The 110,121-nt window shown below is 38.8% G+C and overlaps 3 protein-coding genes and 5 pseudogenes across 3 annotated transcripts; 3 read left to right on the top strand and 5 right to left on the bottom strand.

Annotated features, from left to right (window-relative positions):
* The first annotated feature begins 2,703 nt into the window (after nucleotides 1-2,703).
* On the top strand, nucleotides 2,704-13,831 carry LOC110258250 (olfactory receptor 2J3-like; annotated as a pseudogene).
* A 2,175-nt stretch (nucleotides 13,832-16,006) lies between these two features.
* Nucleotides 16,007-16,770, bottom strand: LOC146401360 (putative olfactory receptor 2W6). Its single transcript, XM_084970476.1, has 2 exons — nucleotides 16,410-16,770; nucleotides 16,007-16,182 (listed from the first exon to the last, which is right to left on the bottom strand). The coding sequence occupies exons 1-2, from the start codon at nucleotides 16,768-16,770 to the stop codon at nucleotides 16,007-16,009; spliced, it is 537 nt and encodes a 178-aa protein (XP_084826602.1).
* An 11,657-nt stretch (nucleotides 16,771-28,427) lies between these two features.
* On the bottom strand, nucleotides 28,428-29,390 carry LOC146401361 (olfactory receptor 10C1-like). Its single transcript, XM_084970349.1, has one exon. The coding sequence runs from the start codon at nucleotides 29,388-29,390 to the stop codon at nucleotides 28,428-28,430; it is 963 nt and encodes a 320-aa protein (XP_084826475.1).
* Nucleotides 29,391-44,780: 15,390 nt separating this feature from the next.
* LOC146401362 (olfactory receptor 2J3-like) lies at nucleotides 44,781-45,708 on the top strand (annotated as a pseudogene).
* Nucleotides 45,709-57,575: 11,867 nt separating this feature from the next.
* On the bottom strand, nucleotides 57,576-58,406 carry LOC146401363 (olfactory receptor 2B11-like). Its single transcript, XM_084970477.1, has one exon. It carries the CDS (start codon nucleotides 58,404-58,406, stop codon nucleotides 57,576-57,578), a length of 831 nt encoding a protein of 276 aa, XP_084826603.1.
* A 15,759-nt stretch (nucleotides 58,407-74,165) lies between these two features.
* LOC110255207 (olfactory receptor 10C1-like) lies at nucleotides 74,166-75,127 on the bottom strand (annotated as a pseudogene).
* A 12,561-nt stretch (nucleotides 75,128-87,688) lies between these two features.
* Nucleotides 87,689-88,621, top strand: LOC146401364 (olfactory receptor 2J3-like; annotated as a pseudogene).
* An 8,102-nt stretch (nucleotides 88,622-96,723) lies between these two features.
* LOC100519261 (olfactory receptor 2B11-like) lies at nucleotides 96,724-97,661 on the bottom strand (annotated as a pseudogene).
* Nucleotides 97,662-110,121: the final 12,460 nt, after the last annotated feature.

Here is a 110,121-nt window from a genome sequence, read left to right on the forward strand (position 1 = left end):
GAGAAGGTGGACAAACACAGGGAGGTCAGTATTGAAAGAAGTTGATGGAGCACTAAACCAGATTTACTATAAAGGAACGAATAGGACAAGACTTAGAAAAATGTCTATTAGTAACAATGGGGGTGAGAAGAAAGTGCCAAGCCATCTGCTTTCCCAGTAATGACTTAATGGAAGAAAGAAAATATTTTATTCCATGGTTTATAAAGTCTACCTTTGATAGGGTCTTCATTTATCTCTTTTCCACTAAGAAGAAAATCAAACCACAAACCTTTGAAGTTTTATCTTCCTGAATTCTGTATTTTTTCTGTCCCTTACCTCTTATCCCTTTTTACTTTTAGAAAAATTCTGAAAGACAGGTAATGAAAGTACCACAAAGCTGCTACTTTCTTTTAATTAATATAATATGAAATTAAGACAGCTTTATAAGGGAGGAAAACTATGTCTGCATCAGAAAAAGTACCCATAGCATTTGAATTCAAATATCTTATGATGTATTAATCCTTATTCTAGGAGAATTTAAAAAATCCATTAGAATTTTTCTGTCATACCTTGAAAAGCTGATAGTCATTGACAATACCAATAACATCAAATGGTATATAGATACCTCTATGCCTGCCTAAATCAGTCTTAGCCAACTTCAATGTTCCTGGGTCTCCAGCTTGTAACTCAACCAATCAGACACCTCTGGTTTTTTTAAGCCAGTAAAAAAAGTCCCTCAAAAGATTGGAGGTGAATCTGTTTGGGTTGAATTTGTCTTTTGTCCTATTCAATTAGAGAATGTGAGAGGAGCAGAAGTGGCAGGGCAAAGCTGTTTGGGAATATTTCAATGGTGGATTACTGTGACTTGCAGCAATAACTATATAATAAAAGTGTTTATTTTTTTCTATGAAAGATGGATAATGCACAGAGAAAATAAGCAACTGAAAATCAAACTATTAGTAAACATTTGAATTTCTTAACTTTATTATTATTATTTTTTTTTACAAAAGAACCACCACAAGATGACCTTGTATTTGGATTTTATGTGATATTCATGTCATTGTCCCTTATTTTTAAAAATTTTTTATTTTTTTGCTTTTTAGGGCCACACCATGGTGTGTGGAAGTTCCCAGGCTAGGGGTCAAATCAGAGCTACAGCTGCTGACCTACGTCATAGCCACAACAACCCCAGATCCGAGCCACATCTGTGACCTACACCACAGCTCACAGCAATGCCAGATCCTTAACCCACTGAGCAGGGCCAGGGATAAAATCCTGTTCCTTATGGATACTAGCTGGGTTCTTTTCCACTGAGCCACAACAGGGAACTCCCATGTCTTTGTCTGTTAAAAATTAGTGGATTTTCTATTCAGATTCTCTCATTTCAAATCGTAGACCTAAAGACATATGATGAAATTATAAATTATGGCTTAGAATTTAATTTCTTAGCTCTTATTCTAAGAAATTTTGTGGAAACTACCTTTTAGCCTTATTTTCCAGATCTCATAACCTTGTGATATATGTACTTTCAAGTACCACAATCAGAGTTCCTCCTCTCTTTCCTGATCCAAACACTTTCCCTTTCTTGCTCCTTCCTAAACCTTTTCTTTGACTGTCCCTTTTTTTTTTTTGTCTTCCAAAAAAAGTTGTCTTCTCATTTATGTTTGGAAGCATTTTATCACTGAATTCTCCAATCTATTTCACTTCTCAGTTAATTAATCAAGACTATCAGTTGTTTTTGTTTCTTTGTTTCCATAAAGGCCACTTGAGTATGTGGCTTTACCACCTCAGCACTTCATTCCTCCTTTACCTTCTGGGTGCCATTGTGTGGACATTGTCCAGTGGACCACTTCTGTGAAGTTTCAGCACTGCTGTGATTATCATGCGTTGATACTCATGCAATGAGATTCATATTAGCTCATTATTGTGAATATTAATAAGTTGGTGTGTGCATGCATGTGCCTTTATACTTGTATTTGCATGTTATTTTTGTCTGAGAATAAGCTGACAACATAAATAAATAAGAATATTTCATCCTTTCTATAAACATATTCAACTGAAATTGACTTTTTCATTCAACATTGACTTTTTTTTTTTTTTTGTCTTTTTGCCATTTCTTGGGCTGCTCCCGCGGCATATGGAGTTTCCCAGGCTAGGTCTAATTGGAGCTGTAGCTGCCAGCCTATGCCAGAGCCACAGCAATGCAGGATCTGAGCCCGTCTGCAACCTACACCACAGCTCACGGCAACGCTGGATCGTTAACCCACTCAGCAAGGGCAGGGATCGATCCCGCAACCTCATGGTTCCTAGTCGGATTCGTTAACCACTGCGCCACGACGGGAACTCCAACATCGACATTTTAAAGTTACTACTGAATTGTTTTTCATCTCATGGTAAATTCTCTCAGCTTTGTGTAAGATGATTAAAACTGGAGATATTTCTTTCTGTGTAATCACAAAATTGGAAATAATCTGAACATTAGGGAAAGGAGGACAAAGATTTTCTTTTTGTAAAAAAAGTTTTTTTTAAAATGAAAAAATATGGGATATCTTTAATCATTTATCCAAATGCTAACTTATGGATGCACAAAGGAACTCATTAGCTTGAGAAGTTATTGATTGTATCTACAACAGGGCAAATGTCTGAATGAAACTTCAAAACAAAACCATAAAAATCCTACCGTCATATTGCAGTATTTGGAAATGGCATAGATTTTTTCCCCAATCAGTTTTCAGTGGTTTGACAATGAGTGGGGCATCCTTCAGTTTATGTGCTTCTTTCCTCAGGTATTGGAAAAAAATGAATGATGAAGGAAAAAAATGCAAGTTCTCAAGATTACTTTGTTCTACTGGGTTTTTCTAATTGGCCTCACCTTGAGTTAGTTCTCTTTGTAGTTATTTTGATGTTCTACTTGATGACATTGATAGGCAACTTGTTCATCATTATCTTGTCATACTTGGACTCCCATCTTGGCTTGGTAACATAGATGAATTTTTCCTGAATAGAACTCACGTTCTAGTGGTGGAAATGACAGTGTTAAGATAGAAAATGAAGTATCTGTATAGGACTTAGTTTCCAATGGGCACAATGCTAATAAATTAATGTATCTTTAAAAAAATCTAAAACAAAAGAAGTTTGGCCAAAACCTTGAAAATAAATACCAGATGGTAATTTCTGCAGGAAGGCAATCTCATTACATGAAATAAAACCAAACAAACAGAACAAGTTTAATTTCCTTTAGTTGAGTTAGTTAATGACAAGGATATCGTTTAAATTTAAGGTACCTTAAAGCTTTTCTTTTTAAGTCTTTAGTCTTTGCTGTATAGCATGAGTTTTTTTTTTTAATGTAGAACATAAAATTGGACCATATTTTATAGTTACCATTCCTTATGGTAGATAATGACCAAAAAAATCACAGCTGTGAGAGATTCTCAATTAATACAGCAGATATAGGCTTCTCTTCTCCCTCAACTTTTTCAAGGTAGTTAGAAGTATATGGATAGTGGGAACAATTTCTAACATTGTGATTTATAGACTGCTAATTCATGAGAACTTGTAAACTGGGAACAATCATGTTAAATAATGTTAGAGGATCAAATATCTGAAGCAGTTAATACCAGGCTCTGAAAACAACTTGATTCATCTAACGGATGTCTTAAAAACTTACCCATTTTTATATATGGATGTGTTCTTATTGAATTCTAAGTGGTATTTACATATTCTTGACTCAAGTCCTATGTCAGATAAATGTTTTATAAATATCTTCTTCCAGTCTGTGGTATGCTTTTATTTTCTAATAGTGTCTTTCAAAGAGCAAGAGCAAGTTTTGTTTTTTTTTTTTTTTTTTTTTTTTGTCTTTTGTCTTTTTTGTTGCTGTTGTTGTTGCTATTTCTTGGGCCGCTCCCGCAGCATATGGAGGTTCCCAGGCTAGGGGTCGAATCGGAGCTGTAGCCACCGGCCTACACCAGAGCCACAGCAACGCGGGATCCGAGCCGCGTCTGCAACCTACACCACAGCTCACGGCAACGCGGGATTGTTAACCCACTGAGCAAGGGCAGGGACTGAACCCGCAACCTCATGGTTCCTAGTCAGATTCGTTAACCACTGCGCCACGACGGGAACTCCAAAGAGCAAGTTTTAACTTTAATGAAATATGCATTGTTTCTACAAAAAAGCATGCTGGCATTTTGATTGTGGTTGCATCGAATTTGTATACCAATTTGGAAAGAGCTGACATCTTGGTGATATCGAGTCTTCTGATTTAGGAACCCAGTATATATCTCTATTTATTTACATCTTTTTAGTTTCTCTCAGAAGGATTGATGTTTTTATTATACAGATTTTGTACATATTTGGCAAAATTCATCCCTAAGTATTTAATGTTTTCGAATGCCATTATGAATGACATAGAAGTACAATTGATCTTTGTATATTGACCTTGTATCCTGTGACTTCTAAATATGCATTTTATTTCTGGTAGACTTTTAATAGATTTTTAAAGATTTTCTGAGTACATGATCATGTCATTCATAAATAAGGACTTTTATTTCTCTCTCTCCAACTGTTATTTCTTTTATATTGCTATGTTACTCTGTTGCACTGGCTGTGATTTCCAGCTTAATGTTGAATGGAAGAACTGGGAGCCAAAATGCTTGCCCTAATCTTAAGGGGAAAGTATTGTCTTTTACTAATAAGTATATTAGCTATGCGTTATCTGTGTCCTCTACCAGGTTTAGGAAGTTGCATTTTTTTCTTGCTTTTCTGAGGTTTATCATGCAAGGGTATGAAAATTCTGTCCAACACTTTTTCTGCATTTTGTGAGATGATCTGATAGCCTTTCTTCTTTATTCAATTAATACAGTAAATTTCATTGGTTAATTTTCGTAACTTAAAATAACCTTGTCTCCTGAGGGAAAAAAACCTCTTGATATAATATATTGTTCTTTTAAGGCCATTCTGGACTTCATTTGCTAATCTTTTTTGGTAAGAGTTTTAGTGTCTATAATCATGAGCAATATTAAACAGTATTTTTCTTTTCTTGTGATGTATGTGTCTAGTTTCTGTACCAACTTAATGCTGGATTTATTACATGACTTGGCGAATATTCCCTTCTCTATTTTCTGAAAGAGTTTGTTTAGCATTGGCATTACTTCTTCTTAAATGTTCAATATAATACTCTTGTGGATATATAAGTCCATAGTTCTTTTTGTGGGACCATTTTAGATTAAAACTTCAATTACTTTCATTGTTATAAAAGTATTAAGATTTTTCTATTTCTTTAAGAATCTGTTTTGATTATTTGTATCTTTCAAAGAATCTACTGATTTCACCTTTGTCATCAACTTTATTATTCATAATATTCCATTATTGTCCTCTTAATGTTTGTAGGATTCCTACTGACCTCCATTTTATTTCTGATCTAGTAGTTTATATCTCCCACACTTTTGTGTGAATCAGTCTAGATAGAGATTTGTCAGTTTCATATTTTATTTTCAATAACTTTGTATTTCACAGATCTACTTTTATATTTACCATTCCCTTTCCTTTGCTAAATTTTAGTTTAACATCATCTTCCTTTTTTAGCCTTTTAAGGTAAAAGCTTCTGTCATTGATATTAGATCATTTCCCTTTGTTTAAAATAAGCATTTAAATCTATACATTTTTCTTTAAGCACTGATTTAGCTGCATCTCACATATTTTGACAATTCCTATTTTAATTCTCACTTTGTTTCAAAGACTTTTTTTTTTTGTCTTTTTGCTATTTCTTTGGGGCCGCTCCCACGGCATATGGAGGGTCCCAGGCTAGGGGTCGAATCGGAACTGTAGCCACCGGCCTACGCCAGAGTCACAGCAACGCGGGATCCGAGCCGCGTCTGCAACCTACACCACAGCTCACGGCAACGCTGGATCGTTAACCCACTGAGCAAGGGCAGGGACCGAACCCGCAACCTCATGGTTCCTAGTCGGATTCGTTAACCACTGCACCACCACGGGAACTCCTCAAAGACTTTCTAATTTCCTTTGTGATTTCTTTGACTGAAGGGAGTGGCACAGTTGGTGTTATCATAAAAGAATGACAAAAAACAGATATGAGAGAATAAAGATTCTAGTAAAAGTGATAATTTCCTATAAATCTATAAATATTTGACTATTGTACATCATTTCTATCTTCTATGTAGCTTTTGTGTTGTTCACACAAGTTTAAAGAATTTGTTTTTTCTGAGGTTTTTTTGTTTCTCCCTTATCTGAGTTACAGTTGTCTGTCTTTTCATTTTTATAGGTTTTTGGTGTGGTGCCCTTTTTGCAGATAATACAGTTTTTTTTTGTTTGTTTGTGTTTTTGTCTTTTTGCCATTTCTTGGGCCGCTCCCGTGGCATATGGAGGTTCCCAGGCCAGGGGTCCAATCGGAGCCGCAGCTGCCAGCCTATGCCAGAGCCACAGCAACGCGGGATCCAAGCTCACGGCAACCTACCCAGAGCTCACGGCAACGCCGGATTGTTAACCCACTGAGCAAGGGCAGGGACCGAACCCGCAACCTCATGGTTCCTAGTCGGATACGTTAACCACCGCGCCACGATGGGAACTCCGATAATACAGTTTTAACTTCTCTTATTTCTGTGTCTGCCTCCCTTGTGGCTGAAGTTGGTCCAGGGGCTTGCTCTAGGCTTCCTGATGGGAGGGATAGGTGCCTGCCCACTGGTGGATAGGGCTGCGCACCAGCTGGATAGGGCTTTGTCCCTGGGTGAGATTAGACGTGGCTGTGTGCCTGGGCTCTTTAGGCAGCCTGTTTACTGATGGGTGGGCTGTGATCCCACTTGGATTGTTGTTTGGCCTGGGGCTTCTCAGCGCTGATGGGTGGGGTCAGGTTTTCCCAAAATGGCCACCTCCAGAGAAACACATGCTGATGGATATTCCCAAGAGGTTTGCTTCCAATGTCCTTCCCCACAATGAGCCACAGTCACCCCCTGTTTTCCCGGGAGATCCTCCAAGAACTGCAGTCAGGTCTGACCCATATTCCTATGGAGCCTTTGCTTTGCCCTGGGACCCAGTGCACATGAAAGTCTGTGTGAGTCTTTCAAGAACAGGGTCTCCATTTCCCCCAGTCCCATGGAGCTCCTGCACACAGGCCCCACTGACCTTCAATGCCAGATGCTCCAGGGGCTCTTTCTCCCAGTGCCTGATCCCTAGGCCTGGGGATTTGATGTGGGGCTCAGAACTCTCACTCCTGTAGGTGAGTCTCTGTGATACAGTTACTTTCCAGTCTGTGGGCTTCCCACCTGGGAGGTGTGGGGTTGTTTATATCATGTAATCGCCCCTCCTACTTCTTGATGTGGCCTCCTTTTTGTCTTCTGGAGTAGGATATCTTTTTGAAAGTTTCCAGTCCATTTGGTTGAAGGTGGTTCAGCATTTGGTTTTAATTTTGTTGTTTTTAGGAGAGAAGTTGAACTCCAGTCCTTCTATTTGGCCATCTTAATCTCATCTGCAAAATAACTCTTTTCTTGAAGTGTTTGATTCAAATATTCCATTCCTTGGGTTGTCGCTGGATCATCCTGGGCAATGATTAGTCTCCTTGCTTGCAGCTGGCTGCTATAGCTGCAGGTAGATGACATGACGTGTGGAGTTGTATCCCCAACCCCAGGGGTGGGAGCCAGGCTGCCAGGGAAAACTAAAGAATTTGTCTTGAGAGTGGAAAATTCTAGTGTACAGTAAAGGCAAGTTTGTAACAAGTGCAGGTCATTGTAATCTCCAGAACTAGAAGGCCTTATTGATCAATGGGTGATTTAGAGTCTTGGAAGAAGGCATGGGGGACAAACAGCTTAGGAATACTATGCTATTGTATATTCCTTGTGATAAGCAACTCATTACTTGCCCCAATAAGGGCCTCTTTGATTTGTCAGTACCAGAACCATCTTTATTATATTAGATCTGGGAATATATATATATATGTATATACATATATATATATTATATGGACTTAAAAAATAATTCTCAAAATGGACACAACCTTCTTAAGCTTTATCTTCACAGACATCCTTGTTTCTCAAGGTATTGGTGAAGGTATTGACACTGAAGGTGGCAATTACACAGAAGAGAGTAAGGAACTTGCCCTCGTTTTAGCAATAAAATTTTGTTTGCTGGAGAGATATTTATACCTATAATCTGATATATTGCTGTCTGTCTGTCTGTCTATCTATCTATCTATCTATCTATCATCATCATCATCCCATCATCACCTAACTTGGGGTAGCATAGGAGAAATACATGATCAGGAAATACAGATGTTGAAGGTTTTCTTTTCTCCAGCTCCTGAGTTAGTTAAAAACCTACAGGCTTATGTATCTACACTAGTACTATATTGAACATTTAAGAAGAAGTAATACCAATGCTAAACAAGGTTAAGGTCAAGTTATCACATGCAATGTACCTATGAGAGATGAGAGAATGAGACACCCAATGATAAGGGTTGTGAAGACAAAAGCCTTAAGGGCCATAGTGTCTACACAGTAGTGCAGCATCTGGACCTTGGGTCCAATATGACCATTACCAAATTTGTAAGTACATGATGCCATTTAGTACAAGGTTTTCCAGACTGCAGCTTACTTGTCATATGTCTTGACAGCCAGGTGAATACATTTCACCTTTTCCAGTGCTTGATGGCAAACCTAGATAGCTTATGACCTTTATCTGCACCCCAGATACGACTATATAACATTGAGTGAATGGAGCCTATGGTAAGACACACTTCTAGTAATGAAAAGGTGACTCCCTGACACAACATTGGTTTGAGGAACTGAAAATTTAGAGTTGAAAGCAAGAATAATTTATATTTCCCAGGAGAGGAAACAGATAAAATGTGAGGGAAATCGTGAAAAGAATTAGCTCTAGAGCAGAATAGTCAGAGAAACCTACCAAAATACAGATTTCTAAAGATCTGATATTGTTCCTTTTCTTTTCTCATAGCCTTGTTTTACCTCTTGGGAAGATAGTGAGTGTTGGTGAAAAGGACATGATTGACAACTCCAAAATGAAATGCTCTTAGGGGAGAAGTGCACATTTGAGTAGAAGTCTTAGCAGTGAGACATTAAACAGATATGATATTGGAGATGCACACATTTTTGGGGATGATTATTATGGGTCTTGACTGTGAATACTTACTAACATTGTATGTCTTTTTATTTTGTCAGGTATACGAAAGTGATTTCCAAAATCTGAGTATGTACAAGGGAAAGTAAGCTCAATATTTTTCCTTCTTTCCTTTCTGTAATTGGGGGAGTTTCAAATCTTTCATTTTTCCACTCATATTTAACCCAAGAGATGTTTCCCTACATGCCACTGACATTCTGACTTTTATCTTTGGATCAGGGAAAACCAAGATCACTTTAAACAAATGATTAATTCTTGTAAACTTGCCCTTGTGGGATCTAGTCAACCTGTGAACCCAATAAGCTTCTAAATGACCAGGCAATACCTTAGAATACAAATGATAGGGTTATTTTTGATATATCCTTATAATTTGATCTATTCTTTCAAATCTTATGTGTTAACATTTATCTCAATTAGATGAGAATGAACAGCTTCTTCTGGCATTTTGATGACCTAGGCCCTGTTCTACCCCAACCTCAGTGGTATCATCATATTATAAGTCACGGTGTGTTCTCACTCTTGAAGTGTTTATTTTTTCCTAATAGCTTTTGAAGATGAAAAGAATGGGAAAATAAATAAATCATATTTAATAATAAACAAATACCAGTGTCTAGAACTCTACTCCACTTGAAGCTCTGTCCATGATAATTTAATAGTTTATAATCTATTCTAATTCACACTCTTCTCAAATAAAATACTCAATTTACCAGAATCCTACAGAGATTAATTAATGTCATTTCTCCCTTTTAATCCTCCATGCATGATTTGTGCCTTATGGTCTATGATAATCTGACAAAATGTTTTGCATTGGTTTCATATCACTGAGAATGAGTATGGACTCTGAAAATTACCTAAAATCAGCATATATATTTCTTTTTCTTTTTTTTTTAAGCACTGTGGAAAATGTTTATATCTTTTTCTTATTGAATGCTTACAACAGCCAAGACCACAGAAACATAAAGACTGTTTTCTGGTACTTCTCTTAAACAGAAAGCAAAATACCCAAATGCTCTCTTAAAATCATACTTTTAAAAATGATATCACTTATATGTGCAATCTAAAGTATGGCACAAATGAACTTATTAAAAAAACTGAAACAGACTCAGAGACTTAGAGAACAGACTTGTGGTGGCCCAGGGGATGGGCTAGGAGTTTGGGATTAGTAGATGCAAACTATTACAGTTAGAGTGGATAAGTGATGAGGTCCTACTGTGTAGCACAGGGAACTAAATTATAAATCAACTATAATATAATATAATCTCATTATAAAATATAATTTTCAAACTCAGATTTTCTTTCTATAGATGGACTATATTAACCAGAAACAATATAAAAATTTGAGAATATTCATTAATTTATAAACTCATCGTATAATGTTTTTTTGTTACAGCAACAAGTCAATTATTGGATATAGTCTTAATTTCATTTTTTATATACTATAGCAAAACTCTTGATAAGACAGCAAGGGAAATCATTCATAAAAATATTTTGGAAATTTTAAATAGTTACATAATTTTCAGAGTTTTGGTGGTTACCTTCTGGGTTATAGTTTGAATGGTATTCAAAGATTATTTTCAATATTTTGCAGGGCTAAACGTGGCCTTGAATTTTAGAGATGTTAGGCAGAGACAATTAACTCTAATTAATAGTAAAAATGTACAATTTAGTTTTTGATGTATCCCACTTTTCAAATGTCTCATGCTTCTCTACTCTCCCACTTAACACCACCCCTAACAAGTTATTCCTCAAATGTGGCCCTTAGCATGATGAGGAATTGGGGAAGAAATTTTAGGACAACCTGTTCCCTTCCATACAAAGACAGCTTCATGAGCATGTTCATCAGTGAAGGTTGGTCTGTAGAGTCATTGTTTTCTTTGGGCAACAGTGTATCATGTTGAAGGTATTCCTCAGCAACTGTTGTAACCAGGACAACTCCTTGAAGGGCATTACTTACCACTTTGGGATTTACCCTCCCAATGGCCCCAGTCAAGGAAAGCATGTCCCATTATTCTTTTGTTTCCATAAAACTCCATTTGCTCTAGGAGAAGGGGTCTATCCCCTGAGACACTGAATGCTCTAATGCTCTTCCAGCTAAAACCAGATCTTTTAGTAGACTCAGAATTCTCTGCTGTGTAGCATGATAACCATAGTAATTTTCGGACTCTGCTTTCCTAGTGTGATGTGGTAGGTTAGACTCTATGGTACATCCAGCCATCCCTTTATGTTGGTGATGTGAAAGAGATGAAAACCAGAGATCAGGTTGGTCCCTACATAAAGCGGCATCGATTGGGCAAATAGAGGGAGTATGATCAGACACGAAAGGACAGAAGTGAAAGGAGTTGTAGTTGTTTGAGTGTTACTCAAGTGGTAATTTAAGAGTATTAAAGGACGAACATAAGAATAACGTAAGCTGATTAGTGATATGGGGATGGGAAGGGGAAACTCATATCACCACTCTTTCCTCCATCATGTCGTATTTTTTTTTTTTCGGTCTTTTTGCTATTTCTTTGGGCCGCACCCGTGGCATATGGAGGTTCCCAGGCTAGGGGTCAAATCGGTGCTGTAGCCACCAGCCTACGCCAGAGCCACAGCAACGCAGGATCCGAGCCACGTCTGGGACCTACACCACAGCTCATGGCAACGCCGGATCGTAAACCCACTGAGCAAGGGCAGGGACCAAACCCACAACCTCATGATTCCTAGTCGGATTCGTTAACCACTGCGCCCCGATGGGAACTCCCATCATGTCGTATTTTTGAAAACCGAGATATTTCATTCCACAGTCTGTGAAAACAGTCTTTGATGACGTCTTTATTTCTCACTCCCTGGTAAAAATAAATTTAACCATAAAGTTCCTATCTTTACTTACATCTGGTAGTTTTATTTTTTTTTGTCTCTTATCTCATATCCCTTCTAAATTCTTTAAGAATGCTGAAGGATGGTTCATGCAACAGATCAGTATATCCCAAGCTGTACTTTTTGTTTGGTTTTGTTTTTTGTTTTTTTTAGGACCACATCTGAGGCACATGGAAGTTCCCAGGGTTAGAGGTTGAATCGGAGCTGTAGCTGCTGGGCTATACCACAGTCACAGCAATGTGGGATCCGAGCTGCATCTGTGACCTACACCACAGCTCATGGCAAGGCTGAATCCTTGACCCACTGAGTGAGGCCAGGGATTGAATCTACATCCTCATGGATACTTGTTGGGTTTGTTACCTGCTGAACTACAACGAGAACTCTGAATTTGATATTTTTGTGAGGGCAGGCCAGCTCTTTTGCCCAACTTGTCTCAGTGTGGGTTTGTCTCATATTTCTTCATTTTAAAAGTCAGGCTGTGCATTTTTGGCAGGCATATGACTGAAGTGACATTGTGTCCAGTTTAGAGCAACATGTCAGTAGTCACATACTGTTGGTTTATCTCAACATTGGCGACGTTAATATTGATTACTTGGCTATGGTGATGTCCACCAGGTTTTCCTCTGGTAAAGCCTACTACTTTTCATTTTGTAATTAACAAGTAATTTGTGGGGAGATATTTTATTTTTATTTGATTTTTATTTTTGGCTGTGCCTGTAGCATGCTGAAGTTACATATTTCTGGGCTCTCTTTTCTGTTCCATGAACCTATATGTCTGTTTTTGATAATACCATGCTGTTTTGATGACCGTTGCTTTGTAGCATAATCTGAAATCTGAGAGGGTTATACTTGTAGCTGTGTTCTTTTTTCTCAAAATTGCTTTGGCAGTTGTATTTCCATTTATTTTGAGTCTGTGTAATTCTTTTGTCAGGTAAAAGGAGTGAATGATGATGGAAAAACTCAATGCAACTTCTGGAGGCTACTAGGTTTTTCCAATTGGCCTCGTGTGGAAGTAGTACTCTTTGTGGTTGTCTTGATGTTTTACTTGATGACATTGACAGGCAACCTGTTCGTCATTATCTTATCATACCTGGACTCCCATCTGCACACTCCCATGTACTTCTTCCTCTCAAACCTGTCTTTTCTGGATCTCTACCAGCTTCATCCCCCAGTTGCTGGTCAACCTCTGGGGCCCAGGAAAAGCCATGTCTTATGTAGGTTGCATGACTCAACTTTACTTTTCCCTTGCACTGGGATCCACAGAATGTGTGCTGCTGGTGGTGATGTCCTATGACCGTTATGCAGCTGTATGTAGACCCTTGCGTTACACTGTCCTCATGCACCCTCGTTTCTGCCGTCTGTTGGCTGTGGCTTCTTGGGTAAGTGGCTTCACCAACTCGGCACTTCATTCCTCATTTACCTCCTGGGTACCCCTGTGTGGACATGGCCAAGTGGACCATTTCTTCTGTGAAGTTCCAGCACTGCTGCGACTGTCTTGTGTTGATACCCATGCTAATAAGCTGGCCCTCATGGTCACGAGCTCCGTTTTTGTTCTCATACCTCTCATCCTCATTCTCAGCTCCTATGGTGCCATTGCCCGTGCTGTGCTGAGGATGCAGTCAACAGCTGGACTTCAGAAAGTCTTTGGGTCATGTGGAGCCCATCTTCTGGTTGTGTCCCTGTTTCTCATTCCAGGAATGTTTATATATCTCCAGCCCCCATCAGGAGGTTCTCAAGATCAAGGAGAGTTCATTGCCCTTTTTTATACTGTTGTCCCACCTAGCCTCAACCCTCTAATCTACACTTGAGAAACAAAGAGGTAAGAGGGGCAGTAAAGAGATTAATGGGGTGAGAGTAAGCCTGTGTACTTGTGAAATTAATAGAATAATATCATTTGATACCAGTGACCTTCCCGTCCCACGTTTGTAAAACAGAGAATACAGTATGTGATGCTGAGGCCAATAAAAGAGCATAAAACACCTGTATCTGGCCTGGAAGCCAGAGCTAGTGTCTGTGATTATCTGATGACACATCTGTGCCTGCACTGCTGAGATACACTCAGAAGAGATAACTGAGCATGTGTTTAGGGAATATGCTGCACAGGAATGGGTATGAGGGGACGTGAACAAAGACTGGAGCCATCTGTCTGTGTTATTCAATCCATGATAGGTTGCATGAGCTTTGGTGTAGGTTGCAGAGGTGGCTCGGATCCCACGTTGCTGTGGCTCTGGTGTAGGCCGGTGGCTACAGCTCCGATTCGACCCCTAGCCTGGGAACCTCCATATGCCGTGGGAGTGGCCCAAGAAATGGCAAAAAGACACACACACACACAAATTAGATACGGGTCACAGTTGGTTCTTGTTTGGAAGAACATGCCATTCTCCAACCAATAGTTTGCTTAGATTTTGATTGTACCAGAATGCATGCCAGAAAAGTTCCAATGATTCTCGTTTTTCTTACCTGTTAATTTCTTCACTACACAACACTGTTGATTTCTCATCATATTAATTCAGTATCAAGTAACAATAAAATCCTTTATTTGCTTAAAAACATAACTAATTTTTCGATGAAGTTTTAGGTTGAGTATGAGTCCTAGAACTAAGTTTATTTTTGTAACTAAGGTACCTTTCCCTTTTAATGATACAGATTCTGAGCATCAGAGAGCTACTTGTGTTGCTTGAAGTAATCAAGTTGCTTTCCATTCTAGAAATATCAATTGTTTCTTTCTCATAATGATTCTTGCACTGTTTCAGAAGGCATTCCTGGCTGTTTCCATCATGCGCCAAATGTTTACATGTTGTGGTTCGTTATTATATCACTAATTTTCTCTTACTGATTCAGAAGGTTCATGCTTATGGTCTTTAAAAGAAATGTTAAGAAACTTATGCACATATTTTGTCCACCTATTTAATTTATTTTAATATTTAAGAATACATTTTAAGGTTTTTAGGTAAATATTCAAACCCTGTATACTTTTTTTGTTAAACAAGACCAACAATGAGTTTTTCAAGAAGAAATAGCGTCTCCATAAGTTGAGGCTGATTGTCTCATGAGACTCATGGTTGGTCTAAGGTTTAATTATTTATTTTTTTCTTTCTTTCTTTATTTGAATTTATTACATTTATTGTTGTACAATGATCATCCCAATCCATTTTTATAGGATTTCCATCCCATGACCCCAGTGCATCCTCCCATCCCCCGAACTGTCTCCTTTGGAAACCATACATTTTTCAAAGTCTGCGAGTCAGTATCTGCTCTGCAAAGAAGTTCATTGTGTCCTTTTTTCAGATTCCACATGTCAGTGAAAGCATTTGATGTTGGTGTCTGATTGTCTGACTGACTTCACTTAGCATGATAATTTCTAGGTCCGTCCATGTTGCTACAAATGCCAGTATTTCGTTCCTTAATGGCCGAGTAATATTCCATTGTGTATATGTACCACATCTTCTGGATCCACTCCTCTGTTGAGGGGCATTTAGGTTGTTACCATGTCTTGGGTATTGACAAGAGTGCTGCAATGGACATTGGGAGGACATGTGTCTTTTTGAGTCATGGTTTTCCCTGGATAGATGCCCAGTGGTCTAAGGTTTAGAGTGTCTCACTCTGAATGCCCAGTGGCAGTATGCTGCCCTCTTAGACATGGCCAATCTTGCAGAAAGTGGTGAAATATTTCTTAAGGGACACTGTCATAGGAAATCCACTGATGAATAGTTGCTGTGGTGACTAGCTTGAATGAATGGGTTTATATTATTACTTTATTCACTTCTTAACACCATTAGAATTTTAGTGTGTGCCACCAGAATAGAACTCTTTTTAATACATTTCCACAAACAGTGCCCTTATGGGTGCATTATTAGCCAAGTGTCCCCTTGGTCTAAGAGCATTAGAAAGAACATGAGAAACAGGACACAGGACAAGAAGACCCTGTGCCATGATCTGGGGAAGTATGAGACAAGAATGATTTGTCAGAGAAACTCCTATATACCTACTCACTTGTTAAAGAATGTCATTTGATGTCTGCGAACTATCACTTGGAAGTGAAAACGCTCCTCACCAGGTTGCCCCAGGCACCCTTTACATCCTTGTTCCTCAGAGTGTAGATGAAAGGGTTGAGTGTAGGAGTCACCACTCCATAGAAGAGAGCCATGAACTTGGGCTGGTCCCTAGAGATGGAGGAAGGGGGCTGAAGGTACATGCTAATGCCTGGACCATAAAAGAAGAAAACTACAATGAGATAGGAGGAACATGTGCCAAAGGCTTTTTTTCTTCCCTCCGAAGATTTAATCTTAAATACAGCATGTCTGATAGAAGCATAGGAAGCAAGAATGAAGCATAGTGGCACAGCTAACATGAAAATGCAAACCACAGAGAGTGTGAGCTCATTTGCACCCTTCTTACCACAGGCGGCTTTATCAGAACAGGAACCTCACATACCAAGTGATCCAGTGTGTTGTGACCACAGAGTGGTAAGTGTAATGTGACAGTGGCCTCTGAGACAGCGTAGGTCATTCCACTCAGCCACACAGTAGCCACCAGTAGGATACAGGTGCACCGATTCATGATGAGGGTGTAGTGCAGAGGCTTGCAGATGGCCACGTAGTGATCGAAAGACATAATAGCCAAAAGCAGACATTCTGTGCCTCCCATTATGTGGAAGAAATAAAGCTGAATGGCACAGCCCAGATAGCTGATTGTCTTCTCAGATCCTCCCAGGTGAAACAGCATCTGAGGGACAATGCTTGTGGTGTAGCACATGTTCAGAAAGGAGAGGTTGGTGAGGAAGAAATACATGGGGCTGTCCAGACGGGAGTCTAATGATGGCTATGTTTCCCACCATGGCCATGGGGTATGTTCGAAGCAGAATAATGAATAGAGGAAGCTCCAGCAAGGGACGATCTGCAAAGCTTAGTAGAATACACTCTTCTGGATGGTTTTTGTTAATTCATTCCATTATCTGCAGTTTGCTTCCCCTGTATCAGAGCAGTGGCAGGAAGTGTAGAAAGATTTTGAGAAATGACAAACACAATTGTGTATAGTGGGAATATATGCACACAATTAAGCATCCATTCATAGAAGATTGGGTGCAGTCACTTGGGTGGTTGGGGGAGGATAATTAAAAGATGTCACACCAGGGGACTTAATTTCTCCTCATGACCCTACAACATAAAGACAGCTACCTTAAGCAAGTAACCAAACCTTTCTGAAATGGAATCTACTACTCTGTGTGATAAAGATGACAATAAGCATGTCCTTGGGCTCTGGTAAGGATTGAATGCCAAGCAGAAGTGACTGTGTTTCCGATGCTCCAAAGTAATGCTCTTTCATCCCTTGGTTTGCAGAAATACCAGCTAAGTTTATTGGTTCCTACCTTCAGGTGCCCGATGAAGTAGATGTGGCTGGGTCTTAGGAATCAGATAGGTCTTTTTCAGGATCCCTGCTGCAAGGCCTTACTGAAATGTTAAGAAGAGTGAAAGGGTGGAGTTAGCTCTAGCACAAGGAGGAGGTGGAGAGAACCTAGCCCTAGCCCTTAGTTATCATCTAGATAGGCTTGTCCAGATGCAGGTTGAATTATTATATCATCCCCATGGGGACTAAGAAGGCTTTTACAATTTAAATCCATCTTGGTCATTTAGAATTGAGCAAGAAACTTAAACCCTTAGATGACAGCTTGCTGAAGTATAAACTGAGAGACTTTAGCTATAAATTATGTTTCTCCCAACTCAAACATTTGTTGTTGGATGTCCCTTTTCTTGCATAACTACTTTGTTGAAACCAGGCCGTTGATTGTTCATGTCAGAAATCATTATGTATCTTGTAGGAGTTTTTCTTTATCCCGGGGGCTTATCTTGTTTTTAGGTAAGGCCTTGGCCTGTTATCAACAGCTTACTTACTTATATGTAGCTACAAATATGACATTTATGTCCAGGGAACTGGAACAGGAGGAAAGCATTTCCACTGAGGACCAGAGAGTCATTGGTTTAGAGGCAGCAGATTACATTTGGAGGCTGGCAAAGCACAGTTTTCACATACTCTGTTTCTCTGAGTCCTCAAGGCCATTGTGTGAGGTGTCACATCGAACTCCCCTGGGCTAAGATATTATTTTGATTCCAAAAGAACCCTAGGTCTGTTGTGCACAGTGAGATAATATCATAATAATTCCAGCTGATCCTTAATGAGCCTTGTGTGCCAAACACTACAGTAAACCTTTCAGACCCATGAATCATCTAGTACCTATCCCCAAACGTTATGACAAAGGAAATGTTAGTATCTGAATTGTAAGATACTGTTAATCATTCATCCCAGTTGTCTGCTAATGACTAGGGAGGATCTAAAGATCAAAAAGCCATGAATCCCTTAAATGAGGTATTGAGATGGTGAGACTATAAATCCAGTTTTCAAGGTTCCATAGATGTATAGCTAAGCTCTAAAATTCTATGCTTGAAGTCTGATCTTTTCCATGTCATTCTCCTGGTATTTCATTACTTTCAATTCTCTGATATCATGACATTTTGTCCAATTTTTGATCTACTTCCAATAATATTCCATCAGGACATCAGGGCCTCTTTATCTCTGAATTTTTTTTCCTTTTGTCCTTGCCCCTAGGCATGCAGACATTCAGAGATCAAAGCTGAGCCACAGCAGTGCCCTAAGCCACAGGAGTGACAATGCTGGATTCTTAGCAGATAGGCCTCCAGGGAGCTCCTGTCTGGGAATGCTTCAAGTCCTTTGTCTCTCCATCTCCACTAAGCTTTTTCATTCTAGTGTATCTTTTTTTTTTTTTTTTTGCCACACCCATTGCATGTAGAACTTCCCAGGACAGGGATTCAACCCATACTGCAGTTTTGGCCTTTGCCACATCTGCAGCAATGTGGGATCCTGAAGCTGCTGTGCCACAAGGGAACTTCTCTAGTGTATCTTTTTGTACATCATTTTTCATCACACAGCGTATTATTTATATTGACAGAGACTTTTAAGTTTTGTGTAGGAAAATGTTATAGAAGAAAGGAGATGTGACTTCAAAATGTCTGGATAAAACAGGTGGATGGGTCAACACATCATATTTCTACTGCATATTTTAAAAGTTGACATGATTGGATGAAGGCTACACATTTCCTTTAGGTATTTAATACCTTTCAGGAATAGTGTTTATTCAAATTTACATGCTTTTAAGATGGGTTTAAGTGATAGACTGAGAGACTCTGATTACAAAGAAAAATCCATTGCTTTCTATAGGCACCAAACTAGTTATTTCCAAAGTTTAGAGAAGACTTCCAGAAATGAAATGCTGTCTGGTTTCCCTATGTATATTTGGTAACTGATGTACACACATTCCAACCTTTCCTAAGAAGGTTTTTTTTTTTTTTTTTTTTTTTTTTTTTTTTTGTCTTTTTGCTATTTCTTTGGCCGCTCTTGCGGCATATGGAGGTTCCCAGGCTAGGGGTTGAATCGGAGCTGTAGCTGCCGGCCTACACCAGAGCCGCAGCAACGTGGGATCTGAACCGCGTCTGCAACCTACACAACAGCTCACGGCTACACCGGATCGTTAACTCACTGAGCAAGGGCAGGGACTGAACCCGCAACCTCATGGTTCCTAGTCTGATTCGTTAACCACTGCGCCACGACGGGAACTCCTAAGAAAGGGTAGTTGTTAAAACAAGTATCTTTTTACTTACTTTATGTTGATAACTATAGTTTAAGCAAATGGAATTATAAAGGAACACATTTGAATTTTTCCAACTGGCCTAGGACAGAGAAATCTGTAGTACACAGATGAATATTTAAGAATGATATTCAGAAGTGTGTATTCCATTCGACACAATGCTGCCCCAAAGAAGAAAGCCCATATTAGGAAGACGACAGTAGGTAATATCAAGAGTGCTTTGCATGTGTGCAGTCTATTATATCCCGGAGACTCTTGGGCATTATTTTCAGACAGCCCGTTAATGCTTATCCCAGATGAGTTAGCAGACAAATTCCTTTGGGACAGAGTTCTCCATGGAAATGCTTCTGGTGTACAATTAGTTATCTACTGAATTGAGGTTGTTACATATGTTTTAGAATAAACTCATTTGATTTCTCAAAACACTGGAAACTGGTTTTACTTGATTATTTTATTCACTTATTATCTTTGTAATGTTTCTTTTATTGGCAATGATTTTTTAAATTGAAACATCATTGACATCCAACAATACATTATTTTTCAGGTGTAGAGTGTAGTGCTTTGACCTTCATATACATTGCTAAATGATCACAGTAAATTAACCATCAGTTGCTATACAAAGTTACAATTTTTTCTTTGTGCAGAGATCTTTAAGACTTATTTTCTTAGTGGTTTTTCAGATCTGCAATAGTGACTGTATCACATCAAACCTGTACCACAGAAGTGACCTGAACCACTGCAGTGACAATGCCAGATCCTTAACCTGCCACCTCACAAGGGAACTCCAGGGTTCTCTGTTTTGTTACATGGATCTATGTGTCTGTTTTTGCTTGTTTGTTTTTAGGGCCATACCTATGGCATATGGAAATTCCCAGGCTAGGGGTTGAATCGGAGCTGCAACTGCTCGCTTATGCCACAGCCATAGCACTGCTGGATCTGAGCTGTGTCTGCGACCTATACCACAGCTCACGGCCATGCCACTGAGTGGGGCCAGGGATTGAACCCACATCCTCATGGATACTAAGTCAGGCGTGTTACTGCTGATCCACAATGGGAACTCCTATGTGTCTGTTTTTATGCCAGTATCATAGTGTTTTGTTTACGACTGCTTTGTAGTATTGATTAAAATCAGGGAGCATGATGCCTCTGGCTTTGCCCTTAAGATTCATTTGGCTATTCAGGATATTTTGTGTTTCATACAAAGATTTAAAATTACTCATTCTAGTTCTGTGAAAAATGCCATTGGAATTTGATAGGGATTTCATTGAATCTGTAATTGCTTTGGGTAATATTGATATTTAATTCTTGCAGCTCATGAGAGTGGAATATATTTTCATTTATTTGTGTGTTCTTTAGTTTCTTTTGTCAGTGTCTTATAGTTTTCAGTGGACCGGTCTTTCTTCATTTCTAGGTATTTTATTCTTTTTGAGGCGATTGTATATGGGATTCTTTATGTCTGTTTCTGATCAGTGTTGGACAGTAATTTTAAATAGGTTTCATTTAGACCAAAGCTAGTTTGAGTAAAAGGATGTGGAGACATTCACGTGAATTTCTTGCATATTTTATTTTGTTCAACTTGTAGAATATCTCCAATAAGATATAATATATCTGACCATACCTAATAAATAAAGGGACACAAAAATAAGTTGAAGAGAGAAGAAAAAACCGGAAGTGGTCTTTCTGGGAGGAGGAATAAAATGACATTAAAAATCCTTTAAAATATTTAATGATTTTCAGAGTTCCCGTCTTGGTTCAGCAGAAACGAATCTGCCTAGCATCCCTGAGGATGCAGGTTCAATCCCTGGCCTCGCTCAGTGGGTTAAGAATCTGGCGTTGCCGTGAGTTGTGGCATAGGCCATCAGCTACAGCTCTGATTCGACCCCTAGCCTGGGAATCTCCATATGCCGTGGGTGTGGCCCTAAAATAAAAAGACAAAAATAAATAAATATTAAAAAAAATTTAATGATTTTCTGATATGAAGACTGATAGCTTCTCTCTCTTTCTCACACACACAAACCCATAACATCCCACATAATAATAGTCTGATTTGTATACGAACATTAAGATTTAAAAATTACACATACAATCCGTGAGTACATTATCCGAAAAGCAAATTCAAATGTACTGAATAATAGGTACAAATAGATATGTCTCCCTTTGAACATCCTCTTTCCATGGCCCATAATTTCACTATCTTTTCCCTAAAGTAAACTACTAGTATCACATGAGTGTGTATTGTTCCACTTTACAAGTGTGATGGACATTCGCTGAGAATATCCACTTGCATAAGAGAAATGCAAATCAAAACTACCATGAGATATCACCTCACACCAGTCAGAATGGCCATCATTAATAAATCCACAAATAACAAGTGCTGGAGGGGCTGTGGAGAAAAGGGAACCCTCCTGCACTGTTGGTGGGAATGTAAACTGGTACAGCCACTATGGAGAACAGTTTGGAGATACCTTAGAAATCTATACATAGAACTTCCATATGACCCACTCTTGGGCATCTATCTGGACAAAACTCTCCTTAAAAGAGGCACGTGCACCCGCATGTTCATTGCAGCACTAGTCACAATAGCCAAGACATGGAAACAACCCAAATGTCCATCGACAGAGGATTGGATTCGGAAGATGTGGTATATATACACAATGGAATACTACTCAGCCATAAAAAAGAATGACATAATGCCATTTGCAGCAACATGGATGGAACTAGCGAATCTCATCCTGAGTGACATGAGCCAGAAAGACAAAGGCAAATACCATATGATATCACTTATAACTGGAATCTAACATCCAGCACAAATGAACATCTCCTCAGAAAAGAAAATCATGGACTTGGAGAAGAGACTTGTGGCTGCCTGATGGGAGGGGGGAGGGAGTGGGAGGGATCGGGAGCTTGGGCTCATCAGACACAATTTAGAATAGATTTACAAGGAGATCCTGCTGAATAGCATTGAGAACTTTGTCTAGATAGTCATGTTGCAACAGAAGAAAGGGTGGGGGAAAAACTGTAATTGTAATGTATACATGTAAGGATAACCTGACCCCCTTGCTGTACAGTAGGAAAAGCAAAACAAAACAAACAAACAAAAAAAAACAAGTGTGATGGATATTTTTCACCGTCTTTCCTCCCTCGCCCAGATCCACTCTTTATCCCACTATGTATGTTGAACTCTATGCTCTACTCAAAAGTCTGAATCAAAGGAGTCCTTGATATGTGGCTTCTGTCTGGATTCAGCCAATGAGGGTCATGAGTTGAGGATTAGAGAAAGAGAGAACAGCTAGTTTGGTTTATTTTCCCTTGGCTCCCTCTCAGCTGGGACACATGAGGTGGCCTGTATTGCTCAAGCAAAAGTCATAGCTCTTGGAGATAGCTGTGTATTACGGTTTCTTTTTTTCTGGTTTCCAGTACCACTTCCCCACTTTGTTGCTTCAGGCCTTGGGTGTGTGACAGACGTCCATTGTGGCTAGTTCCAGGGTAATGCATGTACAGTACCCATATAGATGCCCCTTGTTGGGGTTCTAAATCCTTCTCACACCTTTGATCAATATTTCCTTTTTTCAGCTTCCCTCATTTTCCCAGGTGGGTGTGCCATCTATTATAGCTGATATAAGTCTCCATTTACAAACAGACCAGCATCATTCCATGCTTCAGAACTTTTGAATTGCCATTTCTTCTACCTAAAATGCTCTTCTCTTGACTTCATCATGGCTAGCTCCTTCCTGTCTTTCAGTTTTGAGCTTAAACACCCCTTCTAAGAAGGGATACCCAATGTGAATTTACTTCTTAGTCTCTCTATAGCATAATCTTTTAAGTTTCATCGAAAGATTATTTTCCAAGTTATTTTACATTCTGATTCCCTCTGAAAGATGTAAATTTTATGACAATAGTAACTAAAAAATTACAATGGAATCATCTTATGCATATTATTATGTCACTTGATTTTTACACACACAGACTTTCTCATGGTGGAGAAATTAACAAACCGATACTTAAAACATTTTTCTTTCTTTCTTTCTTTCTTTCTTTCTTTTTTTTTTTTTTTTGTCTTTTCTAGGGCCGCACTCACGGCACATGGAGGTTCCCAGGCTAGGGGTCTAATTGGAGCTATTGCTGCCGGCCTACACCATAGCCGTGGCAACGCCGGATGCCTAACCCACTGAGCAATGCCAGGAATCGAACCTGCAACCTCATGGTTCCTAGTCAGATTCGTTAACCACTGAGCCATGATGGGAACTCCCATTTTTCTTTTTTCTACAAAATGCTATCTGATATACTTTTGCTGCATTTTCTATGTTTTGGCATGTTGTTTCTGTTTTGATTATTCTCAAAGTATTTGGTTATTTCCCTTGAAATTTCCTTTGATTTATTATTTAGAAGTACATTGTTTAATTTCTACATGCCCATATGTTTGTCAATATTTTTGTTACTTATTCTAATTTCATTCAGTCATGTTTAGAGGATATACTTTCAGTCATTTTAATTTTTTTAAGGGCTGCATCTATGGCATATGGAAATCTCCAGGCTAGGGATCGAATCAGAGCTGCAGCTGTCAGCCTACCTACAGCCACAGCAACCCGGAATCCAAGCTGCATCTGTGACCTACACCACAGCTCACAGCAATGCCAGATCCTTAACCCGGTGAGCGAGGCCAAGGATGGAACCCGCATCCTCATGGATTCTAGTTGAGTTTGGTACCACTGAGCCACTACGGGAACTCCCCTTTCAGTCATTTTAAATTTATTGTGAGTTGTTTCATGGCCTAATGATCTATTCTGTAGAATGTTCCTTATGCAATGAGAAATATATCTATTCTGCTTTTTTTGAATGAAGTGCTCCGTATATGTTAGTTTTGTTTACCTTGTTTGGCTCTCTCTTTCCTTGCTGTTATTCTGTCTAATTTTTCCATCCATTATTTTAAGTGGGGTACTGAAGTGCAGCAGTTATTGTGGAATTAACCATTTCTCCAATTAGTTCTGTTACTTTTTATATTATGTACTTGGGCAATCTTTTGTTGGATGCATCCGTGTTTGTTAGATCTTCTTGATGGATAGACTAAATTTATCATCATAATTTTTTTGACCATAGTAACAATTTTTGTCTTTATGTCTATATTCTCTGATATCCACATAGCTGTTAGTGCTATCTTTTTCTGCTTTTTTAAAAATTATTTTTTGAAGTATAGTTGTTTTAGAATATTAGAAGGAGTTTCAAGTGTACAGTATAGTGATTCACTACTTTTACAGATTATACTCTATTAAAATTGTTGCAAGAAAATGGCTGTAATTCCATGTGTTAGACAATAAAACCTGGTTTCTTATCTGTTTTGTACATAGTAGTTTGTATCCATTAATCTCATACCCTTCTCTTGCCCTTCCCCTCTTCCCTCTTTTCATTGGGAGCCACTAGTTTGTTGTCTATGTTTGTGAATCTGTTTCTGTCTTGCTATACGCATTGATTTGTTTAATTTTTTAGATTCCACATATAAGTGATGAGAAGAAGTGTGTGTAAATGTGTCACATCAATGTGTCTTCTTTATCCCCTTCATCCATTCAAGTGTTCATGGATACTAAGTTTGCTGTCATTTCTGGGCTATTGTAAATAATGCTGCTCTGAACATTAGGGTGCCTGTATCTTTTCAAATTCGTGTCTTTGTTTTCTTTTGGTATCTACCCCGAAATGGAATTGCTGGAACATGTGGTAGTTCTATTTTTAACTTTTTGAGACATCTCCATAATGTTTTCGTAGTGGCTGTACCAATTTATAGTCCTACCCAGAATGGGAAAGGGATCCCTTTTCTCTGTTTCCTCACCAATATTTATTATTTGTGTGGTTTTTGATGACTGACATTCTGATAGGTGTGAGGTGACATCTCATTGTAGTTTTGATTTACATTAATCTAATAATGAGTGATGTTGAGCATCTTTTCATATGCCTATTAGCCATCTATATGTCTTCTTTGGAAAAACGTCTCTTCAGATCTTCCACCCATTTTTTGACTGAGTTGTTCATTTTCTGATATTTGTTGTATGAGCTTTTTAGGTATTTTGAATGTTAGCCCCTTATCATATAGGCTTGAGTATTTTCTCCTATTCAGTAGGTTGTCCTTTTTTTGCAGCTCATTTTCTTTGCATGTGAAAGCTTTTAAAGTTAATTAGTCCTGTTTACTTGTTTTTGCTTTTATTTCTTTTGCCTGAGCATGTGGATCCAAAAAAATATTGCTATGATTTATGTCATTAGAGCGTTCTGCCTGTGTACTCTTCTAGGAGTTTTATGGTTCCAGGTTTTGTTTTTTGAGTTTCAGGTCTTACGTTAAAGTCTTTAGTCTATTTGGAATTTATTTTTGAATATGATGTGGGGAAGTATTTTAATCTTATTCTCTTACATGTAATTGTCTAGTTTTTGATCTTTTTAAGTGTATAAAATTATCAAAATTAGTAAACTAAACACAAAAGTTCATGCTACAAAATCATTTTTAACTGGTTTTAATTTTTAAAAATCATTCTTTTTTTCTTGGAGTTCCCGTCGTGGCGCAGTGGTTAACAAATCCGACTAGGAACCATGAGGTTGCGGGTTTGGTCCCTGCCCTTGCTCAGTGTGTTAAAGATCCGGCGTTGCCGTGAGCTGTGGTGTAGGTTGCAGACGCGGCTTGGATCCCACGTTGCTGTGGCTCTGGCGTAGGCTAGTGGCTACAGCTCTGATTCGACCCCTAGCCTGGGAAACTCCATATGCCGCGGGAGCAGCCCAAGAAATAGCAAAAAGACAAAAAAAAATTCTTTTTTTTTGTCGATTAGTCAACATATTTATAAATAATAATCTCTGATGCCTGCAGATAATTCCTGCCTATTTCTGTAGCATAATTGTTAATTGGCTATTTTTTGCATTTTCAGAATATTTCTATTCTTAATTAACTGAACACAGATATAAATAAAAAAAACAGTGTGTTTTGTTTTGGTCTTCAGTGAATCAGATAGCTTTTGGTAAAATGGGCATATCTGGCAAAACAGACATCTCTGTCATTAGTAACTAACCATCACTATCATTCCGTGACTGGAGAATTACCACATCTTCTTTTTCTTTTCCAGCTTTATTGAGATGAAATCGACAAATAAAATTGTGAAGACTTAAGGTGTATAATGTGATGATGCATATATCAAATATATATCCCTCGATGTATGTATCCATTGTGAGATGACCACCACGATCGAGTTAAGTAACGTGTTCATTGCTTCTGTGTATGTGTGTGGTAAGAAGAGTTAAGATCCATTCTGTTAGCAAACTTCAAGTACATAATTCAGTGTTATTAACTACTGTCACCATGCTGTATGTTAGATCCCCAGAACTCATAGTATAGGTTGTCATGGTAGCTGTCACAGTTCTCCATTCCTTGTCCTATACCCACTGCTATGTGGGTAGCTGAGAATCTCTCATAGATCACAGTGCCTCCCTGAGAACAAAATGTTCAAAGCCAAGGTAATGTTCCTATAGATGCCTCAAACGACTAGACTGTGTTATAATGATGTCCATTTATCTTAAGAGCAAGTTTTCAGATGATTTCCAAATATATTTGGTCAGGAATCATATGTAAATTTTTTTTTATTACTCAAATGAATTTATCACATCTGTAGTTGTATAATGATCATAACTGAACATATGTAAATCTTATACATAAAAATAAATTTAAAATTATTTATATTATGTAGTGTTAGTTCAGTTTTCTTCTTCCATCCTAGAAGTTAAATAGGTGTTCTCCTTCTTTTGAAAAAAAGTTTCACCATGAAGACTCTGGTGAAAATTTCCTGTAATTTTCTTTTAAAATTCTGCAACAGATACTTCTGATTTTTTTTGGGGGGGGAGCTTTTGGATTACTTTTAAATTTTAATGATTTTCATTTTTTTGGATGTTACATATTTTTACAGTAGACACAACTCAAAAAGGAACTATTTAACTCTATGTCATGTACCAATAATTAAGGTTGAAGAATTTTGAAACATTTTTATGGAAGGAAGTAACACACATCACAGAGCTATTAGGGCATAAAGAGCCATGTGGGACACACATATGTGGAAGCAGTACCCCAGTGACCACTGCAGAAGTCATACGGACCCCTCAGGGGCTAGAAAATACCGAAGAGTTTAGAGTGAGAACTTGTTAGGCTTCTGAGAGGTAATCTGGCAATTTGTCCTTTTAACCTATACTTTAGCCTAAATGGGAACATTTTGGGAAACCTGTCTAGTGTTGGACTCATCTATTAAAATTCTTTGGTAGCCAACTTCCTTCCGGAATTTGGTAATGAGAACTTTAACTGTGAGTACAGAGGTATCTCTCAAATAACAATCACTGTTATTCAAGAAGGTTCTTACAAAACGGATTGATAAGTACAGTTCTCCCTCCCTCCGTCCTTTTCTCTTTCTTTCTTTCTTTCTTTCTTTCTTTCTTTCTTTCTTTCTTTCTTTCTTTCTTTCTTTCTTTCTTTCTTTCTCTCTCTCTTTCCTTCCTTCCTACCTTCCTTCCTCTCTATCTTTCTCTCTTTCTTTTTTAGATATTTTTAAATGATAGTTGATTTACATTTTCTGTCAATTTCTGCTGTACAGCATGGTGATCCAGTCATACATATATGTACATTCTTTTGTTCACATTATCCCCCACCATGTTCTATAACAAGTGACTAGATCTTCCTTCCCTCCTTCCCGCTTTCCTTTTATTTCATCTTTCTTTCTTTCCTCTTATGTTGGTTTTGCAGCTTTTTCAAAGAGCCATTTTTGTGGTCCTCTGGTATCTACCTATGAGCCAATACTTTTTTCTTGCCTACAGTTCTCCTAAGGGCTGCCTTGACGTCCTTGTTCCGTAAACTGTAGATGATAGGGTTGAGCATGGATGTCACCACGGTATAGAAGAGGGCTAGGAGTTTATCTATTCCTGGTGAATGGCTAGCCTTGGGTCTCAAGTAGGTGACAGATGCTGAGCCATAGAAGAGTGTTACTACAAGTAAGTGGGAAGAACAGGTGGAAAGAGCTTTTCGGCGACCCTCAGGTGAGGGCATGCTGAGCACGGCAGCTAGAATTCTGCCATAAGAAGCAATGATGAGTAAAAATGGGCTGGAAATGCAAAGGGTGGCTGCAACAAAGACTGCAGCCTCATTATGGGAGGTATCCCCACAGGCAAGTGACAGGATAGGGAGGAGGTCACAGAAGAAGTGGTCTATTTCACAGGGGCCACAGAAGTCCAGGGAGAAAATATAGTTGGTCTGGCCCAAGGCTGCCATGAATCCCACTCCCCAAGAAACCATTGCCAGATGGACACACACTCCACGACTCATTCGTGTTGCATAGTGAAGTGGGGAGCATATGGCCATATAGCGGTCAAAAGCCATGGCGGCCAAAAGACAGCACTCACTGATACCAAAAAACGCGAAGAAAAACATCTGTGTAGCACACCCCTCCCGAGAGATTCCTCGGGCCTCGCTCACAAGGCTCTGCAGCATCTTGGGTGTGACAGAGCACGTGTAGCCGATCTCCAAGAGAGACAGGTTGGCCAGGAAGAAGTACATGGGGGTGTGGAGGACCGGGTTGGTCCAGATGGCAGTGGCTATGAGAGCATTGCCCGCCAGTGATGCTAAGAACATGAGCAGGATGAGGGTAAACAAAAGGAAACACTGTTCAGTGACCTCAGAGAATCTGGCAAAGGCAAAGCGTTTGACAGACATGCTGTTGTCCTGCCACAAGGAACAGTTGAAGGTCATGCCTGAAAAAAAGAAGGCAAGGTCATCATCAAGAGTCTTTCACATAGAAATCTGAATCTTTCTCTTACTCTTAACAAGCTCTCTTGAGTCAGAGAGATAGATTTCTTTTCTGCATTTCTAAAATTCAAAGTTTGGAAGTTACCCTCATCTTGAAACCAAATCCTATTCCATGTTCACTCTCCTAGTTGATTTGTTGTAAATAATCTAGTAAGCAGGCATGAAATGGAAAACAGTTTAGTAAAATTCTCTCTCTCATCCCTTCATTTTACCAGTTGTCAAATACTACCAGATAAGGTCCTCCCATACCTACCTAGTTCTTTCCTACTCTTTAGCCACTGACTTGCTTTCTTTACTCATTGTGAATACAAGTATTTATTGAGCACAGTGTATTTTCAAAGTTTTTTTCAGTTTCTGTTGTAGGTCCTGGATTCAACAAAGAAGGAAAGAAGAACAGAAATAAATGGACCAATTCAGAATTCTATTAAATATGAAATAACAAACATACGATTACAGGGACCCTTAGCGTCTATGACTGCTGAAGAATGTGCTCACACATCAAGCATTCTATTATAATGCATTTACACTTATACTAAAGCATTTAGAAACATTTTCCTTTTGTTGTTACTAATTAACTTAATATAATTTAATATTTCTCTTTTCTATGTGGCACCACAATTCAGTTAAGGTTGTGGCAAAGAAAATAGAGACAATAGTTTATATATTTCTTTGAACCCCAAATATTTTCTTTCTTTCTTTTGCTTTTCAGGGCCACACCCACGGCATATGGAGGTTCCCATGCTAGGGGTCCAGTTGGAGCTACGGCTGCCGGCAGTGGAAAACGAACCCAGTTAATGCCCATGAAGACATGGATTTGATGTCTGGCCTTACTCAGTGGCTCACTTGCTGTGAGCTGTGGTGTAGGTTGCAGATGTGGCTTGGATCCTGCCTTACTGTGGCTGTCACAGAGGTTGGGAACTGCAGCTCTGATTTGACCCCTGGCCTGGGAACTTCCATATGCTGTGAGTGCAGCCTTAAAAAGAAAGAAACAAAAAACAAAATAAGAAATTAACATGCACTTTGTCACCCTCGAAAATTCTTGCCCTGTAGAAATGTCATGTTAACGGACTCATTGGACACTGTGTGCAATATTCCCTAATAGTGCCAGTCTATAAAAATAACCTATATTAAGAATCAGCCATCAACTTAATAATGCACCATGATTCTAATCTAAAGATATAGGAGTTTTATGCAAATGATGAACTGTGTTTGTAGATTCATACTCAATGTGATGACAGATCAAGTGGCCGTTGAACATTGACAAGATTCTGCAGGTTCAAATCTTGAGATGGAGTTTCAGTGATAGGTGGATGTATGAAAAAGTAAATAGAGGAGAGAGACAAGATCATTTCAATAGCTCGTGGCTTTCTTCATATGCCAGCTTACCCAGCCCAAGATCCAAGACATGTACCTTGTCTACAGCTCTGCTTTGGAAATAACCCAGCAAAAGTGATTGATTTGGAGCCAGCTCCACATAACTAGAACTGTTGCTTAACTGACTCAGTCCCTTATTAGTCTCTATTGTCATGATGAAATGTTTCTTTAGTTCCTATTGGCCAGAGGAAATCATGTGATACATTACTAGATGTTTTACCTGAAATGGTTAGTGCAGTGCCTGGAATATAAGAAAAACTCAGTAAATATTAGTCTCCATTATTCTAAACGGTCATTTCTAAAATGCTTGAATCATAGGTACAATTTAAATAAACTGGCCATTGAATATGGCAGAGATGATTTCCCATTGCTTTCCACCATTTATCCGTAGTTATTTCATCGAGGACCTAACATCTAGCTGAGTGATGCCTTAACATAAGCTCGCAGAAACTATTTTATCATTTGATTACAGGATAATCGAGGCATTTCCAATTACCCGAAGATAAGACATATATCTGTTTCCTGTAAAGTAAATAGTTTAGAACAACTTACAGTAGTTTTATGACAGGAGTACTGTCAAGTCTTCAGAGAGGGGCGAATCTATCCGATTAAAATAATGTCCAGAAGTGAATAATGCTTTGAATGCTGGCTATTCATTTTCAAGCTTTCATCCACCATCTTCCACGACACTCTTAAAACATCAGTTATATCACAAAACTTTACTCATAATATTTGAGGAAAGAAAGTAGATGGTATTTGCTTCTGATGAGCCACTTCCTATTTTGTCTGCACAGTCTCCTTATAACCTCCCCAAATTCAGAGGATGTAAAGCTCCCCAATCCTTACTTCTAAAACTAAGCACTGAGAAGCTTTTGTTGTAGTCAGAACCACGTCTGATGCCAGGAAGACTGTGTCTCCTGAGAGAGCATTATGTCCTTCCTCACAGTGCCCTCAGCCACACACACACACACATACACACACAGATTCACACACACACACACACACAGACACACACAAGCATGTAGGGTTGTGCTGATTACATAATATATTTGACCCTTTCTCATCCTGAAAAAAAGGAATGTGAATATGTTTTACTTCATTTCTTCTCCTTGTTTCTGAATCCTTATCATGCCTCCCTTCTCCTGAGAGATATTTTCTTCTAACAAGAGGGTCCAGAAGTAGTTTTATTTTCTCTCTGAGGAATTTCAAATGCCTCTATTTGTTGTTGGTTATGAACATTTAGGTAGCAAAATAAATAAATATAAAAGGTAATGTAAAAACAAGAGTATCTTTCTGTATAGCGCTGGGAACTAAACCTAGTCACTCCTGATGGAGTATGATGGAGGATAATGTGAGAAAAAGAACGTATATGTGCATGTGTGACTGGGTCACTTAGCTGTACTGTAGAAAATTGACAGAACACTGCAAACCTGTTATAATGGAGAAAATAAAAATTACTGTTTTAAAAAAGAGATGCTTGAGAAAATGCTTTGACAAAGATGCCGTAGTTTGGCTGCTTCTAGTGTCTATAGTCCTGGATAAATACTCCTCTATTTCTACAAGTAATGAAATAGCATTGATTGAACATGCAGTATTTTAGGTGCTTTACATGTCATTGCAGTTTTAGTTTAATCATCACAATTAATCAGCGATACATTAGTTTCTTTGCTAACGATGAAGAAGTTGAGTTTCAGCACAGCACAGGGAACTTTATCCAATCTCTTGGGATTTGGGAACATGATGGAAGATAGTGTGAGAAAAGTCACATATACATATATATATATATATATATATATATATATATATGTATGTATGACTGGTCACCTTGCTGTCCAGCAGAAATGTATACAGCACTGTAAATCAACTACACTTTAATAAAAAATAAAATGAAAAAAACGAAAGTAAAAGCAAATCAATGGTAAAATACGAATAACCCATATTATAGATTACTGCTATGACAGACTGTATGCACAATGTGATAGTAATTCAAGTGAAATCTAGCCAAATATTTGACCCCTGTATACTATTAATATGAAATACTGAGATTTACAATTTAGTTTGAATTTAAAGAAGTAGTCATCAAAATAATTATGAAAATGACATAAGTAAGGTTCACATCACATGATATTGAAGCAGTTAGTATTTTTCTGGGATTCTCTCCCCAGATAATAAGAAATGAGTGACAACGGAAAAAAAATCGATGCAACTTGTCGAGGGTACTTTGTTCTACTGGGTTTTTCTAATTGGTCTCATCTGGAGATAATACTTTTTGTGGTTATCTTGATGTTGTACTTGTTGACATTGTAGGCAACCTGTACATCCTTATCTTGTTGTACCTGGACTCATGTCTGTACACAGCCATGTATTTCTTCTTCTCAAATGTCTCTTTTCTGGGTCTCTGCTATACCACCAGCCCCATCCCTCAGTGGCTGATCAAGCTTTGGGGTCCAGAAAAAAAACATCCAGGAGATTGACAGAAGCTAAATATTCTCCTACAGATCTAGTGACCACAGTATGAAAAACATTGGAACTTTGTACAGACTTCTCTAGCCTAGGTTGTTGGGCATTTCCCACCTTTTGATAACTGGGTTTTTCTGCTCGTATTGGATCCCTGTTTAAATTCTCTCCCCAGTAGGAAAATTTAAACTCTGAATATATAACCATGTAATAATATTAATATTTAAATATTTATTACATACATAATATTTGATATACATTGAACGGAACTGGAATGATACATGCCAAGCTCATAATAGTAGTTGTCTCTGGGTTGGTTTTTGGGTCAGAGAATGATGGTTAGAAAGGACACTGATTTTCTCTGTGATATATATATATATATATATATATATATATATATATATATATATATATTTTGTGTGTGTGTGTGTGTGTGTGTGTGTGTGTGTGCTATTTCTTGGGCCACTCCCGCGGCATATGGAGTTTCCCAGGCTAGGGGTCTAATCAGAGCTACAGCTGCCGGCCTACCCCAGAGCCACAGCAATGCGGGATCCGAGCCGCGTCTGCAACCTACACCACGGCTCAAGGTAACGCCGGATCCTTAACCCACTGAGCAATGCCAGGGATCAAACCCTCAACCTCATTGTTCCTAATTGGATTCGTTAACCACTGCGCCGCGACGGGAACTCCCTCTGTGATATTTTATTGCGGGGAGCTGAGGAGATACAGGGACTCAAAAAAAGGACCTTGCCTGATGGCAGAAAAACCTGAAGGCAGGTTCCTAACCAAGGAAGGGAGCTCACCTGAACGGTACAAGCCAAAGGTGGGCTTCTGGTCAGGATGAAAGCCTGCCTGTGCTGTACAAGCCGAGCGCAGGCCTCAGGTTACACAGCTCTCATTTTGGTGTTGATGGGGAAGAATTGGGGTTTTCCCGGGAAAACAATTTCCATGTTTGCGCTGGAGAACATGGATTGCTTCTCGGGTGACCTAGTCTTTCCTGTCGTTTTATTTGTTATTCAGTTTTCCTCAGTCTTTCCTGATTATTTACTTATTATTCTTATTTTCCATTCTTATTTTCCTGTGGTGATTTGTGACTTAGCAAAGTTACAACAATAATATAATAAGAATTTCATCCTGAAGGACTTTCCCCTATTTAAATCCAACTTAGGTAAAATATAGTGTTTATCTACTAACTAGTTATACAGTAAACTTTAGAGTTAGGATTTTAATGAGGTTCATAGAAGTTAGACATATATTATCCATGAAACCCAGCTGTGAGTTTTGTCCTTGATTTTAAAAGCTTTTAAGTGATGGCTAGTTAAGTTGGTTTATATTTTCTTATACTGTCTCCCTGCCATAATGCTTTAAAGATAAGCACCAGTCTAAAAGCAAGATTTGTGAGTACCAAATTCTTGTGTCTGTGACCTCTTCAAATTGTAAAGACTGGCTGGCCATGGGATGATTTGTACTGAGTCTCCTCCTTTCCACATGATGTATTGTACCTAATTGCCCTTAAATTGTATTCACTAAGTTTAGTTAAGATAAAGATCCTAGAACATGATGTAGAGCTGCTATACCGTGTAATAGTTAACCAATGTACTTTTAACACTGTGATGTAATCTGTAGTAAAAAACTGTCCGTATAATCAACCACTTATGCCAATAAAATGTGAGCAGTCCAGTGCCCTGAAAGAAGGGACAAAGAGGCTGTCTCCCTATGTACATTCGCCGATCCTGTCCATCTCCTATTGGGAAAGTGTACACTCCCTGGCCACCTGAGCAGGCCTCTGGCATTTTATGTGCTAGAAAATGCTGGAAATAAATATGACAAAAGTAAGAGTTGATGATTCTGAGTTGTGGGAATATAGGTTTTCTATGTGTGTGTAATATTTTAAATATCCGAAATAAAGAATAACAGAGAATTAAAGTAGAGTTGTTTGTTAAAATATCAGCTCAAGTTAAAATTCACCGCGATGGTAATAGTAGCTCACATGTATGGAGTAATTATGTACTAAGCACTGTGGAAAATGTTTGTATCTTTTCCTTGTTGAATTTGTACAACAATCAGGACCAAGGACACATAAAGACTGTTTTCTGGTACTTCTCTTAAACAGAAAGCAAAATACCCAATTGCTCTCTTAAAATCACAATTTTTAAAATGATATCACTTATACATGCAATCTAAAATATAGCACAAATGAATGTATCGACAAAACCAAAACAGACTCAGAGACTTGGAGAACAGTCTTGTGGTTGCCAAGGGGGAAGGGGGAGTGGGATGGACTAGGAGTTTGGGGTTGGTAGATGCAAACTATTATATTTCTAATGGATAAGCAGTGAGGTCCTACTGTAGAGCTCAGGGAACTATACTCAGTTTCTTGTGACAGAACATGATGGGAAGATAATATGAGAAAAAGAATGTATTTATATAAGTATGGCTGGGTCCCTTTGCTTTATAGCAGAAATTGGTTCAACATTGTAAGTCAACTCCACTTAATAAAAAATGTAATCTTATTATAATTTCCAAACCCAGATTTTCTTTCTATAGATGGCATATATTCGCTAGAAACAGTGTAATGATTTAAAAATGTTTATGAATTCGTAAACTCATCAGATATTTTTACAGTAACATGTCAGTTCTTGGATATAGTCTTATTTTATTTTTTATATATTATGGTAAATCTATTGACAAGACATCACAGGAAATTACTCATAAAAATGTTTTGAAAATTTTATTTATTTTTATTTGTTTTTTTAATTTATTTTTATCTTTTTATTGTTATTTCCCCAACACATTTTTTTCCCTCTGTACAGCATAGTGACCCAGTTACACATACATATAGACGTTCTTTTTTTTCACATCATCATGCTCCGTCATAGTTGACTAGATCTAGTTCTCAGTGCTTAACAGCAGGATCTCATTGCTAATCCACTCCAAAGCAAGAGTCTGCATCTATTCACATCACGTTCCCAATCCATTCCAACCCTCCCCCTCCCCTAGGCAACCACAAGTCTATTCCCGAAATCCCTGATTTTCTTTTCTGTGCAAAGGTTCATTTGTGCTGTATATTAGATTCCAGATATCAGTGATGTCATATGGTATTTGTCTTTCTCTTTCTGACTTACTTCACTCAGGATGAGAGTCTCTAGTTCCATCCACGTGGTTGCAAATGGCCTTATTTTGTTTTTGTTTTTTTATAGCCGAGTAGTATTCCGTTGTGTATCTATACCACATCTTCCTAATCCAATTGTCTGTCAATGGACATTTGGGTTGTTTCCATGTCGTGGCTTTTGTGAATAGTGCTGCAATGAACATGTGGGTGCATGTGTCTTTTTTAAGGAAAGTTTTGTCTGGATATATGCCCAAGAGTGAGATTGCTGGGTCATATGGTAGTTCTATGTATAGTTTTCTAAGGTACCTCCATACTGTTCTCCATAGTGGTTGTACCAGCTTACATTCCCACCAACAGTGCAGGAGGGTTCCCTTTTCTCCACACCCTGTCCAGCATTTGTCATTTGTGGACTTATTAATGATGGCCAGTCTGAAGGTGTGAGGTGGTATCTCGTGGTAGTTTTGATTTGCACTTGTCTAACAATGAGGGATGTTGAGCATTTTTTTCATGTGTTTGTTGGCCATCTGTATATCTTCCTTGGAGAATTGTCTATTCAGGTCTTTTGCCCATTTTTCCATTGTGTTGTTGGCTTTTTTGCTGTTTAGTTGTATAAGTTGGAATTTTTAAATAGTTATGTTTTCAGAATTTTGGTGGTTACCTTCTGTGCTATAGTTTGAATGGTCTTTGAAGATTATTTTTAATACTTTTGCAGGGCTAAACTTGTCCTTGAAATTAGAGAAGTTAAGTGGAGACAATTAACTCTAGTTAATAAAGCAATAATATACAATGTAGGTTTTTTTTTTCTTTTTTGCTTTTTAGGGCCGCACACACAGCGTATGGATGTTCCCAGGCTAGGGGTCAAATTGGAGCTATAGCTGCCATCCTAGACCACAGCCACAGCAACGCCAGATCTGAGCTGGGTCTCTAACCTATACCACAGCTCATAGCAACACTGGATCCTTTAACCCACTGCGAAAACCTTATGGATGACTCATGGATGCTAGTCGGGTTCATTAACCACTGAGCCATGATGGGAGCTTCCAATTTAGTTTTTAGGTATCCCATTTTTCAAATGTCTCATGCTCCCTATTCCCCCACTTAGACCACCTCTAACAAGTTATTCCTCAAATGTGGCCCTTAGCAGGATGAGGAATTGGGGAAGAAATTTCAGGGCAACCTGTTCCCCTCCCTATAAAGACAGCTTCATGAGCATGTTCATCAGTGAAGGTTGGTCTGTAGAGTCATTGTTTTCTTTGGGCAACAGTGTATCATGTTGAAGGTATTCTTGAGACACTGTTGTAACTAGGACAGCTCCTTGAAGGGCATTACTTACCACTTTGGGATTTACCCTCCCAATGGCCCCAGTCAAGGAAAGCATGTCCCATTATTCTTTTGTTTCCATAAAACTCCATTTGCTCTAGGAGAAGGGGTCCCCTGAGACACTAAATGCTCTAATGAGCTCCTCTTCCCTGCTAAACCAGATCTTTTAGTAGACTCAGAATTCTCTGTTGAGTAGCATGATAACCATAGTAATTTTCAGACTCTGCTTTCCTAGTGTGATGCAGTAGACTAGACTCTATGGTGCATGCATCCAGCCATCCCTTTATGTTGGTGATGTGAAAGGGATGAAAACCAGAGATCAGGTTGGTCCCTACATAAAGAGGCATCAGCTGGGCAAAGAGAGGGAATATGGACAGACACAGAAAGGGCATTTAGTGAAAGGAGTTGTTTGAGTGTTAGGCATGCCCTAGGTAAGGGTATTAAAGGACAAATATAAGAACAAAGACAGCTGACCAGTGATATGGGGATGGGGAGGCGAAACTCATGTCCATCACCATTTCCTCCATCATGTCGTATTTTTAAAAACCGAGATATTTCATTCCACAGCCCAAAAGAACAGTCTTTGTTGAGGTCTTTATTATCCTCTCCCTTGTAAGAATAAATTTAACTGTAAAGTTGCTACCTTTCTTTTCTTACACCTGGTAGTTTTATTTTTTTTGTCTCTTATCTCCTATCCCTTCTAAATTCTTTAAGAATGTTGAAGAATGGTTCATGCGACAGATCAGTATATCTCACAGCTGTTTTTAATTAATGTTTTAATTAATGTACTAAGTTATTCAGGCAACTTTATGAAGAATAAGAAAATTACATCTGCATCAAAAGAAGTAATGATAGCATTTGGGTTTACCTTTCTCATGAGCTACTCTCTCCCTTTCTAGAGATTATTAAAAAAAACTTTGCATTTTCTCATCATCCCTCAAATGGCAGTGACCTCTAAGTGAAATAATCTGCTTCATTTATTTGGGCATCGCTGTTTTTTAATTTGGCCATGGTGAACTTCTTCAGCATCCACTGGGCTTCAACCACACCTTCTTGGTGTGGTCTGAACTTCAACCTTGGGGAGGAATCCCCTCTTCCACGTTTGTTCTTTCTTGGATGCTATCGCTTGGTCCAAGGTATCTTTTCGAGTTCTCTCATAACTTAATAATTCTTTATTTAAATTTTGGTTTCATTACAAAAATTATTCCTTTTTTTTTCTTCTTGTACTTGCAACATGTGGAAGTTCCCAGGCCAGGAATCAAACACACACCACAGCAGTGGCCTGAGCTACTGCAGTGACAACACTGCAGCCTTAACCTGCTGCACCATGAGGGAACTCCCCCCAAATTCTTTTTTAGCAATGTACTGTCTGATTGTCTAGTATAGTTTCTGAGCTGTAGAAAATAGTCTAGATTAGTGTGTCAACTAGTTAGTGAATTTGAGTTTAGGGCTTGAATCAGTCTTACAACCTTGGGGCCAAACTGTTTCTGCCTTTCCTGTTGAAATTCACTATCTACTGCTGCTAACATCTTTTTCAAGAATGGTACTTATAAAACGTGAGCAATTAAGAGACCTCATTTGTGCCGTATATTAGATTCCAGATATAAGTGATATCATATGGTATTTGACTTTCTTTTTCTGACTTACTTCACTCAGGGTGAGAGTCTCTAGTTCCATCCATGCGTATAATGAAAAAAATAAAATAAAAAAAAAGAGCCCTCAAAGGAGGTAACCACATGTGGTCCTGCTGTGGTTTCTTTTTCTTTTCTTTTGTTTTATTTTTAGTCACAGTTTGTTTGTAAATGTGAGAGAAATAATTGTATGTGTGAGGAATCAGAAGTGATGTGGCCTCATTGGGTGAGGCCAAGCACTCACAGAGAGACAGAGGGATATTTGACTGGTGGGATACTTATGACATGAACCAAGCTGAAAATCTTAGTTCACGTGAATAGATCTGTGAAGCAGTTGCAGAGAACCTTGACAAAATGCCTCTTAAAAGACACGTGAGGAGTTCCTGTTGTGGCTCAGTGATTAACGAATCTGACTAGCAGCCATGAGGAAGCAGGTTCAATCCCTGCCCTTGATCACTGGGTTAAGGATCTAGCGTTGCTGTGAGCTATGGTGTAGATCACAGACTCGGCTTGGATCCTGTGTTGCTGTGGCTGTGGTGTAGGCCAGCAGCTACAGTTCTGATTCAACCCCTAGCCTGGGAACCTCCATATGCCACAGGCGTGGCCCTAAAAAACCAAAAAAAAAAAAAAAAGAATCCCCCCCCCAAAAAAAAAGAGACGTGGATTTAACTGATTTTAAAGGAGAAATTTTTAGGAAAAAGAAGATATAAATTCATTGAGCAGAAGAAAGGAAGAGTGTGGGAATGGCGGAAATGGCTTGTCACAATAACAATATAAAACTTTCCTATGAAAGAGAAGAATCGCTTAAGAGTTATAACTGTTTATGAAATGTTAAACGAACAAAAAAAAAGAAACAAGCTCTCTAGGAACCATGTATTAAGTGATGAACAGCCATTTAATGGTTTCATTAAATATTCAGAATTCTTCTCTAAGTTGGAGAATAAAAACATTTGTAGACATTAGTAATTATGATCGAAGTTTAAATACTGTCTCTGTTATTGTCCTGAAGAAAAGGGAATATAGAAACGTCCTCAAGGCCTTTTGTTCAGGTTTCTAGCCCTGTGATATACACATATACACTTTCAGCTTTAAGCACTAGTAGTCAGGTCACTCTCCATTTCCCTCAACCTCACACCCTTCCTTGCTTCTTTGCTCTCTCAAAGAACTTCTATCTTCCTTTCCCTAAAATGTTCTCTTTTCAAGACAGTTATATTCAGATGTCCTTTAGGATGTGTTCTGCCACCGCTTTCCCCATCTACTTCACAGATCTGTTCAAGTGAACTGAGGTTTTCAGCTGTGTTCATATCATGATTATCCCCATAAGTTGATGTGCCTGTGTCTGCCTTTTTTTTCGTATTTCTCTTTGTGTTTTTAATTTCCAGTTAAGAAATAAGCTGTGAGTGTGAGTAAACACATCAGAAGATAAAATTCTTCCTATAAGAATAGTTAATTGGAGCTCAATATTTTTTACCCTATGTCAATATTTTGAAATAATAAATAAATTAATATTGTTCATTATATCTTTTTATCTGTGTTTAAGATTATTTGGATTGCAATTATTATGTTTTCTATAAACACATAAGCAGGAATGGCATGAAAATGCTGAAAAGAAAAGTAAAGCTGTTTGTTAAAAAGATTATTTGTTCCATGGAAATTTTCCTTTGTAGCTGTGTTAGAAGATTTTCAAGTTACTATTTACCCAGACGTCACCCTGGGGCAAGTTAGGAGGATTCAAAAGTTAAGAAGTTATTTTTCTGTAGTAGGGAAAAATATCTGGATGAAATATAAAAGTAAAAAAAAGCCTTTGTATTTACTTAAAAAAATTTTAATGTGGTAAAATATTAAATTTGTAGAAAAATTGCAAAAGTGGTACAAAAACTACCATTAACCTTTTAACAAGAGTCAATAATAATTATATTCTACCTAAAATAGTTATTCTATTATCCACCTGTCAATCATATCCATCTGCCTGCCTGCCTGCCTGCCTATCTATCTACATATCTATCTATCTATCTATCTATCTATCTATCTATCTATCTATCTATCTATCTATGTAGCTAGCTAGCTGTCATCTTTATATATGTATCTATCTTTCATCCATCATTATCTGCCAACTATGTGTATGATCTCTTTTTGTGGACCATTTGAGACTAATGTGGAGACGTCCTGTCCTTTTACTGCTAAATGCTTAAGTGTTTTTCCCTAAGATTAGAGACACTATTTTACATAACTAATGTGTAGGTAACAAAATATAATATGGAGACAATATTATTATCTGACCAATAGTTCATATTAATATTTCTCCAATTGTCTCACAATATTTTTGCCCCAGTCCAGAATCAGACATTTAGATATCATGTCTTTTTTTTAATGCAATATTATTTCTTTTTTTTTATAATTTTTCTTTTATTTTCCCACTGTACAGCAAAGGGGGTCAGGTTATCCTTACATGTATACATTACAATTACATTTTTTTATCATGTCTTTTTGACTTTTAAAAATCTGGACCAATTCCTTAGCTTCATTGAAATCTATATTTGCTTATTAGGGTTGCACCCGTGGCATATGGATTTCTCAGGTTAGCGGTTGAATCAGAGCTGCCGCTGCCAGCCTACACCACAGCCACAGCAACATGGGATCTGAGTCACATCTGCGACCTACACCACAGCTCACAGCAAAGCCAGAGATCCTTAAGCCACTGAGCAAGGCCAGGAATCGAGCCCACATCCTCATGGATACTGGTTGGGTTTGTTACCTGCTGAACCACAACAGGAACTCTGAATCTGATATTATTGTCAGGGCAGGCCAGGTCTTTTGCCCAACTTGTCTCATTGTGAGTTTGTCTCATATTTCTTCATTTTAAAAGTCAGGCTGTGCATTTTTGGCAGGAATATGACTGAAGTGACATTGTGTCCTGTTTAGAGCAACATGTCAGTAGTCACATGCTGTTGGTTTGTCTCAACGTTGGTGATGTTAATATTGATGACTTGGCTATGGTGATGTCCACCAGGTTTTCCTCTGGTAAAGCCTACTACTTTTCATTTTGTAATTAACAAGTAATTTGTGGGGAGATATTTTATTTTTATTTGATTTTTATTTTTGGCTGTGCCTGTAGCATGCCAAAGTTCCTGGGCCCGGGATTGAACCTGACTCACAGCAGTGACCATGGTGAACCCTTAACCTCTAGGCCACCAGGGGACTCTGTAGGAAGATATTTTAAACTATGTAAATATCCCATCTCTCATCATACTTTCATTCACTAGTTTTTAGCATCCATTTATGTTTTTCTAACTCTATCATTCCTTCTGTGTTTATTAATTATGATCCTAAATATGACGATAGCTTTCTCTTCCTTACTATTTATTCTTTTAAAATTTGTGAATATGAATTCTTTCTTCTTTCAGTTCATTGGTATCATGGTTTCTCTTAATATCCAAATTGAAAAGTGGTAGGCCCTTCAAACTGGTTTCTGTTTGTGTGTGTGTGTGTGTGTGTGTGTGTGTGTGTGTGTCCCTCTGGTTCTTGGAGGATATTTTTTCTTTATTGAAGCATAGCTAATTTATAATATGTGAGTTACAGGTGTACAGCATTGTGATTCATTATTATTGCAGATTGTACTCCATTATAGGTCATTGTAAGATAATGGCTATAATGACCTGTGCCACAGAATCTATACTTCTTCCTTATCTATTTTATACATGGTAGTTTTTAATCTGTTAATCCCATACCCATAATTTGTCCCTCCTCTCTTCTCTTTACCCCTTGGAAACCACAAGTTAGTTGTCTATATTTGTGAGTCTGTTTCTTTTTGGAATAGTCAGTTATATTAATTTTTAGATTGCACATAAGTGATATGATGCAGTGTTTGTCTTTCTCTGATTTATTTCACTATGCGTAATATAATCTAGGGCCTCCCACTTTGCTGCAAGTGTCAGTGTTTTGTCTTTTTAATGGCTGAGTAATATCCCATTGTATGTATGCACACACCCCCACAACCCCCATCCCCCCACACACCCACACCCACCCTATATCTTCTTAATCCAATCATGGACACTTGGGCTGCTACCATGTTTTGGCTATTGTAAATGGTGCTTCTGTGAACATTGAGGTGTGTTTTTTTTTTGGAATTGATTCCCCCCACCCCGGCTATATATACCTGGGAGTGGAATTGTTAGATCTTATGGTAGTTGTATATTTCTAGTTTTTTGAGGAACATTCTTACTCTTTTCCACAGTGGCTGCACCAGTTTATATTGCCATCAACAGTATACAAGGATTCCCTTTTCCCCACATCCTCTCTAACATTTGTTATTTGTAACCTTTTTGATGATAGACATCCTAACAGATGTAATGTGATATCTCATTGTCAACTGATTGGCATTTCTCTAATAATTAGCAATGTGGAGCATCTTTTTCATTTGCTTGTTAGCCATCTGTATGTCTTTGGAAAAATTTCTGTTCAGGTCTTCTATTCATATTCAGATGGACTTATTTTTTTGATATGGAGTTGTATATGACCTGTTGATTATTTTGTAGGTTAAACCCTCATTGGTTGCATCATTTGCAAAAATTTTCTTTCATTCTGTAGGGTATCCTTTTGTTTTGTCAATGGTTTCTTTTGCTGTGAAAAAAACTTTTTTTTTTTTGTCTTTTTGCTATTTCTTTGGGCCGCTCCCGCGGCATATGGAAGTTCCCAGGCTAGGGATCGAATCAGAGCTGTAGCCACCAGCCTACGCCAGAGCCACAGCAACTCGGGATCTGAGCCGCGTCTGCAACCTACACCAGAGCTCACGGCAACGCCGGATCGTTAACCCACTGAGCAAGGGCAGGGACCAAACCCGCAACCTCATGGTTCCTAGTCTGATTCGTTAACCACTGCGCCACGACGGGAACTCCGAAAAAAACTTTTAAGTTTAGTTAGGACTTAAAATTTTTTGCTTTTATTTCTTTTACCTTAGGAAACTGATGCAAAAAATGTTGCTATGATTTCTCTCAAAGAGTGTTCTTCCTATGCTCTCTTCCAGGAGTTTTATGGTTTTGTTGTTACATTTAGATCTTTAAGCCATTTTGAGTTTATTGTTGTATGTGGTGTGATTAAATATTCTAGCCTCCTTGTTTTATATGTGGCCATCCAGTTTTCCCAGCACGACTTGCTGCAGAGACTGTCTTGTCTGCATTATATATTCCTGCCTCCTTTTTTTGTAGATTAATTGACCACAGGTGAGTGGGTATATTTCTGGGCTCTCTTTTCTGTTCCATGAACCTATGTGTCTGTTTTTGAGAATACCATGCTGTTTTGATGACTGTGGCTTTGTAGTATAATCTAAAATCTGAGAGGGTTATACTTATAGCTGTGTTCTTTTTTCTCGAAATTGCTTTGGCAGTTGTATTTCCATTTATTTTGAGTGTATGTAATTCTTTTGTCAGGTAAAAGGAGTGAATGATGATGGAAAAACTCAATGCAACCACTGAAGGCTACTTTGTCCTGCTAGGTTTTTCCAATTGGCCACGTGTGGAAGTAGTACTCTTTGTGGTTGTCTTGATGTTTTACTTAATGACATTGACAGGCAACCTGTTCATCATTATCGTATCATACCTGGACTCCCATCTGCACACTCCCATGTACTTCTTCCTCTCAAACCTGTCTTTTCTGGATCTCTGCTACTCTACCAGCTTCATCCCCCAGTTGCTGGTCAACCTCTGGGGCCCAGGAAAAAACATGTCTTATGTAGGTTGCATGACTCAACTTTACTTTTCCCTTGCACTGGGATCCACAGGATGTGTGCTGCTGGTGGTGATGTCCTATGACCGTTATGCAGCTGTATGTAGACCCTTGCATTACACTGTCCTCATGCACCCTCGTTTCTGCCATCTGTTGGCTGTGGCTTCTTGGGTAAGTGGCTTCACCAAGTCGGCACTTCATTCCTCATTTACCTCCTGGGTACCCCTGTGTGGACATGGCCAAGTGGACCATTTCTTCTGTGAAGTTCCAGCACTGCTGCGACTGTCTTGTGTTGATACAAGACAGCTAATGAGCTGGCCCTCACGGTCACGAGCTCTGTTTTTGTTCTCATACCTCTCATCCTCATTCTCAGCTCCTATGGTGCCATTGCCCGTGCTGTGCTGAGGATGCAGTCAACAGCTGGACTTCAGAAAGTCTTTGGGTCATGTGGAGCCCATCTTCTGGTTGTGTCCCTGTTTCTCATTCCAGGAATGTTTATATATCTCCAGCCCCCATCAGGAGGTTCTCAAGATCAAGGAGAGTTCATTGCCCTTTTTTATACTGTTGTCCCACCTAGCCTCAACCCTCTAATCTACACTTGAGAAACAAAGAGGTAAGAGGGGCAGTAAAGAGATTAATGGGGTGAGAGTAAGCCTGTGTACTTGTGACATGAATAGAATAATGGAGCATCTCTTCACCAGTGGTTCATCTGCCCATCCATGTATCAACCACTCTTTCATTCACTTGCTTTGTCAGCACTGATGGAGCATGTACTTTCACTATATCACAGAGTTTGTGGCATTAGATATGAATTCAACACAGACTGCCCACATGACAACCTCTCTAGAGTGGAGAAAACAACCATATAAAATCAAGATCAAACTCAATATTAGATTTTTTTCAGTGGTGCAAACCTAAAAAAACAAAGGTATGCCTTTCTTAATTGAAAATGAGATATGGAATTATTCTAAAAATTGATAAATGGCAGGTGTTATATATGTTTCTCTTTTGGCCACACCTGTGGCATTTTAAGTTCCTGGGCCAGGGATCAAATCTGAGCTGCAGCTGCAACCTATGCCACAGCAGCAGGAATACTGGATCATTAACCTGCTGAGTCACAGTGGGAGCTCTGAGCAGGTCTAACTCTTATGGAGAGATGATATTCTTAATTGTAAATAACCTATACTGTGTCTTTTAATTTCTTGCTTTTTGGGCAGAATTTGTCGTAAAATTTGTCTTGTTTTGATTAACTATCGTGAAATACCTTAAATCTCTTCTCCAATACATCCTTTTTTTGAAAGTAGTTAATTTTGAGAGAAATTTTGGTCTATGTTCTTTATTATACCTTTATCAATAGTAAGAAAATAAGTTTTATGAATCAGCGGTCTCTGAAAAAATGTAGCAGAAGTAAGCACCTCATATTTCGTTTTTCCCTCCAATATAGTGAGTAGTGTAAAGGAGATGGAAATAACTTGTAGTTATAATATATAGCTTGTGAAGTAACGGTCATCCATAGACTAGGTCAGGTAAGTACTTGGGGCCCCGGCATAACCTAAGTTTCTAAAAAGAATATCGGAAGCAACCAAGTACTAGGCTCTGAAAGCAATTTGATAAATCTGATGTGTACTTGAAAGAATTACGTGAAAATATACTGGAAAAATTATGACAAAGCTGTTTGAAAAATGTTAGTTTTTTTCTTTTTGAGCTTGATCTGACTTAAATATTAGTGGTAAGTACATTACGAAAATCAACTTATATATTTTCCGAGTAAGGAAATGTATTTTTATTAAAGTAATAGTTTTGTTACCTGTATTATTGCTGCTATCTCTATCTGAAATAAGTGTAGCATGCACATAACATTTTAAACTGGAATCCGTATTGTATGGTAATCCAATTGCCAGCTGTAGTTTTGAGGCCTGTAACGATTTCACATGATTGATTCAAATCCCATTCCCAGAGTTCCCATCATGGCGCAGTGGGAACGAATCTGACTAGGAACCATGGAGTTGTGGGTTCGATCCCTGGCTTGCTCAGTGGGTTAAGGATTCAGCATTGCCATGACCTGTGGTATAGGTCGCAGATGCAATTGGATCCCATGTTGCTGTGGCTGTGGTGTAGGCTGTCGGCTATAGCTCTGATTTGACCCCTAGCCTGGGAACCTGCATATGCTGCGGGTGTGGCCCTAAAAGGCAAAAAACAAACAAATAAAAAAACCTTATCAAATCCCATTCCCTAAATTTTTTTTCTTTTCTTTTGTTTGTTTGTTTGTTTGTTTGTTTGTTTTTTCTTTGCTTTGCTTTTTAGGTCTGCACCTGGGGCACATAGAAGTTCCAGGCTAGGGGTCCAATAGGAGCTGCATCTGCGACCTACACTACAGCGCATGGCAATGCCTGATCCTCAACCCACTGAGCAAAGCCAGGGATTGAAACCGCAACCTCGTGGTTCCCAGTCAGATTCATTTCTGCTGTGCCACGACAGGAACTCCCATTCCCTAAATTTTTAAAATGAAAAACACATCCCCAAACTTCCCCTCAGTTTCTGGTGTGGTTTGCAATTACATTGATTCTGATGTCTTTGCCTTTGTGTGTCTGTCATTCTTTATCTCCACCTCAACACAAACAGTAATATGGCATTCATTCATTTGTCCTTAACCTACTGTCCAAGAAATGAAGAACCAAGGATCATGTACATGTAAGGACTGTTAGTAAATAATTAGTGCCGCACAGAGTGAACCATCACAGAGCAAAATAAAACTTTTATTTTTTTATTTATTTTTATTTTTATTTTATTTTCCCACTGTACAGCAAGGGGGTTAGGTTATCCTTAGATGTATACATTGCAGTTACAGTTTTTTCCCCCACCCTTTCTTCTATTGTGACATGAGTATCTAGACATAGTTCTCAATGCTATTCAGCAGGATCTCCTTGTAAATCTATTCTAGGTTGTGTCTGATGAGCCCAAGCTCCCGATCCCTACCACTCCCTCCCCCTCCCATCAGGCAGCCACAAGTCTATTTTCCAAGTCCATGATTTTCTTTTCTGAGGAGATGTTCATTTGTGCTGGATGTTAGATTCCAGTTATAAGTGATATCATATGGTATTTGTCTTTGTCTTTCTGGCTCATGTCACTCAGGATGAGATTCTCTAGTTCCATCCATGTTGCTGCAAATGGCATTATGTCATTCTTTTTTATGGCTGAGTAGTATTCCATTGTGTATATATACCACCTCTTCCGAATCCAATCATCTGTCGATGGACATTTGGGTTTTTTCCATGTCCTGGCTATTGTGAATAGTGCTGCAATGAACATGCGGGTGCATGTGTCTCTTTTAAGTAGAGCTTTGTCCGGATAGATGCCCAAGAGTGGGATTGCAGGGTCATATGGAAGTTCTATGTATAGATTTCTAAGGTATCTCCAAACTGTTCTCCATAGTGGCTGTACCAGTTTACATTCCCACCAACAGTGCAGGAGGGTTCCCTTTTCTCCACAGCCCCTCCAGCACTTGTTATTTGTGGATTTCTTAATGATGGCCATTCTGACTGGTGTGAGGTGGTATCTCATGGTAGTTTTGATTTGCATTTCTCTTATAATCAGTGATGTTGAGCATTTTTACATGTGTTTGTTGGCCATCTGTATATCTTCTTTGGAGAAATGTCTATTCAGGTCTTTTGCCCATTTTTCCATTGATTGATTGGTTTTTTTGCTGTTGAGTTGTATAAGTTGCTTATATATTCTAGAGATTAAGCCCTTGTCAGTTGCATCATTTGAAACTATTTTCTCCCATTCTGTAAGTTGTCTTTTTGTTTTTTTGGGGGGTTTCCTTTGCTGTGCAAAAGCTTTTCAGTTTGATGAGGTCCCATGGGTTTATTTTTGCTCTAGTTTCTATTGCTTTGGGAGACTGACCTGAGAAAATATTCATGATGTTGATGTCAGAGAGTGTTTTGCCTATGTTTTCTTCTAGGAGTTTGATGGTGTCCTGTCGTATATTTAAGTCTTTCAGCCATTTGGAGTTTATTTTTGTGCATGGTGTGAGGGTGTGTTCTAGTTTCATTGCTTTGCATGCAGCTGTCCAGGTTTCCCAGCAATGCTTGCTGAATAGACTTTCTTTTTCCCATTTTATGTTCTTGCCTCCCTTGTCAAAGATTAATTGACCATAGGTGTCAGGGTTTATTTCCGGATTCTCTATTCTATTCCATTGGTCTGTCTGTCTATTTGGTACCAGTACCACACTGTTTTGATGACTGTGGCTTTGTAGTATTTCTTGAAGTCTGGGAGAGTTATGCCTCCTGCTTGTTTTTGTTTCTCAGGATTGCTTTGGCCATTCTGGGTCTTTTGTGGTTCCATATAAATGTTTGGATTGTTTGTTCTAGTTCTGTGAAAAATGTAATTTGATAGGGATTTTTTGATAGGGTAATTTGATAGGGTAATTTGATAGGGATTGCATTGAATCTGTAGATTGCTTTGGGTAGTATGGCCATTTTCACAATATTGATTTTTCCAATCCAGGAACATGGAATATCTTTCCATTTCTTTACATCTTCTTTGATTTCTTTGATTAAAGTTTTATAGTTCTCGGCATATAGGTCCTTTACCTCCTTGGTCAGGTGTATTCCGAGGTATTTGATTTTGTGAGGTGCAATTTTAAAAGGTATCGTATTTTTGTATTCCTTTTCTCATGTTTCATTGCTGATATACAGAAATGCAACTGACTTCTGAATGTTAATCTTATATCCTGCTACTTTGCTGAATTTATTAATCAGTTCAAGGAGTTTTGGGGTTGAGTCCTTAGGGTTTTCTAGGTATAGAATCATGTCATCTGCATACAGTGACAGTTTGATCTCTTCTCTTCCTATATGGATGCCTTTTATTTCTTTTGTTTGTCTAATTGCTGTGGCTAAGACTTCCAAAACGATGTTGAAGAGCAGTGGTGAGAGTGGGCATCCCTGTCTTGTTCCAGATTTGAGTGAGGAGGCTTTCAGTTTTTCCCCATTGAGTATTATATTTGCTGTGGGTGTATCATAAATGGCTTTGTTTATATTCAGGAATGTTCCCTCTATACCCACTTTGGCAAGGGTCTTGATCATGAATGGATGTTGGACTTTGTCAAAGGCTTTTTCTGCGTCTATTGAGATGATCATATGATTTTTGACCTTTTTTTGTTAATGTGGTGTATGATGCTGATTGATTTGCGTATGTTGAACCATCCTTGTGAACCTGGGATGAACCCAACCTGGTCATGGTGTATAATTTTTTTGGTATGTTGTTGGATTTGGTTGGCTAAGATTTTGTTGAGAATTTTTGCATCTATATTCATCAATGATATTGGGTGATAGTTTTCTTTTTTGGTGGTATCTCTGTCTGGTTTTGGAATGAGGGTGATGGTGGCCTCATAGAATGTCTTTGGGAGTATTCCTTCTTCTTCAACCTTTTGAAAGAGTTTAAGGAGGATGGGCACCAATTCCTCTTTATATGTTTGATAGAATTCACCTGTGAAGCCATCTGGTCCTGGACTTTTATTTGTAGGGAGTGATTTTATGACCTCTTCAATTTCATTTCTAGTGATCGGTCTGTTCAGTTGGTCTGTTTCTGCTTGATTCAGTTTTGGCAGGCTGTAAGATTCTAGAAAATTGTCCATTTCTTCCAGATTGTCAAACTTGTTGCCATATAGTTGTTCATAGTATTCTCTTATGGTTTTTTGTATTTCTGCTGTATCCGTTGTGATTTCTCCTTCTTCATTTATAACTTTGGTTATTTGGGTTCTTTCTCTCCTCTTTTTAGTGAGTCTGGCCAGGGGTTTGTCAGTTTTGTTCACCTTTTCAAAGAACCAGCTCTTGGTTTTATTAATTTTCTCTATTGTTTTTTGAGTCTCTATTTTATTGATTTCTTCTTTGATCTTTATAATTTCCTTCCATCTGCTGACTTTAGGATTTTTTGTTCTTTTTGTAATTCGTTTAGGTGGAGGGTTAAGTTGTCAATTTGGGATCTTTCTTCTTTTTTGAGAAAGGCCTGTATTGCTATAAATTTCCCTCTGAGCACTGCTTTCGCAGCATCCCATAGATTTTGAGAGGTTGTGTCTTCATTAAAATAAAACTTTTAAAAGCAAACCCAATAGTTTAGCTCTTTGAACCACTGTGTACTTATGGAAATCTTATTGTTTGCAACACTTCATGTAATACCCTGGCCTCTCACTATCTAATTCAAGAAAATTGTGGGTGTTCCCATTGTGGCTCACTGGTACTGAACCTGATGAGTATCCTTGAGAAAGCGGGTTTGATCACCGGCCCTGATCAGTTGGTTAAGGATCCAGTGTTGCGTGAGCAGTGGTATAGGTCACAGACGTGGCTTGGATGCCACGTTGCTGTGGCTGTGGTGTAGGCTGGCAGTTGCAGCTCTGATTGGACCCCTAGCCTAGGAACTTCAATGAGCTGTGAGTGCAGCCCCCAAAAGACAAACAAACAAACAAACAAACAAAACCCCAAAATAAAACCCAGACTTTGACATTTCTTGTCTCTTTTCTTTCTTTTTTGCTTAAAAACCATATGAATTTAAAAAAATGTAGACTATTTTTTTGGAATGCTGTAGTTATAGCATACATATATATTGAATCTGGGCTCCATTACCATGATCTTCTAATTAATTTGTAATTGAAAACAAAGTTCAGTTAACAAAATCCCCTCAAAGATTAACACAGATTTTGAGTTTATTGTTTTGTACTTTTCAAACTACTTATGTGAATCTTATGCAATTTTATCACAAACCACAATGAGATATCTCCTCGTGCCTGTCAGAATGGCTATCATCAAAAACAAGACAAATAACAAACGTTGGTGAGGAGGTAGAGAAAAGGGAACCTTCCTACACTGTTGGTGAGAGTTTAACTTGGTAGAGCCACTATGGAAAACAGGATATAGGTTCTCAAAAAGCTAAAACTAGAAGTACCATATGACCCAATAATTCCACTCCTGGATATAGATCTGAAAAGAAGAAACACTAATCTGAAAAGATATATGCACCCCAGTGTTCATAGCAGCATTATTTACAATTGCCAAGATGCGGAAACAACCCAAGTGTCCACCAACAGATAAATGGATAAAGGAGATATGATATAGAGGACACACACACACACACACACACACACACCCAATGTTTGTTTTTACTTAGCCTTAAAAAGAAATCAGATTTTGCCATTTGTAGGAACATGGATGGACTTGGAGGCAATTATGCTGAGTGAAAAAGTCAAACAGAGAAAGACAAATATTGCATTACATCACTTATATGTGGACTCTAAAAATATAACAACCTAGTGACTCTAACAAAAAAGAAGCAGATTCACAAATGTGAAGAACAAATTAGTGAGAGGCGGCAAGTGGGCGTGGCAACATGGTGGTAGGAGACTGAGAGGTACAAACTATTGTGTGTAAAATAAGCTACAAGTATATATTTTACAACACAGAGAATATAAGCAATATTTTATAACTAGAAATGGAGGATAACTTAAAATTGTGAATCACGGTATTGTATACCTGTTGACATCTAATATTGTACATAACTGTATTTCAGAGAAAATAAAGGGAGTTCCCATTGTGGCTCAGTGGTAAGGAACCTGACTAGTATCCATGAAGATGCAGGTTTGCTCCCTGGCCTCGCTCAGTGGGTTCAGTGATTCGGCATTGGCATGAGCTGTGGTGTAGGTCACAGACGTGGCTCGGATCTAGTGTTGCTGTGGCTGTGGTGCAGGCTGGCAGTGCAGCTCCAGTTTGCTAGCCTTGGACTTCCATAGGCTGAGGGCGCAGCCCTAAAAAGACCAAAAAGAACACCCCCTGCCCCAAAAAAGAGAACAGAAAAGAGAGAAAATAAATTGCCTAACTTTGGCTTTTCACCAACAACAATAAAATCTGAAGGGAAGAAGACACATGGCTTGCCGAAGTTTAAATGACCTCTGTGTGGCAAAATCAAGGTAATGACAGTAGAGTTTTGGTTCTGAGGCCCTTTGTCATGACCAGCAATGCCCAGGGTAAACTAGAAGGTCTGAAATCCTACCACTGCCATCTCTGAACCTTGAACCACTCTTTGGTACTTTGACACTCACACTGCACACATGAGCGTGGGTCGCAGGCAACTTTACTGAAGAACTAAGAAGGAATCCAGCTTGTTCTCAGCGAAGAATGGAGACTAAATGCTGTGAAGGACCAGCTTCTTCTCTACCCCAGGAAGTTTCTGCTCCCCATCCAGACAGATGGCTCCAGTCCCCTCATACCCATTCCTGTGCAGCGTATTCCCTAAACCCTGAGTGTGTCTCAGCAGTGCAGGCACAGATGTGTCATCAGATAATCACAGACACTAGCTCTGGCTTCCAGGCCAGATTCAGGTGTTCTATGCTCTTTTATTGGCCTCAGCGTCACATACTGTATTCTCTGTCTTACAAACATGGGACTGGAAGGTCACTGGTATCACATGCTATGACAACATTAAGTGAGTTGAAGCACACGAAGTTTTCAAATATAAGTCCATCATATTCCAATTACAATTCGACAACTAAAATAATAACACTTAGAGGAAAAAGTAGTACCTGGATTTACTATAGATTTCACAATGATAATACTTTACCATGGGAATCTGGCCTTGTCACTGCAGCAGCTCGGGTTGCTGCTGTGATGCGGGTTTCCTCCCTGGCCCGGTAACTTCCCCATGCCACCAATGTGGCCAAAAATGATTTTTACCATGGGAGTAAAATTTTCTGTCTATAATAATGTCGTATTAACATATGTTTTAAATACTTTCCTGAAACATTGCAGAGTCTAATGCACACTTACGCCTAAGTGCTCCTGAGAGTATCTCCTAAAGACAGGATCTAATCCAGGATCACCGATTAGATGTTTGTGTTATGTCTCTTAGTGTGCTTTCTTTCTCACTCCACTGTGTCTAACCTTTTTTCCCCCACCCTCTCCCCGACTCAGGCCCTAGTGGTCTCTGGGACTCTTCCAAGTCTTTGGAATCCTGAGTCTCACAATTTGAGTAGTCAATTGGTTTTATGATAGCTGTAAGACTATTTTTGTTTGTTTGTTTTTGCTTTTTAGGGCGGCACCCGCTGCACAGGGAAGTTCCCAGGCTAGGAGTCGAATCGGAGCTGTAGCTGCTAGGCTATACCACAGCCGCACCAATGCCTGATCCGAGCTGAATCTGCGACCTCCACCACAGCTCATGACAATACCGGATCCTTAACCCACTGACAAGGCCAGGGGTTGAACCTGCAACCTTATGGTCACTAGTTGGATTTGTTTCCGCTGCACCACAGTGGAACTCCTGGAAGACGGTTTTTGAACCAGAATTGTGATTTGCACTTACTTGAATCATCTCCCTTAGAGCAGGGTGCACTTCTGCCTTGCAGGTAGTTTTGCCATGCAGACCTGAGGACACCTCTCGTGAGAACAAAATCATGGGTAAGCCTTTTTGATTTCTTCCTTAAAGACAATCTCAAATACATGTTTGCATTTGTAGTATCTTTAGAGCAAGAGGTTAAAAGATTTTGCCGCTTTCCATTTATTCTTCAGTCAAGACATGCTTGGTTGGGAGAAGAAGAAAAGATTTTGGCTAACTTCCTTGCAAAGGCAATCTTGAGATTGTTCATGCAACCTATCAAGGATAGAATAGAGTATAATCCCACCTTCGCATGTAATATGAAATTTCCTTCGGCAGAGCTTCTCAGTGGTTAATGACAGTATTCTTCATGTTGGAATATACTGAACATATATGACTTGGAAATGTGAAGCAGTCTCGTACAAACAGCATGTTTCTGTGGCTTTTCCCTGCCACTACCCTCAACATTCTTTATCCTTAAATTTTTTGGTGTATTCCCTTAGGAAGTCCCAATATTTCAGAGTCTGGAAAACACTCACAATTCTGAAATTAGTTGTCTTTACAGGCCTTCAAGATGAAGAAGCAGTCAGAATAGCTCTTAACTGTCTCATAACTAAGCTTTTGACACAAATCTTGCTGGGTTTTTCCCTCCAAACTAAAAATTACCAATGCCTCTGTGTTTAAGACTAGGTTAGACAAAGGATGTCTTTAATGAAAATGATTAGAGATATTATTTCACATCACAAAATTTTCATTTGTATTGCTCTCTGTGTGAGTGTGTGTGTGTGTAAAATTAAAAAACCCATTTGGCAACCAGCCGCCAATCAGGCAAATTGTAAAATTATTTAGAATTTTTTCCAAACTGTATATACCAAAGTCTATTTGTCTCAAGAACTGGACCAAGCATTAGATGATTTTTTTTTTCAAATGGCTGCACCTGCAGCATATGGAAGTTCCCAGGCTGGGGTTGAATTGGAGCTGCAGCTAGGTCCTGTGCCCAGCCACAGCAGTACCAGATGCATCTGCAACCTATGGCTCAGCTTCTGGCAATGCTGGGTCCTTATGCTGAGTGAGGCCAGGGATCAAACCTGGATCCTCATAGAGACATTGGGTCCTTAACCCACTGAGCCACAACGGGAACTCCAGATGATCTTTTTTTTTTTGAAATTAAAAATTAGATATGGGTTGGAGTTCCCGTCATGGTTAAATTGGTTAACAAATCTGACTAGGAACCATGAGGTTGCAGGTTTGATCCCTGGCCTTGCTCAGTGGGTTAAGGATCCGGCATTGCCGTGAGCTGTGGTGTAGGTTGCAGATCCCGCGTGGCTCAGATCCCGCGTTGCTGTGGCTCTGGTGTAGGCTGGTGGCTACAGCTCCGATTTGACCCCTAGCCTGAGAACCTCCATATGCCGCCGGAGCAGCCCAAGAATGGCAAAAAGACAAAAAAAAAAAAAAAATTAGATATAGGTCACAATTGGTTCTTCTTTGGAAGAACATGCCATTTTCCATTAATAGTTTGCTTAGATTTTGATTGTACCAGAATGCATGTCAGAAAAGTTCAAATGATTCTTGTTTTTCTTACCTGGTAATGTCTTCACTACACAACACTGTTGATTTCTCATCATATTAATTCAGTATCAAGTAACAATAAAATCCTTTATTTGCTTAAAAACATAACTAATTTTTCGATGAAGTTTTAGGTTGAGTATGAATCCTAGAACTAAGTTTATTTTTGTAACTAAGGTACTTTTACCTTTTAATGATACAGATTCTGAGCATCAGAGAGCTACTTGTGTTGCTTGAAGTAATCAAGTTGCTTTCCATTCTAGAAATATCAATTGTTTCTTTCTCATAATGATTCTTGCACTGTTTCAGAAGGCATTCCTGGCTGTTTCCATCATGCGCCAAATGTTTACATGTTGTGGTTCGTTATTATATCACTAATTTTCTCTTACTGATTCAGAAGGTTCATGCTTATGCTCTTTAAAAGAAATGTTAAGAAACTTATGCACATATTTTGCCCACCTATTTAATTTATTTTAATATTTAAGAATATATTTTAAGGTTTTTAGGTAAATATTCAAACCCTGTATACTTTTTTTGTTAAACAAGACCCACAATGAGTTTTTAAGGAAGCAGTAGCATCTCCATAAGTTGAGGCTGATTGTCTCATGAGACTCATGGTTGGTCTAAGGTTTATTTATTTTTTCTTTTATTTATTTATTTATTTATTTATTGAATTTATTACATTTATTGTTGTACAATGATCATCACAATCCAATTTTATAGGATTTCCATCCTGTGACCCCAGTGCATCCTCCCACCCCCCGAACTGTCTCCTTTGGAAACCATACATTTTTCAAAGTCTGCGAGTCAGTATCTGCTCTGCAAAGAAGTTCATTGTGTCCTTTTTTCAGATTCCACATGTCAGTGAAAGCATTTGATGTTGGTGTCTGATTGTCTGACTGACTTCACTTAGCATGATAATTTCTAGGTCCGTCCATGTTGCTACAAATGCCAGTATTTCGTTCCTTAATGGCCGAGTAACATTCCATTGTGTATATGTACCACATCTTCCGGATCCACTCCTCTGTTGAGGGGCATTTAGGTTGTTACCATGTCTTGGGTATTGACAATAGTGCTGCAATGGACATTGGAAGGACATGTGTCTTTTTGAGTCATGGTTTTCCCTGGATAGATGCCCAGTGGTCTAAGGTTTAGAGTGTCTCACTCTGAATGCCCAGTGGCAGTATGCTGCCCTCTTAGACATGGCCAATCTTGCAGAAAGTGGTGGAATATTTCTTAAGTGACACTGTCATAGGAAATCCACTGATGAATAGTTGCTGTGGTGACTAGCTTGAATGAATGGGTTTATATTATTACTTTATTCACTTCTTAACACCATTAGAATTTTAGTGTGTGCCACCAGAATAGAACTCTTTTTAATACATTTCCACAAACAGTGCCCTTATGGGTGCATTATTAGCCAAGTGTCCCCTTGGTCTAAGAGCATTAGAAAGAACATGAGAAACAGGACACAGGACAAGAAGACCCTGTGCCATGATCTGGGGAAGTATGAGACAAGAATGATTTGTCAGAGAAACTCCTATATACCTACTCACTTGTTAAAGAATGTCATTTGATGTCTGCGAACTATCACTTGGAAGTGAAAACGCTCCTCACCAGGTTGCCCCAGGCACCCTTTACATCCTTGTTCCTCAGAGTGTAGATGAAAGGGTTGAGTGTAGGAGTCACCACTCCATAGAAGAGAGCCATGAACTTGGGCTGGTCCCTAGAGATGGAGGAAGGGGGCTGAAGGTACATGCTAATGCCTGGACCAAAAAGGAAGAAAACTACAATGAGATAGGAGGAACATGTGCCAAAGCCTTTTTTTCTTCCCTCCGAAGATTTAATCTTAAATACAGCATGTCCAAAAGAAGCATAGGAAGCAAGAATGAAGCATAGTGGCACAGCTAACATGAAAATGCAAACCACAGAGAGTGTGAGCTCATTTGCACCCTTCTTACCACAGGCTGCATTTATCAGAACAGGAACCTCACATACCAAGTGATCCAGTGTGTTGTGACCACACAGTTGTAAGCGTAATGTGACAGTGGCCTCTGAGACAGCGTAGGTTATTCCACCCAGCCACACAGTAGCCACCAGTAGGATACAGGTGCACCGATTCATGATGAGGGTGTAGTGCAGAGGCTTGCAGATGGCCACGTAGTGATCGAAAGACATAATAGCCAAAAGCAGACATTCTGTGCCTCCCATTATGTGGAAGAAATAAAGCTGAATGGCACAGCCCAGATAGCTGATTGTCTTCTCAGATCCTCCCAGGTGAAACAGCATCTGAGGGACAATGCTTGTGGTGTAGCACATGTTCAGAAAGGAGAGGTTGGTGAGGAAGAAATACATGGGGCTGTCCAGACGGGAGTCTAAGGTGGACACCAGAATGATGGCTATGTTTCCCACCATGGCCATGGGGTATGTTAGAAGCAGAATAATGAACAGAGGAAGCTCCAGCCAGGGACGATCCGCAAAGCCTAGTAGAATAAACTCTTCTGGATGGCTTTTGTTAATTCATTTCATTATCTGCAGTTTGCTTCCCCTGTATCAGAGCAGTGGCAGGAAAGGTAGAAAGATTTTGAGAAATGACACACACAATTGTGTATATTGGGACTATATGCACACAATTAAGCATCCATTCATAGAAGATTGGGTCCAGTCACTTGGGTGGGTGGGGGAGGATAATTAAAAGATGTCACACCAGGGGACTTAATTTCTCCTCATGACCCTACAACATAAAGACAGCTACCTTAAGCAAGTAACCAAACCTTTCTGAAATGGAATCTACTACTCTGTGTGATAAAGATGACAATAAGCATGTCCTTGGGCTCTGGTAAGGATTGAATGCCAAGCAGAAGTGACTGTGTTTCCGATGCTCCAAAGTAATGCTCTTTCATCCCTTGGTTTGCAGAAATACCAGCTAAGTTTATTGGTTCCTACCTTCAGGTGCCCGATGAAGTAGATGTGGCTGGGTCTTAGGAATCAGATAGGTCTTTTTCAGGATCCCTGCTGCAAAGCCTTACTGAAATGTTAAGAAGAGTGAAAGGGTGGAGTTAGTTCTAGCACAAGGAGGAGGTGGAGAGAACCTAGCCCTAGCCCTTAGTTATCATCTAGATAGGCTTGTGCAGATGCAGGTTGAATTATTATATCATCCCCATGGGGACTAAGAAGGCTTTTACAATTTAAATCCATCTTGGTCATTTAGAATTGAGCAAGAAACTTAAACCCTTAGATGACAGCTTGCTGAAGTAGAAACTGAGAGACTTTAGCTATAAATTATGTTTCTCCCAACTCAAACATTTGTTGTTGGATGTCCCTTTTCTTGCATAACTACTTTGTTGAAACCAGGCCGTTGATTGTTCATGTCAGAAATCATTATGTATCTTGTAGGAGTTTTTCTTTATCCCGGGGGCTTATCTTGTTTTTAGGTAAGGCCTTGGCCTGTTATCAACAGCTTACTTACTTATATGTAGCTACAAATACGACATTTATGTCCAGGGAACTGGAACAGGAGGAAAGCATTTCCACTGAGGACCAGAGAGTCATTGGTTTAGAGGCAGCAGATTACATTTGGAGGCTGGCAAAGCACAGTTTTCACATACTCTGTTTCTCTGAGTCCTCAAGGCCATTGTGTGAGGTGTCACATCGAACTCCCCTGGGCTAAGATATTATTTTGATTCCAAGAGAACCCTAGGTCTGTTGTGCACAGTGAGATAATATCATAATAATTCCAGCTGATCCTTAATGAGCCTTGTGTGCCAAACACTACAGTAAACCTTTCAGACCCATGAATCATCTAGTACCTATCCCCAAACGTTATGACAAAGGAAATGTTAGTATCTGAATTGTAAGATACTGTTAATCATTCATCCCAGTTGTCTGCTAATGACTAGGGAGGATCTAAAGATCAAAAAGCCATGAATCCCTTAAATGAGGTATTGAGATGGTGAGACTATAAATCCAGTATTCAAGGTTCCATAGATGTATAGCTAAGCTCTAAAATTCTATGCTTGAACTCTGATCTTTCCATGTCATTCTCCTGGTATTTCATTACTTTCAATTCTCTGATATCATGAGATTTTGTCCAATTTTTCATCTACTTCCAGTGATTTTCCATCCCTACATAGGGGACTATTTATCTGTGCATATTTTTTATTGCTTTGGCATTGCCCAAAGTGTGCAGCCATTCCCAGGTCAGAGGTCAAACCTGAGCCACAGCAGAGGCCCAAGCCACAGCAGTGACAATGCTCAATGCTGGGTCTTTATCCAGGAGGCAGCCAGGGAACTCTGTTTGAATATTTAAAGTCTCTTGTCTCTCCATCTCCATTAATATTTTCATTCTAGTGTATCTTTTTTTTTTTTTTTTGCCACACCCATAGCATGTGGAACTTCCCAGGCCAGGGATTCAACCCATACTGCAGTTTTGGCTTTGCCATATCTGCAGCAGTGTGGGATCCTGAAGCTGCTGTGCCAAAAGGGAACTTCTCTAGTGTATCTTTTTGTACATCATTTCTCATCACACAGCATTTTATTTATATTGACAGGGACTTTTATGTTATGTGTAGGAAAATGTTATAGAAGAAAGGAGAGGTTTTTCTCTGACTTCAAAATATCTGGATAAAACAGGTGGATGGGTCAATGCATCACATTTCTACTGCATATTTTAAAAGTTCACATGATTGGATGAAGGCTACACATTTCCTTTAGGTATTTAATACCTTTCAGGAATAGTGTTTGTTCAAATTTACATGCCTTTAAGATGGGTTTAAGTGATAGCCTGATAGAATCTGATTACAAAAAAATTCTAGTTGCTCTCTATAGGCACCAAACTAGTTCCAAAAAGTTTAGAAAGTCTCTCTCCCAGCAATGAAATGCTTTCTTAATTCCCAGTATATATTTGTTACTATGATATACACACATTCCAACCTTCCCTAAAAATGGATAGTTTTTAAAATGGGTCTTTTGACTTACCTTATGTTGATAACTATAGTTTAAGCAGCAAAAGGAATTATGAAGGAACACAGCTGAATTGTTCCAACTTTCAGAGAAAGACAGAGAACCCTAGAGTACACAGATGAATATTTATGAATAATCTTTGGAAGTGTGTTTTCCATTTGATAAAATGCTGCCCCAAAGAAAAAAAAACCCAGATTAGGAAGACAATCGTAGATAATATCCAGAGTGCTTTGCAGACGTGCAATTTATTTTATTCCTGAGACTCTTGGGCATTATTTTCAAACAGCCCATTTATGCTTATCCCAGATGAGTCAGCAGGCAAACTTCCTTGGGACAGAGTTCTCCATGGAAATGCTTCTGATGTACAGTTAATTACCTCCTGAATATCGGTTGGTAGCAAGTCTCCTTTCTTGTTAATTTGGTTTAGAATAAACTCATTTGATTTCTGAGAGCACTGGAAACTACTTTTATTATTTAATTCATTTATTTCTCTTTTTAATGTTTCTTTTACTGTCATGATTTTTTAAAGTGAAGCATAATTGACATGCAACAATACATTATTTTCAGGTGTACAATGTCATGATTTGACATTCCTATACCCTGCAAAGTGGTAACAGTAAATTTTGCCACCATCAGTCACTATACAAAGTTAAAATTTTCTGTTTTTTTCCTTTTTTTAATTAAAATTTTTATTTTTTATAATGATTGCTATTTTTTCCACTAGGGCTGATTCACAGTGTTCTGTCACTTTTCTGCTGCACAGCAAGGTGACCCAGTCACACTTACATGTATCCATTCTTTTTTCTCACATTATCATGCTTCATCCCAAGTGCCCAGACATAGTCCCCAGTGCTATACAGCAGGATCCCATTGCTTATCCATTCCAAAGGCTATCGTTTGCATCTATTAACCCCCAATTCCCAGTCCCTCCTACTCCCTCCCTGTCCCCCCCCCCGGCAAGCACAAGTCTGTTCTCCAAGTCCATGATATTCTTTTCCGTGGAAAAGTTCATTTGTGCCGTATGTTAGATTCCAGGTGTAAGTGACATCATATGGTATTTGTCTTTCTCTTTGTGACTTAACTTCACTTGGTATGAGAGTCTCTAGTTCCATCCATGTTGCTGCAAATGGCCTCATTTTGTTCTTTTTTATGGCTGAGTAGTAGTCCGTTGTGTATCTATACCACATCTTTCTAATCCAATCATCTGTCAATGGACATTTGGGTTGTTTCCATGTCTTGGCTATTGTGACTAGTGCTGCAGTGAACATGCAGGGCATGTGTCTTTTTCAAGGAAAGTTTGTCCAGGTCTATGCCCAAGAGTGGGACTGCGGGGTCATATGATAGTTGTATGTATAGTTTTCTAAGGTACCTCCATACCGTTCTCCATAGTGGTTGTACCAGCTTACATTTCTTGCCAACAGTGCAGGAGGGTTCTCTTTTTCTCCACACCCTGTCCAGCATTTGCTATTTGTGGACTTATTGATGATGGCCATTCTGACAGGCGTGAGGTGATATCTCACAGTAGTTTTGATTTGCACTTCTCTCATAATCAGTGATGTTGAGCATGTTTTCATGTGCCTGTTGGCCGTCTGTATATCTTCTTTGGAGAAATGTGTATTTAGGTCTTTTGCCCGTTTTTCCATTGGGTTGTTGGCTTTTTTGCTGTTGAGTTGTATAAGTTGTTTGTACATTTTGGAGATTAAGCCCTTGTCAGTTGCATCATTTGACACTATTTTCTCCCATTCTGTAAGTTGCCTTTTTTTTATGGTTTCCTTTGCTGTGCAAAAGCTTGTCATTTTGATTAGGTTCCATTGGTTTATTTTGGCTTTTATTTCTGATGCTTTGGGAGACTGCCCTGAGAAAACATTTGGAAGGTTGATATCAGAGAATGTTTTGTGTATGTTCTCTTCTAGGAGTTGATGGTGTCTTGTCTTATATTTAAGTCTTCAAGCCATTTTGGGTGTATTTTTGTGTGTGGTGTGAGGGTGTGTTCCAGTTTGGCTGATTTGCATGCAGCTGTCCAGGTTTCCCAGCAATGCTTGCTGAAAAGGCTGTCTTGTTCCCATTTTATCTTCTTGCCTCCTTTGTCAAGGATTAATTGACCGTAGGTGTCTGGGTTTATTTCTGGGTTCTCTATTCTGCTCCATTGGTCTGCCTGTCTGTTGTGGTACCAGTACCACACCGTCTTGATGACTGTGGCTTGTAATGTTGCCTGAAGTCTGGGAGAGCGATGCCTCCTGCTTGGTTTTCGTTCCTCAGGATTGCTTGGGCAATTCTGGGTCTTTTGTGGTTCCATATAAACGTTTGGATAGTTTGTTCTAGTTCTGTGGAAATGCCATGGGTAATTTGATAGGGATTGCATTGAACCTGTCGATTGCTCTGGGTAGTATGGCCATTCTTACAATATTAGTTTTTCCAACTCAGGAGCATGGACTATCTTTCTATTTCTTTGACTCCTCTCTAATTGCCTTGATTAATGTTTTATAGTTCTCACGAGGTAAGCTTTTGCCTCGTTGGTCAGGTTTCTTCCCAGGTATTTGATTTATTGGGGTGCAATTTTAAAAGGTATTGTATTTTTGTATTCCTTTTCTAATATTTCATTGTTGATGTACAGAAATGCGACTAGTTTCTGAATGTTAATCTTATATTCTGCTACTTTGCTGAATTTGTTGATCAGTTAGAGTAGTTTTAGGGTTGAGTCCTTAGGGTTTTCTGTGTATAGTATCATGTCATCTGCATATAGTGACCATTTCACCTCTTCTCTTCCAATTTGGATACCTTTTGTTTCTTTTGTTTTTCTGATTGCTGTGGCTAGGACTTCCAATACTATGTTGAATAAATAGCGGTGGTGAGAGTGGGCATCCTTGTCTCGTTCCAGATTTTAGTGGGAAGGCTTTCAGCTTTTCTCCACTGAGTAATATATTTGCAGTGGGTTTGTCATAAATGGCTTCTAGTATGTTCCCTCTATACCCACTTTGGTGAGGGTCTTGATCATGAATGGATGTTGGGCTTTGTCAAATGCTTTCTCTGCATCTATTGAAATGATCATGTGGTTTTTGACTTTTCTTTTGTTAATGTGGTATATGACGTTGATTGATTTGCATATGATGAACCACCCTTGTGCACCTGGGAAGAATCCCACCTGGTCATGGTATATGATCTTTTTAATTTATTTTTTATTTTTTATTTTTTATTTTTATTTTTTTGTCTTTATGCCTTTCCTAGGGCCGCTCCCGTGGCATAGGGAGGTTCCCAGGCTAGGGGTTTAATCGGGTCTGTAGCTGCCAGCCTATGCCCCCTATGTGGGATCCAAGCCGCGTCTGTGACCTACACCACAGCTCATGGCAACGCCGGATCCTCAACCCACTAAGCGAGGCTAGGGATCGAACCTGCAACCTCATGGTTCCTCGTCGGATTTGTTAACCACTGAGCCATGACGGGAACTCCCATGATCTTTTTAAAATGTTATTGGATTGGGTTGGCTAAGATTTGGTTGAGAATTTTGGAGTCTATAGTCATCAAAGATATTGGCCTCTAGTTTCTTTTTTGGTATCTTTGTCTCGTTTTGGAATTAAGATGATTGAGGTGTCATAGAATGTGTTTGGGAGTGTTCCTTCTTCAACATTTTGGAAAAGCTTAAGGAGGATGTGTATAAGTTCCTCTTTGTATGTTTGGTAGAATTCGCCTGTGAAGCCATCTGGTCCTGGACTTTTATCTGTAGGGAGTGTGTTTTACGACATATTCAATTTCCTTTCTAGTGATGGCTTTGTTCACTTGATCTGTTTCTTCTTGATTCAGTTTTGGCAGCCTGTAAGTCTTGAGAAAGTTGTCCATTTCTTCTAGGTTGTCAAATTTGTTGGCATTCAATTGTTCGGAGTCTTCTCTTAGGGTTTTTTGTATTTCTGCCGTATCCGTTGTGATGTCTCCTTTTTCATTTCTTATTTTGTTTATTTGGGTTTTTTCTCTCCTTCTCTTGGTGAGTCTGGTCAGAGGTTTGTCAATTTTGTTTACCTTTTCAAAGTACAGCTCTTGGTTTTATTGATTTTTTTAAATTTTAAAAAAAACTCTATTTCACTGATTTCCTCTCTGATCTTTATGATTTCCTTTCTTCTGATGACTAGGTTTCTTTCGTTCTTCTTTTTCTCATTCATTTAGGTGATGGGTGAAGTTGTTAATTTGAGATTTTTCTTTTTGAGGAAGGCCTGTATTGCTATGAATTTCCTTCTGAGCACTGCTGTTGCAGCATCCCAGGGATTTTGAGTGGTTGTGTCTTCATTATCATTTGTCTCAGCGTATTTTCTAATTTCTTCTTGATTTCCTCCTTGACCCATTGGTTTTTTAGTAGCATGTTGTTTAGTCTCCATATAGTTAGTTTTTTCTCTCTTCTTTTCATGTGCTTGATGTGTGCTTTCGTGCCATTGTGGTCAGAGAAGATACTTGAAATAATTTCTGTACTCTTAAATTTGTCGAGGTTAGCTTTGTGCCCCAGTATGTGGTCCTTCATTGAGAATGTTCCATGTGCACTTGAGAAGAATGTATATTGTGATTTTTTTGGATGTAATGTCCTGAAAATGTCAATTAGGTCTAATTTTTCTGTTGTGTCATTTAGGATCTCTGTCGCCTTATTGATTTTCTGTCTAGAGGATCTGTCCATTGGTGTGGGTGGAGTGTTAATGTCTCCTACAAATACTGTATTCCCATCGACTTCTCCTCTTTGTCTACTAGTATTTGTTGTAGGTATCTGGGTGCTCCTATATTAGGGGCATCTATATTGATGATTGTAATATCCTCTTCTTGAATGGATCCTTTTCCCATTAAGTAGTGTCCTTCTTTGTCTTTCTTCATGGCCTTCGTTTTAAAGTCTATTTTGTCTGACACGAGGATTGCAACTGCTGCTTTCCTGTCTTGTCCATTGGCATGAAAAATCTTTTTCCATCCTCTCACTTTCAGTCTCTCTGTGTCCTTTGCCCTAAGGTGAGTCTCTTGTAGACAGCAGATTGAAGGTTTTGCTTTTGTATCCAATCTGCCACCCTGTGTCTTTGGATGGGAGCATTAAGTCCACTGACATTTAAGGTAATTATTGATAGATATATATTTGTTGCCATTTTAATCCTTGTTTTCCAGTTGATTCTATGTTTCTCCTTTCTTCCTTTCTTTTTTTGGTTGGATGATTTCTGCTTATTTTTTGCCCGAGTACTTTTCTTTTTAGTTTTTGTGAATGTGATGTTTGGTTTTGATTTGTGGCTGCCCTATTTTTAAAGTATGTTAACCCCTTCCCGCATCTGTTTGCTTTAGCCTGATAGTCATATAGGCTCAAACACATTGTGAAAAAAAAATCTATTTTTTCTTACTTTCCTTCCCCACATTCTATGATTGTGTAGTCCTGTTTTCTTTTTTTTAACATCTTCATATATATCTTTTTGCTGTTCCTTGTGTTTATCAGTGCTTTTACAGTAGCTTTTTTGTGTTGTTTTGGTTTTTAGAACTATGTGCAGGCTTATTCAGGTGACTGCTTTCCAATTGTGGTTTCCTCCATCCTAGGTTTCCTCCCAGGTTCGGCTCCTCAGCCTGTGGTTTTCGGCTCCCCGTCCTGTCCTGTGGTGCACCACTCCCTAGCCCTTCAGGCTGTCTCCATCCACCCAACCCTAGTCGTCTCCCTCAAACTGAACTCTGGAGCCTGAGTCTCAGTGACCAGCCTCCGCCCGAGCGTCTCGGGCTGTGCCATCTGGGGCACTGGTGCAGATGGTCTGTGTGGCTCTCACTCTGTTTTGCCCTCCTTAGTCCAGTTGCTCTGCTTTTCTCAGAGACTTTGAAGTTCCTCGGCTCTGCTGATCTCCCTGTCAATAAGGTGGCCTCCCAGGGTGTGGGTTCCTTTTCTCTTCCACAGCTACCTCTCAGGAGTGCTATTCCTGTCCTGATTCCTTCTGTCTCTCTCTCTCTCCTCCTGCTTTTTTCTACCCAGTTATGTGGAGGGTTTCCTGCCCTTTTTGGAGGTTTAAGTTTTTCTGCTAGCATTCAGTAGATGGTCTTTGTGAACTGTTCTACATGTAGATACGTTTTTTTGATGTGTTTTTCGGCGAAGGTGAGTGCAATGTCTTACCCCTTCGACATCTTTATCCTTCTCTAGAATCTCTGGACATTTAAATTAATTCTTCCAGTTCATGAGTGTAGAATATACTTGCATTTATTTGTGTGTTCTTCAGTTTCTTTCTTCAGTGTCTTTTATTTATTTTATTTTTTCAGGCCACACCAGCAGCACATGGAGGTTCCTAGGCTAGGGATCGAGTTGAAGCTGTACCCGCTGGCGTATGCCCCAGCCACACCAATGCCAAATCTGAGCAGCATCTGTGACCTACATCACAGGTCATGGCAATGCAGGATCCTTAACCCATGGGAGCGAGGCCAGGGATTGAACCTGCATCCTCGTGGATACTAGTCAGATTTGTTTCTGCTGAGCCACAATGGGAACTCCTCATCAGTATTTTACAGTTTTCAGTGAACTTGTTTTTCACCTCCTTGCTTAAATGTATTTCTAAGTATTTTATTCTTTTAGGTGCAGTGGTATATGGGGTTGCTTTCTTAATTGCTCTTTCTAGTAGTTGTTGGGCCACAATTTTAAATAGAGTTAAGTTAGACCAAAGCTAGTTTGAAGGTTGTGGAGAATTTCATGTGAATTTCTTGAATATCTTACATTGTTCATTTGTAGAATTCTCAAATAAGGTATAATATTTCTGGCCTTAAACAATAAATAAGGGGACACAAAAATGAGTTGAAGAGAGAAGAAAGAACCATAAGTGGTCTTTCCAGTGAGGAAGAATAAAATGACAGTAAAAATCCTTAAAATATTTAATAATTTCCTAATATCAAGACTAAGAGCCCGTCTTTTCTCTCTCTCACACACACACAAACACATAACATCCCACATAATAGTAGTCTGATTTGTGTACCAACATTAAGATTTAAAAGTTATCCACATAATCCATGAGTACATTACTTTGAAAAGCAAGTTCAAATGTACTGAATAACATGTACAAATAGATACATCTCCCTTTAAACAGCCTCTCCCCATGGCCCATAATCTCACTGTCCTTTCTGTAAAGGAAACCACTAGTATCATGTGGGTGTGTATTGTTTCACTTTACAAGTGTGATGGGTATATTTCATTCTCTTTCATCCCTCACCCAGATCCACTCTTTATCCCACTGTGTATGTTGTACTCTATGCTCTACTCAAGAGTCTGAATCAAAAGGTGTCCTTGATATATAGCTTCCATTATAGTCAATGGGGGTCACCAGTTGAGGATTAGAGAAAGAGAGAACAGCTAGTTTGGTTTATTTTCCCTTGGCTCCCTCTCAGCTGGGACACATGAGATGGCCTATATTGCTCAAGCAAAAGTCATAGCTCTTGGAGATAGCTGTGTATCATGGTTTCTTTTTTTCTGGTTTCCAGTACCACTTCCCCACTTTGTTGCTTCAGGCCTTGGGTGTGTGACAGACGTCCATTGTGGCTAGTTCCAGGGTAGTACATGTACAGTACACATATAGATGCCCCTTGTTGGGGTTCTAAATCCTTCTCATGCCTTTGTTGATACTTCCTTTTTTCAACTTCCCTCATTTTCTCAGGTGGAGCGTGCCAACTACTTTATGCTGGGATTATAGCTGATATAACTCTCCTTTTACAGATGGACCAAGATCATTCCATGCTTCACAACCTTTTTTTTTTTTGTCTTTATATGGCTGCACCCGCGGCATATGGATGTTCCCAGGCTAGGGGTCAAATTGAAGCTATAGCTGCTGGCCTATGCCACAGCGACAGCAACGCCAGACCTGACCCATGTCTGTGACCCACACCACAGCTCACAGCAGTGCCGGATCCTTAACCCACTGAGCGAGGCCAGGGAGTGAACCCGCAACCCCATGGTTCCTAGTCAGATTCATTTTGGCTGCACCATAATGGGAGCTCCCATGCTTCAGAACTTTTGAAATCACCATTTCTCCTGCCTCAAATGCTCTTGGAGTTCCCGTCATGGCTCGGTGGTTAATGAATCCGACTAGGAACCATGAGGTTGTGGGTTCCATCCCTGCCCTTGCTCAGTGGGTTAAGGAACCAGCACTGTTAACACCAGTTGCTGTGCACTGTGGTGTAGGTCCCAGACGCGGCTCGGATCCATGTTGCTGTGGCTCTGGTGTAGGCTGGTGGCTACAGCTCTGATTGGACCCCTAGCCTGGGAACCTCCATATGCCGTGGGAGCGGCCGAAGAAATGGCAAAAAGGCAAATACATAAATAAATAAAAATAAATAAATAAAATGCTCTTTCCCTGATTTCATCCTGGCCAGCTCCTTCCTGTCTTTCAGTTTTGAGCTTAAAGATCCCTTCTAAGAACGGATACCCAAAATGAATTTACTTCCCAGTTTCTCTATAGCATAATCTTTTAAGTTTCATCAAAAGAGTAGTTTCTAAGTTATTTTACTTTCCAATTCTCTCTCTGAAAGATGTAAATTTTATGACAATAGTAGCTCAAAAATTCTAGTGAAATTATTATTATAGACATGATTTTTATAGACATACATGCACACACATTTTCGATGGCACAGAAATTGTCAAATCAATAATTTAAAAAAGATACATATTTTTACAAATCTCTGATATGCTTTTGCTGCCTTCTATATGTTTTGGTATGTTTTGTTTCTGTTTTTATTATTCCCAAATTAGTTGGTAATTTCCTTGTAATTTCTTCTGAGACATTTATTATTTGGAAGTGCATTGTCTAATTTCTCTGTACTCATGTTTCTCAACATTTTTGTTATCCATTGTATCTCATTCTGTTTTGTTTAGAGGACATACTTTCAGTCATTTTACCTTTTTTGGGGGGGCTGCACCTATGGCATATGGGAGTTCCCAGTCTAGGGATAGAATTGAAGCTGCAGCTGCCAGGCCTACCCAACCTACAGCACAGCTCACAGCAACACCGGATCCTTAACCCACTGAGCGGGGCCAAGGATCGAACCCTCATCCTCATGGATAGTAGTCGAGTTTGTTACCACTGAGCTACTGTGGGAACTCCACTTTCAGTCATTTTAAATTTATTGTAACTTGTTTCATGGCCTGACCAATGATCAATTCTGTAGAATATTCCATATGCAATGAGAAATATGTATATTCTGCTTTTGTTGGGTGAAGTGTTCTGTAGATGTCTGTTAGTTTTATTTTGTTTATATTGTTCACATCTCTCTTTCCTTGCTGATAGTCTGTCTAATTGTTCTATCCATTGTTTTAAGTGGGGCATTGAGGTTCAACAGTTATTGTGGAGTTATCTATTTCTCCAGTTAGTTCTGTTACTTTTCATGGTATGTATTTTGGCAGTCTTTTATTAGATGCCATATCTATCCATATCTTCTGGATGGATAGATCAAATGTAACATTATAAAATTTTTTTGACTGTAATAACAATTCTTGTCTTTATGTCTATATTTTCTGATATCCACAAAACTGTTAGTGCTCTCTCTTTTTGCTTTATTTATTAATTTTTTGGAGTACAGATGTCTCAGAATATTATAGAAGTTTCAGGTGTACAGCATAGTGATTCACTACTTTTATACCTTATATGCTATTAAAATTGTTGCAAGATAATGACTATAATTCTCTGAGTTAGACAATAAAACCTGGGTTTCTTATCTATTTTATAGGTAGTAGTTTGTATCTATTAATCTCATACCCCTATCTTGCCCCTCCCCTCTTCCCTCTTTGCATTGGGAACCACTAGTTTGTTCTCTGCATTTGTGAATCTGTTTTTGTTTTCTTAAATACGTTCATTTTTTTTATTTTTTAGATTCCATATATAAATGATAGCGTGGAGTGTTTGTAAATATGTCACATCAATATGTCTTCTTTATCTCCTTTATCCGTTCAAGTGTTGATGCACACTAAGTGGGCACCCATATCTCGGCTATTATTAATAATGCTGCTCTGAACATTAGGGTGCCTGTATCTTTTCAAATTCATGTCTTTGTTTTCTTTAGGTATCTACCCAGAAATGGAATTGCTGGATCATGTGGTCGTTCTATTTTTGGTTTTTTGAGAAATCTCCGTAATGTTTTCCATAATGGCTGCACCAATTTACATTTCTACCAAGAAAGGACAAGGGTTTCCTTTTCTCCATATCCTCACCAATATGTGTTATTTGTGTGGTTTTTGATTATTAACATTCTAGTAGATATGAGGTGATATCTCATTGTAGTTTTGTTTTACATTTACCTAATAATTAGTGATGCTGAACATCTTTCGATGTGCCCGATAGCCACGTATATGTCTTCTTTGGAACAATGTCTTTTCGGATCTTCCACCCATTTCTGGATTGTTTGTTTTTTTGATATTGAGTTGTATGAGCTTTTTATATATTTTGGCTCTTAGCCCCTTATCCATTGTGTCATATAGGCTTGAGTATTGTCTTCTATTCAGGAGGTGGTCTTTTTTTTGTAGATCATTTTCTTTGCTATGCAAAAGCTTTTAAGGTTAATTAGTCCTATTTGTGTGTTTTTGGTTTTATTCCTTTTGCCTTAGCATGTGGATCCAAAAAGAATTGCTATGATTTATGTCATTAGAATGTTCTGCCTATGTTCTCTTCTAGAGTCTTATGGTTTCAGGACTTACATTAAGGTCTTTAATCTATCTGGAGTTTGTTTTTGTATAGGATGTGGAGAAATGTTTTAATCTTACTATTTTACACGCAATTGTCCGGTTTTGGATCTTTTGAAGACTATAAAATTTATCAAAATTAGAAAGGGAAACAAAAAGGATTGTGCTGTAAAATCTAATCTTTATTAACTTTCTTTTTTTCTTTGTTGCTGTTAGGGCCAGACTTGGGGCATATGGAATTTCCCAGGCTAGGAATTGAATTGGAGTCCCAGCTGCTGGCTTATGCCACAGCCACAGCACTGGGCTATCTTAGCTGTGTCTGTGACCCACCCCACAGCCCATGGCAATGCTGGATCCTTAACCCATCGAGTGAGGCCAAGGATCGAACCTCCATCCTCATGGACACCAGTGGGGTTCGTTACTGCTGAGCCACGACTGGAACTCCCAACTTGCTTTAATTTTTAAAAATCATTCATTTTTCTTGATTAATCAACATATTTATAAATAATAATCTCTAATGCATGCAGATAATTCCTGCCTATTTCTGTAGCATAATTGTTAGTTATTTTTTGCATGTTCAGATTATTTTTATCCTTTATTAATGGCACATAGATCTAAATACAAACCACAATGTATTAAGTTTCGGTCTTCAGTGAATCAGACAGCTTTTGCTGAAATGGGCATATCTGGCAAAACAGACAGCTTGGTCATTAGTAACCATCACTACTATCCCCTGGCTGTAGAATTATCACATCTTCTTTTTCTTTTCCAGCTTTATTGAGATGAAATTGACAAATAAAATTATGAAGACTTAAGGTGTATAATGTGATGATACATATATCAAATATATATCCCTTGATGTATGTATCCACTGTGAGATGACCACCACGATCGAGTTAAGTTCATTGCTCACATGGTATCTTTTGTGTATGTGTGTGGTCAGAAGAGTTAAGATCCGTTCTGTTAGCAAACTTCAAGTACATAATTCAGTGTTATTAACTACCGTCACCATGCTGTGTATTAGATCCCCAGAACTCATTCATCCTATGCTGTAGGTTGTCACGGTAGCTGTCACAGTTCTCCATTTCTTGTCCTATACCCACTGCTATGTGGGTAGCTGAGAATCTCTCATAGATCACAGCACCTCCCTGAGAACGAAACGTTCAAAGCCAAGGTAATGTTCCTATAGATGCCTCAAGCGACTAGACTGTGTTATAACGATGTCCATTTATCTTAAGAGCAAGTTTTCGCATGATTTCCAAGTGTATTTGGTCAGGATTCATCTGTACCTATGTAAATCTGTACCTGAAAATGTTTAAAATTATTTATATTATTTAGTGTTAGTTCAGTTTTCTTCTTCCATCCTTGAATTTAAATAGGAGTTCTCCTTCTTTTGAAAAACATTTTCACCATGAGGAATCTTGGTGAAAATTTCCCCTAATTTTCTTTTAATAGTCTGCAACAGATATTTCTGATGTGTTTTTTTGTTTTTTTAGGTGCCCAAACCTGGGATGAACCAGGGACCTTTTGGATTACTTTTAAATTCTTAATAATTTTCTTTTTTTTGGATGTTTACATATTTTTATAGTACACACAACTCAAAAAGGAACTATTTAACTCTATGTTGTGTACCAATAATTAAGATTGAAGAATTTTGAAACATTTTTATGGAAGGAAGTAATGTACATTACAGAGCTAATAGGGCATAAAGAGCCATGTGGGGGACACATATGTGGAAGCAGTACCCCAGTGACCACCGCAGAAGTCATACAGACCCCTCAGGGGCTAGAAAATACCGAAGAGTTTAGAGTGAGAACTTGTTAGGCTTCTGAGATATAATCTGGCAATTTGTGCTTTTAGCCTATACTTTAGCCTAAATGGGAACATTTTGGGAAACCTGTCTAGTGTTGGACTCATCTATTAAAATACTTTGGTAGCCAACTTCCTTCCGGAATTTGGTAATGAGAACTTTAACTGTGAGTACAGAGGTATCTCCAAAATAACAATCACTGTTATTCAAGAAGGTTCTTACAAAACAGATTGACAAGTACAGTTCTTCCCTTCTTTCTTCTTTCCCTCCTTCCTTCCTTCTTTCCTTCCGCTCCCCGTCTTAATTCCTTCCTTTTTTTTTCTTTTTTTTTTTTTTTGTCTTTTTGCTTTTTGTTGTTGTTGTTGTTGCTATTTCTTGGGTCGCTCCCTCGGCATATGGAGGTTCCCAGGCTAGGGGTCAAATCGGAGCTGTAGCCACTGGCCTACGCCAGAGCCACAGCTTCCCAGGATCCGAGCCATGTCTGCAACCTATACCAGAGCTCATAGCAACGCCGGATCATTAAGCCACTGAGCAAGGGCAGGGACCGAACCCGCAACCTCATGGTTCCTAGTCGGATTCGTTAACCACTGCTCCACGACGGGAACTCCCTCCTTCTTTCTTTCTTTCTTTCTTTCTTTCTTTCTTTCTTTCTTTCTTTCTTTCTTTCTTTCTTTCTTTCTTTCTTTCCTTTCTCTCTTTCTGTCTCTCTCTCATTCCTCGTAGGTTGACTCTACATCTTTTTCAAAGGGCAACTTGTGTGGTCCTCTGGTATCTACCTATGAGCCAATACTTTTTTCTTGCCTAGAGTTCGCCTAAGAGCTGCCTTGACTTCCTTGTTCCGTAAACTATAGATGATGGGGTTGAGCATGGATGTCACCACGGTATAGAAGAGGGCTAGGAGTTTATCTATTCCTGGTGAATGGCTAGCCTTGGGTCTCAAGTAGGTGACAGATGCTGAGCCATAGAAGAGTGTTACTACAAGTAAGTGGGAAGAACAGGTGGAAAGAGCTTTTCGGCGACCCTCAGGTGAGGGCATGCTGAGCACGGCAGCTAGAATTCTGCCATAAGAAGCAATGATGAGTAAAAATGGGCTGGAAATGCAAAGGATGGCCACAGCAAAGACTGCAGCCTCATTATGGGAGGTATCCCCACAGGCAAGTGCCAGGATGGGGGGAGGTCACAGAAGAAGTGGTCTATTTCACAGGGGCCACAGAAGTCCAGGGAGAAAATATAGTTGGTCTGGCCCAAGCCTACCATGCATCCCACTCCCCAAGAAACCATTGCCAGATGGACACACACTCCACGACTCATTCGTGTTGCATAGTGAAGTGGGGAGCATATGGCCATATAGCGGTCAAAAGCCATGGCGGCCAAAAGACAGCACTCACTGATACCAAAAAATGCGAAGAAAAACATCTGTGTGGCACACCCCTCCCGAGAGATTCCTCGGGCCTCGCTCACAAGGCTCTGCAGCATCTTGGGTGTGACAGAGCACGTGTAGCCGATCTCCAAGAGAGACAGGTTGGCCAGGAAGAAGTACATGGGGGTGTGGAGGACCGGGTTGGTCCAGATGGCAGTGGCTATGAGAGCATTGCCCGCCAGTGATGCTAAGAACATGAGCAAGATGAGGGTAAACAAAAGGAAACACTGTTCAGTGACCTCAGAGAATCTGGCAAAGGCAAAGCGTTTGACAGACATGCTGTTGTCCTGCCACAAGGAACAGTTGAAGGTCATGCCTGAAAAAAAGAAGGCAAGGTCATCATCAAGAGTCTTTCACATAGAAATCTGAACCTTTCTCTTACTCTTAACAAGCTCTCATGTCAGAGAGATAGATTTCTTTTCTGCATTTCTAAAACTCAAAATTTGGAAGTTACCCTCATCTTGAAACCAAATCCTATTCCATGTTCACTCTCCTAGTTGATTTGTTGTAAATAATCTAGTAAGCAGGCATGAAATGGAAAACAGTTTAGTAAAATTTTCTCTCTCATCCCTTCATTTTACCAGTTGCCAAATACTACCAAATAAAGGTCCTCCCATACCTACCTAATTCTTTCCTATTCTTTAGCCACTGACTTGCTTTCTTTACTCATTTATTCACAAGTATTTATTGAGCACAGTGTATTTTCAAAGTATTTTTCAGTTTCTGTTGTAGGTCCTGGATTCAACAAAGAAGGAAAAAAGAACAGAAATAAACGGACTGGTTCAGAATTCTGTTAAATATGAAATAACAAACAGTATATGATTACGGGGACCCTTAGCGTCTATGACTGATGAAAAATGTGCTCACACATCAGGTATTCTATTATAATGCATTTACACTTATATTAAAGCATTTAGAAACATTTCCCTTTTTTGCTATTAATGAATACAATTTAATCTTTCTTCTTTCCATGTGGCACCACAAGTCAGTTGAGGGCGTGACAAAGAAAACAGAGACAATCGTTTATCTTTTTTTTTTTAATCCAAAATATTTTCTTTCTGTCTTTTCTTTATTTTTTCTTTTGGTTTTCATGGCCACACCCACAACATATGGAGGTTCCCATGCTAGGGGTCCAATTGGAGTTGTAGCTTTGTGCCTGCACCATAGCCATAGCCATACCCTTGCAGCACCAGATCCAAGCTGCATCCATGACCTATACCACAGCTGTTGGCAATGCTGGATCCTTAACTCTTTGAGAGAGGCCAGGGATTGAACCTGCATCCTCATGGATCCTAGTTGGGTTTGTTAACTGCTGAGTCACGACTGGAATTCCCCAAAATATTTTCTTGCTATCCTGACTTCTTAATATAGCCTATGCAGTTGCATAGAAAATTCTGGATGAGGAGTTGTCATCTGTTTTGTTGTTTAAGTGTAAAGATGTGTATCTTACTCATTGTCTTCGTGTATCCGAAACAAATTGCAGTTTCCTCAGTGACTCTGATGGCAGGCCTGAGGGGGAAATCCCAACCACAAAAGGAGATTTCTTTTCCTAAATATCTTGCTCCCATTTAGACTGTAGACAGCAAAAGTCCATGTTGTGCGTTGGAGTCAGGGGCTGTGGGAATGAGAGACACCTACTGGTGGATGGCCCACAGTGCGGGCTGAGTGCACAAAGGCTGATGCCTGCTCTTAGTCATGTGATAGTCTTAGACCCACAGGGTGAATTAAAAAGACTTCCAGTGGTAAGGACTTTTTAAAACCTGGTAAACTTCAGAGACAGCTGAAAATCTAAGGCATCCAAGATAGTGAAGATCTCTGAGTGCTTCTAAACATTTAAAAAGGCAAAGACGGATACTCTGTCTAGAAATAATTATTAAATCATATAGAAATAAATATATAGGTCTCCCTGGGGGTGAGAATGCAAGCAAAATTGTTCAGTTCTCTCCTCCCTGCCTGTCACTTGGAATAATTCTACACCAGGTAAAATCTGATTTTTTTCAGTACTCTTCCTGTTTTCTGGATTTACTCTCCATCTTGACCTTTGTCTGTTGACCTAAGATTGGTGTAGTAGAGGTCAGCTTTATGTACACACCAAGAATGGTTAATTTTAATCATTGCCTACAGAAAGGGTGCGAGAGGCTGAAGGCAGGTGTCAGGGGTATGCAGGAAGGAGCATCTCAGGCAGTATAGTTGGGCATGAACATTCTCTGTCTCTCACCTGGTACATATTTTCTTGAGCTAAAGTTTCTGATTTGTCATGTTGGTGTGAAGGAAGAATGATGAAGCCCTTCCTCTTTCTTGCTGAATTGCTTTGGTTTTAATGTGCCAACATTGTAGAGGCAACTGTGAATTCAAACTAAGAAATTAAGGAGTGCCTGGAATTCCAGTGTGGCACCGAGAAAACAAACCCAACTAATACCCATGAGGACATGGAGTTGATCCCTGGCCTCGCTCAGTGGCTCAAGGATCCAGCGTTGCTGTGAGCTGTGGTGTAGGTTGCAGATGTGGCTTGAATCCTACCTTGCGGTGGCTGTCACGGAGGTTGACAGCTGCAGCTCCAATTTGACCCCTGGCCTGGGAACTTCCATATGCTGTAGGTGCAGCCCTAAAAAGAAAGAAAGAAACCAAAAGACAAAATAAGAAATTAACATGCACTTTATCACCATCAGAAACTCTTGCCCTTTAGAAATGTCATGTTAACGAACTCATTGGACACTATATGCAGTATTCTCTAATATTGCCAGTCTATAAAAATAACCTATATTAAGAATCAGCCATCAACCAAATAATGCACCATGATACTAATCTAAAGATATAGGAGTTTCATGCCCAATGATACACCGTGTTTGTAGATGCCTACTCAATGTGATGAAAGATCAAGTGGCCGTTGAACATTGACAAGATTCTGCAGGTTTAAATCTTGAGAAGGAGTTTCAGTGATAGGTGGATATATGAAAAAGTAAATAGAGGAAAGAGACAAGATCATTTCAATAGCTCATGGCTTTCTTCATGTGCCAGCTTACCCAGCCCAAGATCCACGACATGTACCTTGTCTACAGCTCTGCTTTGGAAATAACCCAGCAGAAGTGATTCATTTGGAGCCAGCTCCACATAACTATAACTGTTGCTTAACTGACTCAGTCCCTTATTAGTCTCTATTGTCATGATGAAATGTTTCTTTAGTTCCTATCGGCCAGAGGAAATCATGTGATACATTACTAGATGTTTTACCTGAAATGCTTAGTGCAGTGCCTGGAATATAAGAAAAACTCAGTAAATATTAGTCTCCATTATTCTGAAATGGTCATTTCTAAAATGCTTGAATCATAGGTACAATTTAAATAAACTGGCCATTGAATATGGCAGAGATGATTTCCCATTGCTTTCCACCATTTATCCGTAGTTATTTCATCGAGGACCTAATATCTAGCTGAGTGATGCCTTAATATAACCCAGCAGAAACTATTTTAGCACTCGATGTGTGTAACATGTACAGGGTGATACAGGCATTTCCAATTACCCAACAACAAGAGCTGTATCTAATTCTTGTGAAATAATTAATTTAGAACAACTTACAGCATAAGTCACAACTTATCCTTTATGACAGAGATACTGGCAAACTGAGGAAATTTTTATGGTCTTCAGAGAGGGGAGAAACTAACTGATTAAAACAATGTCCAGAAGTGAATAATGCTTTGAATGCTGGCTATTCGTTTTCAGGCTTTCATCCACCATCTTCCACAGCACTCTTAAGACCTCAGTTATATCACATACCTTCAATCATCATTTTTGAGGAAAAAAAGTAGATGGTATTTGCTTTTGAGGAGCCACTCCCTGATTTTGTCTGCATGCTCTCCTTCTAACCTCCCCACGTTCAGAGGATGTAAAGCTCCCCAGCCCTCACTTCTAAGGCTATGCACTGAGAAGCTTTTATTGTCGTCAGGACCGTGTCTGATGCCAGGAAGATTGTGTCTCCGGAGAGAGCATTATGTCCTTCCCAGCAATGCCCTCTCTCCACACACACAAGTGTGTAGGGTTGTGCTGATTACATGATACTATATTTGGATGTTTCTCATCCCGAAAAGAAGGAATATGAATATGTTTCACTTCCTTTCTTCTCCTTGTTCTGAATCTTTATCATGCCTCCCTTCTCCTGAGACGTATTTTCTTCTAACAAGAGGGTCAGGACATAGTTTTGTTCTGTCTCTGAGGAATTGCAATGGACCTGTCTGCCTCTATTTTTGTTAATTATAGAACACTTAGGAAGCAAAATAAATAAATGTAAAAGGTAATATAAGACAAAAGTAAAAGTAAATCAACAGCAAAATATGATGAATAGCCTATATTATAGATCCCTGCTATCCTAGACTGTATGCACAATGAGATATTAATTCAAGTGAGATGTACTCCTGGGGCCAAATATGTGATGCCTGTATACTATGAATATGAACTACTCATAGTTAAAATTTTGTTAGAATTAAAAAAGTAGTCATCAAAATAATTAGTAGTCACTTTCACATCGTATTATATTGAAGCAATCAGTGTTTTTCTGGGACTCTCTCCCCAGATAATAAGAAATGAGTGACAATGGAAAAAAATCGGTGCAACTCCTCGAGGCTACTTTGTTCTCCTGGGTTTTTCTAATTGGCCTCATCTGGAAGTAATACTCTTTTTGGTTATCTTGGTGTTCTACTTGATGACATTATAGGCAACCTGTTCATCATTATCTTGTCGTACCCTGACTCCCGTCTGCATGCAGTCATGTGTTTCTTCCTCTCAGACCTCTCTTTTCTGGATCTCTGCCACACCACCAGCCCCATCCCTCAGTGGCTGGTCAACCTTTGGGGTCCAGAAGAAAACATCCAATGGATTAACAGGAGCTAAATATTCTCCTACAATCTAGTGACCAAAGTATGAAGAATATTGGTGCTTGGAGTTCCCGTCGTGGCGCAGTGGTTAAGGAATCCGACGAGGAACCATGAGGTTGCGGGTTCGATCCCTGCCCTTGCTCAGTGGGTCAAGGTTCCGGCGTTGCCGTGAGCTGTGGTGTAGGTCGCAGACGCGGCTCAGATCCTGCGTTGCTGTGGCTCTGGCGTAGGCTGGCAGCTACAGCTCCAATTCGACCCCTAGCCCGGGAACCTCCATATGCCGCAGGAGCGGCCCAAGAAATGGCAAAAAGACAAAAAAAAAAAAAAAAAAAAAAAGAATATTGGTGCTTGATACAAACTGCTCTAGCCCGGGTTGTCAGACATTTCCCACCTTTTGATAGCTGGGTTTTTCTGCTAGTATCAGATCCCTGTTTAAATTCCCCCCAATAGAAAAATTTAAACTCTGAATATATAGCCATGTAATTATATTAATATTTAAATATTTATTACATGCATAATATTCGATATGCATTGAACGGAGCTGGAATGATACATGCCAAGCTCATAATAGTAGTTGCCTCTGGGTTGGGTTTTGGGTCAGGGAGTGATAGAAAGGACACTGATTTTCTCTGTGATATTTTAGGTGCCAGAAAATGCTGGAAATAAATATGACAAAAGTAAGAGTTGATGATTCTGAGTTGTGGGAATGTAGGTTTTCTATGTGTGTGTAATATTTTAAGTATCTGAAATAAAGCATAACAGAGAATTAAAGCAGAATTGTTTGTTAAAATATCAGTTCAAGTTAAAATTCACCGTGATGGTAATAGTAGCTCACATGTATGGAGTAATTATGTACTAAGCACTGTGGAAAATGTTTATGTCTTTTCCTTGTTGAATTTGTACAACAATCAGGACCAAGGACACATAAAGACTGTTTTCTGGTACTTCTCTTAAACAGAAAGCAAAATACCCAATTGCTCTCTTAAAATCACAATTTTTAAAATGATATCACTTGTACATGCAATCTAAAATATAGCACAAATGAACGTATCAACAAAAGTGAAACGGACTCAGAGACTTGGAGAACAGACTTGTGGTTGCCAAGGGGGAGGGGGGAGTGGGATGGACTAGGAGTTTGGGGTTAGTAGAAGCAAACTCTTATATTTCTAAGGGGCAAGTGATGAGGTCCTACTGTGTAGCACAGGGAACTACACCCAGTCCCTTGTGGCAGAACATGATGGAAGATAATATGAGGAAAAGAATGTATGTATATGTATGGCTGGGTCACTTTGCTATATAGCAGAAATTGGTTCAACACTGTAAGTCAACTCCACTTACTAAAAAAATGTAATCTTATTGTAATACAATTTCCAAACCCAGATTTTCTTTCTATTGATGTCATATATTAGCTAGAAACAGTATCATAATTTTAAAATGTTTCTTAATTCATAAACTCTTCATATACTGTTTTTTTGGTACACTAACGAGTCAGTTACTGGATATAGTCGTATTTTATTTTTTCTATATTATGGCAAATCTCTTGGCAAGACCTCAAGGGAAATTATTCATAAGGATGTTTTGGAAATTTTAAATAGTTATGTTAAGTTTTCAGAGTTTTGGTGGTTACCTTCTGAGTTATAGTTTGAATGGTCTTCAAAGATTATTTTCAATATTTTGCAGGGCTAAACTTGGCCTTGACATTTAGAGATGTTAGGCAGAGACAATTAACTCTAACTAATAGTAAAAATGTACAATTTAGTTTTTAATGTATCCCATTTTTCAAATGTCTCATGCTCCCTATTCCCCCACTTAGACCACCTCTAACAAGTTATTCCTCAAATGTGGCCCTTAGCATGATGAGGAATTGGGGAAGAAATTTCAGGGCAACCTGTTCCCCTCCCTATAAAGACAGCTTCATGAGCATGCTCATCAGTGAAGGTTGGTCTATGGAGTCATTGTTTTCTTCAGGCAACAGTGTATCATGTTGAAGGTATTCCTGAGACACTGTTGTAACTAGGACAACTCCTTGAAGGGCATTACTTACCACTTTGGGATTTACCCTCCCAATGGCCCCAGTCAAGGAAAGCATGTCCCATTATTCTTTTGTTTCCATAAAACTCCATTTGCTCTAGGAGAAGGGGTCTATCCTCTGAGACACTAAATGCTCTAATGAGCTCCTCTTCCCTGCTAAGCCATAACTTTCAGTAGACTCAGAATTCTCTGTTGTGTCACCATGATAACCATAGTAATTTTCAGACTCTGCTTTCCTAGTGTGATGTGGTAGACTAAACTCTATGGTGCATCTGTCCAGCCAGCCCTTTATGTTGGTGATGTGAAAGAGATGAAAACCAGAGATCAGGTTGGTCGCTACATAAAGAGGCATCAGCTGGGCAAATAGAGGGAATATGGACAGACACAGAAAGGGCATTTAGTGAAAGGAGTTGTTTGAGTGTTAGGCATGCCCTAGGTAAGGGTATTGAAAGACTAATATGAGAACAAAGACAGCTGACCAGTGATATGGGGATGGGGAGGCGAAACTCATGTCCGTCACTATTTCCTCCATAGAAATTTAAAAATAAGGACATTTAAAAATAATGTCTTATTATTATTATTTTGTCTTTTTATCTTTTCTAGGGCTGCTCCCACAGCATATGGAGGTTCCCAGCTCAGGGTCAAATGAGAGTTGTAGCCACTGGCCTACACCAGAGCCACAGCAACGTGGGATCCAAGCCTTGTCTGCGACCTACAAAGCAGCTCACGGTAACGCCGAATCCTTAACTCACTGAGCAAGGCCAGGGGTCGAACCTGCGACCCCATGGTTCTAGTCAGATTCGTTAACCCCTGAGCCACGACGGTACCTCCATTGATGTCTTATTTTTAAGAAAAGGCGATATTTCATTCCACAGCACAAGACAACAATCTTTGTAGAGATCTTTTTTCCCACTCCTTTGTAAAAAATAAACTTATCTGCAAAGTTCCTACCTTTTGTCTACTTACATCTGATTATTTTATTAAGAGTTTTAAGTCTTAGAGGCTTGGGGACAAACTGTTTCTAACTTTCCTGTTGAAACTCAATATCTAGTGCTAACATCTTTTTTAAGAATGGTACTTGAACAAGTGAGAGACCTCAAAAGAGGTAACCAGAGGTGGCTCTATTATTTTTGTTTGTTTGTCTGTTTTTTCATTTCTTTTTTCTTTCTTTCTTTTTTTTTTTCCCATAGTTTGTTAGGAAGTGTGAGAGAAAGAATTGGCTGTGTGAGGAAACAGAAGTGATGAGACATTATTGGATGAGGCAAAGCTCTCACGGAGAGACAGAGGGATATTTCAATGGTGGGATACTTATAATACGAAGCAAGCTAAAAATCTTAGTTCGCATGAATAGATCTGTCAAGTACAGGGGGAGAACCTTGATAAAATGCCTCTTTTTTGGTGGGGGGGGTGGGCAGAGGAAGAGCAATTTATTGCTTCTTTGGGCTTTAAACCGCCAAAGTGCACTCATAGTCCACAAGAAGGAGCATAAATTTGTAACACAGTGGTATCACCGTAAAATGCCTCTTAAAGGACACATGAATTTAACTGATCTGAAAAGAGAAATTTTTTAGGAAAAGGAAGCTATAGATTCAGCGAGAGAGCCAAGAAGAAAGGAAGAGTGTGAGGTTGGAGGAAATGGCTTGTCACAATACAGTGGAAAACTGTCCTATGAAAGAGACGAAGAAATCACTTGAGTTATAGCTATTTATGAAATGTATCTTTTCTTAAAGAAAAGGAAACATAAGATCCCTAGTAACAATATATTAAATGATGAACAGCCATTTAATGATTTCATTAAACATTCAGAATTCTTCATGAAACATACTTCAGGCCCTTTGTTCAGGTTCCTCAGCCCTGTGATAGACATATATGCACTTCCAACTTTAAGCACTAGTATTCAGTTTACTCTCTGTTTTCTCCATCCCACACCCTTCCTTGCTTCTTTGCTCTCTCCATGAGTTTATACCTTCCTGTTCCTAAAAATTTCTCTTTTCAAAATAGTTATATTTACATGTTCCTTAGGAGGCATTCTACCACTGTTCTCCCTATCTGCCTCACAGATCTATTCATGTGAACTAAGGATTTCAGCTTTGTTCATATCACAGGTATCCATAAATGGATGTGCCTGTGTCTGTCTCTCTCTTTTTTTTGGTATCTCTATGTGTATTTAATTTTCAGTTTAGAAATAAGCTATGAGTGTGAGGAAACAAATCGGAAGATGAAGTTCTTTCTATAAGAATATTTACTTGAAGCTCAATATTTTTTACCCTATGTCAAAATTTTGAAATCATAATTGAGTTTATATTGTTCATCATATCTTTTTATCTGTGTGTAAGATTATCTGGATTGCAATTATTGTGTTTTTGATAATCAGATAAGCAGAAATGGCATGAAAATGCTGAAAAGAACACTAAAGCTAATTGTTTAAAAGATTATGTTCCATGGAAATTTTCCTTTGTAGCTGTTCTAGAAAATGTTCAAGTTACTATTTACCCAGACATCACCCTCGGGTGAGTGAGAAGAATTCAGCAGTTAAGAAGTTGTTTCTCTGCAGCAGGGAAAATATCTGGATGAAACATAAAAGTAAAAAGAAAAAAACTTTTGTATTTACTTAAAAAATTTTAATCTGGTAAAATATTACATTTGCAGAAAAGTTGCAAAAGTGGTACAAAGAACTGTCATTAGCCTTTTGACCAGAGTCAGCAGAAGTTTACATTCAGCCTGAAATATTTATTCTATTATCTATCAGTCATCAAGCTAGCTATCATCAATGTCTATGTATCCATCTGTCACCCATCTCTCCTTATCTCCCTCTCATCTATCTATATCATCTCTTTTTGTGACTAATGTGGAGACAACCCATCCTTTTATTGTAAATACTTAAGTGTTTTCCCCTAAGATCAGAGATATTATTTTACATAACCAGTAGTTAACAAAGTAGAAAATTTAATATGGATACAATATTATCATCTGACCCATAGTCCATCTTCATACTTCTCCCGTTGTCTCAGTAATGTTGTTAACAGCTATTTTTCCCCAGTTCAGAAGCAGACATTTAGGTAGTATGTCTCTTTGACGTCCTTTAATGTGGACCAGTTCATTTATCTTCTTTGAATATGATCTTTTTGAAGCATGCAGGCCAGCTCTTCTGTCCAAGTTGTCTCCGTGTGAGTTTGTCTCATTGTTTCTTCATTGTTAAGGTCAGGCTGTGCATTTTTTGGCAGGAATATGACTGAAACATTATGTCCTATTCATAGCATCATATCAGTAGTCACATGCTGTTGGTTTGTCTTAACATCGGAGATGTTAACATTGATTACTTGGCTATATGGTGATGTCCGCCAGGTTTTTCTAATGTAAAGGCTACTGCTTTTCATTTTGTAATTAGCAAGTAATTAGTGGGAAAATATTTAATTAAATGTTTTAATTTTTGGCTGAACCCATAGCATGCATAAGTTCCTGTGCTAGGGACAGAGCCTGAGGCACAGCATTGACAACACCAAATCCTTAACTGCTATGCCACCAGGGAACTCTGTGGGGAGATATTTTAACCTATGTTCCTATTTCTCATCTTACTTTCATTCCCCATTTTTTAGCATCCGTTTATGCTTTTCGAACCCCATCATTCTATTTTTTTCAATTTAATTTTATTGGCATGTAGTCGATTTACAATGTTATATTACTTGAAGGTATATAGCGACGTGACTCGGTCATACATGTAAAAACATCCATTCTTTTTCCCGTATAGGTTTTTACAGACAATTGAGTAAATTTTCCTGTGCTGTGCACAGCAGGTTCTCATTAATCATCTATTTTACACAGTGGTGTTTATGTGTGAATCCCACCCTCCCAATTTTTGTCTCCCCCCAATGGTTTCCCCCATAGCAACCATAAGAATGATTTTGAAATCTGTGTGTTTGTTTCTGTTTTTTAAATAAGTTATTTTGCATAATTTTCATTAGAGTCCACATATAAGTGATACCACATAGTGTTTTTCTTTCTCTGTCTGACTTACTTTACTTAGTATGGTAAACTCTGGGTCCATCCATGTTGCTTAAGTGGCATTATTCCATTCTTTTTCATGCCTCAGTAATATTCCACTGTGTATATGTGTCCCATATGTTCTTATATTTATTAATTAGGATACTGCTTACAGAGATAACTTTTGTCTTTTCTACTATCTATTTTTTCTCTAAAATTCCTCATACGAATGTGGATTCTTATTTCTTTCATCTCATTAGTATCACAGTTTCCCTTAAAGCCTAATTGTCCCAGAATTGAAAAGTGGTAGGCTCTTCAAACTGGTTTCTGTTTCTTTTTTGTGTGTCCCTGTGGTTCTTGGAGAATTTTTTCTCTATTGAAGTATTGCTGATTTATAATAATATATTAGTTTCAAGTGTACAGCAGAGTGATTCATTATTATTGCAGATTAAACCCCATTATAGGCCATTATAAGGTAATGGCTATAATTTCTGTGTTGTAGAGTATATCTTTTTTGCCTATCGATTTGGTACATAATAGTTTATATCTGTTAGTCCTGTACTCCTAATTTGTCTCTTCTCCCTTCGCTTTCCCTTTTGGAAACCACCAGTTTGTTTTCTGTATTTGTGAGTCTGTTTCTTTTTGGAATAATTAATAATGCTAATTTTTAGATTCCACATAAGTGACTCTTATGTGGAGTGTGTGTCTTTTTCTGTCTGACTTAGTTCACTAGGCATAATGTAATTTAGGGCCATCCCCATGGCTTCAAGGGGCAGTATGTCACTCTTTTTAATGGCTGAGTAGTATTCCATTGTGTATATGTATATATATGACATCTTCTTAATCCAACCATCTGTTGATGGGCCCTTGGGTTGCTACCATGTCTTGGCTATGGTACATAGTGCTCCTATGAACACTGAGGTGCATTTTTTGGAACTAGTGTTTTTGTTTTTTTCAGGGTGTCTATCTGGGAGTGGAATTGCTGGATTGTGTGGTAGTTATATTTTTAATTTTTTGGCTGCACCTCCTTACTGCTTTCCACAGTGGCTGCACCAGTTTACATTCCCATCAACAGCATGCAAGTGTTCCCTTCCCCCCAACTCCTCCTCAACATTTGTTATTTGTAAACAACAAATGTTGTTATTTGATGATAGACATTCTGACAGATGTATTGTGATATCTCATTGTTGGTTTGATTTGCACTTATCTAATAATTGAGCATCTTTTTATGTGCCTGTTAGCCAATTGTATGTCTTTGTAAACATTTCTCTTCAGGTCTTCTATTCGTATTAAGACTGAGTTATTTATTCTTTTTTTTTTTTTTTTTTTGATAGGGAATTGTACCTGAACTCTGTGGATATTTTGTATGTTAACTCCTTGTTGGTCACATATTTGCAAAACTTTTCTTCCTTTCTGTAGGGTATCTTTTTGTTTTGTCCGTGGTTTCCTTTGCTGTGCAAAAGCTTTTAAGATAAATTAGGTCCCCCCTTTTAATTTTTGTTTTTATTTCTTTTCCCATAGGGAGTGATCCAAAAAATATTGCTATGATTTATCTCAAAGAGTGTTTTTCCTATGTTCTCTTTTGGAGTTTTGTGGTTTTGTTGTTACATTTAGATCTTTAAGCCATTTTGAGTTTATTGTTGTATGTGGTGTGATTAAATGTTCTAGTTTCCTTGTTTTATATGTGGCTGTCCAGTTTTCCCAGCACGATGTGCTGCAGAGGCTGTCTTTTGTGCATTGTATAGTCCTGTCCCCTTTGTTGGAGATTAATTGACCATAGGTGAGTGGGTTTATTTCTGGGCCTTTCTGTTCCATGGATGTATGTGTCTGCTTTTGTACCAGTACCATGCTGCTTTTATGACTGTAGCTTAGTAGTAAAATCTCAGGTCTGGGAGGGTTGTACTTATGGCTGTGTTCTTTTCTCTCAAAATTGCTTTGGCAGTTGTATTTCCATTTATCTTGAGTGTATGTAATTCTTTTGCTAGGTAACAGGAAATGAATGATGATGGAAAAACTCAATGCAACTTCTGGAGGCTACTTTGTCCTGCTAGGTTTTTCCAATTGGCCTCGTGTGGAAGTAGTACTCTTTGTGGTTGTCTCAATGTTTTACTTAATGACATTGACAGGCAACCTGTTCATCATTATCGTATCATACCTGGACTCCCATCTGCACACTCCCATGTACTTCTTCCTCTCAAACCTGTCTTTTCTGGATCTCTGCTACTCTACCAGCTTCATCCCCCAGTTGCTGGTCAACCTCTGGGGCCCAGGAAAAGCCATGTCTTATGTAGGTTGCATGACTCAACTTTACTGTTCCCTGGCACTGGGATCCACAGAATGTGTGCTACTGGTGGTGATGTCCTATGACCGTTATGCAGCTGTATGTAGACCCTTGCATTACACTGTCCTCATGCACCCTCGTTTCTGCCATCTGTTGGCTGTGGCTTCTTGGGTAAGTGGCTTCACCAAGTCGGCACTTCATTCCTCATTTACCTCCTGGGTACCCCTGTGTGGACATGGCCAAGTGGACCATTTCTTCTGTGAAGTTCCAGCACTGCTGCGACTGTCTTGTGTTGATACAAGACAGCTAATGAGCTGGCCCTCATGGTCACGAGCTCCGTTTTTGTTCTCATACCTCTCATCCTCATTCTCAGCTCCTATGGTGCGATTGCCCATGCTGTGCTGAGGATGCGGTCAACAGCTGGACTTCAGAAAGTCTTTGGGACATGTGGAGCCCATCTTGTGGTTGTATCTCTGTTTTTCATTCCAGCCATGTGCATATACCTTCAGCCCCCATCAGGAAGTTCTCAAGATGGAGGCAAGTTCACTGCCCTCCTTTATACTGTTGTCACACCCAGACTCAACCCTCTCATCTACACCTTGAGAAACAAAGATGTAAGAGAGGCAGCAAAAAGATTAGTGGGGTGAGAGTGAGCCTGTATACTTTGACGTTAAGAGTATAATGGAGCATCTCTTCACCAGTGGCTCACCTGCTCATCCATGTGTCAGCCACTTTTTCATTCACTCACTTTCTCTGCACTTATGGGCTCTCACAAGGTCACAGAGTTTGTGGCAGCCAATATGAATTAAACACAGACTCCCCAAATACAAGTCACTCTCTAGCAGAGAAAAAAATCATGTACAATCAAGATCAAATTCAGTATTATTTTTTTTTTGCAGTGGCACAAACCTAATAAAACAGAAGTATCCTTTTTCTTAATTGAAAATGAGACATGGAACTGTGTTACGTTATGTTATGTTATGTTATTTTTTGTCTTTTTGTCTTTGTAGGGCTGCACCTGTGGCATATGGAGTTTCCCAGGCTAAGGGTCTAATTTTAGCTGTTGCTGCTAGCTATGCCAGAGCCACAGCAATGCCAGATCCGAGCTGCGTCTGTGACCTATACCACAGCTCACAGCAACGCCAGATCCTTAACCCACTGAGCAAGGCCAGAGATCGGACCTCATGGTTCCAAGTTGGATTTGTTTTGCTGTGCCACGACGGGAACTCCAAGGGAGGAGTTGTTTTAAATATTGATAAAATAGCAAGTGTAATTCTTATGGAGAGATGATCTTAATAATTTTAAATAACCTAGAATATGCCTTTTAATTTCTTGCTTTTTAGGCAGAATTCATCATAAAATTTATCTTCATTGATTTGATTAAAAATACAGTGAAATGTCTTCAATCCTTTCTCCAACACTTACTCTTTTGTTGAATAATAGTTATGATTGAGAGGAATTTTGGCATGTATTCTTTATTATGCCATCAATAGTAAGAAAACAAGTTTTGGAAGTTCCTGTTTTGGTGCAGCAAAAATGAATCTGACTGGCAACCATGAGGTTGTGGGTTCAATCCCTGGCCTTGCTCAGTGGGGTAAGGATCTGGCTTTGCTGTGGGCTGTGGTGTAGGTCGCAGACATGGCTGGGATCCTGTGTTGCTGTGGCTGTGGTGTAGGCTGGCAGCTATAGCTCCAATTGAACCCCTAGCCTGGGAACCTCCATGTGCTGTGGGTGTGGACCTACAAAACAAACAAGTACAAAGAAAGAAAGAAAAAAAAACGGAGGCAACCGAGTACTAGGGTCTGAAAGTGACTTGATAAATCTGATGGGTATTTGAAAGAATTAGTGAAAATATATTGGAAAATGTTGTGATAAAAGCTATATGAAAATGTAGTGTTTTTCCTTCTTAAGGAAATTGGTCTAATTTGAACAGTTCTGATTAGTAAGTTCATTATGAAGATCAAGGCATATGTTTTCCAAAGAAATGAACGTATTTTTATTACAGTAATAGTTTTGTGACCCTTGTTATTGATACCTTCTCTATCTGAAAGAATTGTCCTATGTATGTAACATTTTAAAACTGGAAACCATATGGAGCTCACGTGGAATAAGGTTAAAGGACAATTCAACATAAAATAAACACCTGAGTTTTGTGTGGTGATCGTGTTGTCCGGTTGTGGTTTTGAGGCCTTTAACCTTTTCATATGATTGATTCAAATCCTATTTCCTAAATTTTTAAAATGAAAACCACATTTTCAGACTTCCCCTCAGTTCCTTGGTTGGTTTGCAGTCACACTGATCCTGATGTCTCTGCCTTTGTGTGTCTGTGATTCTCTATCTCCAGCTCGACATAGACGGTAATATGGGCTATGTGCCTTTGTCCTTAACCTACTGTCCAAGAAATGAACCGAGACTGTGTATATAAAAGAATTTTTAGTAAGTAATTGGGGCCACATAGAGTGAACCATCACAGGGTGAAATAAGACTTTTAAAAGCAAAAACGATAGTTTAATACAAAACAAAAGCTGACTCACAAGCATAGAGAACAGACTTGTGGTTGCCAAGGTAGGGGGAGTGGGAGATGGAGAGGGAATTTGGGGCTAGTAAGATGCAAACTACTGCATTTAGAAGGGATAAGCAATGCGATCCTACTGTGTAGCACAGGGGACTATATCCAATCTCTTCGGGTAGAACATGAGGGAAGATAATATGAAAAAAAGTGTGTGTGTATATGTATGTGTGTGTGTGTGTGTGTGTGTATGAACCGGGTCACTTTGGTGTACAGCAGAAATTGGCACAACATTGTGAATAAACTGTACTTTAATTAAAAAAGGGATAGGAGTTCCTGTCATGGTGCAGCAGAGACATGAGGTTGTCAGTTTGATCCCTGGCCTTGGTCAGTGGGTTAAGGATCCGGCATTGCTGCGAGCTGTGTTGTCGATTGTAGACATGGCTCGGGACTGACGTTGCTATGGCTGTCTCGTAGGCTGGTGGCTACAGCTCCAATTTGACTCCTAGCCTGGGAACCTCCATATGCTGTGGATGCAGCCCTAAAAGCCAAACAAAAGGGGGGAATTAAAAAAAACCTCCCCCCCATGTAGTTTAGTTCTTTGAACCACCTTGTGCTTATGGAAATTCCAACATCTCCTGTAATACACGAGTCTCTGACTATCTAACTTTAAAAAAAGTTGAAATTTCGCATCTGTTTTCTTTCTTTTCTGCTTGAAAACATAAATTTAAAAAATTTGTATAGACTATTTTTCTTGGAATGCTATAATTATAGCATATATGATATCGAATCCTAGCCATATTACCATGATATTCAAATTAATTTGTAATCCAAAACAAAGGTCAGCTACCAAAATTCCCCCAAAGATTAACACATACATTATTGTGTTTATTGTTTTGAACTTTTCGAACCACTAATGTGAATCTTATGCAGTTGTATCACAAACCACAATGAAATATTGCCTCGTACCTGTTGGGATGGCTATCATCAAAAATAATGCAAATAATAAATATTAGCAAGGATATAGAGAAAAGGGAACCCTCCTACACTATTGGTAGGAATGTAAATTAGAATTCTGTATTATCCTATGACCCAGTGATTCCATTCCTGAGTATAATCCCCCCAAACTCCACTAATTTAAAAAGATACATGTACCATAGCGTTCATAGTAGCATTATTTATAATTGCCAAAATATGGAAACAATCTAAGCATTCATCAACAAAAAACGGATCAGGAACACATGGAATGAATATATATACACACACAGACACATATGTACACAATGGAATACTACATGGCCATAAAAAGTAATCAGATTTTGCCATTTGTAGCAACATGGATGGACTTGGAGGGTATTATCCTACGTGAAATAAGTCAGGCAGAGAAAGACAAATACTGTATGATACTACTTATTTGTGGAATCTAAAAAATACAGCAAATTAATGAATGTAACAAAAAATAAGCAGATTCACAGATAGAGCAAGCTAGTGGTTACTAGTGGGGAGAGGAAAGAGGAGAGTGGCAATGTGGTGGTAGGAGATTATGAGGTAGAAACAATTGTGTATAAAATAAGCTACAAGTATATGTTGTACAACACATAGAATATAACCAATATTTCATAATAACCATAAATGGAGTATAACCATTAAAATTGTGAATCACTGTATTTTGTATACCTACAATTTATGTAATTTGAACCTACCTATACTTCAAAAAAAAAAAAGAGAGGAGTTCCCGTCGTGGCGCAGTTGTTAACGAATCCGACTAGGAACCATGAGGTTGTGGGTTCGATCCCTGCCCTTGCTCAGTGGGTTAATGATCCGGCGTTGCCGTGAGCTGTGGTGTAGGTCGCAGACACGGCTCGGATCCCGCGTTGCTGTGGCTCTGGCATAGGCCAGTGGCTACAGCTCCGATTCGACCCCTAGCCTGGGAACCTCCATATGCCGTGGGAGCGGCCCAAAGAAATAGCAAAAAGACAAAAAAAAAAAAAAAAGTGAGAGAGAGAAAATAAATAGCCTAACTTTGGCTTTTCAACAACAACAACAAAAACTGAAGGAAAGAAGACACATGACTTGCTTAAGTTTAACTGACTTTTATGTGATGAAATCAGGGTAATGAGAATAGATTTTTTATTTTTAATTTTAATTTTAATTTTTTTGCTTTTTAGAGCCTCACCTGCAGCATATGGAGATTCCCAGGTTAGGGGGTCTAATCAGAGCTACATCTGCTGGTCTACACCACAGCCACAGCATGCCAGATCTGAGCCACATCTGTGACCTATACCCCAGTTCACAGCAATGCCGGATCCTTAACCTGCTGAGCAAGGCCAGGGATCGAACCCACTACCTCATGGTTCCTAGAATGATTCATTTCCACTGGGCCACGACCACAACTCTACAATAGATTTTTGTAGTTCTGAGGCCCTTTGTCATGGCCAACGATGCCCAGGGTAATCTAGAAGGTCCGAAATCCTAGCATTGCCAACCCTAAACCTAAAACCAAGAATTAGTAAATTGGCAATCACCCAGCGCACATGACTCTGAGTCACAGACAACTTTACTGAAGAACTGACACTGAATCCAGCCTTTTCTCAGCTAAGAATGGAGGCTAAATGCAGTGAAGGACCAGCTTCTTCTTTATCCCAGTAAAATTTTCCTTCCCTTCCAGACAGCTCTTGTCTCCCAGTTTTTGTCCACTTCCTCTCATGCCTATTCCTGTGCAGCATATTCTCTGAACACATGCTCAGTTATCTCTTCTGCGTATGTCTCAGCAGTGCAGGATGATTGGCACAAGCATGCTATCAACAATTACAGAAACCAGCACGGCTTCCATCCCAGATACACTCGTTTTCTTTTCCTTTGTTGGTCTCAGCTTCGCATATTATATCTCTATTTTACAAATGTGGGGCTAGAAGGGCACTGGTTATCATATGTCATGACAGCTTCAAGTGATTTCAAGCATAATAAACTTTCAAATTTAAGTCCATCATATTCCAATAACAATTCAACCACTAAGATAATAAAAATTATGGCAAAAATAATGGTATAGAGACTTAGTATATTGCACCACCAGATTTCACATTGTTAATTTTTACCAGGGGATTTTATTTTCTTCTGTTTATAATAATATAATATGAATGTACATTTAAAATATTTTTTCCTGAAATATTACAGAGTATAATGCGACCTATTCCTCAATGTTCCTGAGAGTATTTCCCAAAGACAAGATTGAGGAAGTTCCCTTGTGGTGCAGTGGATTAAGGATCCGGTGGTGTCACTGCATCGACTGGGTCACTGCTGTGGCATAGGTTTGATTCCTGGCCTAGGAATATCCACATGCCATGGGTGTGGCAAAAAATAAATAAATAAAAGATCGAATCAAGGATCACATTGATTAACTTTATGTATCTGTCTCTTAGTGTGCTTTAGTGGAAACTCTTTCTCACTCCTCTCATCTCCCCCCTCTTCCACCCCTACCCCACTCCTGCCCTAGTGGCCTCTGGGACTCTTCCAAGTCATTGGAATTCTGAATATCACCTTTCGAGTAGACATTGGATTTATGGTAGCTGTAAGACATTTGTTGAACCAGAATTCTCATTTGCATTTACTTTATTTTATTTTACTTTGTTTTATTTAGTTTATTTTTTGCTTTTTAGGGCCACACCTGTGCCATATGGAAGTTTATAGGCTAGGGGTCGAATTGGAGCTGTAGCTGCCGGCCTATACCACAGCCACAGCAACCTGGGATCCGAGCTGCGTGTGTGATCTACACCATAGCTCATGGTGCAATGCCGGATCCTTAACCCACTGAGCAAGGCCAGGGATCGAACCTGCGTCCTCATGGATACTAGTTGGGTTCATTACCACTGTGCCACCATGGGGACTCCTGATTTGCATGTATTTTGTTTTAATCCTATCCCTTAGAGCAGGATGCACTTGTTGCATAGGAGTTATACTCTGCAGGTCTGAGAACACCTCTAATGTGAAGGAAATCATAGGTAAGGTTTTGTTTGTTTGTTTCTGGCTGCACCCACGGCATGTGGAAATTCCAGGGCCTGGAATCGAACCTGTGCCATAGCAGCAACCCAAGCCTCTGCAGTGATAATGCAGAATCCTTAACCTACTGTGTCACAAAATAACTAGTGAAGCCTTTTTGACTTCTCCCTCAAAGACAGTCCTAAATACATGTCTACATTTTTAGGATCTTTTAGAACAAAAGTGAAAATATTTTGCTGTCTTCCTTTTGTTCTTCAGGAAAGATTTGCTTGGTTGGGAAAAGAAGAAAAGCTTTTGACCAACTTCTTTGAAAAAAGCACTCTTGAGATTGCGCATGCTTTACATCAAGGATAGAGTACACGCTAAACTTCACATGTAATATGTACTTCCTTCAACAGAGCTTCTTAATGGTTCCTGACAGTATTCTTCATGCTGGAATATACTGAACGTACATGCTGTGGAAACGTGAAGTAGTTTAGTAAAAAGAACATGTTTCTGTGACTTTCCCCCTACCACTACACGCAATATTCTTTATGCTTAAATGTTTGTGTGTATTTCCTTTAGGAAGCCCTGATATTTCAGAGTCTGGAAAGCCCAGTTCTGAAATGAGTTGTCTTTACAGACGTAAAAGATAAAGAAGTAATCTGAAGAGCTCTCAACAGTCTCATCGCTAAGCTTTTGACACAAATCTTCCTGGATTTTGCCCTCCAAACTGAAAATTATCACATTCCTCTGTGTTTAAGACTAAGTAAGACAAAGGGTGTCTTTATTATTTCTTTTTTATTCAAGTGCAGTTGATTTACACTGTTGTGCCGATTTCTGCTTAGAGCAAAGTGATCAAGGATATCGTTACTCAAAATGATCAGAGACATTATCGAACATCACAGAATTTTTTACTTTCATTGCCCTGTGTGTGTGTGAAATTAAAGAAAAAAATTTTTTGGGCAGCATTCAGGCCAAAACTCAGGCCAAAATTTTAAATTATTTAAACAGCTAAATTTTAAAATTATTTAGAATATTTTCCAAATGAGATAAACCAAAGTCTGTTTGTCTCAAGAACTGGATCAAGCATCCTATGATCTGCTTTTTTTTTTAAATCAAACATTAGATATGATTTCAAATTGTTTCTTGTTCAGGATAACATGCAACTTTTCATCCAGTGGCTTGCTTAGATTTTGATCATACCCGAACCCATGCCAGAAAAGTCTAAATGGTTCTTGTTTTTCTTAGCTGCTAGTTTCTTCGCTACACAACCATTATGTTGATTTCTCATCCTATTAATTTAACAGCAAGTAACCATAAACTCTTTAATTTGCTCTAAAAGTGTCACTAATTTTGTGGCAAATGTTTGTTAGATATGAACCCTAGAGCTCAGTTCAGTACTTTGAATTTGTCATGATACAGATTGTGAGCATCAAAGAGATACTCAATTGCTTAAAGTAAGCAAGTGGCCTTCCCTTCTAGAAATACAAATTGCTTCTTCTTGTAAAAGATTCTTGAAGGATTTCAAAAGGCATTCCGGGCTATTTCCATTATGCACAAAATGTTTCCAGGTTGTGGCTCATGATTCTCTCAGAAGGTTCATGCTTATAATATTTAAAAGGGATGTTAAGAAACTTAGGCACACATTTTGTCCATTTTAATATTCAACAATAGATCCTTTAGGTAAAAATACAAACCCTGTACACTTACTAGTTAAACAAGGGTCACAGTGTGCTTCTAAAGAAGCAATAGGATCTACGTAAGTTGAGGTTGATTGTCTTCTGAGACTCACGGTTGGTCTGAGATGTAGAGTGCCTCACTCGGAATGCACACTGGCACCGTGCTGCCCACTTGGATGTGACCAGTCTTGCCGAGAGTGATGAAATTGTTCTTAGGTGGCACTGTCATAGGAAATCCATTGGTGAATGGTTACCATGCTGTCTTCTGATTATTAACTTTAACTAATTAGTTTGTATTGTAATATATAGTACTTTTTAAATACTGTTTGACATAGTTACTATTTCAGTATGTATTAACCAGTGTAGACTATTTGTAGTGTATTTCCACGGATTGGCCTAACTGGTGTATACAAGCCAAGTATCACCCTTGTCTTAACACCATTAGAAAGAGCGTTAGAAATATGACATATTTTGCAAGAAGAATAACATGATCTGAGGAAAAATGAGATGAGAATGATTTGTCAGAGAAACTCCTATGTACCTACTCACTTGTCAAATAATGTCATTCGATGTCTGCGAACTATCACTTGGAAGTGAAAACGCTCCTCACCAGGTTGCCCCAGGCACCCTTTACATCCTTGTTCCTCAGAGTGTAGATGAAAGGGTTGAGTGTAGGAGTCACCACTCCATAGAAGAGAGCCATGAACTTGGGCTGGTCTGTAGAGATGGAGGAAGGGGGCTGAAGGTACATGCTAATGGCTGGGCCATAAAAGAAGAAAACTACAATGAGATGGGAGGAACATGTGCCAAAGGCTTTTTTTCTTCCCTCCGAAGATTTAATCTTAAATACAGCATGTCCGATAGAAGCATAGGAAGCAAGAATGAAGCATAGTGGCACAGCAAACATGAAAATGCAAACCACAGAGAGTGTGAGCTCATTGGCACCTTTCTCACCACAGGCGGCCTTTATCAGAACAGGAATCTCACATACCAAGTGATCCAGTGTGTTGTGACCACAGAGTGGTAAGTGTAATGTGACAGTGGCCTCTGAGACAGCGTAGGTCATTCCACCCAGCCACACAGTAGCCACCAGTAGGATACAGGTGCACCGATTCATGATGAGGGTGTAGTGCAGAGGCTTGCAGATGGCCACGTAGCGATCGAAAGACATAAGAGCAAAAGCAGACATTCTGTGCCTCCCATTATGTGGAAGAAATAAAGCTGAACGGCACAGCCCAGATAGCTGATTGTCTTCTCAGATCCTCCCAGGTGAAACAGCATCTGAGGGACAATGCTTGTGGTGTAGCACATGTCCAGAAAGGAGAGGTTGGTGAGGAAGAAATACATGGGGCTGTGCAGACGGGAGTCTAAGGTGGACACCAGAATGATGGCTATGTTTCCCACCATGGCCATGGGGTATGTTAGAAGCAGAATAATGAACAGAGGAAGCTCCAGTCAGGGACGATCTGCAAAGCCTAGTAGAATAAACTCTTCTGGATGGCTTTTGTTAATTCGTTCCATTATCTGCAGTTTGCGTCCCCTGTATCAGAGCAGTGGCAGGAAAGGTAGAAAGATTTTGAGAAATGACAAACACAATTGTATATATTGGGACTATATGCATACAATTAATCATCCATTCATAGAAGACTGGGTGCAGTCACTTGGGTGGGTGGGGGAGGATAATTAAAAGATGTGACACCAGGGGACTTAATTTCTCCTCATGACCCTACAGCATAAAGACAGCTACCTTAAGCAAGTAACCGAACCTTTCTGAAATGGAATCTACTACTCTGTGTGATAAAGATGACAATGAGCATGTCCTTGGGCTATGGCAAGGATTGAATGCCAAGCAGAAGCGACTGTGTTTCAGATGCTCCAAAGTAATGCTTTTATACTTTGATTTGCAGAAATATCAGCTAAGGAGGCAGTTAAAATGAAGTTTATTTGTTCCTATCTCAGGTGACCAATAAAGTAGATGTGGCTGGGTCTTAGGATTCAGATAGGTCTTTTTTTGAATCCCTGCTACAAGGCCTTACTGAAATGTTAAGAAGAATAAAAGCGTGCAGTTAGCTCTAGCACAAGGAGGAGGTGGAGAAAACCTAGCCCTTAGGCATCATCAAGATAGGCTTGTCCAGATGCAAGTGTATTATTATAATCGAATAATTACATCATCCCAAGGGGACTAAGAAGGCTTTTAATATTTAAATCCGTCTTGGTCATTTAGAATTGAGCAAGAAACTTAAACACTTTGATGACATCTGGCTGAAGTATAAACTGAGAGAATTTAGCTATAAACATGTTTCCCCCAACTCAAACATTTGTTGTTGGATATCCGTTATCTTGCATAACTACTTCGTTCAAACCACGCAGTTGATTTTTCATGTCAAATTTTATTACCTATCTTGTAGGAGTTTTTCTTTATCGGGGGACTTATGTTATTTTTATGTAAGACCTTGGTCTTTTATCAATGCTTTACTTAATTGTATGTAGCTACAAATACAACATTTATGTCCAGGGAACTGGTATAGGAGGAAAGTATTTCTGTTGAGGACCAGAGACTTAAAAGTTTAGGGGCAACATGTAGGCTTACAAGGCACAATTTTCACATACTCTGTTTCTCTAAGTTCTCAAATCCATCGTGTGAGGTGTCACACAAAGCTCCTCAGGGCTAAGATATCACTATGGCTCTTAATTCCAAAATAACCCTAGGTCTGTTGTGTACAATGAGGTAATATAATAATAATTCCAACTAATCCTTAAGGGGCCTTTATGCCAAACACTAAAGTAAGCATTTACACCCACAAATCATTTAGTACTTATCCCCAAACCTTATGACAAAGGAAATTTTAGTATCCGTATTTTAAGATATTGTTAATCATTCATCGCTATTGTCTGCTAATAACTATGGGAGCTTCTAAAGATCAAAAAGTTATCAATTCCTTAAATGAGTTACTGAGATTGTGAAACTATAAATTCAGATTGCAAGGTTCCATAGATTATATGTAAGCTCTTTAATTCTGTGCTAGATCTCTGATCTTTTCTATGTCATTCTCATGATATTTCATTACTTTTAATTCTTGTATACCATGACTTCTTTATCCAATTTTTAATCTGCTTTTTTTCCAATTTTTGATTTACCAGTGACTTCACATCCTTATTTAACTGCATAGGGATTTGTTTATCTGGAACTTTTTATTTCTTTTGGCTGTGCCCAAGGTACATGGAAGTTCTCACCCATCTATTGACTTAAGCCACAGCAGTGGTGACGCCAGATCCTTAACTGATAGGCCACCAGGGAATTCCTATCTGTGATTTTTTAAAGTTTTGTCTCTCCACTATTGTATCTTTTTATACATCATTTTCATCACACAGTATTTTATTTATATTTACAGCTATTTTTAATGTATGTTTAGGAAAATGTTATAGAATAAGTGAGATTTTTATCTGACTTTAAAACATCTAGATAAAACATGGACAAATTAATCCACCAAATTTTTACTGTGTATTTAAATAGCTCACATAATTGATTGAAGGCTATACATTTCATTCAGTTATTTAATATCTTTCAGATATAGTGTTTACTAAAATTTACATGCTTTTAAGACAGTTTTAGATGATAGACTGAGAGAATCTGATTACAAAGAAAAAAAATGTAGTTGCTTTCTATGGGCACCAAACTAATTATTTCCAAAGTTTAGAGGAGGCTTCCAGAAATGAAATGCTCTGATTTCCCTAGGTATATTTAGTACTATCATATACATACATTTCAACCTTCCCTAAGAATGGGTAGTTTTTAAATCAAATGTCATTTTACTTACCTTATGTTGATAAAAATAATTTAAGAAAAGGAATTATGAAGGAACACACTTGAATTTTTCAAACTTTCAGAGAATGACAGAGAACCCTATAGTACACGGATGACTATTTAGGCATGATCTTTGGAACGAAAAAAGCCCTTATTAGGAAGACAATAGTAGATAATATTGAGAGTGCTTTGCGAATGTGCAATTTATTATAATCCTGAGACTCTTGGGCATTATTTTCAAACAGCCCATTTACGCTTATCCCAGATGAGTTAGCAAAGTTCCTTGGGACTGGGTTCTCCATGGAAATGCTTCTTATGTACAATTACCTACTGAATATAGGTTGGTAGCAAGTCTCCTCTATTGCTAGGTTTGTTTTAAAATAAGTTGATTTCCCCAAACACTGAAACTTAATTTTATTTTATTATTTTATTCATTTCCCCCATCCTTTTTCTTTTTTGCTTTTTAGGGCCCCACCTGCAGCATATGGAAGTTCCCAGGCTGTATAGCTGCTGGCCTATGCCACAGCCACAGCAATGCCAGATCCTAGCTGTGTCTGTGACCTATAACACAACTCATGGTAATGCTGGATCCTTAACCCACTGAGTGAGGCCAGGGATTGAACCCACACCTTCATGGATCCTAGTCGGGTTTGTTAACCGCTGAGCCATGAAGGGAACTCCCTCACTTTTTCCCTTTTAAGTGTTTCATTTATTCTCATGATTTTTTAAATTGAAGCATGATCGACATACAATGACGCATTAATTTCAGGTATATAACATAATGATTTGACATTTGCATACATTGCAAAATGATCACAGTAAATTTAGCTACCATTGGTCACTGTACAAAGTTACAATTTTTTTTCTTTGTGATAAGGTCTTTAAGATTTATTTTCTTTCTTTTTTTTCATTTATAATGATTTGTATTTTTTCTATTAGGGCTGGTTTACAGTTTCTATCAATTTTCTACTGTACAGCAAGGTGACCCAGTTAAACATACATGTATCCATTCTTTTTTCTCACATTATCATGCTCCATCATAAGTGCCCAGACAGAGTTCCCAGCGCTATACAGCAGGATCCCATTGCTTATCCATTCCAAAGGCAATAGTTTGCATCTATTAACCCCAAATCCTAATCCATCCCACTCCCTCCCTCCCCTTTCATCTTGGCAACCACAAGTCTGTTCTCCATGTCCATGATTTTCTTTTTGTGGAAAGGTCCATTTGTGCCATATATTAGATTCCAGATATAAATGATATCATATGGTATTTGTCTTTGTCTTTCTGACTTACTTCACTCAAGATGAGACTCTCTAGTTCTATCCGTGTTGCTGCAAATGGCCTCATTTTGTTCTTTTTATGGCTGAGTAGTAGTCCATTGTGTATCTATACCACATCTTCCTAATCCATTCATCTGTTGACGGACATTTAGGTTGTTTACATGTCTTGGCTATTGTGAATAGTGCTCCAATGAACACGCGGGTGCATGTGTCTTTTTTTAAGGAAAGTTTTGTCTGGATATATGCCCAAGAGTGAGATTGCTGGGTCATATGGTAGTTTTATGTAGAGTTTTCTAAGGTACCTCCATAATGTTCTCCATAGTGGTTCTACCAGCTTACATTCCCACCAATAGTGCAGGAACGTTCCCTTTTCTCCACACCCCATCCAGCATTTGGTATTTGTGGACTTATTAATTGACTGTAGGTATCTGGGTTTATTTCTGGGTTCTCTATTTTGTTCCATTGGTCTGTATGTCTGTTGTGGTACCAGTACGACACCATCTTGATGACTGTGGCTTGTAATATTGCCTGAAGTCTGGGAGAGCGATGCCTCCTGTTTGGTTTTCATTCCTCAGGATTGCTTGGGCAATTCTGGGTCTTCTGTGGTTCCATATAAATGTTTGGATTGTTTGTTCTAGTTCTGTGGAAATGTCATGGGTAATTTGATAAGGATTGCATTGAACCTGTAGATTGCTCTGGGTAGTATAGCCATTCTTACAATATTAATTTTTCCAACCCAGGAACATGGACTATCTTTCTATTTCTTTGACTCCTCTTTAATTGCCTTGATTAATGTTTTCTAGTTCTCAGCATATAAGTCTTTCACCTCCTAAGATTTACGTTTTAGCAGTTTTAAAATTTGCAATGTAATATTGACACTATCACCATGATGTACATTACACCCTCATGACTTATTTTATATCCGGATATTATACTTTTTGTCCTCTCACCTCTCTTTTCCACCCTTCAACACTCCTCCCCTCTAGCAACAACCAGTCTTTTCTATTCTGTTCTTTGTTGTCTGTTAGTTTTGTTTTGTTTGTTCATTTGCTTTTTTTTAAGATTCCACATATTGGTTTATTTTTGCCTTTGTTATCATTGTCTTTGGAGTCAGTCATATCCAAGGAACTATTGCCAAGAGTGATGTCCAGGAGCTTAATGCCTGTGTTTTCTCCTAGGACTTTTATGCGTTTTGGTCTTACATTGGAATGTTTAATTCATTTTGAATTAATTTGGTGTATGGTATCAGATAGTGGTCCAGTTTCACCCTTATGCATGTAGCTTTCAAATTTTTACCATACCATGTGTTGAAGAGCCTGTCTTTCTCCCATTCTTTTTGTTTTCTTTAACATAAATTAATCAGCCTTATGTGAGCAGGTTTGTTTCTGGGCTGTTTTGTTATATTGATATATATGTCTGTTTTTATGCCAATACCATACTGTTTTGCTTACTACTGCATTGTAGTACAGTTTGAAACCATATAGCATGATATCTCTGGCTTTGTTCATCTTAAGATTTCTTTGGCTACTCAGGATCTTTTGTAGTTCCATACAAAGATTTAAAATTATTTATTCTAGTTCTGTGGAAAATGTCATTGGAATTTGATAGGGATTTCATTGAATATGTACATTTCTTTGGGTAATATGGATGTTTAAATAAATTCTTTCAGTCCATGGGTGTGGTATATTTCCATTTATTTGTTTGAACTTCAGTACTCTATTTTTACTTTTTGTCTTTTTGCCTTTTCTAGGGCTGCTCCTGCAGCAGATGGAGGTTCCCAGGCTAGGGGTCTAATTGTAGCTGTAGCCGCTGGCCTATGCTACAGCCACAGCAATGCCAGATCCAAGCCGTGTCTGCAACCTACACCACAGGTCATGGCAACGCCAGATCCTTAACCCACTGAGCAAGGCAGGGGATCCAACCCACAACCTCATGGTTCCTAGTCAGATTCATTAACCACTGAGCCATGATGGGAACTCTAAACTTCAATACTTTTTTCAGTGACCTGTGGTTTTCAGTGTATTAGTCTTTCACCTTCTCAGTTAAATTCATTTCTAGGTATTTTATTCTTTTTTTTTGTCTTTATTTTTGCCATTTCTTGGGCTGCTCCCGCGGCACATGGAGGTTCCTAGGCTAGGGGTCGAATCAGAGCTGTAGCCGCTGGCCTACACCAGAGCCACAGCAATGCCAGATCCAAGCTGCGTCTGCAACCTACACCACAGCTCATGGCAATGCCGGATCCTTAACCCACTGAGCAAGGTCAGGGATTGAACCCGCAACCTCATGTTTCCTAGTCGGATTTGTTCTCCACTGAGACACGACGGGAACTCCCAGTATTTTATTCTTTTTAATGCAATTGTATATAGGGTTGTTTTCTTAATTTCTCTTTCTAGTAGTTGTGGGACAAAACTTTTAAATAGGATTCATTTAGACCAAAGCTAATTTGAGTAAATGGTTGTGGAGAATTTCATGTGAGTTTCCAGAATATCTTTTTTTTTAGGACTGCACCACAGCATATGGAAATTCCCAAGCTAGGGGTCAAATTGGAGCTATTGCTGCTGGCCTACATTGCAGCCACAGCCACGGCAACATGGCATTTGATCTATGTCTGCGACTTACAGCACAGTTCAGAGCAACACCAGACCCCTGACCCGATGAGTGAGGCCAGGCATTGAACCCACAACCTCATGAATATCAGTCAGATTTATTTCTGCTACACTGCAATGGGAAGTCCTTGAAATCTTACTTTGTTCATTTGTAGAATATATCAAATAAGATGTAATATTTCTGGTCAAACAGAATAAATAAATGAACACCAAAATTAGTTGAAGAGAGAAGAAAAACCATAAGTGGTCTTTCTAGTGAGGTGGAATAAAATTAAATTAAAAATCCTTTAAAATATTTAATGATCTTCTAATATAAAGACTAACAGCCTCTCTTGCTCTCTCTCACCCTCTCTCTTTCTCTCTCTCAAACACACACGCACACACAACATTCCACATAATAGTAGTCTGATTTGAATACAAACACTAAGATTTAAAATTTATACACACAATCTGTGAGTACATTATTTTGAGAAGCAAGTTCAAATGTACTGAATAACATGTACAAATAGATACATCTCCCTTTAAACAGCCTCTTCTCATGGCCCATAATCTCACTGTCCTTTCTGTAAAGGAAACCACTAGTATCACATGGGTGTGTATTGTTTCACTTTACAAGTGTGACAGGTATATTTCATTCTCTTTCCTCCCTCGCCCCAGATCCGCTCTTTGTCCCACTATGCATGTTGTACTCTATGCTCTACTCAAGAGTCTGAACCAAAAGGAGTCCTTGATATATGGCTTCTGTTTGGCTTCAGCCAATGGGGGTCACCAGTTGAGGATTAGAGAAAGAGAGAACAGCTAGTTTGGTTTATTTTCCCTTGGCTCCCTCTCAGCTGGGACACATGAGGCAGCCTGTATTGCTCAAGCAAAAGTCATAGCTCTTGGAGATAGCTGTGTATCATGGTTTCTTTTTTTCTGGTTTCCAGTACCACTTCCCCACTTTGTTGCTTCAGGCCTTGGGTATGTGACAGACATCCACTGTGGCTAATTCCAGGGTAGTGCATGTACAGTACACATATAGACGCCCCTTGTTGGTGTTCTAAATCCTTCTCACACCTTTGATCAATATTTCCTTTTTTCAACTTCCCCCATTTTCCCAGGTGGAGCGTGCCATCTATTATAGCTGATATAACTCTCCATTTACAGACAGACCAATATCGTTCCATGCTTCCGAACGTTCGAATCACCATTTCTCCCACCTAAAATATTCTTTCCCAGATTTCATCATGGCTAGTTGGTTCCTGTATTTCATTTTTGAGCTTAAAGATCCCTCTAAGGAGGAATACTCAATATAAATTTACTTCCCAGGCTCTCTATAGCATAATTTTCTAAGTTTCATCAAAAGATTATTTTCTGGGAGTTCTCATCATGGCTCAGTGGTTAATGAACCCGACTAGGATCCACAAGGATATAAATTAGATCTCTGGCCTTGCTCAGTGGGTTAAGGATCTGGCATTGCTGTGGCTGTGGTGTAGGCTGGCAGCTACAGCTCCTATTAGGCTCCTAGCCTGTGAACTTCCATATGCCACGAGTGTGGCCCTAAAAAGATGAAAAAATACCAAAAAAAAAAAAGAAGAAGTGCATTGTCTAATTTCTACATACTTGTATATTTCACAATATAGTTTTTATTTTATTATTATTATTAAAGTGTAGTTCATTTACAATGTTTTGGCAAGTTCTGTTGTACAGGAAGATGACTTAATCACTCACATTTCCTGTGCTGTTCAGTAGGGTCCCATTTCCCATTCATTCCAAATTAACAGTTTGCATCCAAGAAAGCCCCAAAATGCCCATCCATCCCACTCCCTTCCCTCTCTCCCTTGGGAGCCGCAAGTCTGCTCTCCTTGGCCATGATCTGTTTCTGCATTTTTTGTTTGTTTGTTTTTTAGATAGGATCATCTTTTCCATATTTTAGATTCCACAAATAATTTATATCCTATGGTATTTGTCTTTTTTTTTTCTGACTTACTTCATTTAGTATGAGAGTCTCTAGTTCCACCCATGTTGCTGCAAATGGCATTAGTAATATTCCATTGTACAGATGCACCACATCTTCTTAATCCATTCTTCTGTTGATGGACATCTAGGTTGCTTCCATGTCTTGACTATTGTGAATAGTGCTGTTATGAACATAGGGGTACGTGTATCTTTTTCAATGCAAGTTTTGTCCAGATAGATGCCCAGGAGTAAAATTTCTGGATCATATGGTAGCTCTACATTTAGATTCCTGAGGTACCTCCATACTGCTTTCCATAGTGGTTGTACCAGTTTACATTCCCACCAACAGTGGAGGAGGGTACCTTTTTCTCCATGTCCTCTCCAGCATTTGTCATTTGTTGACCTTTTCTTTTTGTCTTTAGTCTTTTTAGGGCCGCACCCATGGCATATGGAGGTTCCCAGGCTAGGGGTCTAATCAGAGCTGTTGCTGCCGGCCTACACCAGAGCCACAGCAATGCCAGATCCGAGCCATGTCTGCAACCTACAGCACAGCTCACGATAATGCCAGATCCTTAACCCACTGAGAGAGGTCAGGGATCAAACCTGTAACCTCATGGTTCCTAGTTGGATTTGTTTTTGCTGCTCTACGATGGGAAGTTATTTGTTCACTTCTTAATTATGGCCATTCAGACAGGTGTGAGTTGGTACCTCCTAGTAGTTTTGATTTGCATTTCTCTAATAATTAGTGATATTAACCATTTTTTTCCTTGTGCCTGTTGGCCGTCTGTATGTCTTTTTTGGAGAAATGTCTATTTAGGTCTTCTGCACATTTTTCAATGGGGTTGTTTTGTTGTTGTTGAGTTGTATGAATTGTTTCTAAATTTTGGAGATTAGGCCCTTGTCTGTTGCATTGTTGGCAAAGATTTTCTCCCATTCTGTGGGTTGTCTTTTCATTTTTTTAATGGTTTCCTTTGCTGTGCAAAAGCTTTTGAATTTGTTTGGGGCCCATTGGTTTCTTTGTGTCTTTATTGTCATTATTCCAGGAGTGGATCAAACAAGATATTTTTGTCTTTTTGCTATTTCTTGGGCCACTCCCGTGGCATATGGAGGTTCCCAGGCTAGGGGTCGAATCAGAGCTGTAGTCTCCAGCCTTCGCCAGAGCCACAGCAACGTGGGATCTGAGCCGCCTCTGCAACCTACACCACAGCTCACGGCAACGCCGGATCCTTAACCCACTGAGCAAGGCCAGGGATCGAACCCACAACCTCATGGTTCCTAGTCGGATTCATTAACCACTGCGCCACGATGGGAACTCCAAGATATTGTTGTTATTTATGTCAAAGAGCATTCTGCCTATGTTTTCCTCTAGGAGTTTTATAGTATCTGGCCTTATATTTAGGTATTAATTCTTTTTGAATTTATTTTTGTATGTGGTGTTAGATTTCATTCTTTTACATGTGGCTTTCCAGTTTCCCCAGTACCATTTATCGAAGAGACTATCTTTCTTCCACTATATAGTCTGTCCTCCCTGTCATAGATTAGTTGACCATAGTTACTTCGGTTTATATGGGGGCTTTCTGTCCTGTTCCATTGGTCTATAGTTCTGGTTTTGTGTCAGTACCATATTGTTTTGATGACTGTAGCTTTGTGGTATTGTCTTATGTCAGGAAGCTTGATACCTCCATTTTTGTTTTTTTTTCTGATATTGCTTTGGCTATTCAGGGTCTCTTGTGTTTCCATACAAATTTTAAAATATTTTGTTCTAGTTCCGTTAAGAATGTCTTTGGTAATTTGAGAGAGATTGCATTGAATCTGTAGATTGCTGTGGGTGGTATGGCAATATTTTGATAATATTGATTCTTTTAACTCAAGAGCATGGTTTATCTGTCCATCTGTTTGTGTCATCTTTGATTTCTTTCATCAGTGTTTTACAGTTTTCAGAATATAGGTCTTTTGTCTCTTTAGGCAGGTTTATTCCTAGGTATTTTATTGTTTTTGATGTGATTGTAAATGGGATGGCTTCTCTGATTTCTCTTTCTGATCTTTTATTATTAGTATATAGAAATGTAATCGATTTCTGTGTACAGTATTTTTGTTATCCATTCTGTTTCATTTCATTTTGCTCAGAGGGCATACTTTCAATCATTTTAAATTTATTGTGATTTGTTTCATGGCCTAACAAATGATTGATTCTATAGAATGTTCTGTATGTGATGAGAAGTATATGTATTCTGCTTTGTTGGGTGAAGTGTTCAGTAGATGTCTGTTAGTTTTATTTTGTTTATGTTGTTCAAGTCTCTCTCTACTTGCTCATATTCTGTTTAATTGTTCTATCCATTATTTTAAGTGGGGTATTGAAGTTCAACTGTTATTGTGGAATTATCTATTTATCCAATCAGTTCTGTTAGTTTTTTCCTTATGTATTTTGGTAATCTGCTACTAGATGCATCATGTTTGTGATTGCTATAACTTTTTGATGGATAGACTAAATTTATCATCATAAATTTTTTTGGCTATAGTAACAATTCTTGTCTTTGTGTCTATATGCTCTGATATAGATATAGCTATTAGTGTGCCCTTTCCCCCTATATTTATTATTATTTTATTGAAATATTGATGTTTTAGAATATTATAGAAGATTTAAACAGCATAGTGATTCAATATTTTTACAGATTATACTCTGTTAAAATTTTTATAAGATAATGGCTATAATTCCCTGTATTAGACGATAAACCTTGTTTCTTATCTATATTATACATAGTCGTTTATATCTGTTAATTCCATTCCTCTATTTTGCCTTTCCTCTCTTCCCTCTTTCCATTGGAAAACACCAGTTTGTTCTCTATATTTGTGAAACGGTTTCTGTCTTGTTATATACATTAATTTCTTTTGATTTTTAGATTCCACATGTAAGTGATAACATGAAATATTTATCACACACATACACACACAGTTATAATGTTCACATCTCCTTCATCTCCTTTATCTATTTAAATGCTAATAGATACTAAGCTTGTTCCCATGACTTGCCTTTGTAAATAATGCTGCTATGAACATTGGGGTGCCTGTATCTTTTCAAATTAATGTTTTTGTGTTCTTTAGATACAATCCCAGAGATGGAATTGCTGGATCATATGGCAGTTTGCTTTTCAATTTTTTCAAGAAAACTCTATAATTTTTTTCCATAAGGAATCACCGATTTATATTCCCACTAAGAGTATACAAGGGTTTCCTTTTCTCTACATCCTCACCAATATTCATTATTTGTATTGTTTTGATGATAGCCATTTTGATAGCTATGAGGTGATATCTCATTGTGGTTTTGATTTGCATTTGCCTGATAATTAGTGATGCTGAGCATCTATTCATGTGCCTGTTAGCCATCTATATATATTCTTTGAAAAAATGTTTATTCAGGTCTTCTGCCCATTTTGGAGGCCACACCTGAAGCATATGGAAGCTCCCAGGCTAGGGATGTAATTGGAGCTGTAGTTGCTGGCCTACGCCACAGCCACAGAAACATGGGATCTGAGCCATGTCTTCAATGTACACCACAGCTGACAGTAGTGCTGGATCTTTAACCCACTGAGTGAGGCCAGGAATTGAACCCGCATCCTTGTAGTTACTAGTCAGGTTTGTAACATGTTGAGCCACAACGGGAACTCCTTGCCCATTTTTCGATTGAGTTGTTTGTTTTTTGATATTGAGTTGTATGAGCTTTTTAATGTATTAACCCCTTATCAGAAATATCATTTGCAAATAATTTCTCCTGTTTAGTAGGTTGTCCTTTTGTTTGGTAGGTAATTTTCTTTGCTTTGCAAAAGCTTTTAAGGTTAATTAGGTCTTATTTGTTTGTTTTTGCTTTTATTTCTTTTGCCTTAGCATACAGATCCAAAAAAGTATTGCTATGATTTATGTCATTAGAGGTTTCTGCCTATGTTCTCTTCTAGGAGTTTTATGGTTTAAGGTCTTACATTTAGGTCTTTCATTCATTTTGAGTTTGTTTTTATATGCGAGGTGGGGAAATGTTTTTATCTTATTATTTTACATGTAACTGTCTAGTTTTTGACCTTTTCAAACATGAAAAAACTCTTCAAAATTAGTAAACTAAACAAAAGCTCATGTTATACAAATTGTTTTTAACCTACATTAATTTTTAGTAAATCATTCACTTTTTCTAGATTAGTAAATAATCATCTCTAATATCTAGAGATAATTCCTGCCTATTTCTTCTGCATAACTGTTAAGTAATTACTTTTGTATGTTCATATTATTTCCATTCTTAATTAACTGCACACAGATATAAATAAAAACCACAATGTATTAATGTTTTGGTCTTCAAGGAATTAGA

This window comes from Sus scrofa, chromosome 7 (genome assembly GCF_054392235.1).
Source record: "Sus scrofa isolate SSC_HxYL_T2T_F1_AM1 chromosome 7, Sscrofa_HxYL_maternal_Yorkshire_Landrace_v2.0, whole genome shotgun sequence".
NCBI classification, from domain to species: domain Eukaryota; kingdom Metazoa; phylum Chordata; class Mammalia; order Artiodactyla; family Suidae; genus Sus; species Sus scrofa.

Excerpts from the sequence above, each read along its gene's own strand:
- LOC146401361 (XM_084970349.1), bottom strand. The coding sequence starts at position 29,390 with ATGACCTTCAACTGTTCCTTGTGGCAGGACAACAGCATGTCTGTCAAA.
- LOC146401360 (XM_084970476.1), bottom strand. The coding sequence starts at position 16,770 with ATGTATTTCTTCCTCACCAACCTCTCCTTTCTGAACATGTGCTACACC. Across the intron at positions 16,183-16,409 it reads CACACTGGATCACTTGGTAT|GCATTAGCATGTACCTTCAG; the intron begins GTGAGGTTCCTG and ends TTTATGGTCCAG.
- LOC146401363 (XM_084970477.1), bottom strand. The coding sequence starts at position 58,406 with ATGGCCATGGTGGGAAACATAGCCATCATTCTGGTGTCCACCTTAGAC.